The following is a 144,179-nucleotide window of genomic DNA, read 5'->3' on the forward strand; positions in this document are numbered from 1 at the left end:
GGGATGTTGGCATCTCTCTCTCTTTCACAGTATTTCAATGCAGCAGCATAAGCAAGCTATCAGGAAAGCAAACTTAAGCACAGGATGCCATATCAACTTAAATTCTCCCCCCCCCCACGATGTGCACATTTTATCGCTTACGCATCGCATTTGCGCTGGGCCAGCTGTACTTATTTAACTGATTATTGAAAGATTTCGATTTGCACGGGAGAATTTCAGTGGGATGAAGCAAAGCTAAGGAAGTTTTCTCAACCTTCGCTTTTCCAGTTCCTCGAGGCTCCCTGGGCCTACATCTATGACTTTAGGTGATCTCTCCTCAATGCAATTGCTGAACTACAACCCAGAAAGCCATTGTGCAGTTCTTCACAATGCGTCTAGCTTTCCCCCCTGCAACCAAATACAGTGGTACCTTGGTTGTAAAACCATTCAAAAACCAAGGTGCGGCTTCCGATTAGCTGCAGGAGCTTCCTGCACTCAGTAGGAAGCCGTGTCGGATGTTTGGCTTCTGAAAAATGTTTGCAAACCAGAACACTTACTTCCGGGTTTGCGGCGTTCGGGAGGCGATTTGTTCAGGAGCCAAGCCGTTCAACAACCAAGGTACCACTGTAGTGCCTCTGTCTCCTGTAGCTGAAGTTCTACAAAACGACAACAACACAAAATCCCCACTTTGGCATGAAGCTTTCAGTGTGGAACTTTGGCCGGTCACTCACTATCTGTAGCCAAATCACCTACCTTCCTGTTTTAAAGAAATAATGGGCGGAGGTGACGGAACGCCTTGGAAAAAAGGGCAGCATAAAGGTTCGTTTAATTCATTCAATGATACTCTCTCCTAAACATTTGCTCCTATTGAATATTGAGGCTGAGATGTCTTGCTATAAAAAGGGGGTGAAGCATGGAGATATAGGCTGAAGCATCCAGAGCAGGGGTCAGCAAACCTTACCAGCAGGGGGCCGGTCCACTGTCCCTCAGACCTTGTGAGGGGCCGGACTATATTTTGAAGAAAAAAAAAATGAATGAATTCCTATGCCCCACAAAGAACCCAGAGATGCATTTTAAATAAAAGCACACATTCTACTCATGTAAAAACACGCTGATTCCCGGACCTTCCGTGGGCCGGATCCGGCCCCCGGGCCTTAGTTTGCCTACCTATGATCCAGAGGGTTACCAAGAAATCCGCACAATGTCTTTGCCGCATAAAACCTATCAACTTTACCTGTGCATTGGAAGGAACCCAAGGGCTTGTTTAATCCATTAGTGACCACCTGACTGTAATACTGGGAAGATGGACACGCATCAAGCAAGCTGCTTAGGAGGTGCAGGGTCATTCCTCGTCTAGATGTAATTGCTCACAATACAGGGTAAAGCATACGGATGGAAAAAGTCCAAGCTTACTAAAGCTGGGTTGAAAGTCAGGGCATACTGTCCTCTCGTGGCCTTCTTCTGTACTACAGTCAGAAATCAGAGTACTTGAAACGGTCTCCACATTAACAGTGAAAATATTGTCATAGACCTCCATGGTGCTGTCTGGAGGGCAGAAATCAGACACCCCAAGACCCTCTGCACAGGTGCAAAATATATCATACCAGGATCCTGTTCTACTTCCTTTAAAACATTGTACTGTTTTCATAATCTCTCCCTCTGCAATGCCCGCAATATCATTTTCTTTATCTAACTTGCTTGCTGTACAGTGGAAACACGGTTTTCGAACTTCTGAAATGTTTAAAAATCGAGAATCGAAGGGCTGTCAGCAAGTTCAATGGGGAAAATTGAGAAAAGTGCATCAGAAGCCATTCGACTTACGAGGTGTGTTCAAAAACGGATGCATTCACTTCCAGGTTTTTGGTGTTCGGCTTCTGAGACACTAAAAAACCGAGGTTTGACTGTACTAGAAATATTGTTTCTTGTTCTCTGTACTCATAAGCGCTTTCCATCCTTTTCACACTTGTTTATCTCCCTGCTAAAGATGCAGACAGATGTACCCTATTCTGCTCGGGTCATAAGTTGCCACAGCATATATTTAAAGCACTCACATACCATTTTTAAAAGTCTTGGATTTCACCCCGGCATTTGCTGGTCGAAAGATACCGCTTCTGGTAACCTTGAAGTCATCTGCGAGGGTGCATCTTCTTAAAAACAAATTCAATTGCAGTCCACACAATTGCTTCAAATGCATTGGGTGTTGTGACTAGAAAATAGGGGTGTCTGTGTGCCTAGAATGATGGCCCAACTCCCCAAGTTTATTACCAGTCAGAGATAAATGAGCCGAGGCAGAAATCCAGTGAAAGCAAGGCTGGTTTTCATTCTCTGTTGCAACAGAGTCCTCGTACCCACTTGTCAGGAAGTGAAGGGCCCGGAAGAAAGGAGTAGAACTCCTCTTAAAGGTTTGCATTTTGGGCTGGTTTTTCCAGTCATGTTTTTCTTACTACCATTGTATGGAAGAAAAGGTAAAGGTACCCCTGACTGTTAGGTCCAGTCGCGGACGACTCTGGGGTTACGGCGCTCATCTTGCTCTATAGGCCGAGGGAGCTGGCGTTTCTCCGCAGACAGTTCTGCGAACTAGAGCAGCACACGGAAACGCTGTTTACCTTCCCGCCAGAACGGTACCTATTTATCTACTTGCACTTTGGCGTGCTTTCAAACTGCTAGGTTGGCAGAAACAGGGACCGAGCAATGGGAGCTCACCCCGTTGCGGGGACTCGAACCCCCGACCTTCTGATCGGCAAGTCCTAGGCTCTGTGATTTAGAGCTAAACATGTTTTTTCAAGGTCTCATAATTTTGTGAAATCTTGCCATTACTCAGCCTCTTCACATTTTATCATGTGAGACTTAAGTAGCGTTCAGTACTTGCCAAGCCAATCTTGTAGCAAGGGAGAACTTCCTTTAGAAAGGAGAGCATTACAAGGTTGCTGTCTGCCTCAGAGGCAGCAGCCTCAGAGTACTTCTCTCTGCCCCGCACCCCTTTAACAAAAAGGAGAGCAATAATACATTCCAACGTTCTGGCTTTTTATTCTCTAGGGCAAGCAACTATTCAGAGTATTTCCTGGACAGCTGATGCCTGTTCAAAGCCTGATTCAAGCGTTTTGCAACACTTCCCTACCATCAAGTCACTGCAAAAGGAAAAATGCAAGACTATAGTTTTAGTAAGTTGAGAGAAACCCAACTAATCTTTCGGCAGTGGTGGCAGGGATTACGCAGGATTGACCACACTCTAATAGTAAAGATCAGGCACTAGGCAGGAAATACAGTGGTACCTCGGGTTAAGTACTTAATTCGTTCTGGAGGTCTGTTCTTAACCTGAAACTGTTCTTAACCTGAAGCACCACTTTAGCTAATGGGGCCTCCCGCTGCCACCTGAGCACGATTTCTGTTCTCATCCTGAAGCAAAGTTCTTAACCCGAGGTAATATTTCTGGGTTAGCGGAGTCTGTAACCTGAAGTGTATGTAACCCGAGGTACCACTGTATAATGAACTTGATTGCCTAACGAAGAATTATAGACCCAGGCTAACACTGAGGTGATCCCCACCGCTCACAGCTATATCACAAACTCTGAAGCTCTGCTGGGTTTAACAAGAGGTTGACTGTTGCCTAAAGGACAGAGCCTCACAGGCTATAAACAGCCATTATATTAAAAACACAAGCACAACAGATTTATCCCCCAAAACCTCATTTCCACCCAGGAAATTCCTTCAATCGATGAAGCCCTTCAACTGATTCGTTGCGCTAGCAGAAGCCAGTGCCAGTCCCACTAGAACAACAGGACAGAGTGCTTTCCCCAGTTTCCATCCATGTTGATCTGTGAAGATTAGCCAGTACCCTTTTCACATTTAAAGGGTTTTCTCCAGAGAAGCCAGCAGATGGCCATTTCAGCTTCAAGAAAAGGCAAGGTGCCGAAGTTACTTGCCTGTAACCAGCGTTTGAAACTCCCATTGTTCTAGGCACATTTTGCAACAGGGAACTTCATTAAGGTGAGCAAATTCAGAGCTCTGGGCGTGCGCCTAAGATTTCTGATTATAAACTGCAGAGTGGAAGGAAAGGAGGACCTTTTTCTGCTTCCTCACTTCCAGCTACTCTCTGAAGACTAGAGAAGAAACCCTCTTAAGAATATTAGGAGGGTGGGGCAGGGGAGGGACTAGACCATGTGAAACATGAATATTTTAGCTGCAGTTCATTCATTTTCAGCTTTGTATTCTTGTTATAAAAAAGCACACTTAGACATTGCATTGTTGGGCCCACAACCTATGTTTAAGTTGCCATTTAGCTCCTAGCTTTCATAGCTCCATTTCTAGCACTGCCTGTAGCTGTAGCTCAAGTAGCTTTAAAAAGGTAAAGGGACCCCTGACCATTAGGTCCAGTTGTGGCTGACTCTGGAGTTGTGGCGCTCATCTCACTTTATTGGCTGAGGGAGCCGGTGTACACCTTCCAGGTCATGTGGCCAGCATGACTAAGCTGCTTCTGGTGAACCAGAGCAGCGCACGGAAACGCCGTTTACCTTCCCGCCGGAGCGGTACCTATTTATCTACTTGCACTTTTGACGTGCTTTCGAGCTGCTAGGTTGGCAGGAGCTGCGACTGAGCTCACCCCATCACAGGGATTCGAACCGCCGACCTTCTGATCGGTAAGTCCTAGGGCTCTGTGGTTTAACCCACAGCGCCACAAGTGCACTTAATATATATTTACTATCAGAACAATGCCAGATGCTGTTCTTACCAAGGAACAGTCTTTGGGGTCACTGTAGTTAAGAGGCAGATGAGAACAGGTGGAGCTAGTCAGGTAGGATCCAGCCAGCAGCAAGGCAGGGACAAAGGTGAGCATCCTTTTCCACCAGCTATCGCTATTCTAAGTGTGTTATCTAGAACAGCACGCAACCAAACTCCTTTAACAAGTTTAGTACTGGAGACAGATGGTGGCAAAAGCAAAAACGATCACTTTGCTTCTCCTAAAGAGCCTGCCCCTTGTGGGAAGAGGAGTAATCCAACCATCGCATTGCTCCCTAGCTCTTTACACACCCATTTTTTCATTTCAATTTTTAAAAAACCGTTTCATCATGCTTTCAAATTGTCTCTTTTGTTGCATGCTTTATTTTCCCAACTGAATTGTTACTGCGTCTGTTAATCATTATATTTTATAGCTCAACAGCTACAGGCACTATTTTGCATCTTCAAAGAAGAGATTAACAACTTTGCTTATATGCAGATACCAGTTTATTAAGTTTGAACAAGAACTCTTTAAAAAGTATTTGGAAGGCTTTGCCCTGAAAGCCAATGAAGCACAAACTCCATTGAGATGGCTATGTTGCCAGGATATGACCACATCCCTTGTGCTCTGTGTGCATGTGTGTTTGGCAGGCTAGGGAGGTTATCAGGAAGTCCAGAGCCCACATGCTGTTTTTAAAGTTTTCCAAATAACATATGGAGCAGCCTAAATTCCAGCAAGTCCTTTGCTGCTGAAGGTTAGTTCAAAGAAACAGAACTGAAGAATTTACAATTATACAAAAAAAACAGGTAGAGGAGAGGAAGACAGTTGGCCAGTTCACAAAGCATAAACACCCTGCCATGAACTGTTCAAGTACATTTCAGTTGTAACAAAGTGCTACTTCACATTTCACGTAAAAAAAAGAAAGGCAGTAAAAACAAGATGAAGGAGACAGACAAGACAGATTAGAGAGGTTGAATGCTGTGTCACACGGAACAGCTAGAAGTTGAACGCGTTGGAAGTGTCCTGAATCTGGAAATTGTATGCATCGGTGCTGGATTCCGGGACGACACTCTCATCTTCTCCTTCCTAAACAAGCAGAAGAAACTTTTAAGTATAATAATCAGTGTGCAGATACAGCAACCAATAAGATGGCTGGAGCCAGTTAGGAGCAAGGTCAGTGTGTCCATTAGCTTCAACCTGATTTAGCGCAAGCTGGCACATACAAACCTTTTTTAAAAAAAGGTACAAGATGGACTTTGTACATCTGGCACGACCATTCCTCCCTCTTTGCCACCCAATAGCTTTTTTTTTTGCTTTTTATTTACAGTGCAACAATTTAACAACCAGCTAAAACCCAACAGTAGTAAAAGTAAAAACAGTCTAGTCAAAGGCGACTATGGGGTTGCAGCGCTCATCTTGCTTTTCAGGCTGAGGGAGCCGGCGTTTGTCCACAGACAGCTTTCTAGGTCATGTGGTCAGCATGACTAAACCGCTTCTGGCACAACAGAACATCATGACGGAAAACAGAGCGCACGGAAATGCCGTTTACCTTCCTGCCACAGTGATACCTATTTATCTACTTGCACTGGCGTGCTTTCGAACTGTTAGGTGCAGGAGCAGGGACAGAGCAATGGGAGCTCACCCGGGATTCGAACCGCCGACCTTCCAATCAGCAAGCTTAAGAGGCTCAATGGTTTAGACCACAGCGCCATCCGCTTACTGACAGCTATCAGAACACGCTTTAACCCCTGATCAGTACGATGGGATCTCTTATATGGTACAACTGCCGCTGTTTCACAACACTGCAACTGCCACTTGGCCAGCTCAGAGCTTGCTCACCTCTGCCGAGAAATACTTTTCAATCAGGTTTGCCGCAGACTTGTACACCTGCTCGTTTTCATGGGACTGTAGAGCTTCAATCTTATCCAAGCCACCATACTCCTCAACCATGAGGCAAAGCTTCTCGGTCTCGCCTATCTTCTCAGCTGCCTGTCGAAAGAATACGTAACATTTGGTAGCACCGTTATCGATCCATCTGCAAACCCCATCCTCGATTCAAAGCATTATAGTACAGATAACGGCAGTTATGGAAAATACTGTGTATGACTATACGACCATAAGCAGAGGCGCTGGTGCAACTTTAACCATCATGGGCTTCCATGCTGTAACAGTTAGAAGCAATTGCCCAATACTGCGGGATACTGTTGAGGCAGTTCCTTTGAGTAGGCAAATTATTGAGATTTCACGCAGGTGAAATAACTTGAGACCTGCAGCTTCTGTTGGCCAATGTTCCTTCACACTCACAGAGTGCTTTTTATGGGGGGACGCAGGGGTACGCAGACCCCTAAACATTTTTGTCCATTTACTGTATTTATTTTTCACAATTTGAACTATAAAATGGTGGTTTTTATTGTGACAAAATGAGAGTATCCCTAAACATTTTAAAAGAAAAAAGCACTGTGTGTGTGCGCGTGTGTGTGTATATGTATGTGTGTGTGTGTGTGTGTATATAACAATTTAGAATATTCATTTAAACAACCTTAAAATATCAATGACTTACCTTCTTCTCTTTCCATGGTTCATTTTGCATAACATAAATCACTGCATATTTTACATTCAGTATTCCAGAATTACTTCCATTAAAACTTATTTACACTGTTGAATTTATCTTAATGCTGCCAACGTTTTCAAGCATACGCAATCCCCCCCCCATATATTCAACAAACATTTTCCAATCTTCTTTAAACGATGCTCCTTCACTTTTAACAGTACTGAGCATTTGGAACCGGCCTCCAGGCTTCTTTGGGTCAACTTACCGCAAAAATATTATTAATGGCATCCAGGATCACTAGGATGGTTTTGCTATCCTTAACCACCAGCAGGTTCAACAGTGGTTCCACCACACCAGCCTGAACAAGGTATATGATCTGGCCAATGGTTCCACCACTTGTGAAGTTGGTCACAGCCCACACCGCTTCTTTTTGAGATTTGAAGTCTCCCTGTTTTAATACACACAAGAGTATTATTACATAGAGCTAGCAATGATGGTCAGGAAGAAGTCAAAGGGAGGTTTGGTCACAAGATACTTCACGTTGAAAAACTCAGGGAAAAATACCTGGAGAGGTGCTTACGAAAGTCAACGAAACCGTTTATAGCTAATTGTTACAGCTTCTGTTCAGCCCTTCAAAGTGCTTTCTGATAATATTTTTTTTAAAAAACCACACTGATGGTTGTGAAGAGTTGCTTGGGCTTGTCCCAGTTCATGAATGTTACTATAGTTGAATGTGTTAAATGCGGCCAATGAATGCGCTTGATGAAAGTTTTCTTTAAAAAACGCAGTATTAAAGCAATGGTATTTTTTTATATACTTTACTGTGTCCCAAGAGGGCCTTCCTTTTTTTGTTTTACCCTAAGCCGGAGGTCAACCAACCTGGTGCCCATGAATAAAATGGTACTCTTGCAACCTTCACCTTGTGCCCATGAAGATAGAGCCCCCGCAGAACTTATCATTTTTCTTTCTTGAAAAATACATAGGGCTAAAAGGAGGAAGTTGAGAGAGTGATGCTCTTTCCTGTTACTTCTTTTAAGTTCCGTGTGCTTTCCAAACCTCAGCCCAAATCTCTGGGATCTAACTGATCCAAACACATTAGCAACAAAAATATTGGTCTTAAAAGTTTTAAAAAGCAGTGTTCGTCTGCGGCAGAAATGGCACATGGGGGGGGGGATTAGGTTTAGGTTCCTTTTTTTACCTTTGTCAAGATGCCAACGAGATATTGGACAAGCCCGTGGTCCACAACCTTCTGGATCTGGTCCTGCCGGCCGGCAGTGATGTTAGACATGGTCCAGGCTGCTTCTTTCTGGATGTTGTTTTTGTGGTGAGTAAGCAGGCTGGGGAAGACAGCGAGTGCTCCCGAATCTATTACAATCTGTGTCTGTTCATCAGTCCCCGTGACAATGTTCCCTATGGCTCTTAATGAAGGCGTCTGGGGGGGAGGGAATGGTTTAAAGCCATTTGAGAAGCATATTCATAAACCACACATATTAAGCTAGCTATATCATACTATTAAAGAGAGGAATCAAAGGGTGACGCTGCCTAATCCAGTGTTCACCGATAGCGGTCAGTCTCCAGCTGGCTAGGGACCCATTACATGACAAGCATCCAATTGGCACCAGCATCAGATCAACACACGATGGAGACAACCTAAATGGATCTTCTGAAAGAGTTTCTTACTGTGTGCAGTATATAGATCTAGCTTTTAGTAGACCCTTGGCTATTATATTAAGGGTCCTATTAATTAATATTAATAATAATAATAATAATAATAATAATAATAGGTATTACAGCTCTTTATTTCAGTGCCTAAAACACAAACAACAAGTCGTACATTTCTGACATGGTATCATGCAAAGCACTCAAGAAACGAGACAGCACTTTTTTTTTTTAAAGCGCCTTGCTCCTGCTACATTTATGCACTCCTCCTGATGAGGCACATTCTTTGGGTGCATTTCAAGGCAGCGTTCTGTGAAAATGTCACCATGCAAAGGGAGGACCAGGAACTCTTCGAACTGGGCCCCAAATTGTTAAAAATGGGCATCAACCCAGAGCACGTTCACCTGTACGGATGGCTGGGCAGCCTGGAATTTTAGTCATCCATTATTGGGGAAGGGGTGTGTGTCCTGAAATATTTCTAAAGTATATTATTTTATTATTTCATATATTATTTTAAAAGTATGAATTGCTTGCATGGAATGGGCATCGTGGCTGATCCCATGCCATACAAATTCTAAGGGCCCAATTATATACTGTAAAGTGGCCTAGGTGTGCCCAGAGGGGGGAAAAAATCAAAGGAGTCCTTTCGTCATGGCTATCAAAGTGTGAGGAAAGGGACCCAAACTTGTCGCAGAGCCTTCCTCGATGTGCTTGCACCATGAATGAATGAGGTATCCATTGATGCAAGCTGTGTGGCTTGGACAACTGCCCTGTATTACAGTTTTTTCCCTTTTATCCAGATTCTGGGTGCCGACTTATAGTCTACTTTCCCAGTATCCAGCACAAACGCTACTCAGGAGAACTAAAGAGTGTCAGCCACCACGTTCGGCAGAGACGAGTACATTTTGGCCTCTGCCACCAGTCGTGAGACTTAAGGCTGTCGGGAGGCTGCAATCCCTGCATCCCTGGAAGAGAGAAGACAACCTGGCTCCATTCATCAGTCACAGAAGGAACACATGTTCTTCAGCTCTTGCTCTCTCCCCATTCCTTGAGTTTTTCTGCTGTGTTTATTAAGATTGTGAGCCTGGGAGGGGGCAGGGATTGTTCAAGATTTTAACAGCACACAGAAAATGCTAGGCACTTTATAAGCGTTAAACAAAGCATGGTCTATCGCTGATGCTTATAAGCACAGAAAAAAAATTAGTCCTACCCGGTGCTAGTCAGAGGAAATTAAATTATGTGTTATTGCCACTCCCTGCCCTGGCAGTTAGTGTAGCTGTACTTAACAGTCCCTGTAGTTTGAGGTGCATTAGATGTGCAACCTAAGCAAGTCTAGTTGGACGTAAATCCTGCTGCATTCAATGGGGCTTACTCCCAGGGAAGTAACCTTTTTTTTACTTCTAGGTAAGTGGGCTTTAGGGACACGGGTGGCGCTGTGGGTTAAACCACAGAGCCTAGGGCTTGCCAATCACAAGGTTGGCGGTTCGAATCCCCATGACGGGGTGAGCTCCCGTTGCTCGGTCCCTGTTCCTGCCAACCTAGCAGTTCGAAAGCACGTCAAAGTGCAAGTAGATAAATAGGTACTGCTCTGGTGGGAAGGTAAACGGCGTTTCCATGCGCTGCTCTGGTTCGCCAGAAGCGGTTTAGTCATGCTGGCCACATGACCCAGAAGCTGTACACCGGCTCCCTCGGCCAATAAAGCGAGATGAGCGCCGCAAGCCCAGAGTCAGCCACGACTGGACCTAATGATCAGGGGTCCCTTTACCTTTTAAGTAGGCTTTGGACTGCAGCTGTACTAACTGAAAAGATTCCCGGTCATAGCGTATTGGAGCAAAGCTTAACATTAAAAAGCACGCATTCCTAAGGAACAATGTGCTGTTTGTGCTGAAGATAGCTGCTTGTGATTAAAAGCAACGATCTAGTCAGATCAGCCCAATAAAGCAGGGTTTCTTAACCCTGCCAAACCTTCATTCATATGTTCTTGTTGTATCCAGCTTACCATTATGGGAATTTCTCCACATCCCAGGAGCTTCACCAGCTGCGGCACGAGCCCTGTTTTCACCACCACTTCAATCCTGTCATTCGAGCCATCCGTCAAGTAAGAAATAGCCCAGCACGTATCTGCCAAGACTTCATGGTCATGGTGGTGCAGCAAGCGAACCAAAGTGGGAAGGATCTGTTCAATAGCTTCTATGGGCGGCGCAGGGTTCTTGTTACGGCAGAGGTTTGACAGAGTCCAGGTTACGTTGCGCAGGTAGCCAAGCTGAAAGCAATCACGAAGTTGATTTGTTAGAGCTGCTGTTGCTTTAACACAGAAGTGCCTGGCAGCCAAATTGCCGCCACAACGCTCAAACACTTACAGCGATAGAGGAGAGATCAGGTACAGCAAGCAGAGCCAAAAGCGGTTCGAGGGCACCATATTTAATGACCAGGTCTCTGTAGGCAGAACCATCACCTGAAGGTAGAGATTGAGATCGACTGTTAAGATACACACCACCATGGTATTTAAATTGTACACAGCCATGAATTTTTTCTTTTGAGTCTGTACTTTGTAAATAAAACGTTGACAGAAGAAACCCACAGGGAAGCGTTGGCATAGGACAACTTGGGCGCAGTTAAAGCATTAAACCCACAATGCAACAGATGCTGGTCATCAGATGCCACCATATAGGAGTTTCTCAACATCAAAAATGGCACAATTGGATAAGGCCCTATACATCAGCACAGAGATTATCTTCAGGTTGCTGCAATTCAGTCTGCAGAATCCTGCATTAAGCACCCCCACGCTGAAGAGTGCCCAGATCAAAGACGTACTAAACAACCGTAGCCTGAGTTTATGGAGCAGCATGGATGACCAAAAGGACAGTGTTTTCTCCACCTGTCCCTTCAAGTGCTTTCCACACTCATCCTTCCCCACTACATCTCAATTCCTGTCAATAAACACGGGATTTCTTGAGAAACTTTCACAGAATTATTCAACTACGCAAAAGTTTCCTTGGTTACTGACTGAACAGCTTTCAGATCTCAAAGTTAAGGCCGTTGGAGTAGAATTTCTTTATGGGCAAAATATCAGCTTCAACCATAAAGTGACACGCTTTAATCAATGTAAATAGGAAATTGCCACCTAATAACAATAATAATAAATTTTTAAATTCATATCCCACCCATCTTGCTGGGTTTCCCCAACCACTCTGGGCAGCTTACAACATACAGTACAGTGGTACCTTGGTTCCTGAATGGCTTACTTGTCGAACCAATCAGCTCCTGAACGCCGCAACCTTGGAAGTAAGTATTCCGATTTGCGAACGTTTTTTGGAAGCAGAATGTCCGATGCGGCTTCCGATTTGAGTGCAGGAAGCTCCTGCAGCAAATTGGAAGCCACGCCTTGGTTTTCAAACTGTTTCGGGAGTCGAACGGACTCCCGGAACTGATTAAGTTCGAGAACCAAGGTTCCACTGTATATAAAAACACAACAAAGCATCGAACGTTAAAAAGCAAAATATCCTATACTAGCAACAAATAGAAACCAATAAAACAATACTAAATATTGTTTAACATTTAAATATTGTTTAAGAGTGCATGCCCAAGAAAGCAATGTGGGGGATTTCTAGATCTGACTAACGAATGACCTAATTTCTAGCTTTGATGACGTTGTGTCCTGATGGTACCATATCCAGTTTCAAGTGCACGATTTCAAGTGTATAATCCATTTCCACATTTTGCATACACGTTTAAAGTACACATAGACAAAGTAATCCACAGAATAGCTCAGTAGTATTGGCCTACCTGCAATATTTCCTAAAGCCCACACAGCTTGCTCACTGATGTGCATATGGGGGGAAGCCAGCAAGGAAATAAAGGCAGGTATTGCTCCACCATCTACGACAGCTTTTGTCTGCTCTGATGTGCCGGAGGCAATGTTGGTCAAGGCCCAAGCAGATTCAAACTGAATAGGGCTGCAATCTACTCTTCCCAAGAAGGTCACAAGCTTTGAGATCAAGCCAGCTCTGATTATCTGGTCTATAGGGGGCTGCTTTTCTCGGGATAGGAGCTTCCTGCGAGGAAGAAGAAAGCAAGTTGGTTTCGCTCATCAACATTTTACAGACAGTCCTCAAATCCATTATAAGCCGATAGTCAGCCCCGGATGTGTGCTATGCACAACTAGCACCCCACCTAGAAATGGTGCCCATTAGTCTAGTGCTGTTTCATGAAATAACTTGCCATTTTCTGTGAACTCCTGCACATGGGCTTAAAACACCCCAACTTCAATTACAAAATCCGCAGATTGTTTTGACACCAGGTTTTTTTTTGGGGGGGGGGGGGCGGATTCTTACATGAGAACTGACATTTTCAAGCAATAGGCGATGTGACTGAATGCACAGTTCCAGAACTGATCTCCTAGCTCCAATGACTCAAAATTAATGCTTTCAGAGACACCCTCTCATAATCACATTGTACCATCAGCCTGGTTCATAGCTATGTGAACGCATTAGCCTGGACTGGAGAAGACTTAATAGGCATCACAGTGACAGATGCTTGCCCGAAGCACCCCAGATAGGGATCTGCACCATAACATTTTAGCAGTTAAATTATCTTTATCACTTTTATTGTTAGCCAGTTTTGGAACTACAAGACAAGGAGCTGAGGTTTAGACAGCCTCCAACGTGCGTTCACATTCAGACTTGTACTGTTTAGCTTTAGTTAGGGTCATCCTCCAACAAGGCAGCCAACTATTTAATGTTTAGAAGACATGGCAAATAATAATAATTTTTTAATTATTATTTATACCCCGCCCATCTGGCTGGGTTTTCCCAGCCACTCTGGGCAGCTAGATGGTAAGATGTTTAGGTAAGACAAGAACGTTATGTTAGAGAAAGCTTGCCCACTCTCTTCCGTGCTGAGAACTGTAAAATGCCAGAAATTCACTGTAAATATTAGTTTCAGAACCTCAAATTATAATCGAAGTCACAGCTCTTATTGCAAGTCATTGGCTTGCCATAGTCAAGGTGCAAAGAACATGGATGTCTCTGTATGTTTACCTGGCAGCCTGTGTTGCCTGCAGCTGGCATTCCACATTATTGCTGTTGATGCCTTTAACTATTTCTTCGACAGACCAGTGGACAGTGGCCTGCAAAAGAAAATTCAAGTTATACACACCTACACATTAAGTCTCTTTGCCAATTACCAATATCCCAGAGCAAAGTCATTGGCAACATACAAATTACACGTGAAAGCTGTTGTATGTATGCCTTCTGGATTTCTGATTTCTATTCTTTCCTAACAAAAAAAGAAAGAAAGTCAGAATTCCTTCCAACACTCCAGATGGTTTTCCAATATAGACAATGCTCAAATTAATTTTGTCCCTAAAAGAAAAGGAAGATTTAAGCCACACATGCTGGCTACTCTTTATTCAAATACTAGAACCAATGATTTTCTCTATGCTGCATAAATAGCAAAGGAATGTAGAGTTCGGAGTTTTAATCCTTGGAATCAGGGAAAGAATCCTGCCTGAAAATCTGAAGAGTTGCTGCTGGTCAAGTCAGAAAATACAGAGGTAGGTGGACTCAGTAGAAAGAAGCTCCTGACGGGTAATATCCAGTGATGGCAGGTTGTTGCTGAAATGAAATTGCTTAGGGCGGGAGGAAGATAATCAGCAATCCCCACTTGCCCTGCAACTACCCAAATATCTTCTGGATCTGGCCCAGAGGTTCTCCCCAACCCTCTAGAACAGATTTAAGGTGGACAATGAAATAAATAATCAGCTGAGAGATTACATTCTATTAGCAGGCAGTCTCCACTGGTACTACCTATGTTCTTAAGATATTTTTTTTTAAAAACAAGACACCCGTATAGCCAGAAAGGGAGCCAGAGGGGCCTCGACTCATTGCTTACTTGATTGTTCCGGTTGTTCTCCTGTAGAGGGGATGTGGCATCGTCAGGAAAAGTGCTAACATTTCTCCTTTTAAGCATCTGATCATCTTTTTTGGCTTTCCTCAGTTCCACGTTGACTTCCACCCGCCGCCTCCTCATTTCCTGGTGAAAAAGCAACCTTTTAAAAAACTGAACTGCATTTTTGGGCACACACACACACACACAAAAAAAAACTAACGACAGTCAGGTTTACTCACATTAGAATCCTTTCCCTTATTCTTGAACCTGTTGAGACGGGCAGCATTCTCATTGGCAGACATCTCGATATAGGCAAGATTTCAAATCTGCAAAAAGATTTTTGAGTTTATTTGTTTATGGCATTGATATATTGCTTTTCCGGCAAGGCACCCAAGGAAGTTTATGTTTTATGTCATTTATCTGTTATTTCAAAATTGTAAAGCCTGTGGAGTTGTTAAAGGTATTGCCACCTGTTCAAGAACATGAACTACTCTTCACCCAACTCAAATAAGGCAAGTCTACTTAAAGAGGATAGACTCAAATATGACCAGGAGCTAGTCCTACTGAGCTCAGTGGCTCTCAACTCCAAGACAGTGTCCTTCAGATTACAGCCTTGGGAGCCTGCAAAACACTTAACACCAGAAAGAGAATAAACTTGGGTTGCCATGTGTCCTCTTTTTCCAGGACACACCCTCTTTTTTCATGGATATTTAAAATGAGAACCGTCATAGCAATCCATAGTTAAAAATGTGTCCCTTTTTTTGCTCTTCAAAATATGGCAATCCTAGAATAAGTTATATCCTGTTTTGTTAGGCTTTAGTTAACTCCTCCATACAAGTTTGCTCCCCCTCTTTCATTCAGGCACCCTAAACATTTGAAATAACTACAAAATCTACAGCATTCCTGTGATGCTGTGTCAGTTATTACGGCTGGAATCTTAGGAACTATTTACTGGGAGCAAGTTCCACTAAACTCAGTGGTGCTTACTTCTGAGTAAACAAGAATGGGTACTCACTCAGTTTCAAATTCTCCTTCCTTGGAGGAAAAAGGAAGGAATGACAAAGTGACAGGTAAGAGTTATCCCTTGGGGCTTTAACAATAGAATGGAGAGCTTTGCTACAGTTGGGACCTCAACACTCCAATTCAGGATTTGAAAGCCAAGCTTCCTCAAGTCTTCAAATTTTCAGGATCACTTTCACATTTCCCTGAGCTGCAATCCTACTGGTTATTACTTATTAATAGGAAAGTCCCGGACCTTCTCTTCTTACGCACCCTGTTCAAAACTCCCATTGTTCTACGCACATTTTACGACAGGGAATTTCATTATGAGCTCTGGGCACAGTACTGCACCTAAGATTTCAAATTAAAACTGCCAAGTGGAAGGAAAGGAGGACCTTTTTTCTGCCTCCCCACTTCCAGCTACTCTCTGAAGACTGGAGGAGAAAACCTCAAGAATATTAGGGGAGTGGGCAGGGAAGGACTAGACCATATGGGAAACGAACATAATATTTTAGCTGCAGTTAATTCGTTTTCAGCTTTGTATTCTTGTTATTAAAAAAGTGTGCCTAGACATTACGTTGTTGCGCCCATAACCTCGGTTTAAGGCTCCTAGCTTTCATATTATTGCAACTGCAAGGGAACCGTTTTAAGCCTGATTCAAGTGCAACATACAACGTGACGCTAGATGGCGATGGCGAGCCTTATGGAAAATTCAATGCGTTTTTTAAAAAGCGCTTTAAAAAAAGCGTTTTCAGATTATTTTTCCACGTGTGTAGATCCTACCTCAGTTTCTAACACTCCTTACACCCTTTCTTCAACCTCTCCTGCCCCAGCTCCCCTTTAAGCGAACACGTGCGAGAGAGAAAGAGAAGGTATCCTGCCCGTTTCTCCACCAGGAAAGGACGGACTCAGCTGCCTAAACGGCTCAGGCTCGAGTCACTTTCACTCGCCCAGCGTCTCTAATAATAATAAAAAATTATTTATACCCCGCCCTCCCCAGCCAAGGTCTTACAAACAATAATAAAAACAAGTTGAATGAATACAACTTAAAAACAATATTAAAATACAACATTAAAACATTAAAAAGCAGCCTCATCAACAGGTGGAGAAAAGGAAAAAGAAAACCTTCTCTTGAGCCGAGCCAGAGCGGCTTATGGGGGACCACCCACAAGGCATCCCTCCCACCCACCCGCCACGTCGCCCTCGAGATTCCAGAGACGCGGCACAAAAGGAAAAAGGACAGCGGAGGGAGGAGGAAAGGGCAAAACCCAGTTCGGATAAGCGAGCAAGTGAGCGGGAAAAGAAGGTGGGGAGGAGAAAAAGCAAAGAATCCACTCCCGTCCCCTCCCCCTAAAAACCTTCCAGAGGCGTCTCCCTCTTCCCCAAATGCCCCTCTCTTGTCCTATAAAAGGTGGGCCCAGCGCGGTCCCGTACGCATTCCCCCCAATTTGGGTCCCTCCAGGGCACCGTCGGGGGTATCCCCTACCCGAAAAGGGAGCCCCGGCTTCGTCGCGTCGCAGCAGCAGCAACAAGCAGCACCAGACACGGCCTCCAGCTCCACGACTATTAATACTCCACCCACCGCGGTGCGCGATTTGAACTTCCCTGCGCCTTCGCTCTCTCATTGGTGCGTTCGAGTCAAGTCGGAGCGCTCATTGGTCCGTTTGAAAATAAGGACGCGCTCCGAGCTCGCGCTCGCTCCTGAAAGGAGGAGGAGGAGGGGAGGGAACGTCCCCGCCGGTGCCAAGACCTCGCGAGAGCTGTTAAGAAAACCGGCTCGCGGGACTACACGCCCCAGCATTCAGCGCGGCTGTTTAGTGCTTTATTTGAATGAATCCGAGCCGGATTCGGATCGGGAATGGAGGGCAGGATTACGGAATCGTTAGCTGCTCCCAGGGCAGCCGGTGAAGAAAAATACAAGAATAGAGGAAGGAGGCTGGCAGCTTTAAGATAAATTCAGCCGAGCAGACAATATTTGATGGATGTCAAAGTGGAAAGTTGATGTGAATGGTGACAGTAAAATACGTAGGAAAGTATGATGCGTCATATGAACCGTGGAAGGAGAAGAAGGGAAGTCCTCGGGTGCTTTAAAGTTTGTAAAACGTTTTGATTTGAAGTGGAGAAAAAGGAAAACTCATACTGTATGTACACACAAACACACACACACACACCCCCCACAACAGTTATCGCAGTGGCCAAGCAGGAAAAAGGCCTGCAAAAAAAGTGCAGCAGGAGCACTTTTTCCGCCTGTGATTCCCAGAAACCGGTATACAGAAGCATAGTGTCTCTGAAAGTGGAGGTAGACATAGCAGCTGCGGCTAGTAGTCATTGAAAGTCTTTGTTGTTGTTGTTAAGTCGTTTAGTCGTGTCCGACTCTTTGTGACTGAAATATACTCAGAGTCGCAAAGTGATTTCATGCTCTTTATTCAGCTCATAGTGGTGAGGAGGAATGAATAATTGTCCCCTCACAGTATCTGCTTTATATACATTATTTACACAATGGGCTGCACATGATTGGCTAATTCTGGAATTCTACTGTAAGCCAATCAGGTTGTGGATTCACTTCTATCTGGAGCAGGATTGGGTGGTTCCTGCCAACCAATCATACTGCTGCATTGTTCTAGGACCAATCAGACTGCTGCATTCTGAATCCTATTGTTCTAGGACCAATCAGACTGCTACAGTTTGGATCCTATTCAACTCAGTACATAACACCCCTCCCCTCTAAGTTCCAGTCCTGCCCGGGAGGTCGCATTCATAGTCCTCAAGGTATGCCGGCGGCCTACGTGTGCGTTGTGGCCTGGGGTGTTCCCTGGTCCGGGCTCCGGGTTCTGGCTCGTGTTCCAAGGATGCTGGCTGTGATGCGGCTGTTTGGTCTGGTGCAACCGGCTCGCTCAGTCGTGGTTCTGGTTCCGGTGTCCTTTCGGCCTCACGGGTCCTCTCTGTATTTACTGATTCTGCCTCTCCTGCTGGCCCCTCCTGCTCTATGGGCCTCACTGCCCCGCTGTTCCCTTGGGACTCCTCTGACCTGTCCTCCTCCTGGTTTTCTCCCGGGAATCGTCGCCGTATCTGGTCGCAGTGGCGGCGCCAGCATTGCCCCCCATCCGTTAGCACCTCGTACGACACGGGGCCAGTGACCCTGGTGATTGTGGCGGGTACCCATGCTGGGCCTGCCCCAAAATTCTTTGCGTACACTGGGTCCTGGGCCTCGAAGGTCCGGGGGTTCCTGCCTTCCCCCACCACTACCTCATCCTGAGCTCTATCGGGGTGAAGGCGGTCCAATCTGATTGCAAGGCGCCGACCCATTAGTAGTTCAGCGGGGCTCCGGCCAGTCGTTGAGCTGGGGGTGCTGTGCTGTGCTAGAAGGAATGTGGCAAGGCGGTACTCCCAGTCCCCTTGCGTCATGCGGCGAAGGGTGTCCTTGGTGGTCCGCACCATGCGTTCTGCTTGGCCATTGGTGGCAGGGTGGAACGGCGCCGAACGGATGTGGCGGATGGCGTTCTGCGCTGTGAAGGTTTGGAATTCTCCTGACGTAAATGCAGTCCCGTTGTCTGAGACGAGAGTGTCAGGGAGCCCGTGGGTTGCAAACAGCCTGCGTAGTACCCGGATGGCTGCGGACGTGGAAGTGGACGGTACCAGTGCGACTTCCAGCCATTTGGTGTAGGAGTCCACCACTATGAAGAATGTTTTCCCCTGAAAGGGGCCAGCGAAATCCACATGCAGGCGTGACCATGGTGCTCGGGCGGACTCCCAGGACTGGACTGGGGCCCTTGGGGGATCTGGGCGGGATTCTTGGCAGGCCTGGCAGTGTTTGACCCAGGCCTCTATCTCTCCATCGATCCCCGGCCACCACACATAACTCCTGGCAAGGGCCTTCATTCTTACTACCCCTGGATGTGTCTCGTGTAGGGCTGTGAGGACCCTTTTGCAGAGGGGCTGGGGAACAACGACTCTGCTTCCCCATAACAGGCACCCCTTGTGGGCCGACAGTTCATGTTTGCGGGTTGTGTAGCCGGCGAATTCTGGCCCGGGGCTGCTGCTGGGCCATCCCCTCCACACCCAGTCCAGGACCCGGGAGATGACCCTATCTTTCTTGGAATGGTGTGCAACTTCTTGTGCCTGAATGGGGCGGTCGGGAAGCAGCTCCAGGCTCATAACCTCTTGTGCAGGTGCTGGGTCAGGGCCTGTTTCCGGTAGTGGTAGCCTGCTGAGGGCGTCCGCATGGCCCATCGTCTTCCCAGGTCGGTGAATCAGTGCATACTGGTAGCTGGCAAGGAAAATTGACCACCTGAGGACGCGAGGAGACAGCACTTGGGGGGTCTGCTTTTCGGGGGCAAACAAGCCAAGCAACGGCTTGTGGTCAGTCACCACGGTGAAGGGCCGCCCGTACAAGAAATCATGGAATTTTTTTACTCCCTTTACGATTGCCAGACCCTCCTTGTCGATTTGCGAGTAGTTCCGCTCGGTTGTGTTGAGTGTCTGGGAAAAGTACGCCACCGGTACCTCTCTTCCATCCGGGAGTTGGTGCCCCAGGACAGCTCCAATGCCATAGGGTGAGGCGTCGCATGCTAGCACCACCGGCAGCCTCTCGTCGAAGTGTGCCAAGACCGAGTTTGAGACAAGCAAGTCCTTGACTGCCTGGAATGCGGCCTCCTGGCGCTGGCCCCACACCCAAGGGGCCCGCTTGTCCAGGAGTCTGTGTAGGGGCTCCGCTACCGCCGCCTTGTGGGGAAGGAAGGAATGGTAAAAGTTCAATAGTCCCAAGAAGGCCTGAAGTTCAGTCTTGCTCTTGGGCGCTGGGGCATCACAAATGGCCCGTACCTTGTCCCCAGTCGGGTGGACCCCTTCTGCGTCCACCATAAATCCCAGAAAGTCCACCTGAGGCACTCCTAGTAGACATTTTTCCCGCTTCACCTTGAGACCCGCCGTCTGGAAACGGTGCAGAACGGTGCGGAGGCGGTCCTCAAACTCCTCTGGTGTGGGGCCGGCCTGAGTTTGGGACCCCCAGTGGGACACAGTTTCCTTAAGGTCCTTGCCGAGATTATGGATAGAGTTGAACCCGTGTCAAGCTCCATGCGGCATGGGGCCCCCTCTATCTGTACCTCTACATAAATTTTCTCTACGTTGGGGTGGGGCAACTGGTATACCTGGAAGTCCGTGAGCTCCGTCGAGTTGCCTTGGTGCGTTGGGCCCCGGGACCTGGGGCTCTTGGATTGGTCATCTGATGCCTGGTGTCGGGTGGGCCGAGCCCGACACACCCGGGCGATGTGTCCCGATTTTCTGCACTGCCTGCACTCTGCGTTGCGGAAACGGCAGGTCCTCCTCTCGTGACTCTCCCCGCAGCTTGCGCAGTTCCCTCCTTCTCGTCGAGGCAGCTGTGGTCTGTGCGCTGCTTGAGTGCGCTGCTGTACTCGGTGCACCTCCTCCCTGTCGGATCCTGAGTCGTTGGTGAGGTCTTCATGGTGGACCCTCGGTTGGGATGGCAGGCTCGGCCGTGCCTCTTGGGTCGACCTCTCGGCAGCTTCTGTTGCCAGGGCCTCCTCCAGAGCGACCTGGAACGTTAGGTCCTTCTTAGCGTAGAGGCGTCGTTGCAGCTTCTCATCCTTCAGGCCACCGACGAGGCGGTCACGAAGCATGTTCTCCAGCTCTGAGAAGTTGCAGAACCGGGCGGCTTGGCGGAGAGAGGTCACAAACCCAGTTATGGTTTCCCCAGGGGCTTGCCGCTTTGCGTAGAAGGCATTTCGACGAGCCACCACTGAGGGCTGCGGCGAAAAGTGCCCCTTCAGCTGTTCCATTATTGTTTTGTATGGAACAGTAGCGACGTCTTCAGGCGCAAGGAGAGCCCGGGCGATTTCAAACGTCTCCTCTCCGCAGACGCTGAAGAATATCGCCCTCTTCTTGGCGTCTTCTTCGTCGGTGACCCCTTTGGCTTCTAGGAGGAAGGTGAAACGGGAGGCGTACGCTTCCCAGTCTCCAGATGCTGGGTTGAATGGCGAGAAGCTGCTGTTGGCTGCCATTCTGAGTTCCTTGTGCCCCGGAGCTGAAGCCTGGATACACGGTGCGAGGCAGCGGTGCGGCAGTTGGCGGTGCTGCGGTGCTGTGTGTGGCAGTCAGCTCAGCGGGATCCCATCCTCGTCGTCAGTGAAATATACTCAGAGTCGCAAAGTGATTTCATGCTCTTTATTCAGCTCATAGTGGTGAGGAGGAATGAATAATTGTCCCCTCACAGTATCTGCTTTATATACATTATTTACACAATGGGCTGCACATGATTGGCTAATTCTGGAATTCTACTGTAAGCCAATCAGGTTGTGGATTCACTTCTATCTGGAGCAGGATTGGGTGGTTCCTGCCAACCAATCATACTGCTGCATTGTTCTAGGACCAATCAGACTGCTGCATTCTGAATCCTATTGTTCTAGGACCAATCAGACTGCTACAGTTTGGATCCTATTCAACTCAGTACATAACAGTGACCCCATGGACCAGAGCACGCCAGGCACTCCTGTCTTCCACTGCCTCCCACAGTTTTGTCAGACTCATGCTGGTAGCTTCGAGAACACTGTCCAACCATCTTGTCCTCTGTTGTCCCCTTCTCCTTGTGCCCTCCATCTTTCCCAACATGAGGGTCTTTTCCAGGGAGTCTTCTCTTCTCATGAGGTGGCCAAAGTAGTGGAGCCTCAGCTTCAGGATCTGTCCTTCCAGTGAGCACTCAGGGCTGATTTTCTTCAGAATGGAGAGGTTTGATCTTCTTTCAGTCCATGGAACTCTCAAGAGTCTCCTCCAGCACCATAATTCAAAAGCATCAATTCTTCAGGGATCAGCCTTCTTTATGGTCCAGCTCTCACTTCCATACATCACTAACGTAGGAAAGTATGATGCGTCATATGAACTGTGGAAGAAGAAGAAGGGAAGTCCTTGGGTGCTTTAAAGTTTGTAAAACGTTTTGATTTGAAATGGAGAAAAAGAAAAAATCATACTGTACACACACACCGCAACAGTTCTTGCAGTGGCCAAGCAGGTAAAAGGCCTGCAAAAAAGTGCAGCAGGAGCACTCTGTCTGCCTGTGATTCCCAGAAACTGGTATACAGATGCATAGTGTCTCTGAAAGTGGAGGTAGACATAGCAGCTGTGGCTAATAGTCATTGAAAGTCTTATCCTACATTAATTTGTCTAATCCTCCTTGAAAAGCCATACAAGTTGGTAGCCCCCACTTCGCTTTGTGGGAGCAAGTTTAACATAAATTAGCTGCATGAAGAAGCATTTTCCTTTGATATTTCTAGATTTGTCTGGCAGGGCAAGAAGCCTAGAATAAAATTTAAAATATTAACGGATGCAAAGGAAAGAGGTGGATTTGCCCTGCCAGACCTTAAACTTTATTATGAATCAGCAGCTTTTTGCTGGCTGAAAGAATGGCTGCTTCTTGAAAACACAGATATTTTGGATTTAGAAGGCTTCAATAATGTATTTGGATGGCATGCATATTTGTGGTATGATAAGGTCAAAGCACATAAAGCATTTAAGAATCATATTGTCAGGAAAGCATTGTTTAATGTCTGGATAAGGTATAAGGATTTATTGGAAAACAAAACTCCAAGGTGGCTGTCACCGATGGAAGCAAAAGCACTGAAAAAGCTCAATATGGCGGCCAAATGGCCGAAATATTGGGAAATCTTGGAACAAGAGGGAGATAGACTGAAATTGCAGAGTTTTGAGAAACTAAAAAACAAAGTGCGAGATTGGCTTCATTATTATCAGATAATGGAGGCATATAATTTGGACAAGAAAATTGGCTTCCAGGTGGAAAAATCAAAATTAGAAACAGAACTGTTAGAACCCAAAACTAAGATTTTGTCAAAGATGTATAACTTGCTGTTGAAATGGAATACTCAGGATGAAATGGTGAAATCTGCTATGATTAAATGGGCACAAGATGTTGGACATAATATAATGATGGCTGACTGGGAACAGTTATGGACCACAGGTATGAAGTTTACGGCATGTAATGCCTTAAGAGAGAATATTATGAAAATGGTATACAGGTGGTACATGACTCCAGTCAAGCTTGCAAAAATCTATCATTTGCCCGATAATAAATGTTGGAAATGTAAAGAAACTGAAGGTACATTCTTTCACCTTTGGTGGACGTGCCCAAGGATTAAGGCTTTCTGGGAGATGATCTATAATGAATTGAAAAAAGTATTTAAATATACCTTCTTGAAGAAACCAGAGGCTTTTCTCCTGGGCATAGTCGGCCAATTGGTGCCAAAGAAGGATAGAACTTTTTTTATGTATGCCACAACAGCAGCAAGAATACTCATTGCAAAGTATTGGAAGACACAAGATCTACCCACTCTGGAAGAATGGCAGATGAAGGTGATTGACTATATGGAACTGGCGGAAATGACTGGCAGAATCCGGGACCAGGGAGAAGAGTCGGTGGAAGAAGATTGGAAGAAATTTAAAGACTATTTACAGAAATATTGTAAAATTAATGAATGTTAGAATGATGTTGGATAGAAATTAAGTGGTTTTTAGCTGCAATACTATAAGGGAATATGAAAAATGGATTACTAACAGGTAAAAATTTAATGTTACAATATTTTAAGATTAATGATTAGGATAGACAAAGGGGGAAGGATTTGCTGAACCAACAAACCGAACTGGAATACAAAAAAGGGAGGCGTGAGGAGGTCCGGGAAACAAGCTAATGAAAAATAAGTAATGGAAAGATTGAGTTATTTTTAACTATTTTTATTTTTTGTGTTTTTCTTTTTTCTATTTTTATTTTGTAATATTTTGAAAATCTTAATAAATATCTTATAAAAAAAAAAGAAAGTCTTATCTTACATTAATTTGTCTAATCCTCCTTGAAAAGCCATCCAAGTTGGTAGCCCCCACTTCGCTTTGTGGGAGCAAGTTTAACATAAATTAGCTGCATGAAGAAGCATTTTCCTTTGACCCGAATCTTCCAACATTCAGCTTTACTGGATGTGAGAAGGGAGAGAAAACGTTTCTCGATCCACTTGCTCCATGCATGGCACGCCTAATTTTATAAACGTCTATTACATCGCACCTTGCTTGCTTTATTTCTATACTTAAAAGTCCTAAATGCTGTGACCTTTCCGTGGGCGTAGACAGGTTTTATGTTATGGGGGGGGGGGCAGAACACCCTCCTGTCAACATCATCTGTCGACCAGATTCGGAATGAAATGTATCCACAACAGTTGTTTTAAATTACTTTATTTTGACCCCAAGCATTCAGGAAAATCCGTCAAAATCTTTCTACAATCTCTACTTTGAGTTAAGTATTTATATATATTCAGTGGTACCTCGGGTTACATACCCTTCAGGTTACAGACTCCACTAACCCTGAAATAGTGCTTCAGGTTAAGAACTTTGCTTCAGGATAAGAACAGAAATTGTGCTCCGGCGGCGCAGCAGCAGCCGGAGTCCCCATTAGCTAAAGTGGTGCTTCAGGTTAAGAACAGTTTCAGGTTAAGAACGGACCTCCGGAAAGAATTAAGTACTTAACCCGAGGTACCACTGTATTTATAAACACATTTTTAAACAAATACAAACACAATAACCATTAAACAGCAGTACAACGAATGTTTTTTATCCAGTCTCTAGCCATATACACTTACACATTCAGCATTCAAACATATCACTTAGTGCTCCGCTGAGGATAAAGAAAGTTGTTTTTATATATACTTGATTTACGGAGGTGGGGGCAGCTGCCCACTTCCATCCCCCTTCTGGCTACCCCATGAACCTTTCCTCAGGGGAAGCTTACAATCCCCTTTCACCAAAGTGTCATCACTTTAGGACTGTTGCAGGGTTGCCATATTTCAGAAAGTGGAAGAGAAAATCCACAGTTGTTGAGCTTTTTTCTCCCTGTTGCTTTTTTTTAAGTTTTGGCCAAAGTTGTTGGGGGTTTTTGCAAAATCGCAAAACAAATTGGGCCATTTTGGCAAAACGTTACAGGGAACCAGGCAGAGGGCCTTCTTGGCAGTGGCGCCCTCCCCATGGAATGCCCTTCCATCAGACAACAGGCAGATAAAGAATTACACAACTTTCAGGAAACATGAAAACAGCTCTGTCCAGGGAAGTTTCTAATGTCTGACATGTTATTATTTTTTGTATTTTGCTGGAAGGCACCCAGAGTAGCTGGGGAAACTCAGCCAGATGGGCAACAAAAATAAAACAATAATCAACGACCCTGCCGGCATGAGCTGCCATACAACTGGATTTCACCGGACATTAGGACATCTATCGGAAGCACAAGCGCTTGCTGAGTCTGTATGTCCGGGGAATCCCGGACGTATGGCGATCCGACTGCAGACTTGGATAGTGCATATCCAGGTTACACACGTCGCTTGTGAAAATCATCCCAAATTATCTAGTCCCGAGGACCGCGGGGTCAAGCGGGAGACCTTCCACGTGTTGACAGGTCCCTCACGTGAGTCGACGCCGTCCCACGGCCAAGCTACGGTAGCCTGACATGCGCAGCAGAGCCTGCGGCTCCGGGGGTGGAGTTAAAGCCAGTCCGAAGCGCGAAGCGAGCAGTACGCAGGGAGGGCGTGGCTTATTGTCTCAGGGGCGGAAGACGAAGTCAGGAGAGGGAGGATGGACGCGGAGTGGGCGGAGCCACGCGTGTCCGGGCGGGGCCCTTAGAATGCGGCGCTCAGCCATTCTTGCCAGGTGACCCAGTGGCCTAATGGATAAGGCATCAGCCTCCGGAGCTGGGGATTGTGGGTTCGAGTCCCATCTGGGTCGTTCCTCGTTTTTGCGGCAAGGCTTTCAAAATTCACCAAGCGCTTCCAAGCAGCTCGGCGATGGCTTTCTGAGCCGCTGTTGCTGCACGCTTTTGCAAGCAGTCGCGCCGTTCCCTGCTGGACGCGGGCGCAGGCTGCGGAAGGTACGACAGCAAGGGCTTGCAAGCTCTCATTTGCACGAAAACGAGGGAGAAGTTTGATCAGGCCGGGTGGTGATCGCGCGCATCCTAAACACAACGCGATCTTGCGCCCGGAGAATGTGGGGCTTGAGGCTGCAGCTGCAGACGCCCCATTAAATAAAGTGCACAGTATCGTGAATGGGAATCTAGAAAGCTATTGTGCAGTCAAATATCAGTGTTTGTTTGTTTCTTCGCAACCTGTTTGCCTTGCCGACTTCTCTTGGGACCATGTATATGCAGAGCTGCTTCCTTTAACAAGAGCTAGAACCAGAGCTGCCAACTTGAATAAAATATTTTTTGGGGGGGGGGGTAAGCCCCGCCCCACATAAGTGATCACATGACACGCACACTATTTGAATGGAAGTGTCCGTCAACTTTTTGGGGGGGGCAGCCCCCTCTAATATTTTATTGGGGGAGGGGCAAAGGGACCCCAGCCCCTAGGAGCTCATAGCTTCCAACATTTCTCCGATGAAAATAAGGACGTCCCATTATATAATACTATTTATATTATGGACTCTCTTTCCTTGGAGGTCTTTAAACTGAGGTTGGATGGTTATCTGTCATGGATGCTCTAGCTGAGATTCCTGCGTTGCAGGGGGTTAGACTAGATGACCCTTGGGTCCCTTCCAACTCTTAAGATTCTATGATATCAGCAGCCTTCAAGCTGCCATCCCATTCAGTAAGCAAACTAGCTTTATTGTCACATCTTTACATACTACTGCTGGATGATCACCTTCCATTTGCCAGTTCACCTACTCCAAAGGGAAGAAAAGGGGCGGGGGACCAGACACTGCTGAATATCACAGCTGTTGCCAGCTGTGTTTTGCTGGGCAGCAGAAAAGGGTTTTCTCCTTGGCCTGCCCTTGTATCCACTCAGCTACCAAGTGCTATTGCGACATCACAAGCAGTCTGCAGCCAATGGCGACAGCTGGGGAGGCATCATCCTAAACCAGTGTTTCCCAAACTTGGGTCTCCCGCTGTTTTTGGACTACAACTCCCATCATCCCTAATCTAGCAAGACCAGTGGTCAGAGATGATGGGAATTGTAGTCCAAAAACAGGTGGACCCACATTTTGGAAACACTGCTTTAAAGGAACTGGTCTAATCCACTCAAACCTACCACAATTGTGGGTATACCTCTAGTGATTTCAAGTGTTATATGCACACACAGAGAGAGAGAGAGAGCCACACACACAATTTATATATATAGAGAGAGAAAGAGCGTGCGGAAACATCATAAAACTGCATTTTTTTGGAGGGATCCTTCCAGGGGCCGTAGGCCAGTGTTGGGCAGGGTCAGAGGCCCAGGGAAATGGAGCAACAACTCTTTATCTTTGTACTGTGGGCTCCATTCTGGCTGTACAAAAGGCCAGAGGTTTCCATGGCCCCGATGCCTCTCAAATCAATTTCATCATGCCCCATAAGTAAATGGTCCTCTGCCTATCTTAGGACCGCCTGACACAATCAGTCACAAGATGCAGCACACACACAAACCCCAATTGAATGGCAATGCCTATTGATGTGGGGAAGGATTTTATTGGGGGGTCTTGAAGGGATCTCAGCCCTTAGGAATTGTCTCCTATGGGTGGGGGGAATCTTTGATGGGTGGGAGTTGTAGTTCAGCAACGTCTACACACCTGGTCTGTTTGGGGAGAGTTCCTATGGCGTTCCCTTGCTCCTTTCTGCATGGTACCACTATTTCAGTCTCCTCCTTCTTTCGACTAAACCTCAGTTCAATTAGTTTGCTTTTCGTTTTCCCTCTATTTGCCAAGATAGCTCATATATCTCCATTTTCTCTCATCTTCCTCTTTATACTGTTATTGGCAGCTGGAGGTACATCCCACAGCCCCAATGTTCCTCTTGCTATTCTTCCCATCCTCCAAAATCGTGTTTCTACTACTCTTATCTGGCTCCATCCGTCTCTCGCGGGCTGTTAAACTGTCACTGGTCTGTTAATAAATCCTTTCATCTCCATAAATGATCTCCCATAGCACTCAGAGGAAGTAGGATAACACTTTCCTTTTTTTTTTTGTATACGCCCCGTGATTCTAGTCCAAAGTGGTAATGGTTCTTTTTCAATATCTTATTTTTCTTCCTCTCCCGGTGAATCACATTTGATCTCTTATCTCCTTTCAATATTTCTTCAGCAGCAGCCATTAATCACCCCCTGTCCGTATTTCCAATTTTCTTTCCAAGTTTGAATATTGGCTCTGATTGTCTTCCTTCTTCTCTGCCAATCATTAATTATTATGGTTAATTGTAATATTCATTCCAGTTTGGCTTCTGTTTAATATTTTTTAGCGCTTTGGCAGTTTTCTTGATTCTTTTAGTCTCTTCTTTTCCTGTCCACCCCTCCCTGGATTATTTCAGGCCCTTGCTGCCATCATCGGACCAGGGTTAGTTGGAGGAAGATGCCCCTTGACAGGATTGCAGAGCCAGGCTGCTCCCAGGAACTGTGCCCTAAAGATGGCCAAGAGACTGATATTGATTAACTGGAAAAATAAAAGATACGATACCCGTTAATTGACTGGCATCACTCGCAACCTCTGAACTGACTGCTACTGGGCACACACTTAGATAAATATAATACCCAGAAGGATTTTATACAAATGCACTAGGCCATTAACCTTTACATAAGTATTAGGATAACAAAACTGTACCAGTTTCTAGAAGAACGTGTGGGAATGTTGCATAGTGCATTTTTGCACATTCTATTTTTTATATGTGTGTCTATGTTGTTCTTTCCCCCTCCCCCCCTTTACTTTTCCTCTGTAATTCTTTTAATGGAAATCGCTTCAATAAAATATAAGTAAATAAAACAAACGATGATGATAATAATAAAAAAAGCTGGGTCTTGCTCCAGGGAGTGACTGATTCCCGTTTCCCCTAAGGATGCCTCTCATTAGCATGAACAGGGGGAAGGGCCAAAAGAGAGAGAAAGGAAGAGAGAGAGAGAGAGAGAGACACTCTGGCTCCCTTGGAGTTTGGAAAAAGATTTCCTTCACAATGACATCCCCAGGTCTTTGGCTGCTGGGCTTCGCGTTGGGCTTCCCCTTCAGCTCTGGGGCAGGTAAGGTGTTGCCAACAGCCGAGGAGGCCCCGCGGGGACAGACACGCACTCACGCGCTTCCCTTCCTCCTGCCCAACTTTCGCCTGCACCAGCTGCAGCCCTTCCCACAGACGCGGAGGGAATTCGCCTCACAGAAAAGTCGTGCAGCTTTGCTGAGCAAAGTTGTGGCGCTTTATTATTATTAGCCAAAGCTGATGAGCTGCAATTATTATTATTATTATTATTATTATTATCATCATCATCATCATCATTATCCACAGTTATTGAGCTTTATTATTATTATTATTAGCCAAAGCTGATGAGCTGCTATTATTATTATTATTATTATTATTATTATTATCCACAGTTATTGAGCTTTATTATTATTATTATTATTATTGGCCAAAGCTGATGAGCTATTATTATTATTATCATCCACAGTTATTGAGCTTTATTATATTTATTATTATTATTATGATTATTGGCCAAAGTTGATGAGCCATTATTATTCTTATTCTTATCCACAGTTATTGAACTTTATTATTATTAATATTATTATTGGTCAGAGTTGTTGAGCTTTTATTATTCTTATTATTACTCACAATTATTGAGCTTTACTATTACAGTATTATTATCATCAGTGCTTTTTTCTAAAAAAAATGTTTAGGGGGGTACTCTCATTTTGACTCAAGAAAATCACCATTATGTAGTTCAGATCGGGAAAAATAAATACAGTAAATGGACAAAAGTACAAAGATTCGCAAATTGTTTAAGGGGTATGTGTACCCCTGCATCCCCTCAGAAAAACAGGACTGATTATTATTGCCCAAAGTTGTTGCGCTATTTAAATTATTATTATTATTATTATTGCTGCTCAAAGTTGTTGAGCTAATAATAATAATAATAATAATAATAATAATAGTCTTGCCCAAGGTTGTTGAGCTTTATTATTGGCCAAAGTTGTTGAGCTATTATTATTATTAATATCATTGCCCAAAGTTGTTGAGCTGTTATTATTATGCCAAAGTTGTTGAGCTGTTATTATTATGCCAAAGTTGTTGAGCTGTTATTATTATGCCAAAGTTGTTGAGCTTTTTTATTATTCTTATTATAACTATTGGCCAAAGTTGTTGAGAATGACGTTTTTGAGATATGTTCATGGAAAATCAGCAAAAACACCAACACAGGTTGCTGTACGTCCGGATTTTCACAGACATACCCCCGATTTCCAGCCAGACACCACTGCCGACTGCAGTATTCCGGCTGCGTCCGGAAGATTCCGGACTTGTGGCAACCCTCAAACCCCCCCCCCCCGAGCCTTGGGAAGGAACCTTTGCACCTGTGTGCGCGCCTGAGGGAGAAAAACTGTGCACCAGCCTCTGGCCTGTTTGGGATGTTAATTCTGTATATATATATATATATATATATATGTGTGTGTGTGTGTGTGTGTGTGTGTGTGTGTTTCTGGACTAGCAGAATAGAGACATCTATAAAAGTTGTCCCTTCCATGGCATCTAAATTAAGACAATTGGTGAGGTGGTGAGGCTGTAGGGTTGCCATATTTCAAGAAGTAGAAATCCAGACACAAAGAGTTGTTGAGCTTTTTTTGGACACACACACTTCTCGGTTCTGTTTGCGAAAACCTAGACAATTTGCCATTTTAAAATGAAAATCCCCCACCTGAATGGTAAATTTCATCTTTGGGACCCTGGACATGTTCAGGGGAAAACAGACATATGACAACCCTAGCGCAACAGGGACTATGACCATTTGTTCCTCACGCTGGCGAGATAGTGCAGCGAATCCTAAGCCTCCAGAGATAGGAGAGGAAGGGGGGGGGGGAAAGAAGAGAGAGATAAGAGAGAAAGAGAGAGAATTTGCAGAGGAGCTGCTTGACGCCTTCCCTAGCAACATAGCCTTCGACCGAGTGAGTCCATCTAGCCCATTGTTATCTGTACTGACTGAATAGCTCAGTTGGTTAATAATAAATCATCATAATCATAATCATTATCATCCTATTATTTGTACCCCACCCATCTGACTGGGTTGTCCCAGTCGCTCCGGGCAGCTTCCAACACACACATAGCTGTCAAGTGTCCCTTATTTGAAGGGACAGTCCCTTATTCCAGCGCCATGTCCCGCTGCTGTCCCTTATTGATAGATGTCCCTTAAATGTCCCTTAAATTATGTCCCTTAAATTTCAAAGGAAGCAGCTCCTCTCCCTCCCTCCCTGCCGGCCAGGGAGGAGGGAGGCTCCAACTGTGTTGCTTGCCTGTGTTGCTCACCCAATAAGAAGTCTAAGAACGACTGGGGGGTGGAGCTTGCATGCCTTGTGTGTGGCTAGTTAATGCAAGCTGAGGGGTTTTTTGAATGCTGGACGCCATTTTGTTGCACGTGCTGCTGCAAACTTTGCAGTGCAAAGCCAGGCCGGGGAGCCATCTTAAGTTGAGGCTGCATAGGCCTTGTGGTGCATGTGATTCAGATTCTATTCAGTTGAACCTCTGGTTACAAAGTTGGTTGGACAGTGTTCTCGAAGCTACCAGCATGAGTTTGACCAGACTGCAGGAGGACAGGAAGACTGGAGTGCCTGGAACAGGTGAGGCTGCAGGTCCCTTATTTTGACTGCTGGTCCCTTATTTTCAAGGCTGCTGGTCCCTTATTTTCAAATCTGTAAGTTGACAGCTATGAACACACATAAAAACATAATATGGAACTGATGATGTCAAGGTTGCAGGTTCGATCCTTGTATGGGGCAGCTGCATATTTCTGCTTTGCAAGGGGGTTAGACTAGATGACCGTCAGGGTCCCTTCCAACTCTATGATTCCAGCGTTTCGGGTGAAGGACATTCCCAGCTTGAGACCTGCTTCATCCCAGTTTAATTTTTTCCTCCCTTGTGCTTGGGCTAAACTTGCAGTCTTATGCATTCTTACTGGGGAATGAGCCTCACTGAACTCTATGTAAGCAATGCAGGGAGTAAACAATGCAAAGCAGACGGCTGTACTCCAAGTCACCTATGTGTATTTTATTTAAAATTAATGTATTAAAATTATTCACACAGAGACCCCTCTTCCTCCTCCTCCTAATATACATAGCTTAGTGACTATTTTAATATTCCACAGTTTAAAAATGCTTTTATATAAAATAAAATGTGTGGTTCTAGAATGAGGATGACGACGATACATTGTACACTTTGGGCATTCTTGCACTATGTTCATCAGTTTTGTGTGGGGAGGGGGACTCCAACAGGAAATTTTACCAAGCCTGGCAGCAGCACTCATAGATCTAGGGCTCCTTCTGATAGTGATAAGGATCCTGGAGATCCAGAAAAGTATAAAGCAGAATGCCTGTATTACATTCTTCTAGGTCAGAATTAGCTAGAGCGGATCAGGCCGAGTCAATCATTGCACAAGAGGGGAAGAGCTGTAATTGGAAATATAAAAAGATCAACATTTGCCTTTTTATCCTGCCTTTCCTCAAAGGACCTCCAAGCAGCATGCATTATTGGCTACCTCCCAAAACAACAACACACATATAAAAAACGTTCTGAAAATGCTTTTTCAAAAAAGCGTTTTTAAAAACACATTGAATTTTCCATAAGGCTCGCCATCGCCATCTAGTGTCACATTGTGTATTGCACTTCAAACGTACTTCAAACGTTTTATTTGCAGCTTTATAGCTGAGTCCCTTGTGAGGTTAGGTTAAGTTGAGAGAGAAAGTGACCAGCCCAAGTTCACTCACCGGTCTTTGGAGCTGAGCAGGGATTTGAATTCAGGGCTCCAGTTGCCAACACATTTAAAGCAGTATCATGGCCCTTTAAGCAGCCATGGCTTCTCCCAAAGTATCTTGGCAACGGTGGTTTGCTAAAAGTGCTGAGAATTGTTCAGAGGCCCCTATTCTCACAGAGCTACTGTTCTCATAGTTCTCAGGGAACAGGGATTGATTGTTAAACTACCCTGAGAATGGTAGCTATGTGAGGGGGAACAGGGGTCTCCTAGCAATTCTCAGCACCCACAACAAATTACAGTTCCCAGGATTCTTTGGGAGAAACCACAACTGTTTAGTGATAAAACGGAAGAGTCCTAGGCCCCATCTGCACTAAGGAAAGGTATATGATTCATTAGAACACCCTGGGATGAGACTGCGGTGAAATCTAAACACATTATTATTTTTTTAAAAAGCCATGAAAATGCTTTAAAAAAAAGTTTTGAAAAATACATTGAATTTTGCATTGCTCACCTTCGCCATCTAGTGTCACATTTGCATATTGTGCTTTGCAGCCCATTTAAAATGCTTATTTGCAGCTGTGTAGCTGAGTCCTGTGCAACCCTGAACTTTCCTTTTCGCACGGCATGCAGTTGGCCCTTGTGCATATGAACACTTAGCTCTACGGTAAATGGGGCACCCAAGAATATACGGACAGGAAAATTTTAATGTAAGCGCCATCTGATAAAAGCGCAACCCATTACATGACAACCTACCCCTTGGAATCACATGCGATGGACTAAAAAACAGAAGTGGTGGGTCTGTTCAATCAAAGGAGTGCAGGGTGGGGAGAAATGGGCATGGTTAGATGGAAAAGCCACCATTTGGCCTGCAAGGGATTTTCCTCTCCCTTCATGGCAATGTTCTGCCTTCGCAGGCAGTATCAGGGCAATCTTTACTCTCACCAGCTGTGGTCATGGGAAAGAGCATGTCAATGACGATGTCAACTGGCAAGAGACTTCAGAACTGGAGTTAAATCAGCAGACAGAATCAACAGTGGGAGTTGCGAATATTTGTTTGAGTATCTTATATATATAAATTCTCTATATTGACAATCTAAATGTGGGAAAGAAGGGTTGGAATAATGCAATCACCCACCCACAAACCTACAAACCATCCTGCCGGCAGGGTGGGGGGTGGGAAAGCTCATTCTCCATGGAACCGGCATAAAACCAGGTCTGGGAAGTTGCCCGTTTTGTATCGCCAGCTTGTGGCAGTAACAAAATACAACTGAGAGCTCACCATTGTTGGTTTTTTTAGCTTCCATTAGTAAAAAGGTCAAACCTCCCTAATAAACTTTCCTCTTATTCAGCTGCTAAGAAATAGGCTGCCTGCTATTATAATTGTGCATATTTTTTAACAAAATCACAGTTGCTTATCTACGTTGAGTTAAATTACTTGTATGAAGTATTTTGAATTCAAAGTTGTTAATATGTCCAAGCAGAGAGTTAACTTGACTGTGGATAAACCAGTTTCAAAGCTTAAACTGTGCTGTTATTTGCAAGCTGAAAGGGGAATACATAAAAGTTGGTTTCGGAGGCTGAGAATCCCAGAACTCCAAGTTCCTGAAGGTGAGGTGTTAAGCGTTCCTTCTCGGAAATCGATCCAAGCAATGAATGGGGCTTCTGAATAAACACAGTTAGGATCAGACTGTAATTTGTAACAAACAGCAGATGGGACATTGAAGTTCGGTTTTTAGGGTTCTCAGACAACTGCCTTTGCATCTTGGGGATCTAAATCTTAGGTAGAAGAATTATTCATCAATATGCAGAGCTGGTGACAGGGCTCAAGCAGAGCAGACGACATTGTCAACAGAGCTTCCTGTGGATGGGAAAATCAAATAGCCATGTTTGTCAGGGACTTTTAAACAATCGGACCAGGATGCAATGTGAACCCTGCTCCCCGGATGCTCCCTGGACATTCAGCATTCTTTTTTTAGAGAGGAGTTTGTTTATAAATCGTGCTTTTAATTTGTAATGAAAACAGGGGGGGAAATAATTCTAGGTTTCCATGCTTCCGCTTGTCCACAGCTGGGTTTTCTTTTTTTAAAGCACACAACGCAATACATTGTTCTGCAGCGCTGAGGCCTGAACTGGAAAGATGCTCAGCTAGCCTAACAGTTTCACCACAGTGGCAATTTAAAGTTATATGGAGGCTCTAAACAGGCTCCCCCCAGTCTTGTTTCCTCCAGTTGCCCAACTCCAGGGCCCTTGAGCATTGGTACTGCTGATTGCGGATGATGGGAGATGTTGATCTGGAGACCCCCAGGTTAGAGAAGATTTCTCTAGGGCGGTAGAAAATAGACGAATGCCGTTGAGTTTCTTCACTGGCATTCATGGATAGGGTAGTGTTTTAGGAACTAGAAGCTGGCACAAAATCAAATGTGGCTGCTGAGACCCGAGGACAGCTGCCCTGATGTAGCAGCTACCACTCAGTCCTGTTCTTCCAATGAAGTCCCTGAGCAAAATACGCCACACAAGGAAAAAGAGGAGAGGGAAAAGGCAGGCTAAGAAGTGGCTGGTCTGCTTATGATTTGCTTGTATAATTTGCATTTATTATTATTATTATTATTATTATTAATAATAATAATAATAGAATTTATATACCTCCCTATACCTGGAGGTTTACCAGATCCTTCAGAGGTAGCAGGACCATTTCAGCGGTGTACAGACGTACTGCCTGTAAAATGCTTAAAGGCAAATGCAGGGTAATCCCACGAACATCCATGAATCCCCCTTAACATCCCATTAGTCACCAACTTTGACTTCCACTAGGAAACTTAAATAAACACAGTCGTGCTCTTCTCCCATAGTACGTTAAGGCCTTGCCATAGAAGGGAAGAGTGATTGCTGCACCCATGGAACTTGGATCACTGCTCGAGTTGCATTTTAACCCCTCCCTCCCTCTCTCTCTCAAATGCAGGGCCCCTGCCATATGCTGGAAAGTCTATCCAGTCGTTCAGCAAAGACATGTATGGGTCCGTCGGCTCCACACCAAGCCAGAGTAAGTCTCCACTAAGAGGCGGCAGCACTGAGGACCAGACGCTGTCTCCAGAAGACCTGGGGAAAGGGAAAGTGGAACAGACGCACCTGCTGTCCCGGGACAAGAAGAAAAAGGTCAAATATTCAGTAGAGAACCACACAGGTTTAAGGAAGGAGCCCATTCAGGATGCCAAGGGCTTCCCTTCCCAGAGCCGCCAGGAGAGCCTTCTCCCCGCCATTAACTTCAGTCAAACAAACCGAATGCACACGGATAGGCTGCAACTGAAAGCAGCCAACAGCATCTCTGCCTACTTCCGGCCCCCTGCCTATTCCCAACGCCAGGGTAGATTGCTGGCAGAAGCTCACCCTTTCAAGAACGCAGGGTCAAGCCCCGGGCAACGTTCTGGAAGTTTGGATCGCCTCCATCGGCCTGGCAAGATCAGTCCCTATGACAAGCCCAGCCGTTTGCTCGGAAATGCCACCGATCCCTCCTGGCTCACCAACCGACAGGCGTCAAGCTTGGCATATCACCACAGTGTCTCAAAGAACGGTAAGGAAGCAGGGCTTTGCTGCTCACCTTAAGTCCATTTACAGCTTTAGGCGGCAATCCTAAACCCGCTCGCACTAGCTTGGGAGTGCCCCTGATTTTACTGGCGCCTACTTCCAAATAAGAGACGCGGGTGGCACTGTGGGTTAAACCACAGAGCCTAGGTCTTGCTGGTTAGAAGGTCAACAGTTCAAATCCCTGTGACAGGGTGAGCTCCCGTTGCTCGGTTCCTGCTCCTGTCAACCTAGCAGTTTGAAAGCACGTCAAAGTGCAAGTAGATCAATAGGTACCGCTCTGGTGGGAAAGTAAACGGCGTTTCCGTGCACTGCTCTGGTTCGCCAGAAGCGGCTTAGTCATGCTGGCCACATGACCTGGAAGCTGTACGCCGGCTCCCTCAGCCAATAAAGCGAGATGAGCGCCGCAACCCCAGAGTCGGGCACGACTGGACCCTAATGGTCAGGGGTCCCTTTACCTTTTTTACTTCCAAATAAGCATATGTACGATTAGGTTTTTAAGCTCAGAAGGTTGTGAGCCTTAATCAGACCTCCCATGTAAACAACAGCTCATTCATTTTCAGTTTATTCTATTGGATAATAGCGGCTTCGTTTCCCCTAGCATTTAAATACCACGCGCAATATATCCCACCGCAAGTAGTACGTACCATGGTAGCATCTGCCACTCCCAGTAGTAAATGCTGTAGTAAAAGGTGGTCAAATTAATGCTTTAAAACAGCCAGAGTAGTAAGTATATAAGCCGCTCGCTTCCTGCTTTTCATTTCAAAATAGCTGCGTGAACCCAGTACAGATCTGATCATTCCCCACATACTTATGCATTTGTCAGCTTAAGGCCCATTTATTTTTGCAGGCCTTTGGAGCATAGCAGGAGCTGTCTATTTGTCTAGGACTCAGCTATCCAACTGCAAATAAAACATTTTAAGTGTGCCTTAAGTGCAATATACAATGTGACACTAGATGGCAATTTCTGTGCACTCTGGTTTCTGTCATGGTGTCCCATTGCGCTAGAAGCAGTTTAGTCATGCTGGCCACATGACCTGGAAAGCTGTCTGGACAAATGCCTGCTCCCTTGGCCTGAAGAGCGAGATGAGCGCCACAACCCCAGAGTCGCCTTTGAGTGGACTTAACCATCCAGGGGTCCTTTACCTTTTACCTTTATACGATTGCACAGGAAAACAAAACACAGAATCTATATATGCAGCTGTGCTTGTTTGCTGTTAGCTTTCTGCCAGACAATGCAAGGCTTGAACACAGCCAACTAAGCTAATGGCTTTGAAAGGTCTGAGAAATAATGAAATTGGCAAGGCTGACAATGGAGCAAATGAATGAAAAAACAACAACTAGTTGTTAAATACATGACGACACGGGATTTGCTTCTTGATGAAAGTGTCTTGGCAGGCAACAAGCTTTACAGTTATTCCAACAGACAATTGAAAATTCATCTTGTTTTCTAAAACATATATTACCAGGAGAAACGAACTCTGGCTTGAATCCTGATGTTTTTTCTGTTAATGGAACAGAGCTCATGGTACATAATACGTTTCTACTCTCCACAGCCCCCTGCACTGTTTGTATATCTGGTCCCAGGGACCGGGCAACTATTGAGATTGGAGCAAGATGTTCCACAAAGTTCTGTAGGCGATGGAAATCGCTTCCCTCCTGTGCAAATGGAGGAACAACTTACATTTATGTGAAATTCAATGGATAATTAAGAAGTCAAAAACAAACTTCATTGGGGAAGGGAGGGAAACCAACCAGAATCATGCGGCAATTGTTTAGTTCATATGCAAATTAAACGTATGGATTTGGCAATTAATATGGGCTCAAGGTTTAGGAACAAAGTCTATGCCTGGTTTCAGCCTTTTGATAGTGTTTTGTTAGGCATTTGAAAGTATTATAAGGGTACAGTATTATAAGCACTGAATAGCCCCTGCCCCTGCTCTGGAAAAGCTGAAGCTGAACAAATTACTGCAGTGATTTCTTAATATGTTTTTTAAGCCGGAGAAGCAGCTGAAAATCTTAGTACAGGTACTACTTCCGGGTTAGCGGAGTCTGTAACCTGAAGCGTTTGTAACCCAAAGCATTTGTAACCCAAGGTACCACTGTATCACTTTAAAAATGCTCACATACCCCTTAATTTTCTGTGTGTAGTTCGTGTGTAGTCTGTGAAATGACTCAACTGTAGCTATTTAAACACATTCAAAATTCTGAAGGGATTGTGGAATCATAGAATTGTAGAGCTGTAAGGGACCCCAGATATCATCTAGTCCAACGGATTCTCTTCCTCAGCTTCCCACCTCTCCCTCCGTCTCTACGGAATTTCTTACACCCACAGGGGATCCTATCTTTTGCTCCACTGGGGAGAGACACTGCAGCCTCTGCAGATTCTCCAACTCTCCCTCTCCCTGTAAATGAGCCTTCTTTGGCTTCATGGGGAAAGAGGAAGGATGAAGCTCGCGGCTGCCATTCACTTTTTCATCTTTCTCTCTGGCTAAAGACCAGACATGCTGGGAGCCTCAATGATGCTCCTCTCCAGGCTTCAGCCTGGGCAGAAACCCTCGCTAGAAACCTTTAAAGTTCGCTTTTCAACTCAAGTTTCTCTGCTGTGTGAGATCTGTTGCGTTTGGGGCTTCTGAATGCCTCTGCACACGAGTTTTTTTTTTGTTCCAATATTTTTTTGAGAGAGGAAAAAAAATCCAATTAGTGCATCAGGTCAGCATTCTGATATCACAACAGGAGGTACTGGAAGCTTGGTGGTTGCTAGAACACCCTAGGAAAATGAGTGTTTTCAGAGCCATTAACAAACTGGTCTGTTCCACTGCTTAGTTGCTCGGGTAATACGGGCTTCCATTCCTTCCTGCTACGGAGCTGCTCAGCGTTAACTTTCTGTACATCCATGGGACTCTTGTTCTTGCTCTAGATGCTGACAATACAGAAGTGTGCCTGACAGACTGCAGGAGGGAACATGAAGAGGTGGAGGCGTTTTGCAGCAGCGAATTTGGTAAGATCACCCAGCTCCAACTAAATCAGTCATACTTTGGTTACATACAAGTATTACGTCTGTTACAACTGTTTTCTAGCACTCCCAAAAGAGTTTTCTTTCCACCCAAGAGAGGAGTTGTCCCTCTTTCCAGAGTCAGGGCTAGCACAAGCCTCCAACTTACTTGGCCACAGCGAATGTTAACGTTCTAGTTTTATCATTGCCATTGATAACATTATTGTCAACCCAAAAAGGGCAGAGTAGAAATATAGATACACATGGAAATACATTTCAGAGTACTCAGTAGTAGTTTTTATCTCTGCTCATGCTCTTACAAAGTGCTCCTTGACATGCTTTTACTTTTAAACACCTAAGACACCTGGGGCCCCATCTCTTTGCCTCCCCCCCAAGTAATTTTTTGGTCTGGTTTTTAGCATACCTAAAATCCCTTTGCTTGTTAGGGGCTACCCCACTATTTTGCATCGTTAGTGCTGCTTGGATCTTTATCCAGCATGGGTACTGTAAAATGGCTTTATTTCTTCAGCAGATGGGAAGGGCACATTGAGACAGAAATCTGTTTTAGTTGTGGTTTGCAGAGGCTGCAATTTATCAGGCTGTATTTTTGAATACCCACATATTCAAAATACTTTCCCCCCCAGGTCGGCCTCATATTTTACTATGAATAATGTATTCAGTCGTTGAATTAAACTCACCAATTGTAAATTTTTACTAGTTTTATTAGTTCTAACTTTGACATTTTAATTAGTTTTTGTGCTGTTTTTTATTGTGGTGGGCACTGTGCAGCTAACTTATATTGAAAAATAGTTTATAGAGTGTTACAAGCAGCTTCAAACAATTGAAAAATCAGTACCGGCTAGCTATCAATTACGTGCTCCTCTCTTTTTTTAAAAGTGGTGAATGGGATTGTTCATGATGTCATCATGGTTCATAAAGGAACGAGTTTGGTGACACTCTTGGTGAGCAGCAATGGACTGTACAAGATAAATCGCCTGTACTTCACCCCTGATGGCTTCTTCTTACGAGTTCATATGATGGTTGTGAATACCTTGAACTGCAGTAAACCCTGTCCGGACTTTAAACTTGGTAATGTACCACAGCCTTTTCTCTTCTAACTCAGCCCATGTTAGCAGGGCCAGGCAAGGAGACACGAAAAAATAAAATACAGACACAATGTGTTAATTTTTGCTAAAGAAACTTCCCTAGTTCTTTTACAACAGTGTTTTCCGAACTTGGATCTCCAGCTGTTTTCAGACTACAATTCCCATCATCCCTGACCACTGGTCCTGTTAGCTAGGGATGATGGGAGTTGTAGTCCCAAAACAGCTGGAGACCCAAGTTTGGGAAACCTTGCCAGAAAGACAGGAAGCTGCCTTATACTAACTCTCCAGGGTTTCAGACATATTTCTCTCCTTGATCTACCTGGAAATAGATACCTGCAACCTTCTGCATACAATGCAGATGTTCTTGCACCGAGCTACTTAACATTCCCGCCACATCATTCAAAAGCCACTCAAGTTGTGTATACAGTATTTTAGATTTTAATTACACCAATTGGTTGTTGTTGTTTTTTTAAAAGTGTGAGGTTTCTATTTCCTCAAAGCTTCTTGAGTTAATCAAACCGAGCTTATTGCATACGGTATTAGGTAATGAACAACAAATGGCCCTTGCGGTTATGGTCCCCTGGCCTCAGCTAATGCCATTTTGGCAAGTTAAACACGAGTGCTGTTAATATGGGGTCCCTCAGCTCGGGTTTTAAACAGGAAGATGGAATACTAATACTGCTGAAGACTTGGTTGGCGATGCCAACCTCTCAGGTATTAATTAGCCGCATAATCAAGTTAACTGTAAAATGCAGAACCTCAAAATGTGCTCTGCACCACGCTCGCTGCCGAACATCAAGAAGGCACCCATGATGCTTGTTATTTTGCAGGAAGCAGATACATAACGATGGGTCAGATCTACCACAGGAGAAGACAGCTGCCGGCAGTTCTTCAAGAGCATGTCAGAGGGCACCTGAGGCCAGGAGATGGGCTGCTTTGGAGGGGCAACAGCTACATGAAAAGGTTCAACAGAAGGCGGCATCAGAAAGTTCAACAGGCAGCTCACACCAAATGTGGGTGAGGATGTACAGCTCCTCTGGGACTGAAGCAGGTTTGCAGCTGTTAATTAGAAGCAGCCATGGCTTTTCCAGCTTCTCTGGAAAAAGGCTCCAGGTCCTGCCTAAATGGTGGGAGGTTTTTTGTTCCTTTTGCTGTGACACCCTAATGACTAACCAGGTTATCGAGACATGAGCTTTCATTGGCTTCAGTAATCTACCAACCAACACAAAATCCACAACAAACCTGTTTGCATCTCAAGATTGAGCTGCGATTCTGGAATTTACTACTGTTCATGGTCAACGCATGCTTTGAGTTTCTTACTCCCTTTCCTGTTTATAATGTACTTTCACAGCTGTATTTCTACCTGTCTCTAACCATAGTCCTTCAGTGGATTACATATTTCATCAAAACTGATTATTTTCATCTCCTGGGCAAGTTGCTACAGGTGCAAATCAACATGACAAGAACAGTTCTAAGCTGAAGATTTATGCGAAAACGATGAAACGTGATAATATAGGCACACTTGCTTCTTACCAGGCATCTTCCAGGTTGTGGCCTGAATAATTTCATTCTCAATTCTTAAAATTAAATCAAGTTTAGGCATCTAGCTATTCCAATTAGCTTGCCTGCTATGTACTTTGCTTGATCAAAACTACGGTTTGTTATTATCCAAACTCTGCAATGAACAGCATAGGAAATGCAAGCAGTCTACAAAAACCTCTCAGATGGAAAATCAAATGATGGCTGAAGTTGCCAGCAATATGCATGCTTCCATGAGAAACCAACAGTTTTGGGCATTAATATTGGGGAGTTCACGTTTTAAAATATGATACATTCTTTGGCACGATCAGAAATGCATGTGATTAAAAATAAACAACGTGTAGAATTTTAGCTACAAGTAAACCTGCTTATGGAATTGGGCTTTCCCAATTCCACATCCCCACTATAGTACTTTGGAGAGTGGGTTTTTAGCACAAGTCATGCTATTATTTACTTTCCTTTTTGCTTGTTAACAGAAGTAATTTATGGTGGGAGTTTCTGCTGACCTGAGAGTACACAAAGCTTATGCAGACATATTCATCCTCAAGTTCAAATTTAATAGCCACGAACTAAGCAGAACATTGGGTGAATGTTGTAGCTTTCAGGCCAGAAGGTAAGTGTCTTCTGTTAATAGATATTTTTCCCCAGGCAATTGTACAAAGAAATTAGGCACATATAAATCATAAGCAAAAATGCAAAGAGTTATCTGCTTTTGGGGCAGTTTCATGACTGATCTCACAAAGGCAACTGCCTTATGTAGAAAACAATGCATTCAAACATTTCGAGGAAACATAGAGAGTTGATAACTGAATGTTTCGCGAAAACTAGGCCTATGTTCTCAACAACAGCAATGTCTCCAAGATGTAGTTACTATTAAGAGAAAGCAATATTGTTATCAGAATGCTCCAATTTAGTAACGGCATATGTATGCAATGGAAAAAAATGCAGCTCTTCGGCTCAAGTTTCAGAAGAAAAAAAAGACCGCTTGATGAGAGATGGAAAGGGAATGGAAGGCTTCATAAGCACTCTCTGCCATTGTAGGGTTTCGGTGTTTTTTAAAAAAGCTCTGACTGGAATTACCTAGGAGAGCTGCAACCTTATACCAGCAAAACAATTCAAAAATGTCTCCTCGTTAGATCTGTCATGATTTCATAACAGGTTAATGCATTTTATTAATGGAAGGAAAGGAGTTGGTTCAGATTGTGTGGGGAAATGGCACACTTACAATCAAGATGTCAGAATTGAATTTTTTCCAAGATATCTTGAATGAAGGCATTTTATTTTGTCAAAAGGAGACTTCCTGGCAGCAGCCCAGACCAGTGGGAGGACAGGGGGCAGCCTGCATACAACTATTCCCTACATTTATTCCATTAGACTATTTTCTATAATTAACTCAAATCTAAATGCCTACGATGCCAGATTCTTCCATTACCAGCGGAAAGGATGAGCTGTTATAGGACCAGTGTAGTTTTAAAACTTGCTTCCTAGAAAAGACGAATACCTATTTTGATTATATCAGTATGAAGTAGCTATTAATGTACCTGTATTAAACTAATTATAAAAATGATGTTCAGAGATCCTCTTAATTACTTTGCAGAGCTTGCTGCTTTGGAGAGCTTAGTTCTACTTCCATGGCATTTTATTCTTGTGTGTGTGAGAGAGGTCTTTCCTAAAGCCTCATGACTTCATGACCAAGCTGAGATTTGAACTGGGGATTTCCTGTAATGCAAGCGCTTGGTACAATCCTATACACTAAAACACTTAGTAAATCCTCTAGGACAGACTTCTGAGTAAACGTGTTTAAGATGTGTCTATCTTTTCCTAACATTCAAACACTCCGATAAGGATTAGTGCTACATATACTGAAGTTTGATGAAAGCAGACTTGGAGGTGAAGAGAGTAACATTAAAATGCACCAATAGCTGGTGAACTCAACCCTTTGCTTTATCTGAAATGTTTGGCTTTTGTGTGTGTTTATTTTCTTTGGAAATGCAACTCAACAGATTCCTTGTTTACAATGTAAACTTGTAAAAGCATCTGAAACTCCAAACATACTTCTTCCCAGCAGTTTTGAAAATGCTGTTTTGCATGATGTGGTAAGAACAGGTAAACTCCCCTCATTTCTGCCTCTCGATTCGTTATGAGTTGGAAAACGAAAGGAGTGACATCTCTGTCCATATCTGCCTATGTAAATTTCTTTGGAGAGTACTATTCCCCCTTTAACATGGGGATGTTAGCTAATTTCCTACGTATTTTCCTACGTATATTCCTACGTAATTTCCAGTATTAGCTAATTTCCTACGTAGTCAGACTAATATGTCTAACGGTACATGACATGAAAAACTATGGTGAAATATAGTTGCTTCTCTTCCTTGCTTTTAGCGTATTGTCATGAGATAAATACTTGAAAACACTGGCTGCATTTCAGCTTAGGTTTGTTCTCTTTCTGTGAAAAAGACAACTCTGGTTGTACTTGCACTTACCTTTTTCCTCCCAGCGGTATCTAGATTGGATTCTTGTACCCACAGTAACTAGTTCACTTTGGGTGTGTTTACACAGTATGTTCTTCCAAGATGTAACCACTTCTACCTGCTGCGGGACTGTGCACTGAGAAAAGGAGCTAGCATACTATCCAACGTTCACGACACAGTAGTTATATTTATTATGAGTAAAACCCCACCAAATGTCATTAATAAAACTCTGGAAAATGTTCCTGCGGATTTACATGCCAATTACTAAGAAGAGAATTACTTCAAAGTAAAATAAAATTTAGAAGTGCTGTTGATGTGAAATCAAAAGTAAGTCGTGCTCCACTAAATGTAACAGAACAATGGCTGCCTTTGGATGTAATGCTAAACCGTGATTTAGCACTAAAAGGAAAAGCCTAGCCTCCCTCCTGGGCTCTCCTGCCATGCAGCTAAGGTTTTAAATTAACCAAGGCTTCATGTGTTGTCCAAACCAAGGATCATGGTTTAACACTAATTATGCTTACCTTCAAAACTAAGAACTGCAAACCGTGGGTTACGAAGTGGGCCTGTTTAACCATAAAGGTAAAGGGACCCTTGACCATTAGGTCCAGCCATGGCCGACTCTGGGGTTGTGACGCTCATCTCGCTTTACTGGCCGAGGGAGCCGATGTACAGCTTCTGGGTCACGTGGCCAGCATGACTAAGCCACTTCTGGCCGTTTACCTTCCTGCCGGAGCGGTACCTATTTATCTACTTGCACTTTGACATGCTTTTGAACTGCTAGGTTGGCAGGAGCAGGGCCTGCCATAGTTTGTGTTAAATCATGACCCTCAGGTTAACTGTGATCCAGAGTTAACTATAAGCAGAAGCAAAAGCTTCCAAACCTCTGCTCTCAGCCATGTGGAAGGGTATGTGGTAGCCCAGGAGGCTAGGCTTATTCTCAAAGCTCTAAAACATGATTTAGTGTTATGTCTGAATGCAGTCAACCTTTAAGATTGGTAAAATAAAATGGTTGACTATGCAACTTAAAACATGTATTTTTGTTTAAAAAAATGTTTAAGAGACCAGTTGTATATGGTCATTGCTTACAGTGATCATTCATTAAAATCCACTAAATGTTGTGTTTTGCCACAGTGGTAGAAATGTTCTGCAGCTGTTCAAAGCCAAACCATTCCAACTTGAGACTCCATAAATAGGCCGTAACCCGTCACAAAACAAAGCACCTAATGAGAAGCTTTTGAACTCCATTTAGACATGGAACACCAAATCCTTCAATTTGACTGAGGAGCTGCGATTAAAAAGGGACGTCAGCTGGCTCATTTTACATAATACCCATGTTAAAGAGATATGTCTCAGTAAGTGAACATACATTCTGGAGTTTTAATAATGCACTGAGATGTTCGGAAACAAATCAAATATTCTGCACATTGTTTCATTAAAAAAAACTGAGTAAAGTATAATTTTCTTTATTCCTTTTACAGAAGTGGTATTTAAAATGTACACACATTACACTGGCTCATAAATAAAACTTTTTCAAAAAAAACCCAAAAAACTAAGAATTACCATAGTAGTTACAGCTAAGAATTGTCTTCATATATTACAAAGCAGTAGGAAAAATGATGAGGCTTGGTAAAAAGTGTATGAAAGTAGCATTTTCCTCATTTCATAATTATTTATATGAAAAATTCCCCCAAGAATTACTGCACAGTATGGCAATGCCAAGTGCTACATATGTTATTTTAAACAACTGATGTTTCATTAGGAATTCCACCAAATCTGATGTCCAACAACATTCCTTTATTTGTCTAAGATGAAATGCCCTATTATGTACAAAAAAGTTATTCTTCAGTTTGTCACAATTTGTTAAAAACAGTGCTCTATTGCCTACGGGTAAGAAAGTTCATTTCTCAACATGTTTTTTTTTCTTCAGTGTCAGCCATATGTACGAATAATACAGAAATATTGTGAAGAGACAATATCTGTAGGATTAAGGATGAAAATTCTCCTGTTTTTATAAACATAATGCATACAATATGTAGCATATTTTTTTGTAAAAAGTCCTAAGACAACATAGCCTAAAACACAAATACTCTTTTTTTCCTATCTTCTAAGAAGCATAAATGGATGCTCTTTTCACAATGAACAATTAACTTCCTTTTGATTTCACATTGGTTAAAATGACAGCATCTATATACAAAAGCGAAGGCTTTCGTAGAGAAAATTAACCCCAAAGTATTTGTACACCTGAGCCTGTACTTAGTAAGAAAATTGTGGTTGATCGCAATGTCTAAGAAAGTAACAGAAAAAGGTTCTTGCATAGCAGGGTGAAGTTAAACCCAAGGAAAGCTTATCCATAATCAGATAAATTCCAGATCACAGAAGGGCAAAATTGTGAATTAGTGCAAAATCTAGTTAACACAGGTGTAGAGCTACCAAAACCAACTGCTGCTGGTTTATAATATACATATTTAAACTGTCATCAACAGCAGGTGTGATTGGTTGGGAAAGTAATTTTTAAAAAATCTGCAAAGCCTCTCTTTCTGTTGGCTTTCATCTTTTTACACACCTTTCCTAGTAAAGAAGCCACAAAAATGAAACACAGTTTTGAGACCGTTATTTATCCTGACATGATCATTTGCTCCATGTTATCTCACTTAGCAATGGACAATGACAACTCTTACACAACTCCTTCATCATCAAGGCAAAAGTTGTGGCACCACAGTAGAATTTTATTACATTTGATTCAACATAAGGAAAACCACGCTGAGAGGTTAGTCCACGTTCCTACTTTTCCCTTCCATACTATCTCAGGATTGTTAACAGTTCAGAACAAACCTCCGAAACCTCACGAACAGGTTAGCGAACATTCAAAAGACACCTACATCTGTGGAGAGAACAATGATCTCCATTTATTTTGTTTCATATACATCCATATTTTGAATTTTTAATACAAAAAGGAGAAGGGGGAAAAAAAATTAAAATCTGACAAATGTTTACAAACAAGATACCTTCAAATAGATTTTACTCGTATCAGTCCGGTGCAGAGTAAATGACAAATTGTACTGTTATATTCAAGGCAACAAAGTCTGTAGTACATGACCACTTAGCCCAACTTTTATGCAAGCTTAATTGTTTTCTTCTACCATGAACGATAAACTCATTGTTGATTCCCAGTTTGTTTGTGCACATGTGTACATAGCAGCTCCTTTCATAGAAAGAAAAGACATTTAGAGGTCATCTTGTACTTTTAGCTACAGGAACCATGGTAAGATACAGAATGGGTTACATTTAACCAGAGCTGGGGCTTATAAGAAAGAAAGAAAAAGCTGACAAATGAGGGCAGCAATAAAAAAGCGTCCTTTTGCAACAATAAATAAATACAGTCAAAACTTCTCTGTGTGGACTTTAAACCAGCTTCTTCACTGAAGAACAGATGTGGCATTTCTATGGGGTTAAGGACTTGACCCCATTTTACTGTATCTTGTTTTCTCTCGCTTGTTTTCCTCTCTCGTCCTTTAATAAAACGTTTTCCTGTTTCTGTCACAATTTGATCTTGACAAGAAAACGATGCTGCTGAATTTCATTCTTTTGTCCTTTGGACAAAATCAAGCCAAGAATATAATCTGATGCGACTGATAAAAATGCAGTTTACATCAAGACTTGTCAGGACGCCCTGACTTAAAAACCTCTGGCTTTGCCAATTAAAAAATAAAAATAAAAAATTCAGACAACCAGATTCTTGCTCTTTGTGTTAGGGTAACACGTGGAACTTTAAGAAGTTGTAGACTGCAGTTTGTTGTTATGAGACCTGCAGAATGCAGAAAAGGGGAACAATTAAGCACCCTTCATTTAAAGAGATCTCAGTTGTTTCAAGTGGATGCCAAGGGCCTGTCACTCAGCTGGAAATGCAGCCATGCTGCTGTTCCCGTTCATCTTTCAAAGGCAAACAGCATATACAGAAAGAACCTTTCTCTACATAACCACTTTCAGTTGTGTATAAAAGCACATGATGTTCAATGGAAATATAAAAATAATAATCCAGAAATGTCACATGATACTCAGAGTGAGGTACATATTAATTATATGTAGCCAATTTATATTGCTTTTGGAGATGTTTAGAGAAAAGTATATTTATTGGCAGAACATGAATTTAAAATATCACATTTTGGTTAGAATTCATCAAAACCTCTTTTGGGAGTTTTTTTTTTTTATTAAAACTGATTATTACATAGCTTCCACTGCTATTACTGGACTTCATTTTGACACAGTATTCAAAGAACGGATCATTTTATTTTCTGACATAGCTGCTAGCCAATGGCAGCTTCCACATTAAAGCGCAGTTTAAAAGCGAACAGCAAGTATGGATCTGTTTTTGTTTTAAAAAAGTGATTTAATGACATGGGGTACAATGAAAAATAAGCCAAACATCCAGTTCTGATTCCAGTTAGAAAGGTCAGACTAAAGTTATCACAATCTGCAAAAAAAGAACATGGGTGGTGTAAATGAAGCAGCAATGAGAATCACAGTAAGTGCTGGTAATAAAATAAAGGATGAGACAAAACTAATGACAATCTGAATGAATGTCAACTCAACTGCTGCTTTCCGCTCATGTTACTATTGCCTTATTTTGGCCTTGCTGGAAAACTACCGCAAATGAAATGCAAGAGCACCTACAGATACAGTAAGCATCAGGGAGCAACGGTGCTGCGGCAGAAGTCAACCTTCTCAACCTTTGCACTACTGATCTTTAAAGCAACAGGGGAAGGGCTGGAGCAGACACAGACAACATCACTGAGAATCACCCTCATTCCCCACTAAAAGTGACTCTCATTCTCCTGGAACCAGGCACTCTCCACGAATTTCTTCACTAGAGGGAAACCAAGCGTACGATTAAGTCAACGTTGGGCCCTTAGATCTCCTTGGTTTATAACCGAAGAGTTCATCAGCAGGTACTTTGTTCTGCTGTATTTGTAATATAAAATGAAAAATCTTTAGCACTTTCGACAGGAAGCAAGTCCCACCGATTCCTGAGCACACACCCCGAGACTGATAGACCTTTGGGGGCACAATCTGCCTAGGTAGCCAAAAAGGGTTTTTGCCTGCCACTCCCAATATTCAAAGGCGCTATGCAAATTTTACACCCTCCTCATTATACCGTACACCATTTATGATTTAAACAAAACTGCTCTGCCATTTCACGAGGATTGCACAATCGGTTTGACAAAACCTTAAGCTAGTCGTGCACTCGTTCTACGTTCACTGCTGAAGGTTCACTTTCACAGCAAAATGTGCGGGGAGAACCAGACATTTAAAAAGTTGAGCATATAAATTGTTAGCAATAAACATGATAATAGAACATTTAATAGCATATAAATTGCATATAAATAGCATATAATAGCATATAAATTGTTAGCAATAAACATGATAATAGAACATTTAATAGAAAAGCGTGCTAAGGGGGAAATGGCTACTTACCTGCTTGCTTTGAATCCTTTTAGTTTCTGTACAAAGAATGATTCGAGAACCTCTGCACACTGATAAAAAGGGGAATCACTTGGATTGTAGTAACGACAGTTATCAAAAATTTTGGTCATGTCAGCCACAAACTCGGTCACCTTCTTGTAGTAACGTTTCAGTATTCTTTCTTCCATGGTGGAAAGGTCTTCAAAGTAAACAAAGGTGTTTTTTTAATTAAATAAAAAAAAAACACAAGATGTCAGTAACCTATAGAATTCATCTCATACACTGAAAACAAGTAAGAAAAGCAACAGTTTATAACAGTTAGTAATAGGAAGGTGGAGTAGAGAACAGGATGGAGAAGGGGAGGGGAATGTATTATCGTTAGCTACAAATATGCAGATTTTTAAGAAATCCATGAAGTCACTGTGGAGAATTTAATAAGCTCGCTGACATTCCTAATGGAGATCACTTGGTTTTTATACCCTTAATTTTCAGCTTTGGCTTTCCTCATTTTTTTATCACTCAAAGCAATTAGTGCACATAAACATGCTTAATTTGCAGCTCATCTACTCCTGCTGACTGCTCCCTATTTCAATTAATAACCTTGGTTGACTGCTTCAATTAGTTGTCACTGAAATGCACATGCAATCACACAAAGAGCAGACTGTGATGAAGGACCCAGTTCTGTAACTGCCATAGTAACAACCAAGCACAAAATGAAAGCGGCGAAAAGGAGAAAGAGGGTACGCGTACACCTTCTTGTCACAAGAAAATAGTGATAAATAATAGTCAGGAAATAGAAACATTTCTCAAATTCTACGTGAACAGTATTTCCTCAACATACACTTGCTATCACAAACTATGCAAAACTTTTTTATTATTATTAAAAACTTGCTCTAGTGGAAGTCCTTGCACAGGCTTCTGCTAGTGGGACTTGTTAGTTGAATCCTGCAGTTTGAGTAGGAAATCAGATTAAAATATGCTTAGGTAGGACCAAATTTATTCCTAATTCAGAATATAGAATTAGCATATGAACTTTAACTTATTTAGGGCACAACCTGCCAGACATTAGAGCTAGGCCAAGCACAGATGTAGATTTATCTATGTAACTAAGACTGCTTTACTCTAAGTTAACAGTGCTGTCGCACAGATGTCCTGCTAGTGGTCTTTCAATAAGCTTCTGGTTGGCCACCGTGAGACCATGTTGCTGGCCTTTGGCCAGACCCAGCACGACTCTTCTTTTGTTCTTAACGTCAGGATCTCTGTTAGAAGACTTTAAGGCACTGGGGACAGGTTATTTGAAAGACCATGTTCTCTCACATTGTCTGTCACCTTTGCTCTTCTGCCTTCACAGACACCACTGACTGGGCCACAGAAGAGGGCCTGATTTGGTGGTGGCATCAAGGACGAGGACATCCCTTCCACTCAAAGTTTGGTTGGCTCCGTGTTTTATAGCAAACATCCAGACATCCTCATTTTGTCAGGATTTGGGGTTATTCTAACTTTGTACCCTACACTTACAAATGGCTTTCATGTTGCACTGTTTTCTAATTCTTAGTTATGCTTTATTACAATGTCACTGAAATTTTATTTTGTGTGTGTGTGTGTGTATTTGTTTTCAAACCATATGGTGAGTCACCATGGTGACCCTTGTAGTAGAAAAGTGGGATACAACTCTCTTTTTTAAACAATTTTAATTGGTTTTTAAACAAATACAAATACAATAACCATTAAACACTTATCCAGCAGTACATCGAAGGGTGCATGTTTTATCCATTGTCTCTAGACATGCACTTACACATTCAACACTCAAACATAATCACTTAATATAACCGCTCCACTGAGAATATTGAATGGCTGGTATAAGAAAGTCTTGATTTTGTTCATTAACATACCATATTTTTTGCTCTATAGGATGCACCGGACCATAGGAGGGGGAGAACAGGGAAAAAAAAATCTCCCCCTCTCGGCTCAGCGCCCCCTCAGCGAAGCGGCAGGAGAAACAGAGCCCCTTCCATTTCTCCTCCCGCTTCGCTGAAGGGGCGCTGAGCAGAGAGGGAAAACTGTGCAGCGCCTCTCCAGCGAAGCGAAGCCTGGAGAGCAAGAGGGATTGGTGTGCACCGACCCCTCTCGCTCTCCAGGCTTCAGGTGGCTATCCGCAAGCCTTTGGAGCGCGGTGGGAACTCCTGCTGTGCTCTGAAGGCTTGCGGATAGCTGCCCGAAGCCCCCGGAGCGCAGTGGGAGTTCACGCTGCGCTCAGGGGCCTTCAGCGAAAGCAACGCGAAACCTCCGGAGTGCGGGGGAGCTCTCCCTCTGCGCTTCGGAGGCTTCGCGTTGCTATCGCTGAAGCCAAAGAGCCTGCATTCGCTCCATAGGACGCACACACATTTCCCCTTAATTTTTGGAGGGGGGAAAGTGCGTCCTATAGGGCGAAAAATACAGTAGTTAAGGAAAGGGGTCCACATTTCCTGGAAGGTGTCTCTCTTTGTTGTGCCTTTAACTGCTCTCCTGTGTCTGATGAGACACTCAGAAATGGCTATATCCCAGATGTTATTTTTACAAATCTCTTTAAGGAATCTAAATCTTTTTCAGCAGGGGGCCGGTCAGACCTTGTGGGGGGGGGGGGCAGACTATATTTTTTTTGGGGGGGGGAATGAACGAATTCCTATGCCCCACAAATAACCCAGAGATGCATTTTAAATAAAAGCACACATTCTACTCATGCAAAAATACGCTGATTCCCGGACCGTCTGCAGGCCAGATTTAGAAGGCAATTGGGCTGGATCTGGCCCCCGAGCCTTAGTTTGCCTACCCATGATCTAAATAAATACATCATTTTGCTCTGTCGTAAACTACAGAGCCGTATGAAAATTTCTTTGGCTGCCATTTTTTGCAGTGACTAGGCAGTAAGTCCCACTGAATGCAATGGCACATACTTCCAAGTATACATGAACAAGATTGTGTCTTTGGATCTACCCTTATGTGTGATGAGCATATCCTGGATAACGGATCTGTCAATGAAAGGTAGCATATGTGCACTGCACATGGGAATACACTTACCCATCGGTTCTTTGATAACACCGTAATAATCTGGAGCATCATTGGGATCTACTGGTTCTAGGAATGGCCATGCCATCTTGTGAGCCTGTTAGGAAAAGGAGATATTCAGTTCAGAATCCACTTCATTCATTAATATGAACCCCATTTCAGCCCAAGTCTAGTGGGCTGGATCGACTGTTGGCCGTTCCACAGACAAATGGGCTCCTTCCATTCACTGATGCTACTCAGAACTAGCAGAGGCTCCAGCTAAAGAAGAAGGGGGAGGAGAGATTATCTTTGCTGATTCCCTTTATCCCTCACCATCTCGCATGCTGTTTCTGAGCAGCTTCTTGGGAGCAAAGGGAGATGCAAGAATCTGCAATAATTGTCTTCCCCTTCCTACAGTGGAGCATCACTAAGCAGAAACCAGGATCCAACTCTTTGAGTCTGGGAAGGGATGTACAGTGGTGCCTCGCAAGACTAAATTAATCTGTTCCGCGAGTCTCTTCGTCTTGCGTTTTTTTCGTCTTGCGAAGCACGGCTATTAGCGGCTTAGTGGCTATTAGCAGCTTAGCGGCTATTAACGGCTTAGCGGCTTTAAGAAAAAGCAAACAAACTCGCAAGAACTCGCAAGACGTTTCGTCTTGCGAAGCAAGCCCATAGGGAAATTCGTCTTGCGGAACGACTCAAAAAACGCAAAACCCTTTCGTCTAGCGAGTTTTTCGTCTTGCGAGGCATTCGTCTTGCGGGGCACCACTGTATGAGGAGATATTTATAATTTTGGGCAATTGCTACCTACTAAGTGGCCTGCTCTGACTTCAGAGGGAGTTTTATGTCCTCAAGAGTGCTTTTCAATTCCATGCATTTAATGAAATTCCATTGCCAAAAGATGTATTAGAACCGAAATTAAATATGCTGGGGGACTAAATTAAAATGAACCAAGTCTGGTCCTTACCTGCAATGACCGTAGCACTCTCTTCAGCCCCTCATAATCTTTATCAGTCAAGGGACTGAGTACTGTCATGGCATCTTCAGTTGACTGACACTGCGGACAGACATACTCATCAATGAGGTCTGCCTCACTTTGCAAAATACCAACGCAACGCCCATGATACCAGTTCTGACACCGGTCACAGCCAATGTAAAATCTGCAAGATCCCAAAAAAACCAGTTAACCTTTTCATGAAAATATTCCACTGGTCAGTAATCTAAACCGAGTAAGAACTTTTGCCTCTCAAATTTGAAATGAAACACGCTATAAATGCTAATCAAGCTACATGTTTACTGAAATAATTGTAACAGCATTCAATTGTGAAGAAAAATTACCAAAAACCACCAGAATGCCTATATTACGCAAATCCAATTGAAAAAACATGTAAATGTAATAGGCCGTATAGTAACAATTGCAAAGCTATTTACTCAAAACTACTTTTCAAAAATTAGATACAGCTTCTTATAATACCATTAAAAGAAGCAGTATCTAATTTCTGAAAAGTAGTTTCGAAGAAAAATTACCAGCATCAACAACATTTAATCTCAAGCAATTGAATTATCTACAGACCATAACAACTTGCAAAGCTGAAAGAAACAAAAGTGAAGCCAGAAATCATACATTTTGCATTTGCAAACAGAGGTGTTACCAAAAGTAATAGTTTGCCCAACTACTTTTTAATATATCTATATTCATTTAAAAACGGTAATTCAGAGTCCTGCAACACATTAAAGGGGTACTCATAACAGACTTAATACCACTCAGATACCTGTACCATATTCAGTTTAAACAAAGCATAACTTTAATTGCAGTAAGTTAGGAACTCCTACTAGCTATTGTATTTTGTAGGAAATGTGTTGTAACAAATCAGTAAAATTTGCCTGCTTTAGAATATTAACTTGTTTTATTAGAAATACTGCAAACCCCACTTTTCCTGAAAGTCAAACATTCATCATTTTGAGCAACATTTCATATTTTTTTTAAAAAAAGTCACATCACTAGATACAACATATGTGGAACAATATTTCTTTTTTGTTCAAGAAACACATTACCAAACTCAGAGCAGTTTGCTACCTATATATTAAATAAGAGGTTCTTGTCAGAACTCACTGTGACTCATCATAAGGTGTTCTGCAGATACAGTATAATTCCTCACTGCTGCCCTCTTGTGCCCGTTTACACTCATTACAGATGTACACATCCATTTTCTTAGCCTCCTTTTCTGTGATGCCAACACATTCTCCATGATACCAGTTAGTACAAAGATCACAGCCAATATAGAACCTAAAAGTATTTACAATGAAAATGACAATGTAATTGTCATTTCAAATGGCATGGCACTTGCTAACCTGATTCCCTGAAACGTTCTGATTTCATTTTCCTAACTACATCAACCTACCCTTCCAAAGCTAACCTCTGAAGCTAATGCGGTGGACATAATTCTTTAGGGCCTGGTTCAATAAACAGTTGTATTTCTTAGAAAAACAGGTTGGTTGATATGCACTGAATTCTGAAATATGCGAATGTCTCAACTGTGAATGCACAAACACAAGGCCAAAGAAAAAGATATTCATTTTCAAAACTGTGAAGCCAAGAAGTCACTTAAACAGAGGCAAATTTTGTAAGATTTGAAAATGTCTATCTTCATTTTAAAAAACAAAGCACAGACACAACTGGAAGTTAACAGGTACACTAAAAAGAGCATGCATACCAGTCATGTGTAAAATACATATTGGTATAACATGACGTGAAGGAAAATGGGACAAGTGGATGTAAGTTTTAAAATTTCTAAGAAACAGCCTGAAATCGGTGGAACTCGACTCTTTAAAACTGAAAGGCTATTCCTTCAATAACGTAAATTCTCAAGACAACACTGTGTGACAGATCAAGTATGGTATGGTTAAGGCATGAAGTAAAAAAAACACCACACAATTCTGCAAGTATCTCTCTCACACTGGCAATTTTGCAAGTCGATATCATTTGACTGCATCTAAACTCAAATGCGACTACCAAAGTTATGGAGGAAAAAGAGCCACGTCTGTGGCATATTGTGTCAAACCACAGTCTGACGCTCCAATTCTTTCCCATTCGTCCTGGTTGGGGGCAAACCATATATCCAAAACTAGGTTGGAGGGGTGGAGAGGTACTGTGTGCCCCGAAACAAGAAGGGAGGGAAAGAAGGAAAATGCAGCCAGTATGGGAAGAAGGAGCATGTTGATTCTTAAGGGCGATTCTAAGCTCGTTCATGTGCCACCAAAGCTGGTTTGGTGTTACATCTTGAATGAGTTTCTATCTTGAAGCTAATTTGAGTACGTCTTCAGGGTGCCCTCTCCTGGTACACCATGTAAACATTTTTAGTAACATTATGGGCTGAATTCCTGCAGACTGATCGGCTCCAACACAAAACATTGCTGCACAGCAATGCTTAGTATATATTCTGTTCCCTATCCCCAGCTCATAAAAAGGTTACCCCCCCCCCAAAAAAGTAGCTTGGAATTTATTTACTACGGCTTCAATGCTCTCTTTGTAGCATTGTTGAGGAACTTCTCCACTACAATAATAGTAAAAATAAATTTTTATTTATACCCCACCCTCCCCAGTCGAAGCCGGGCTCAGAGCGGCTAACAACAGTAAAATAATACAGCATTCTAAAATCAATTCATTATAAAATCAATTCAAATCAAATTGATGGCAACCACTGGGCTAGAGTTCTGTGAAGAATTACCAAAGGAGGGGGTCAGGCTGTGCCTTGGCCAAAGGCCTGGTGGAACAGCTCTGCCTTGCAGGCCCTGCGGAAAGATGTCAAGTCCCACAGGGCCCTAGTCTCTTGTGACAGAGCGTTCCACCAGATCAGTGCCACAGCCGAAAAAACCCTGGCTCTGGTTGAGGCCAGGCTAACCTCCCTGTGGCCCGGGACCTCTAAGATGTTTTTGTTTGAAGACCGTAAGGTCCTCCGTGGGACATACCAGGAGAGGCAGTCCTGTAGGTACGAGGGTCCTAGGCTATATAGGGCTTTAAAGGTTAAAACCAGCACCTTAAACCTGATCCTGTACTCCACCGGGAGCCAGTGCAGCTGGTATAGCACTGGATGAATGTGATCCCACGGCGAAGACCTCATAAGGAGTCTCGCTGTGGCATTCTGCACCTGCTGGAGTTTCTGGGTCATTCTCAAGGGCAGCCCCATGTAGAGCGAGTTACAATAATCCAGTAATTTTTAAAGCGATGTCTCAGTTCACCACCTTTACTCCTGGCTAGCCTTCAACTGCTGCCACAACAGAACATCTACTAAGCCTCAAGAAACAGTTTTGCTACAGGATGGCCAGGCATACACATCACAAGGGCTGCTAATACCAATACACTATGGCTTGGATCCAGGCAGCGTGAGTGGAACTCTGTTCACACAGTGGGACTTCTCTACCTTCTACTCCTCTGAGCACCCCCCCCCACTCAATTCTGGATAAGTCCCCTGCCCATCAGGAGCAGCAGAGAGGCAGCAGTAGAAGGAATGCCCCATCACGAGAGCAGAATTCTGCTCACCCTGCTCTGTATGCAAGCCTTTGGCTCCTGATAGATTTGCTTCTCTTACTTTCTGTCAACCTCTGAGAAGAGTGAGAACATTAAGGCTATGGGCTTGAACTGCAAGAAGCCTCATCCCTACGCTTAGCATAAAAACATATACATAATGTGGTATGAATCATCAGCTCTCTTCCACGTCATCACTGAAACTTAATTTTTTAAAAAATTAATCCAAAGTAACAAAACGGCTTGACTAAAAATTTAATAACCTGCAATTCGTAAATACCAATGCTGCTGTTCCATTTGTGCAGAAGGATTCTGCTTGAGCGACAAGGCGCACCACTTCTCTCCCCTGGTGTCCCCTGCACACTCCCAAAACCTGTTCCATAAGGTTGGGAGGTGGCCTCTGGAGCAGGTTTTTGGGGCACGAGGGAAGAGAAGAGAAAGGGAAGTCACGTTGCACAAGGAACTCTGTTCACGCAGTGCTGGATCCAACCCTAGCTGACCTACTCACAAACGGAATAAGTTCAGAGTTGGAGTAGAGAATGAAACACCCTTCTAATTGTTTTGAACTGCAAGGGAGAAACTACCTTATTTGTAGAAATGCATTAAAAATGCTGAAAAATCCGAGATCTACTCCTAAGACTAGGCCCATTAAAATTAATAACACAATAGAAAGGATCCGGGTTTGGTGGCTCATGCTCAGGCTTAACAAAACAAATGCTTTTTCACACACATGGTGGAATTAATTTCAAATACGCCACCTCAGCCATATGGTTTCACTATACTGCATTTTACAATACCGTACTTTTCCGTCTATAAGACTCCCCCATGTATAAGAACCCTCCTATTTTTGGGGACTCAATTTTAAGAAAATGAGGGGAGATGGCCCAAAGTTGTTGAGCTTCTCCCCCCAAACAGCTGCACCCCCTAGATTGTTACCCGCGCGCAGCGGCATTGGGGGAAGTTGCGCGCACACCGCTTCTCTCCCCCATGCCACTATCCGTGTATTGGACAACTCCAGTTTTTTGACACAATTTTTGAGTCAAAAAACCTCATCTAATACATGGAAAAATACAGTAATAAGTTCTAATAAAGAAACATTAGGCTGCATCATGTTGTTGTGCCACTGCCAGCAGTTCTAACTAAACTGATTTGTGAAGCTGTTAACTCTTAAATCGCAGTAAAAGGCTCATTTGCTCATTCTGCTATAAGGCACCTGCAATCATTTAATTCCTTTTGCTCACTGTAGTCCAGAGGAAGAAAAGAAAAAAAACCATATGGCTGAAATTCCAGCCTATGTTAAAATGCAGTACTGCACAAGGGCTTGTTTTTAATTGTGTCCCTCTGCTCAGAGAAGGCTCTTTGCTCCAGCAGATCTTTCGATGAACTTAAGCAGGAGAAGTGGTTTTTAAATTAATTTTTGCAAATCCCCCCTTTCTTTTGCAGCCCCTGGTACTACTTCCCATATTTTTCTGGAGGGTTCCTCTGCAGTATGTTGGGGGACAGGGCAGGGAGGCAGCATTCAGGCAGCAGAGGAAAGGAGAAATCAGCAAGACACTCTGTAGCCCAAGTTCAAGGAACCGCCTGCTGGACTGAAGAGCCTTTCTTGTGAGCGGAGGGACACAACTGGATAAAACGGAACAAGGCTCTACCTTAATCTGATGATCATTCATAAAGCTTTGCTCTAAAGATGGAACAAGAAATGGCAGACTGGGGACTCGTGACTCCCACAAATTTAGCACAGCTACAGCAGCTTAGTAAAAAGTCTAAAGTTGGCTTGGCAATGAATACCAGAGATTGGAGCAGGACAAGACGCAGAAATGAATGCTCCACTTTGGTACCATAACCAGAGATGAATTGCCGATTTTGATCTATTTAGTAAAACTGAATTCTGTGAACAGAGCACAGTTTCACTAAAAGGACCTTTTAGGTGGTACTGACTTTTACTGGTTCTCAAACTCTAATGAGCTACAAGTCAAAGCAATTTCTGTCCATGTCACCCGAATGTTTTCTCTATTACAGTCGTATCTTGGTTCTCAAAGGTAGTCCGTTCCGGAAGTCTGCTTGACTTCTGAAGCGTTCGAAAACCAAGGTGTGGCTTCCGATTGGTTGCAGGAGCTTCCTGCACTCAAACAGAAGCCACGTCGGACGTTCAGCTTCCAAAAAACTTTGGAAAACCGGAACGTTTACTTCCGTGTTTTCGGCATTTGGGAGCCAAAATGTACGAGTACCAAGGGTTTGAGAACCAAGGTACGACTGTACTTGTAGAACTCTCCCTTTCCTTGTTTAGTATTATTATTAAGTTGAACATATTTTATATAGAACTGCAGTTTCCATTTTGTTAAGTGCCTTCAGCTTCTAAAATACCAAATCTTAAAAGTCTGAAAAAAGGTATTAAATAATCTAAGAAGAAATAAACACTTAAAAAAATGTACTGCAGCACAGTAACTTGGACTCTATTGTAAACTACAGAAGAAATGCTTCTCCCCTGTGCAGAAATACAATCCAGAAATCTCTTTGGGGGATGTCCAGAGCCTGTTGAAGAGAAGAAGACTGGCCTATAATCCCTTGCTTCCAAAGCAGAGGCATAAAGACAAAGGAAAGAATAAAAGCAAAATAAAGGATGTGCAATGTGAGACATCATATAATGGAAACATGCAAATAGATAAAATATGAATCACAAAAACTAATAGACTGGTATTTAGAAATACAATCCTGAGTGCTTACATCTTCAGTACCTTCCCAGTGACGGTATAGAAAACTGATATATACATATATACAACCCCATTTCTGGTAATCTCCCACAACTACTAACTAAATGCTAAAACTAAACTAAGTATAACACAAACACCTTTAAGATCCACTACTCACTTAGATTCATCATAAGGCGTCTTGCAGATGCAGTAAAGCTTGGTGTCCTTCTTGGATTCCTTTGAGGTAGTAGATATCATTTTCTTTTTCTTCGATTTAGAAGACGAGGACTCTTTCTCTTCCTCTCGTTTTCTCTTATGGGATGAAACGGGTGTCGTGACCGTGGTTGTCGATGCAGCATTGGTACTGTGAGGTGGTGGTGGTGGAGGAGGTGGTGGTGGAGGTGGAGGAGGAGGAGGAGGTGGTGGTGGTGGTGGTGGAGGTGGTGGTACTGCTGCTGCTGCTGCTGCAGCGGCGGCAGCAGCGGCAGCTGCCTGCGCCTTTTCTTTCTCTCTCTTAATTTTTGCCAGGTCTTTCTTTAGCTCTTCCTAAGTGAAATTAAAAGCAAAGAAACAGCAAACATGGACAGTTAATTACAAGGCCAATCTAGATATACGCCATTAAACACATGGAGCTCGTTGCTCCTGCTGTGTATGCAAGTTTTTGAATGGGTGGTGAAGATTTCGCGCGGGGGTTCCGATCCTGGCCCCTGTGAGCGTCGGTGGAGCACATACACTGGTACCTTGGGTTAAGAACGTAATTCGTTCTGGAGGTATGTTCTTAACCTGAAACTGTTCTCAACTTGAAGCACAGCATGATTTCTGTTCCCATCCTGAAGCAAAGTTTTTAACCCGAGGTAATATTTCTGGGTTAGTGGAGTCTGTAACCTGAAGAGTATGTAACCCGAGGTACCACTGTACAGTGGTACCTCCGGTTACATACGCTTCAGGTTACATACGCTTCAGGTTACAGAATCCGCTAATGTCGTTGTGTTTTGTGGTATGATGGCATGGAATTCCCACAGTGCTAAATCTGTCTGGAACGGACCAATTAAGATTTCAGCTAACAGGGGTTCTGGCTCATCAGTCAAGAGTGAAGGCCAAGGGAATATAATGGGAGAGAAAGTGCTAAAATGTGGCAAAACGCACTGAGACAGAATGCACTTAAGTTAAAATGCATATATTGAGTGGGAATATCCATGAGTACAAAAAGTCTAGCTCTGAACTTTCTCTTACATAGTCAAATAAATAAGCCCAACAATTCATTAAGGAGAAAAATTCATTTTACCTGCACTTCAATTTGTAAGTCTTTGTCCAGAAGTGCCCTTTTCTTTAGTATTTCAGCTTTAAGTTGTTCCTTATGTTTGAAGAGCAGAGCCGAGAGTTTAGTTGCATTCTGTTTACTGCGCTTTTGTTCCACACTCTCTTCTCGCTTTCGTTTCTTAGCAGCCTGTTTTTCTTCTTTATCTATCTTATCCAGAATATACTTCATTACTTGGTTGCACACTATCATTCTGGAGAAGAAATAGAAAAAATACTATTATGAAGAGACTAATAAGGGGGCGATGGAGAACCACAAAGATTGCATTTAGTAATCAAATAAAAATAAGAATAGTTTTAAGATAATGACTAAAGCTGAAGAGCATTTGTAGGGAGAAGAAAAAAATAGCATTCAAAAACCGAATCTTTTTATGGTACCACAGCCTCTAGATTAGATGTTAGTACACATTATGTGAAGCTACAAGGTGTATAAACAGGCACCCTAACCCTCTAAATAATATTCTGTATTCACAGCTTCTCTTCCTTTTCCACCATTCAAATTTTGTAGAATAGTAAAAATACCAGCAGACATGGGACAATGTCAGGTCATATTGTAAACATGCAGAAAAAACATGGAGCGGTTTAAGTAAAGGGATGCTTACAAAAACATACTGTTATCCAATTTTGTAGCATTGTGCATTTTGTGGTTTCTGTGTAGGATCAGAGGTTGGAAGAAGTTACTTAAAAGAGATCACAATATTGAGTAGTATGGTCGCAGCAGGAGAAAAGAGACCCCCGGGCTTCTTCTCTGCCTCTTATCCCCCCCCCTCTCCAGTCTCCAATTCTGCTCTCCACCAGACTCTTCCTGCTCACTAAACCCTGTTACCTCTTCACCTTCCAACACCTTTTCCCTCCAGTCTGCTCCCTTTTCTCCCTCTGACCACTCACTGTCATCCCACCACCAATCCCCGGGGTCCAGATCTTCTCCCTTGGGGGTTCCCCGGCTGTTGACTCCCACCACTTCTCTGCACCCAGCCAGTTCATGACGCAATGGCTCAAACAAACATGAGCAATCATTTCTATGAGTACGTTGGTAGTAAACGTTTGCATCAGCACATATTCTTCTACACCGGAAAATACTGAAAGGCACCATACGCCTTGCTTAATGTCTGTACATCTGCCTTACCGCTGATTCTCTTCCCGTTCAGCAGGGGTCAACGTCTTTTTCTGTTTTAGGTGCTCGATCACAGCGTTGTGCTTCATTACCACCTTCAAGAAAAGGGGGGTGGGGTGGGGAATCAAAACCTCTGATGGCAAGAAGCGACAAAAGGAAGCACACTTTTAAAGCCGCAGGTAATTTTAAACCTGAGTGTCACAAAGATTAAACCCATGGCCAGTAAAGTAAAAGCGACCTTCATTTGCTCAGCAGTTGCCTGTACAATTCTGGTGAGGGGAAATAGGAGCCCTTGACTCCTTCTAAAGATGAGAAAGAAACAGATCAGGAGGGGTGCGGTGGGATATTAGCTGCAGAGGAAGATTTGATGGAGCAGTACATGAGCTAAGAGTGAAGCATTCTCCGAGTTTCAATTAAAGAGGACTACAAAATGCTTTTGAAGCTCTCCTTCAATTTTGTACAGAATTCTTTAAAGTATTTTAGATGTATGGCACTATAGCGGGGACAGCCAACATGTTGCCCTCCAAATGTCGTTGGACGCCAGCTTCCATCAGCACCAGGCAGAATGACCAATGGTGAAGGATGATGGGAGTTTAAGTTTAACAAGTGGGAGGACGGGGACGTTACCTACTCTAACACTATAGTATGGCAACAGAACTGGCTGTGTATGAATTTTCTTCCCAAGATCCATCACTAGTAGTTTATAACACTAGGCTGCTATCATGCCAAGTCTTCTCTTCTACAGAAAAAATGTAGTGCGGAAATAGTGTGGAAGACTGAGCAATCAGATCCAAGTCTCTTCTCCCCTGAACTGAAGACGCCCTGGCAGCAAACTTTGAAGTAGTAAATCATGACCCAGATGGCACCAAGTACTTTAAAAAAAAAAAAAAAAATAGATACAGAACATCTGTTACATTTACAAAAAAGGGATATGCAATGTAGTTTAATAAGGAAAGACCCCTAAGATTTAAACCAAATGCACAGGCCAAAGGATTCACATGCATACAGATTGATGGCCAAGAACAGGAGTGATAATGTCTTTGGATAAGTGTACCTGTTTCTGGATAATGTCACTCTGATTAGAAGCCTGGAGGGAGTGCTCACGTTTAATTTCAATATGCTGCTGTTTTTTCTTCTGCTGCTGCTCTCTGAGCTGCTGAACCCTTTGCAGTTGCTCTTGAACGCTGGCCGCTTGAACAGTTACCACATTCTGGATCTGATGAGCTTGCACCGGGCCGGCTTGCTGAATCTGAATAGGCAACTGAAGTTTAATTTGCTGAGGCAGACCACCTTGCTGGGCCTGTATCTGAGCCACAACATGGGGCTGGAGCTGAGAGAACACCTGGACTTGCTGCTGAAGCTGCGGGACTGTGATCACCTTAGTCTGCGGTGGCTGGATTTGCAGCTGAGGACGTGGAGATTGCACGGTAACTTGATTTACGTTTGGCGTGGGTGGCAGAGTTTGAACCGAAGTTGGAACCTGGGGCTGCGAAGTCTGGATTTGGATCGAAGGATGCGGCTGCATGGGGACGTGCTGTGGCGCTGGAGTCTGGACCTGAGCTGGCTGAATCATTTGAACTTTGGGCGGGGTCTGTGGGTGTACCCCTGACTGGGCCTGGCTTTGAACTGGAGCTAAAGGCTGCCCTTGCGGAAGGCTCTGGGGTGGAGTCTGAGCAGCGGCTGGAGTTACGGTTGGTTGCGATACTGGAGGCTGTGCTTCGGAGATGACTGGGCATGGAAGTGAAGCTGGAGGCTGAGCTTCGGCGGCTGCCTGGGCTTCAGCCCGAGGAGGAGATTGAGTAGGCTGCGTCTGAGCTGGAGGCGGAGGCTGAATACTCGGGGGTTGCCCCTGAGACTGGCCTTGGAGCTGACTCTGAGGCGGCTGGGGTTCAGGAGGAGGAGGAGGAGGAGGAAGCTCTGGCGCTGGCTGTGTTTGGGTCTGTGCTTGAGAAGTTTGCTTCTGTTCTCCTGCAGCTGGGAAGATAAAAAGCAGGACTTACCTTCAGAGGCATACTAACAACAATCTGAGGAGCAGCTTTCCTTCTCTAAGAAGCCACCACAAGGCTTCAGCATTTCTAAGCCCGAAAGCATCCCCTAAGAAAAACTACTTTTATTTCATAGCTGAAATGCATTTGTTTCCATTTAATTTTTTTTTTTTAAAAACAACAACCCTACCTGGTGTTGAGGTGGAAACTGTAGTTGTAGTAGTACTAGCTGCAGTAGCTGCTGCTGCTGCTGGTGGAAGTGGGGTGAAAAGAAACCGCTGGATTGTACCATTTGGCATAGCTGCTTGCATTAGCTGTTGTCCTGGTCCTGGTATTACCGTGACACCCTGCGGGATCAACTGCAACTGCCCAGTGGTTTGACCTTGCCCCTGAATCACCACAGTCAAACCTTGACTGCCACCCTAAAAGTGGGGGAAATGTAAAAGTCAATACCCACAAAAGATCCCAATGGAGTATATCAAGGGCTTGCACTGTGTAATGAACTTTCCAGCCGGAATGGTTGGTGACACCCAATGTTGGTGCGTCCCCTTCTCCTCCCTGCAATCACCCACCCACAATTTGCTCCCGGAGGCCCCCCAACCTTTCAGAGAAAATCTTGATCGAATACACAGGAGCTGCAGGGAGGAGAGAGAATCCCTTCCACCGCTAGTGGATAAGATTTCACCCACAAGCTCTGGCATTTGGTTATTTAAAAGAGCAGTCTTTTCTGAAAAATCATTTACCACACCTATAAGTTGTAGCAAATAAAGAAGGGGGAAATTGAAAAGTTTTTCAACAACAAAGCTTACTGGGAAATGATATATATTGAATTGAAAAAGATGTTTAAAATAACATTTGTTTTAAAAAAACAAACCCCACACAGCAGCCTTTCTTCTGGGAATTATAGGGGCAGAACTACCAAAACGGTATAGAAATTTATTCATATATGCGACTACAGTGGCAATGATGTTATTTGCTCCAAAATGGAAAGAAGAAGGCCCAACGAAGGAAGAATGGATACAAAAACTTATGGATTATGCAGAGATGGTGAAATTTACTAGAAAAATAAGAAATCAAGATAACAAACTTTTTATAAATGGATGGAAATGGTTTATTGAATATGTACAAATAATTTGTAAACAGATAAAGACACTGGCAGCATTATTGTAATAACCTGCAGTTTCAGAAGAGTAAATAATTAAAGTAGATGAATAAAAGAATAAGTTAAGTTAATTTAGAATATGCAGGAAATGATAAAAATAAATTTAAGGAACCGCAGAAAGAGGTGGAAGGAAGCCAAGTTTTGAAATGCTTTTTATGCGTGTGTGTGTGTGTGTGTGTGTGTGTGAGAGAGAGAGAGAGAGAGAGAGAGAGAGAGAGAGAGATTTTCATATACATTTCAATAGTTTTACAGTCATTTTAACATTTCAAAATTAGACTTCCTCCTCTTTCTGAGTTTTGAAGTGTTAAAATGACTGTAAAACTGGAAATCATTAAAAAAACAAAAAGAAAGAAAGAAAAGTTTTTCAACAATAATGCAACAGAAACTAAACATATCATTTGAGAGCAACCCATTTACCTCACGTGGTAGAGGAACCTTAGCTTATGATGAATCTTTTCCAAACTTCTTACAAAAATGTAGTAGATGCAGTTATTAACTCAGAAGATGCCTGCTTTAAATTGACATTGCATGTGCAAGGAAAGGCAAATCATCGCCACACAACAAACATCACAGAAGCTTACCTGTCCTTGTGTGAGCTGCGTGAGCTGCGCCATTGTAAGTTTCACCTGACCCTGTTGAGGACGAGGTGGGTGTGGTGATGCAGACTGCGGCTGCATGTGCTGCAAAGGGGCTCCTGGAGTTGTCACTACCTTTGGATTTGCAGAAACGGTGGTAGCACTAGACACTGCTGTGGAAACAGGCTGACCTCTGATTATCTGGGTCACTACTTGCTGGGTCTGGCCTGCATGGACATATCATTTGTATTATTAAGAAGCTGTTCCCAACACAAGAAGCCTCTGCAAAAAAGAATTCCAAGGCTGCTTCTCCCTCCCATCTACCAAGTTCCATTGACCAGTAAAATCACTGGGTCCATTGACCAGTCGTGTGCCTCTATGTCTCTTCAAAGCCATGGGGGAAAAATGCAGCCTAGTATTACCTTTTCCTCATTCTGCAGCTTAGTTATAACATATGCCAATGTGGCTGAGCTTTGGTCCTCTGGATGTTGCTGGGCTTCAATTTCCAACAGCATAGCCAATGGCCAGGGATAATAGGAGTTGTAGCCAAACTGTATCTGAAGGGCCGAAGCTTAGCCACTCTCGATAGAAGCCAGGATGTACAGGAACACGTAACTAGTTATGGAAGTCCAAGATGGGTTTGGACTCGTGTTTCTGAAAAAGAAGCCTTCAGTGCAGTCTGCAGTGGATCTCAGCTTTTCTAACCACAAAAAAGAATGCAAAGATTCCTATCGTCTAGCAGAAGCACCTTGTCTGAACCTAAGAACAATCTGAATACCAGCCAGAGTATTTATGATTCAGAAACAAAAATAAGTAGCAAAAGGCATAGTGCTTTCTTTTTAGTATTATTCAGCTGACTGGCCCGAAATGTTTAAGTTTTATCGGTAATTTAAAGCAAAAACCCTAACACAGACATGCCTGAATTAGTGTTGATGATACTTCTTTTTCTTTTTTAAATGAAGAAAAGAAAATCATGGATTTCACATACTGGAGGTTTAAAAATCAAAATTAACCTACTAGTTGGAAGAATACCTTGCTGTACCACGACAGGTGTTCGAATGATGGTCTTTCCTAATGCTGATTGCTGAAGTGGTGTCCTTATGACTGTCATCCCAGGCCGGAGAGGTGTCCCAGCCATTACCTACACAAGTTACAAGGAAAACAGTCAACTTTTTCTTGAACTAAACTTATTTCTATACATATTGTGACTTGCATATGGGGGGGGGGGAACACTTTTAAGAAACCATTTTTTAAAAACGGTTTTTCAACTTTTTTTAAAAAAGTTGAAAAAAGCAAAACATCCCCCAAAGTTAAATATAAAATGTAACAATATATAACAATATACTGTTAAATTTTTACTTTGGGTTCCGCCCCCCAAGCTTTTTATTTATCCAAAACACTTTTCAAACGCCTTTTTAAGGTGCAAACTACATTACTTTTTCTCTGGTTAATCCACTGCTCTTCAAACATCTCCATTCATATTTCTTTTCATGAAGTTTTATTTATGTCATGCAACCCGAACATTTGCAACAATAATAAAACTCCAGCGCTATGAAAAATTAAATCACGTATGCATTAAGAAAAAACTGGAAGAAGTGACAGACCGACCGAGAGAAACACACAAGAGGACCCATGAAAGAAAAAATCCCTTGGGGCATTCTTCAAACATGGGTAGCAAGGAGACCTGAACCGGCCCAGAAGCCAGCTGATTTAAAGCAAGTCCCCATGGTAAAGATCTACTGAGAGATAAGTGACAAAAGTAGACAATGTTCTAGTTCGTGCATAATGCTCAGGCAAGTCATGCCTTAGCAGAAACATGCAGGTTCCTACAGCAACCATGGCTTAGCCCCAGGTAGTGCCAGAGGAGTAGAAAAGTGCAGCGGATGCAAGCTTTGGTCCAGGATGCTGGCTTAGTGTTATGCACAAACTGGGCCAATGAGCATCTCTTAAGAAAATCAACAATTGTATGAAACCCTAGGTTTAGATTTCAGATTTTTAGGCCCAAGTTCTGGCACAGTAAATAGTTTCTAGATTAAACGCCATCTCAAATGGAGTCCAAGAGCAACCTTATTACAAAACTACAAGATCATTAATCTTAAACAACAACAACAACAATCTTACTTGTGAAGCACTCGTTGTACACACAGTCCCTGTGTTATTTGGCCTAATAGTTACAGTTGCTGTCCTCGGCTGGAATGAAGTAAATGTTTGTTGGTTTGATCCAGTAGTTGATGGAATGATACCCAACACTTTCTGCTGCACTTGAACTACACCTATTTGGGAAAAGTATTCATCAATTTAAAAACATTACTAAGTAAAAGATTAACACCCTCTTGTTTTAGGTGATGTGACTCACTCTGCAGAATATTTATACAGGTCTATAAAGAATGAACCCACATTCAGGAGGGTTTGTACTGGTGTGCAGTAGGGAGAATTGACACATGTTCACTTAAATAAGAACCACACTATGCCTCAAACTTGTACACCGCTAAAGAAAATAAGCAATCTTAGTCGCTGAGAATAGTTCTAAAATTTGAAAGTTTACAAGGGAGTTAAAGCAGAAGAGCAGGTCTTAGTTTGGGTTTAAAAATGATTTAACAGACACATCTTGTAGAAAACCTGCGAGCATAATGACAGCTCCTTCTTCAACTGAGAAATCGGGAACGGCACAAAGGACCACACATATCAATTCTAATCTGGCACAGACATCTTTCGATCTTCCCTACAGAGAAATGGTATTTTGGCAACCAGTATTTTGGCTAACCAGATTCCTTGCTAAATGTATTCCTTTATCATGGTTAAGACAGAAGAAATTCACTCGGTGGAGGGGAAAGGCAGTGCATGATCCCATGGTTCTCTCTTAATCGCTTAACTACCATAAAGAAAGTCTACACGTTACATCTGTATCTCTCCAGATAGCAAAGACAAAACTCAAACGCATAGCTAAGTCTTTAATTGGTGTCTGAAACTGTAGAAGAGGGGGGGAAACTGAGCTCCCTTGGGGAGAGAATGCTACAAAGGGAGCCTCAATGCAAAGAAAATCCTTTATCTCCTATATCATGCGACCGACCCACATATTCCAGCTGATGGGACCACAAGCAGGGCCTCCCCTGCAGATATGAAAGCACAAGGCATTACTTGTGCAAAAGGCATTCCTGTAAGTAATTGGGCCTAAAGCCTTTTAGAGCTTTGTACACCAGTAGAACCACTTGAATTGAGCCCACTAGCACAGAGGTATAGTGCAGTATCTGGTTGGACTGGCCACTGAAGCTACCTGTGCTCTGAGTGTTATCTTAGAAATGAGAAGAAGCCGTCCCTTCAGGGTGCTATATCACCCAGAACTGTCTTGTCTTCCAAATTCCTGAACTTGGGAACCAACTTCCCATAACACCTCCATCTTTTCAGGATTCAGTTGGTCAGCCCGCATTCAGCCAATCATGTCTCCAGGTACTGGTCCAGCATTTTCACAGCTTCTCCCAATTCAGATGGATTTTTGGGGGGGCGGGGGGGGGAGCAAGCAAGTGAGCCTGTTGGCTACCTGGGTGTCAACTGCATATTTGGCTCACTGTGCTCCAAATCCCCAGCTAACACCTCTGTTCAGTTTCGTATTGATATTAACTAGCATGCCGTCAAAGATAGTCCTGAAAGTAGGAGTGGAACTGCTGTAACACAGTGTACTCAACCAGCAAAGCCTTTCCATGGTCAACGGTAATAAAAGTAAAAGCCTGGGAACTCTCTAATATAACTATTTCCCAACATACTGAAAGGCATATGCAGCCCTTCTATTAAGCCTGAGAGTAGTTTTTTTCACTAAAGTCTTCAAAAGCTGATAATGTGGAACATTATGTAGGTCAGCAAAGGGATATCAAAGATAGGTAATTTCAAACAGGAACAAATTCCCACTGGAGAAACTTTAAAAAGCTAGAAATGTGACCACTCAATTTTCCTAGGAAAATATGCCTTTGGAACCTTCTTGCATTACATACCAGACAGGCACTGTCTCTATTGTCTTTTTGGCCCCTGCTGAAGACCTCCTTTTTCTAAAAAGTCTTTTAAGCGGGTATTTATTTATTTTTAATTCCAGTTTGCATTTGCATGCATGTTTTGATGTTTTCATTGTTGAAATCGCTTTGTGATGCTTTATGAAAAAGCGATTCATAAATGGAATGAGCAAGAAAGAAATAGAGTTCAAACTGCAACGGCGTTCTCCTACCTCCTTGAGTGGCTGGGACGTTAACAGCAACTATCTTGCTGTTTGCTGGTAGAGGCAGCTTTGTTATCACTTTGCCTGCCATAGTCACTGGGCTGCTTGCAATCTGGAAAGTCTGACCACTGCTGGAAATAGTTGTTGCCGATGTAGCAGTTGTGCTTGTGGCTAACAAAACAGGAATGGCGGTCAGTTTCTGTTTTCTCGAGACAGGCCACTAACAGCAAGTATCATCGCAGCACTGTAGAAACCTATGGCATGCTTGCCTTTAAAATGCTGTGTGCTCTAAATAATGTCTCTTTGACAAGGAAAGGTCTTAAGAGCTGGCACTTTCTTATGAAGATTATAAAATCTTGAATGGTCGCAACAGTGGATAAAGAAATGCTTCTTTAAAAAAACAAGCCCCATCTTTACAGTACTTCAGTTCATCCACTGAAGATTTTCAGGACAGATGAAACAGAAGGGCTGCTTCATGCAACTCAATTCATTACCACAAGGAATGGTGACATCCTTACATGAATTAAATCTATTAACTGCTGCTAGCCATGACAGCTATTTCAAACCTTCATGACAGAGGCAACATACCTTTTTGAGTATCGGAATACAGGGGTAAGCTTTCCCCATCACCACCATGCATTGCTTTGAGCTTCCCAGGGAAATGTGACTGTTCTCTTGAGGAGACACGAGTACTAGGCTCAATGAATGAGCCTTGGCCTAAACCAGTTTATGCCCTTATAAAGCAGTTGAGGCACACCCCATACCCCATGTTGACAAATGTGTTAACCCACAACTACGGCTTTTAACAGAAAAAAATGTCTTTCTTTCCAGTTCAAGGATGTAGCTGAAGAGAGCATCAATTAGGTTTTAAATACTTTGTGTGAGTGCTTCCCAGCTGCAAGCTTATCGGCAGTCCCCTATCCCATTGGAGATCATGGCTAAGAGATGCCTGGGCATATGAACCACCTCTAATAGTACAAGTAAAAATTTGGTTATATGTGTTTTGTTTTTAAAGGGTGAAGATTCTCTGTCATTTTTTTTTAAAAAACTAACTCACTCATTTACCTGATGAAGACTGGCCTTGTTTAACCCAGGTAGCAAAAGTCTGGTGAAAGTTCTTGTTCTGCTGGAATGTTACTGTAGCTGGAGATCCAACTTTAGTAGCAAGCACCACTTTGGTTCCACTGGGAATAGAGCGTGGCAATGGGCCAACCATAACTTTCTGAGGAGTGGAGACGGTGGTTGCCGTACCGCTGGTAGTCGTGGCTGTAGCGGCGCCACACACGGCAGGCAACTGCTTCTGTTGCTCCAGTCGCTTCTAAAGGAGTTAAGCAGAGGGGTAAAATGAAGAAAACCTACCACTAGTCCGCTCTACAATATCAGCCCTCTCACCCTATGTTAAAAAAGCACACTAAGGCTGCTGTAATCTTATGAATGCTCATTGGAAAGGAAGTCACGCTAAACACATCCGGACTTGCAAGCAGGCATATGTCCGTACCACGTGCTTCGCGTGAAAGTCATTTCAAATGCAAGAATTTTCAAAAGTGAGACGCCACCGTATTTGCAGACAGAACTAGCAATAGGAAGGCTTCCAAAGAACAAGTGTTCACAAGTGCCAAGCTATTATCTGCTGAAAGTCTGACTAGATCGTATCTGGTGTACCGTAGCAGCTATGAGACGGAGCTACAAAGCAGGATGCCTTTGCTTTGAATCTCTCCTCTTGCTACGACCGCTAGGGGGTGTTCCGCTCTTGTCATTTGTAACCTGTAGGTGGTAATAATACTGATCTGCTTTAGGATTTCATGTAAGAAATCCTGCACCCTCAAAATTGGGGTTGCGTTGGGAGAGCACCCCAGAACAGCATGCAGGGGAAGACTGTTTCGTATGTGAAGCTGATATGCTTGCACAGACGCTGTTTGCCTTAGAATGATGCTGAATTCTACCTTATTTTAAAATGTGTTGGACAGGGTTTGTGTTTAATATTTTTTGGGGGTGGGGGAAGGCCAGGTTATATTAACAGAAAACCAACCCAAATAAAGCAATACTTTCAAAACTTAACTTCAAGTAAATAGCCTTTTCTGATTACATTATTTAATGTTTAATAATGTATAGAAAGGTGGTTCATAACTAAACATTAACCAAATCAATTTAAGGAAGACTAAATAGCTGAAAGAAATATTATCTTCATTCTCATTATTAAGTGGTTTTTAACAGTCTGAATAGCTGTAATCATTACAATGCTTGGTTGTATTTCTATTTTGTTACATGCCCCTCATATACACTGATTTGCTATAAAAATAGCACATTTTTAGAGAAAAGGAGAATTGGTTGGGTTGTTTTTTTTCCTTTTTAACTGGAGCAGCATTGTATCAGCTATCTAAAACAGAAAGAATGGCTTTGTCATTAAGAAATTTTAAGCAGTGACTGAAGAAAGTTTTATTTTGGTAGACATTTTTCAGTTGCCTTCCCTCCGTGGGTGCTACCCTTTTCATTTGTCTTGTTTTTGTATTAATGTGGGTTTAGTTTTTATTATAACATCTTTTGTTTTGAAAGTCAAATGTACTAAAATATATCAAGCAAGCAAGCAAAATAAATAAACAGGGTTGCATCTTAATTCATCATTAGCTACCCTGAGTGGACATTTTGTTGAGATAGACATAAGTTTTCCAAAAAATAAATAATGAATGACATGTTTAAAAAGAAGAATAAGTATTGAAAGAACTTTGCAGTGGTGACACCATTCTTTACTGGGCAAACAGGAAAAGTTACAGATTTTTATGACTGCATGCATGTGTCAGAATTAGGAGACTGAAGGTGTATCCACTTTTTAAAATACTGATTTATACAAATTAATAATTTAGTTTTCATTCCAACATGGAAGCATCTCCGATTCTATACTTGGCAGGATGTCAAACCTTACTTCCACGAGATCTAGGTTATTTAGGTATCTTAGCAACATCTACCCTGATACTTTTGTAAGACTGAAACACAACCCTGGAGGAGAGAGTCAAATTCCCACTGTATGTGTAATATTAACAGCACATCAAATGATTAATTTTAGTATCGCAATGTAGTTCTTCCGATAGGGATATGGAAATATTTACTCAAATGAAAACATTTGAACAATTCTATGTAAGAAAGAGACACTTCCATGTTTATTTTAGGATGCACAAATGCAAGCAATGCAAACTTCAACAGGCGGGACTACCAAGAGCTACCCCACCTGCTGGGCAGCCAATCGCTGTTGTTTTAGTTGAGCCTCCATTTGGGCCTTGAATTCCTCAGCCTTCTTCTGTTCACTAACCTTAGCCTGTTGCTCAACTGCTTGTGCCTTTTCCTTCTCCACTCTGTCAAAGAGATGAACAGAAAATCACTACTGGGCATTGCAAATTACTACAAAACATGCATTTTATACCAACATCCCTTTTTATGTGATAGGAACCAATTCTCAGTGTTACTGAAATGCTACATCTAATGTCCAGAAATTTTCTAGTGCCGCCCTGTTGCATATAGGCCTGCTTATGTGTAAACTTTCTTAAATCTGGCTGTCACCTTCTGTCAGTTTTATGACAAGCAGCTCCCATGAACATTCTCACAGTTTATGCACTTTTACAAGAGAAACTCTATGGGTTGGATCCAGAGTTGTACTTCTGTTTGACTGAGTTGACTGAGAATCAGCAAAGGCTTGCAATGAAGGGGAGAAGAGGGTGATTTTCATTTTATTTCCCCTTTTCCCTGCAGCCACCAGACCACCTTCCACAATGTTTTCTAGAGGGTCTCCTGAATTGGCAAAAATCACCTCCCTCCTCTTTCTCCTGTGGAGCATCCCAGGGAGCTTCAGTGAGAACAGACTGAGCTTAAATCTGAAAGGAGACAGAACTGTGTGGATAAGCAAAAAAGGCAAAGGAGTGGGGGCATGGTCCAAAAAGAGTGTGTGTGTGTGCTGGGGGAGGGGGAAGCCCAGATGGAATATACTGAGCATGCACCGGGTGGCTGGCAGGGATAAATGTTAATAAAGAGGCCTGATGTGAAGAAAAGCAGAACCCAAGTTGCAACAGAAACCAGGAAAAACATACAATGTAAGGACACACAGCACTGTTGCCATGATGAGACAAGAAAGGTTGAAGTTTAAGAAGTTGAGTGTTAAGAAGATTTCAGAAAGTAGGTGTATTGACTATGTAGAAAGCTAAAAATATTGAAACTGTACAGAGATGACATGAAGCTGACAAAAGCAGGGGTAAAAGCGAAAGGAATACAGAGACCAGGGAGGGAAGGAGTAGGAAACAGTATGCAAAACAGCTAGAGAAACTAAGGGCTGGGGAATGAAAAGAGGACAGCACAGTTTAAAGTGTTGGGAGTCGTATCCGATGTTGCACAAGCAGAAGGCAAGTTTGCACAGCACATTTCTCCCTTTTCCTCTGCCTGCACTGCATCACCCAAAATGTCAGGTTCTCCCAATCTTCTGGAGAGGCTTTTTGGGTAGAAGGTCATGGAGGGGGAGCGGTCTTCCACTTGCTCAGCAATGGATACAACCCTTAAGTGTTTCAAATTCACATGCTGATTGCAATTAGCCAACCAAATATTTGGCTTCATATCTCTGGTTTCCCAGTTTTCCATTAACTGACAGCAGGGCATGCCAACGGAAGGTACAGTGGTGCCCCGCAAGACGAATGCCTCGCAAGACGGAAAACTTGCTAGACGAAAGAGTTTTCCGTTTTGGAGGTGCTTCGCAAAACGAAGCTCCTATGGGCTTGCTTCGCAAGACGAAAATGTCTTGCGAGTTCCTGCGGTTTTTTTCCCTCCCCCCCCCTTTTTCTAAGCCGTTAAGCCGCTTATCTGCTTATCCGATAAGCTGATAAGCCGCTAAAAGCCGCTAATAGCGCTAATCCGTCAATAGGCTTGCTTCGCAAGACGAAAAACCGCTAGACGAAGAGACTCACAGAACGGATTCTTTTCGTCTTGCGAGGCACCACTGTATATCTATTTGATGGTGTAAAGTGTACTTTTGTTTCTACTTACTAGAGTGCACACATAGTTCAAAATAATTTTGCAGCTTTAAACTTGCTATTTTAGATATTAAATCCACACCCAACAGGATATTTACACATCTAAATACGTTCAAAAAGCAAGTCAAAGAGCTTGATTTTAAGCTATTAGATTACCTTTCAGAAAATGCTTTTATTTCCCATAGTTCTAATTCCTCTTCCGCTACCCAGGTTTCAATTATAACAGGGCCGGTTTGTTTTGGAGTTTCTGGCCTTTTGGGTCGCAATGCACTTGATCGAAGCCCTTTCCTCTGAGGCGTAGGAGTTTCTGCAGGAACAGAAGGCAAATTAATATTCAGTTTAAGTATCTGATAGCGTCCCCCTAAAGTCACATACTCCTCTATAAGTAACTTGGGAATTTTATATTCGTGCTTACCTTTGGGGGCCTCTGGAACACCAATCGGACAAATAATTTTTCGTACACAGTACTCAGATCGAATTCCATATGGTCCAACATCTCTTCGCTTGATTATTTCAGTTGTGGTTATTTCCGTTTCCGATGTGTCTACAAACATTCATTTCAAAAGTTTCAATTGCAAGTCTAGTAAGAAATGTTTCTCCACAAATTCGGAACAACTTATTCTCAAATAACATGATGGAAATATTGGCATTTTGTTAAAAAACAGTCCAGATTTATTTTCAGTTAAAACTTATTATTCTCTAATTAGAAAGAGAAAACTTTCCAGTTTGCTAAACTACAGTGTCCCCATGATGTCTGACACAGGTAACTGGTTCAAGGCTCTTTGTAAATCAGGATTGCAAACCACATTTTGATATCTTGTAGAGAATACTTAAACACAGTTTCCTGGTTTAGACCTCAAAGTAACTGTGGTTTAATAAAGCAGGAAGTCTCCCCTGTAGTCAGATACAGACAGAAGGAGCATTTGAGCTTGTGTCCAATGTATCCAATGATGTTGTCCTGACAGTGCAAGGACTTCCACCTGAAAAATGCAACGTTTTCTACCTCTCGTTGCACACCAGCTGTGCCCCCCAAAATCAGTTTTGGGTTTCCTCCAACCCTTCAGAGCAAACTGGGGGGGGGGGGGACAAAGAGAGAGGAAGTATTGTTGCACAGGTGGAAGTCCTTGCACTAACAGAATGACTTCACTGGATACAACCTATAGTTTGGTCGACTGGGAATGTTACACCTGAATCTGGGGTCAATGTGCCTTACATTTCCTGTTGCACTTAAAGACACCCACACCACGTGGAATCACAGAATCGTGGAATTGTAGAGTTGGAAGGGAATATTGCCAGGAAGGAATGGAACCAGTGAAATACAATGACTTCAGTTCTCATCTCAAATGATTCCAAGGGGACAATCAGCATAGCCAGACCTCACCCTCCCCAAATCTCCTGATGAAGATTGCTTAGGAGGAAGGAAGTTTCAGTGCCAAACTGGAAACCAGACTGAGAAGGGTCTAGTGAATATGGCAGAGGTTATCATGGATCCATCCATGATAAACTTTCTCAGGAAAAAACAAAACAAAAACAAACCCTTTTGCTTCAAATGACTCTAGTTTATAATGTGTATTACAAGTTCTGAAATAATATTTAACCAGCAATGTTTTTATAAATTAGCAAAATTAAGTATTTCTAAAATATCTACCTGTACGTGTAGTTCCTCCTCCAGGTGGGGGTTTAGCAGCCATGTCATCCCATTTCAGACATGCCCAGAGTAACCTCAACATAAGGCTAACCCCTGCCAAAGATTTTACGGTTTGCAGTCGGTATCTAGAAAAATAATAATAAAGGAAGTCATGTAAATCACTTCTAATTTCACAAAGCAGCTGGTCTAAATACCATAGTTCTCAGAGATAGGGCAAAGCTTCTTATTTTACAGCTAAAAGTGGAGTGTATTTTCATATAAATTACAAAAATCTGTGGTACTCATTATACAGGCCCGTGATATCATATATTGGATCTTGCTCCATGCAAGTTTTTAGAATGAACCAAATAGGTCCAAAATATTTCTGGAACAGAGGTCCACATAATAGCTGATGTTTTCCTACAAAGATGTAGGTATTGGGTGACATCCAACATCATGCAATCAGACTTTGCTGTAGTCCCTCCCAACACCCCAGCTTGGGGGTCCCATGCGAGGGAAGGAAGGGAAAGTCCCATTGCACCAAACAGAAATGAATTTAACTGCTTTGAGGTTTTCTTATAGTCAAGCAGTATAGAAATGCTGCAAAATACATAACTAAATAATAATAATATTTGTTGGCAGATGGATACCACTGGATCTTACCCAAATGTTTTCCTACACCCACATCGATATTATAAAGGAAGGTAACGTACAAAATGTGTAGAGGACACTAGCTGACAATTTCAAACCAAGTATGATAAACTACTAGATACTTGTTTCAAGTGCTCTTAACCAACTGAAAAAAACTGTACATGAAAGCAAGGGTTTGCAATTAAAAAATCCTTACTCAAGTAAAGCAGGCTGAATAATCTTGGATGCCTTGATATTTTATTTTATTTTGTTAGTTAGTGTTTTCTATTTTAAAACTGCCATTCTGAAAATCACCAAGGTATCGTCAAGCTCCAGACTAGGCCAGTGGCATATTGCTATGGTATGAACCATGGTTGTTCTTTTTGAAAATCCCATCACTAAATACTGACAAAATGAGGGTTAAACAAAAGCCTATTTAATAAAGGTAAAGGACCCCTGGATGGTGAAGTCCAGTCAAAGGTGACTATGGGGTGCGGTGCTCATCTCACTTTTCAGGCCGAGGGAGCTGGTGTCTGTCCGCAGACAGCTTTGCGGGTCATGAGGCCAGCATGACTAAACCACTTCGGGCGCAATGGGACACCATGATGGAAACCAGAGCACACAGAAATGCTGTTCACCTTCCCGTTGCAGTGGTACCTATTTACCTGCTTGCACTGGTGTGCTTTCAAACTGCTAGGTTGGCAGAAGCTGGGGCAAAGCAATGGGAGCTCACTCCATCGTGCTGATTTGAATCACCAAGCTTCCGATCAGCAAGCCCAAGAGGCTCAGTGGTTTAGACCACAGCGCCACCTGTGTCCCTCCCCTATTTAATAATCTAGATCAAGGCAACTTTGTAACATAAAATCTTTTGTCTAGCAGATAACTAAACAATCTGTTTTTACAGAATATCAAATCATTTTTGCTAGACCCATTTTAACTACAGTGGTGCCCCGCAAGACGAATGCCTCGCAAGACAAAAAACTTGCTAGACGAAAGGGTTTTGCGGTTTTTGAGCTGCTTCGCAAGACGAATTTCCCTATGGGCTTGCTTCGCAAGACGAAAACGTCTTGCGTTTTTTGCAAGTTTGTTTCCTTTTTCTTAACACCCTTAATACAGTTGCGACTTGACTTCGAGGAGCAACTCATAGAACGCGGTGTGGTAGCCTTTTTTGAGGTTTTTGGCGATTTTTGAAGCTTTTCCAAAACTTTTCTGACACCGTGCTTCGCAAGACGAAAAATTCGCTAGACGAAAAAACTCGCGGAACAAATTAATTTTGTCTTGCGAGGCACCACTGTAGTTCAAATCGCAATGATCAGGTCAGGCTTTCAAGACACCTCCATATAGGTTCTTGTGTCTTAAGGAGAGTTTATTCAACGTGCATAAGACTAGGAATGTATATGCCAACTGTGTATCATCTGCCCTAACCCTTCACCCCTCTGGATGGTAGATGCCAAGCTGCCATATGTACACTGGCTGCAGAAGTATGTGTTTCCCTCCTTCAATACTGATCCTATTCTTTGACAGTACACAGAACTTTAAGCCTGGAAGCAGCGTAACCTTTCAAATTGAGCACACCTGGGAAACGAACATCCCTGTTAGGTAAATTCAGCTCAAATATCCTCAAATATGGAGGACCAAAAAAATGTTGGGTTAATATTTAAAAGGGATAACACCTGAAGTGCCAAATTTTCATGCTGGATTATAACATGCCTACCATTTGTACGAAGACATGTTCTCCCACCCAAATGATTTTAAAGAGCTGTTAGCACTGTACCTCCAAGTGATACCAAACGTTGGTCTTGGGGATGGATATGGCCAAATATCCAAAGCAGGCTTCGCAGTATAGTTGAAACAGGGAACCTCTCTGATCCCTCCTCTTCTTGCTAGCTTCTTCAAGTCGTCATTGGGCAAAACAAATATGCTCTTTTTACTGCTTTTGGTAACAAACTTCCGGTAAGATGGCAAGGCTGTTCCAGAACGAGTTTTTTTCGGCCTTGAAAATTTCATGAGCTTCACTTTGTCCCTTGTGGAATATTCCTTGCTGACTGTCATAGAAGTCACCAAGGTTCCCGCTGCAGTAGTCAAGGAATCAGTCACTGTTGCTGTTACCACAGTTTTGCTATGCTCCTTTACAGAAATGACATCAGTATTGCTATCTGTAGTGGGAGCGGTAAGTTTTCTTACAGTGGTCGTGGTGGTCGTGGTGGTGGTTACAGTGGATACAGAACAGTTTTCCATGGATGATACCCCACTTTCTCTATCTTCCTTGATGGCTGACAATCCCGATACTTTATAAGTAGTTTTGGATTCTGTAGAAACAGTTGACGTGGTGGTCACTTCCGTAACAACGGCTTTTACTACACTTTCTCCGTTGACGCTTTCGATTTTGTTGCTTATCGGTAATCCATTCTGATCAGCAAAGTCATTACTCAAGCTAGATTCTTCACAGGAAATTACAGGTGATGGAGCAGTTTTCGTAACACAAGGTGGTTCAATCTCCATGCATTCGGTTTCATTATATATATTGTTTTCACTGGAGGAATGGAGAGATGTGATGGATGTGTCATCAACAAGACTAGACCTTTCAGGAGAACACTGCTTTCTTCCAGTACTTTGATTAGACTGAGACATATTATCTTGAGGCAAATCATTCTCTCTAGAATCACCACCCACAGAACTCTGTACACCCAACTTACTGACCAAATTATCATTTGCATCTTCCACTGCAATATCACCATTCATAAATGGTTTTAGAGATTCATTAGAAGAAAATGATTTGACCAGAGGGTTGCTTTTGCTAATATTATTGATTTTTGAGTCAACGCTGCTCTCGGTTTGTGCAAGTGTCTCTCTCTTTAAGCACTCTTCATTAGGTAATACTTTAAAATCAGTGTCTTTTCCATTAATCTGAAATGCTGCTGACTTCCCCTTTTCCATTTGTGTATTCAATTCCCCATTTTTATTATTATTTTTGTCAGCAATACTCTTAATCTGATCAAAACACTTGTTTATGGAACTCGGTGGGACACACTTCTCCTGGTCTTGCTTTTCACCATTTGTTTCAGTGATTTTAGTCTTCACCACCTCATCAATAATATTTTCTCCAATCACGTCAGGAATTTGGGCTTCAAATGCCTTTTCTGAAATTAGCTCAGTATGCAGCGATTTTAGGCCCCCGAGAGTCTGCTTTGGATTTAATGCAATTTTGGGTTCGGATGCATCTGCAATGTTTTTCACAAGACTCTCTTTTGCTTGCAGAGATACCATGCTGGGATGATTTTCTATCCTACGAGCTTCTGCAGAATCACACTCATGTTTTTCAGATGTTAACGCTTCATTTCCTATCTCAGTTGAAGATGAAGTGTCTCCTTCACAGCTGCTTTCAGTTACCATTGGCCGAATAACATTTCCGCACTGAGACTCAGTATTTGCTTGCTCCAAACATTTTGCATTGTCCTCTAAGATACCACATGTTGTTGTTTCTTTGTTTTCTATTGGTTTAGAGTCTTCTGTTTTCAAACAGTCAGTGCTTTTCTCCTTACTCTGCACTTGAGGGTTATCCGTATCCATGGATTCAGAAACACTTTCATTACTATCCTTTGCTTTCAAACTTTGAGTATCTGGACACTGAACTGAAGTTGCATCTGCTTCTCCCTCTAAAAGCCTATTCAAGCAAGGCAAAGATTGGACTGATTCACTGGTTTTGGTAAAGTGGCGATTGCTAGGTGACAAGCGGTCTTTAACAGGATCTTCCGTTTGATTTGTATCTGAAGTATCAATTCTGCTTTGGGATGTCAAATCTACTTGCTTCTCATCTCCTGCTTTACGTAACTGTAGGTCATCCTCACTCTCCTGTTGCCTCAACAATTTACAACCTGAAGAGTTAGAACCAGATTTGAGCTTTATTCTTTCTAGTCGCTGCTTTTCCTCAAGTGTAAATTGTTTTACTCTCCTTTCAAGCAGTCCATCTAGTTTTGATGATTTTACTTTCCTTTTGTAAAATGTCCTTAAGTGGAAACTCTCGCTGACATTGATTAAATCCACATTGATTGAGGCTTCCTCATATTTTGTGGAGGTATCCACTTTCACTTCATCAACCTCCATAGATTCTTCCTTGATGTCTTTATCACCTTCATCAATTTCTTTCTTCTCTGTGAAGAACAATTTAAATTCAGTAAGACATTTTAGTAATTACTGGGTCTTTCTGACCTGTTTCGCCTAACCCACATGGTTCCATTCATACACATCACAACTGTGTGTGACCACAGCAACAGGAAGCGGCTTCCATATGTGTGCAGGTGAATGTGTCAACGGGACTTTAGTATCCGACATCCACAGTTTCAGATTTTTTTTAATGCCCCCCCCCCGATTGTTCTCAGATTTACATAAGCACGCATACATTCTGCTAAACAGAATTAATCCGTGTAAACCTAAATACTCACCCACCCACCCATATGCCTTAAATGCTTAATACCTTCTTTTGCATGATCTGATTTTTCAAAATGTTTGATTTCAGATTTTTCTTCATGCGGTTCATTTTCTTCCTTGGTTTGAGCTCTCTTTGTGGTCTCGGAGTTTTCAGTTTCTTTTTGGTCCTTCTTGTGTGGCTCACGGAAGTATTTTATCTTTTCTTTCGAAGAACCATGCTCGACCTTCACTTTTGCTGGAGTTTTCCTTTTATCCAGTTCACGCTGTTTTTCTGGGATGGTAGTAGTTTCACTTTTTGCTGGTTAAAAAAGGACACGTATATTTATTTATAAGATTTCTATGCCACCTTTTCAAACTCTCAGGGTGCATGGATTAAAGAGAGCATTAAGTTACGGTGTGTAACAAAAGTATTCAAATGTATTGATTCTTGCACCTAAACACAGCATTTTGAACTCAGAACTATAACTGTAATTAAAAAGGCAAAATTCTTACAATAAAATACTCAAAACTTAGAATGAAGCAATACATGAATGCATTTGAGTATCCCAAAATGTTAAAAAATGGAGCTGTTCGAGAACTGAGGTTTGACTATAGTGCTGAGAAGGCCTGTTTATGATGCAGTAACTAACAGTAAAAATTATTTCAAAGCAAAGATATTTAACACCCACCTGGTAGTAATTTCCTGTAATTGACATTAGTATTTCCTGGTAATCTTGGTACAAATCTATGAACATGAGTTTTACTAATCCAGATCCATCCACCATACCCTGTTACTCTATATTCTTCTCCTTTTTGTTTCCAAACCTGTAAAGCATTACAGATACATTTTAAAATAATAAATTTACTTTAAAAGCTTATATACAATTACAAAAATAAAAGATGGCTTTTCAACAAATGCTGCAGGAAACTGCTTAAACTTCGGCTACAACACAGATCTGCAACATACATGCATGAAAAAGGACTGAGCACACTACTAGAACAATTGCCTCTGCTCCGAACAGTAATGCACACAGAAAAGCAACAACATTTAAGGGATGCAGATTTGCCATGACAAGTTGGGTTCCTAGAACCCCGATTTCCACAGAAAGAATACTAGGGGTGCATCTATGCAGCTACTCAGGACTTTTTTTTTAGAAGGGCTTACCAAAGGGTTCCACATAGACTTCTTAATGATTGTTATGGATAACTCTTAATAGATAAATGCTACTATATTTTGTTTTTAGGCTTTTTTGTCATGGGGCTAGAAGGAAAAGGAAATCATCTTCATTGAATAGATGGAGTACATGGGATCTTGACCTGTCTCAAATTTCTCTTACACTTGGAACTGGGATATATAAATCCCATCCTATGCATATACAGTATCAAAGATGTTTGGTGAAATCTCTCTTCTATCACCTGAGTAAGATTACAATCCATCATGGATTATTATCCAATTAAACAATGGCCAAGACATGAATCAGTCTCAAGTTCTCTCTTTTCATCGATCCTATTACTCACCATGTTAAAAAAACACCCCCCCATCCCATACAGCCTTTTAAATTTAATAAAGGAAGAGCGGAAATCTGCAAAAAACATTTACTTAAGATTACTATGCAGAATCTGTACCTGATGTTTGATAGGAAATGTGTATTTCACCCATGTTGCTTGCTGCATGGTTTCTTCTTCCTCTTGTTTTCTTTCCTTCTTTTTCACTTTTTCCTTTTCTTCTCTTTCAATAGCTGTCATTCTGCGCAACCTAATCGCAAGATACACATTCTTTTGGGCCAGTTATACTACAGATACACAAACAGCTGCACGCTGCTGTACAAACAGCGAATGCAGTTGAGTCAAGAGCATTTAAAGTACACTGTTGTTGAACTTTCAAAGTAGTTTTTCCATTCCTGAGATTAACTGACACGAGTCAACTTCCAGGTGGCGAACATATTGCAAAAACTGTGCCTGTGAATTTTCAGTGTGCCTGACCAGAGTTTTTTATAATGGTGTTAAATTCTCCAGTACAGTACTTGCACATATTGTAATGTAGACTTATGTTTTTCACTCATTCAGACATCTTACCTGGTGTGTCCCAAGGACTCCCTCCAGATTGGCAGCATGACAACTGGCTTGATTGCACATTCCAATATAGCTAAAGCCAATGCAAATTCTCTAGGTTTACTACACATCTGCACAGCCTTGATCCAATTAGACCTACAGGTGACAAAAATATTATCAGCCCTGCATTCGCTGCATACAGTAGGACAAATGATATGTCAATAGCATACTTTAAAACTAAACTGCCCAGAGTGGCTGGGGAAACCCAGCCAGATGGGCGAGGTATAAATAAATTATATATTGATTTTTTTTTATTTTTTTTTGCAAATTCCAGCCTTCCCATGTAGCAGCCCGTGCCCCTGAAAAGCCTGCAGAACAGCATGGAAAGTGTTCCCGAGGGAAATGAGGAATAGGTAAAAACTATTGTGGCCCCCCCCCTGCTTCTGCCAGCAGGGAAGCTCTTCTGGATCCCAGGTTCCTGCACAAATGGTTCATACAGGAGCAAGTCTGGATCCAACCTATATAATTTTAAAAACCACTGCATAAAAAATGATGAAAATCACAAATATATTCACCTGTGTGAAGCCCAGTTGGGGTGAAGGAATGAGGATGGGATGTTGTTCTCTAGCTGAATTATTGTTAATCTCAGGGTGGATATCGTGAGAACCTTTGACCCGTGGACAGAGCCATTCCATTTGAACTCTCCAGCAGGACTCAGACAAAATTTGTGAGAGAGGTGTCGCCTCTTGTCATGATCTTCCCGGTGTTGATGCTTGTTCAAAGCGAAAGAATTGGTGGCATATTGATTGTGGTACACACGGTACTTCCCTTCTTGGCCTAGTTTGAAATAATTGCTGATGTTTCCTTTCATCACTATTTCTTTCTTTGTGTTCAGTCGGGAGATTTCTCCTTGGGAATTAACCACAAGGACCTTATTGAAATAAAAAACAAAATGCACACAAATTTTTAAAAATTACAATCTTTGGTCTTAGATTTTAGTGTTAGCCCAATCCCTGTTATCTTTAGGGAATGTAATGTCGAGGATTAGAAAATGCAGCTCTTAATCTAAAAATACGTGCACAGGATGAAATAGGCTCTGACTGTAAGAACTTAGGCTAAGGATAAACTTGTCTTCAAAGCTGATTTTCCTAAAGAAACAAACTCTACCTATACCCAGGAGTAGGTTCCGTTAAAATCAATAGAGCTGCCTTTTGAATAGCCATGAATAAGATTGTGCTGTTAGTTTTCACCACCCAGTAGAAGCCACCAGGTGACCACCTTCATTTTGCTTTCCGTGAACAGGAGTATTTCTGCAGTAAAAAGTCTGAAAATTAACACAAACCTCTTTGCCTTCTTTAAATAGCTTATTTGCTTCATGTGCAGCAGCAGCAACTTGCTGACTTTTCAGCTGGCTGAGTTTGCTATCCGGATTTCGTAACCTGGTGACCATTCGTGTTGAACCCGGTGTGCCTCTTCCAGTGTTTGGAGATTCACTTCGTTCACTGTTAGATCTATCCCCTGTCAAAAACCAAAACAAACCACCCACTTAAACAGGAGACAGAAAGGCCAATTAGTACAGATATTGCTGAAACGTGTCATTTTAGGAGCAGCAATCAGCTACTCCAGGCATAGGCAAACTCAGCCCTCCAGATGTTTTGGGACTACAACCCCATCATCCTTAGCTAACAGGACCAGTGGTCAGGGATGATGGGAATTGTAGTCTCAAAACATCTGGAGGGTTGAGTTTGTCTATGCCTGAGCTACTCTAAAGACAGACTGCTTTATTTTTTACCTAGCTCCTCTGAGCTCTGAGATCCTCCTTCAATATTTTCCACTTCATCAGAAGCCTTCATTGATTCATCCTGCATGGAATTTAGTACATTGCTACAGCTGTTTTCTGGATCAGACAAAAGTGCTTCAGTGGAAGAACCAACGTTCAGGCTGGGAACCATCTTAGCTGTTTCATCTGTGAAAGATAGGAACTATTTATGTACGTAGTATTACATGAAGGGCACTTTAAAATGCAAGATGAACATCTTGAAATCAAAAGGTGCTGAAACATCGATAGTAGGAGAATATAAATGATAATTTATTTCTGAATTTAAGTCAACAGGTGTTGTATATATTTTAATTACGTGCACCTTCTTCTATAAAGCCATTATATTTCTTATTTTAGCTCAAAAGCTAAGCACATTGTTATTCCTGCATTTAGCAAACATGATTAATAACCAATTACACATTCTGAAAAATCCCATTGGGGAGTGGGAGAAGAAGAAAGGTTGAATTGGTATGCACACCCACTTTGAACACTGAAACGATTACATGGGAAGAGGGTTGGACTACAACTTTTCCCAGATACATGTTTACATAAAGGGAGCTGTATATTTTGGTTAGGTGGGAGAGCTTACAGAGAGGATTACTGAAGACAGTCTCCAATGCACAAAAGGAATACGTGGCAGACATGAGTAAGAGGATAGGAAGGAATAAACAAAAGTATTCTAATTATGAACAGAACTAAAAGAGGGGCAATTATTTTTGAATCATTGCTATCAATCTTATCATGAGTCACCTGAAATCAAGGATGAAATATCAAGATGGCCAGAACTGAAGATGATACCACATTATTCAAGGAAGTAAATTCTCAGATCACTGGGCAACAAAACAACTCCTAACAGGTTCACAACAAGCTGCTGAGGCTGCTAGTTGGGCAAGAAACATCCATGCAAATAAGCCTGTACATATTGCTGTGGTATTCACAACTTCTGCAGTCGTGGAATAGCACCCTAGAGACATAGTTTCCCAACTGGTCTTTATATCTATCATATAAAAATAATATATTGCCGTCATTTCTATACAATGATACTTCCCCCCTATTTACACATTCTCCAAATCTTTCCGAAAGAGGTTCACATGCATGAGATCGATGACACTGATTCTGATCTATTCACGTTCATTTCTGTGTGCATACTCTACAATCTCGGCCATTACACCAGGTATTTCAACTGTTGGATGTCCCCAACATGGCATCCATGGGATCATGCTCTGCCGCCCAGGAGGCTCTCACTCCTCTGCATACCATACTAAAATATGAGCCAATGCATTCTGGGAGTTCTAAAAATAAACACAGTGCAAATCCATGCGAAACGTAATTTCAAATTCCCCTATGAAGAAAGAGTTTGCCCATGTGGAGGTAATGTGCCTGAAGACTTACTCTACTACTTACTGGTATGCCCAATCTACGAGGACCCAAGAGCAAAGATTTAAATCTCCCAGTTGGGAGATTGAGATGAGTATGTGATAAACTTTTTATTAGGGAACAAGTCCCCTTACACCTCACAAAAAGTGGCCTGTTTTGCCTTTAGAGTGTCAATTTTAAGGAGAAAAGTTTGTGGGGATAAGTTAAATTCTTTGGGGTAATCAAACTCTTATCGGGCAGGATGCCTGATTTTAATAATTATTTTAACCATGTCATGCATTTTATTCTGCTTTCATTCTGTTTTATGTATTTTATCATTCGTAACGGCTTCGGCTGAAATAAATAGTAGTACAGTGGTACCTCGGGTTAAGTACTTAATTCGTTCCAGAGGTCCGTTCTTAACCTGAAACTGTTCTTAACCTGAAGCACCACTTTAGCTAATGGGGCCTCCCCCTGCCGCCACCACACAATTTCTGTTCTCATCCCGAAGCAAAGTTCTTAATCCGAGGTACTATTTCTGGGTTAGCGGAGTCTGTAACCTGAAGCGTATGTAACCTGAGGTACCACTGTAAATCCCAAATATTTGAAGGATGCAGCAACACAAGTCTATCCACATTAAATCTGGGGTACTATTAATTCAATCGAAGACAAACCTATCAGAGTGTCAGGGATAGCAGTGCAAACAAGCAGCACAAATAGCATACACTGTAAGTGGTTTTAGGTGATTTCCATTTACATAACTGTTAAAGGTAAAGGTACCCCTGCCCGTACGGGCCAGTCATGACCGACTCTAGGGTTGTGCGCTCATCTCACTTAAGAGGCCGGGAGCCGGCGTCGTCCGAAGACACTTCCAGGTCACGTGGCCAGCGTGACGAAGCTGCACTGATGAGCCAGCACCAGTGCCGCACACAGAACGCCGTTTACCTTCCCGCTATAAAGCGGTACCTATTTATCTACTTGCACTTAGGGGTGCTTTCAAACTGCTAGGTGGGCAGGAGCTGGGACCGAACGACGGGAGCTCACCCCGCCGCGGGGATTCGAACCGCCGATGCTCCTCTAAATTACAGAGGTATTTTCTGTACCTGAGACGTTCTTGAGGGCCTCTGATGTCACCAGCTTCTTGTTCGCCTCATTATCATCCAGGATTTCTGACTCATTTCCGACTGCACTCTTTCCTTCAGAAGCACTAGATTCCCCAGCAGGAGGATCTACGCTGTTGCCTCCAACAGCTGATGTCACGGAGTTGCTTTTATCTATAGCATCTGTTTGCTCTACAGTAACAAATGAGTAACAAAGTGTAACAGGTGTTTTAAAAACTGGCTTATACAAAGATGCCAAGTTTTACCGACACTGAAATGAAAGTTTGTGAAAACTGCTTGGACTATGTCACTGGGGAATGAGAACTGATTCTGTGATGATGAGAAGAATGTCTGTCTAAATCTGAAATTGTTGACAGACCAAAAGATACAATAATAAATGCTATTAAAAAGAAATACACGGGAGTAAACACTACTGCAGAAAATATGTTAATTTTGCAAGTATCGTCTTTACCTTCCTTTCTTCCTTTTTCAGAACTTTCATCTGGTGGCGTTTCTTTGTTTACATCCAGCAGTTGATTCGAAAGTTCCTCTTTGCCATTATCAGTATCTGTACTGTCTTTATTCTCAACACTAGCCTTTTCCTTTTCCGTTTCATCAGCTATTGAGCTTTTATCTTCTGGTATTTCCCCCTTTCTGGCTCTGATTGCTTCCAGAATCTCTTCTAAAGCAAAAAACGGACAATAGACACCTAGTTCAAAGACTAGGGGCTCCAGAAGTATCCATTTTAACCCCTGCCAGACCCATCTAACAATTGGATACATGGTCCACAGCGCACTTGACATTTGTGAAGTACTGTTTGCACATGTAATTTTTAAAAAGTCATTTAACAGGTGGATTACAAGTCGATACAGGCGACTCTCAATTTACATCGGGGTTATGTTCCAGGGATAATATGGAACTCCAAAATCTTGTATAGTGCACTGGGTGCAATGGCGGACGGGATTGCCGAAGTTCTTCTTCCCTGGACACCCAGATCCCTTTTAATTTTTTTGCCAAGTGTGTAAAGTCGAATATGCACAAGTTAAATACACGTAAACTGCAAGTTACCTGTATACATAGTCTCAAAAATGGCAGGGATTGCAAACTGACAACATAAACATGGAATTTTGTGTACATCACTCAGTCAATATGGATAATCTACAACTCTACAAGCGATGTCAGAGAACGTGCATTAATTGCTATTGATTCTGAAGATTAATTGAAGTTTTGATAACATGCATATATAGTAAGCTAACAGATCTACAAATCTGTGGCTCCTGAACACTAATCTGGCTCCAAACATGCAAAGACTGAAAAATAAGGCTGAGCTGTGGGATTATGGAAACCTCAAGTTAGCAACTCTTCCAACAAGGATGATAATCAATCTGACCTGCTCCTGCCCTCAATTTATTTATCCGCTGCAATATTTTCAGTGCTCTAGAACTAGACTAAGATCCTAGTGCCACCAAGAAATCCATTTGGTTTGAAACAAGTGCAGACTTGAGAAAAAAGCTGCGCTCTTCCAAAAGGCAGGTTTCTCCAAAAGCAAAAGGATGCTCAGTTTATGTCTCCAGTTGTTGCCCTGTTTTAAGGCACCCAGCCTAGATGTAGCCAGTAATCCAACCGTTTGCAAAGAAACAAAAATTTGCTACGGCTGTTACAAAACAGAACACTGCCAAGAAGGGATGGTTGTGAATAAAAAGTATGGAGCAGGTGGTCTTGCCCATACTGACCCACTTAAGACTGAAGTATTATTTCTTCTATAAAGCAGTGGAGGTTTTGTAAATGCCACTAGGTATTATGATCAACTAAGGAAACTGATAACTGACAAACACTATACTGGTGACTATTTTTCAAAGGCACACTACAGCTAGCTATATTTGGGAGTGAAAAAGACAAGCTTAAAGTCATCAGGAAGAGCTCTGTAGACTACAGGTGTTAGAGGAAGAATCACATTTTATCTTTTGCTTAAGAGCAAAAATATACCATTTTATCTTTAAATACACCCCCCCCCACAGAGTTCCACAGCCAACACCATTCAATTTGTTTCCTCCTGAAAAGAGCAGAGAAGTCACCTTCTGTTCACATCCTTCTGTATATAGATCCCCTGCAGTTTCTCGGGTTTTTTGCACTATTAAACAAAGTCTGCATAAGTTAGCGCTTTTTCTGGGGCAGCAACAAGGGTAGCCCTGGACCAATGCTCGCCCATTTCCCTGAAAAAATCTATAAGGCCTAACAGGTTTAATCGAACCTTCTCAAATGTACCTAAAGGCTAAATGTATTCCAGTGGCACTATAAATGCAGCCCGTCGAACTTGGCCTTCCCAATTTTAACAGACATGCCCTTTTCCTCATAAACCTTTCTTCACTAGAATACACGTCAATGAGGTAGAAATTCAAAATGCGCCGATAATCCATTATGTGCTGTTAGCAACTGAGGATTAGTTTTGTAGATTCTTACCATTTGCTGCAGCAAGAAAAGATTTGTTGCTACCCCGTGCTTTATTGGTAAGGTCCTCTGTTATATCCATATGCCGATGTATTTCTTCACGCATTTCTTCCAGAGTTTTGCAGATATCAGCTTCCCAGTAATCTTTGTCAAGGCATTCAATTAATTCTGCCAGCTGGACTTTTGTGCTATAGTACCAGATTTTCTTATCTTTCTCACACTCTGAATCTTCCTCTCTGTGACAGTATTAGAATAATTGTTTATGAGACAAATGGCAATGAAACATATGTATATACTGGGAAAGAAACAGGAATGAAAAGAATAACTGAGTTCATATCATAAGTTCACTGTTGAGCATGTATTTTTAGTTTACCACGAACAGCTATTACCAAACTCTAAAAAATGTTATAACATAATTCAATTCTTCCATAATTCAACTGCATATGAGTTGCCACATTTAAAAATTGTATTATCACAAAACACAAACCTTTTCTTCCCTTTCCAATACACAAATAATATGTTTCTTTACCACACCGTACTATAAAGTATTATGACATTCCCATACAAAAGGAATTTTCAATGATAATTTCAAAAATTAGACACTGAATCATTCGAAGAAATGATTATTTCTTCCAGGATGTTCTGTGGCTTCTCACCCAAGAAAAATCTCAACATAGGTTTTATTCACCATGAAGTCCTTGTACAACCAGTTACTCTGGTCCAATTATTGATGACTTGGAATTGTATAGCAAAAATATGGTGACTGTCTATTTCACACAAATCAGAATCATTAAGTGGAGGGCAAGCACTTTGGGTACAGGCATTATTACTTTACATCACATTTAGCCAATCTTGGTAGTCAGAAGAAATCTGCTGTCATGACTGACCCTGCCCATTCTCTTATTTTCGATATCATGCTGAGCTTTGGGGATGCTCCAAAGCAAGAATTACAGATATGGTCTGAAAAAATAATGCTCTGCCACTTTAACAAATCCACACTATGCATTGAGGAAATAATTCACTTTTAAAATTTAATAGTATTATATGACCTTTGCTTCTTTTTATAAATCCAAGAAGCAAGTAACAAATGTACGTACGAGATGAGAGTAAAGATGAAAGAATATTTTTAAAAGCCCTTAAGGTGGGAAAGAGGATGGAGGGAGTGGAGGAGACCTGGGAGAAGATCCAATGTGGCTGCACACAGGCTCTGTTCACACATCATGATAAGCAACAAACCCCACTTTACTACGAATGACCAATATGTTACTGCACATGGCTCAATGACTCCTGCTTTGCTCCACCCTGTCTGAAACTTGGAAGAACAAGCTATGAAATACTATATGCAATGGCTTTAATCCTAATGTTGCATACAAAATTGTATTTAGGTTCTTGAGCACCTCAGCCTACAACATGTCCTACTGCAAACAATGAAGTCTTATGAATTAAAGTGTCTACTTCTTTGTCATGTATCTAGATGTCTGCATGACTGCCTGGTGCAATTGGTATGGAGCCCAGGGGTTCAGTGGCAGAGTGCATGCTTCACATGCAGAGGGTCTCAGGCTCAACTGAAAGTTAAAGATGATCAGGCATGCATTTTCCATTCAGACTTTGATATGGGAGCCCCCCAATTCATTTCCCTAGCGTGCACTGCAAATTTATTATGTGTAATTATCTCTTTAAAGATTTATACTGCAGTCTTAATCAAAATATCAAAGAATTCTAACAAGAGAAGTATCAGGAGCACCCAAAGAGTCTGGCCTAAATTTGAAGATGAGGCACTTGAGTTTTACCACTGGGTCACTGAACTGTTACTATGTTTCAGTAAAAAAACCCAACAAGATTTTTCAACAAGCCCCTCTTACATGGCTTAAGGCAGTATCTTTAGATATTGAGGCTTTACATAGAAAGGGGACTCAGCTACATTACTAAAGATGCAGCGAACTGAATGCGCTACAAACATGCAACACCAGATGGCGCCAGATAGCAGGAAATTTTAAAACATAGTTTTCCATAGTGATTTTTTTCTTTTGCTAAAATGATCTAATTTCTGACTTATTTATAGCATTTCCCCCCGTGTTTAGATCCGCCCTGGGTCTACTTCAGATTCGTATGATTCTCCACTGGCACAGATGCAAGGAGGCAATCAGAAGCTTTCTTTTCCATTCTTGATTAGCCAGTGTTCAGTATTACACCTGAACTCTAAACTGCACTTCATCATTAACTATACTAATTGAAAATAAGCCAGCTTTGTAAATCAGGGATTGAAATTTACTTGCTATCATATTCTTAAGACTAAATGCAGTTTGTGTTTGGACATCAATGATAACCATATGCTTGTAGGAAACAAAGTAAAGAGTCGTTCTCGAAAATTTTATTATCTATATTCAACACTATACTGCTACAGCAGACTTAAAAAATAAATAAATAATGAGCCATGTCAAAGACTGGCCCGTTCTCCTATGCTGCTTACAATTTTTTAAATGGCATGCCTTTTCTCAAGTACCAGTGTAAGATGTTTGAATAAAAAAGAAAAGTTTTTCAGTTTCATAAAAAATTCTCTGCCCTGTTGCCTAGAGGCAATTTTTGCTCATCCTAGGTCAGGGGTCTGCAACCTGTAAGACAAAAAGAGCCACTTGGACCCGTTTCCAAAGAAAAAAAAACTGGGAGCCGCAAAACTCGTCATTATAAAATTAACTTTTTTGTCACTTTTTTCTTATTTCTTTGTTTGACCCCTCAGAATTACTCCTCCTCATAGAAATAAACGTTAAATTAACAAGTTACCTATTTGTGTGCGTGTGTGTGTGTGTGTGTGTGTGTGTTCTTCACTCCCCTTCAAAACAATGACCAGCGTACATGCCCCCTTTCAATGCAGTGACCAGCGTACATGCCCCTTACAATGTAGTGGGCGGGCGGGAAGGTGACGTAGGGACGGTGCGTGACTAACGCACGCACCGCCCCCATGCGACATCACAGCCAGTACAGCACCCGCCACAGTGGGGAGTGTCGGGGCGCACAATGCGCCTCCTCCCCTCGCTAGTATCCGCCCCGGAGCCGCGGCAAAGGTGTAAAAGAGCCACATGCAGCTCCGGAGCCGCGGGTTGCAGACCCCTGTCCTAGGTGAATAGATCACTGGCTGTTTGCAAGCCAACAATGAATCTGGTAGGAATCAATGCGAGTTTTTTATATTCACGGTAAAGGAAACTCCTTGAGAAGCAGATATGTCCTCTCAAATGATCAAAATACAAGGGCTTTATCCAGAGTGCCATCTTTTCTTTCTACAGATATTTACTGTACTCATTAGTGGTAAGATCACATGCCTACAAATGGATGTGGGTTTACAGAGAAAGACGGCAACTTTGCACTGAAAAAAGGTCCAACGGTTGATTCTTCAAAATATGAAGTACAGTGGTACCTTGGTTGTTGAATGGCTTGGCTCCTGAACAAATCGGCTCCCGAACACTGCAAACCCAGAAGTAAGTGTTCCAATTTGCAAACGTTTTTCAGAAGCCGAATGTCCGACATGGCTTCCGATTGAGTGCAGGAAGCTCCTGTAGCGAATCGAAAGCTGCACCTTGGTTTTTGAACTGTTTTGGGAGTCGAATGGACTCCCAGAACGGATTAAGTTCGAGAACCAAGGTACCACTGTAGTATGAAATCCTCATACAAGCTGAGATTTCATGCCTGATGATCTCATATATGAGTTTTTACTACAGGAAGATGCATTGAGAAAGCTGCCATCTAGTACAGAGTGTCATTTAGCTCTTTCAAAATGAAGAGAATTTACTACTGCATTAAATACAATTTATATAATAAACTGAAATAACTTTTTGTGTTTTGGCAAATTATAAATACCAGTCAGTTAAATTCAGGACTCTATGCCACTGAAAAAACACTGAATTTGGTAGTGGGCACAAAATTCACCTTCCTGAGAAGGAAGCTTCTGCTTTCTTTCTTTTTTAAAGTGATGTTTCCACATGTAAAAGACTTTCTTGAAAGTATAAAAGCAATGGTGCTGAAATCGCAGAAGCCAGAAAAGGCAGAGTAAGACTTTTCAAAGTTTGAGGGGAGGATGGGGACTTCAGAGTCCTTACCCATCCCCAACTGGCAAAATCAGCATAGATTTTATAAAATAAGAAGCCAATGCAGTAGAAATTAATTTAACCTAAAAGGAAATCATACAAACTTAGTCCATTTGCATAATATATACATTTTACAGAATCTAGCTTTTCTTGGAGAATAATTTGGATGGCCTGCACAGAATTTAGTTTCGTGCAGCCATGGAGTACATAAAACTTACTGCTATATTAGGAAGCAAAAACATTTCCTCATAGCCACACCAGAGGCAGGGAAAGAGGAAGGGGAGCAAGAGAGCCCCAGAGCCTGGGTTCATTCACATTACACTAAACTGTGATTTAGAACAGGGATGGGGACCTCCAGTTCATGTGGTAATGAGGGAAAAAACCCGCACTTGACAAAGCATTTTTACAATGCCTTGAAGTGCCTACCATCACCTCAGAAAAATATATTAATGACTCTACAGACAGGATGGAATCACCACCCATGGTAGCCTGACACCATTTGCAGAAAGAAACACAGGTGGCAGGTGGGGTTTCTTACTCATTTTAGTTGACTTCTATGTACTTCAAATTGCTGTTTTATGAGATCAGGTTTGAGGTGTGAGAATTGCATTGCTCCAAAAGCTGCTTAGTTGCCTGATAATGGTGTCAGCAGAGTTGCAATTTCTTTTTCCAACTGAGACTCTTAAAATAAACGGTATTTAAAATTTTATTCTTAGAAGAATCAGTGATCTGGCCCTTGGGCTTTTGTTGATATTCAGCAATTTGTAATCTTTTCTGATGCATTCTAAATCTCAGGGTTCTGCAATCATGCCTCTACAAAAAATGACTTTGCACACTAAGCTCTACTACCTGGGTCATAACATAGCAGCTATGTTGCATTTGGATTTAAATGAAGTCACTGCCTAGGCTTGAATTTGTAAGTTATGAGAAAGATAAGAAGGAAAGAATGGATTCACAAAATACTAAAATTTCAGCAGTACTCTCAGGGTTAGAAAATTGTCACTTTGGAGAAAAAGAAAGCAATACTGCTGTTAAGCTTGTTCATTCAAAAAACATTAAATACAAACACTAACAGGATAACACAAGTTTTCTGTTGCCAGACCAGAACTTATGTTTCTAAACCACAACTTTTGTTTTGAAACACTGTAAGCAGGAGCCTGGTATTTTTCAGTGACGGACACTTCATTTCGCCATTGGCCCCTCACCCCCCGCAGTGCAATTTCTACTGAATGAAGATATAAAACACATTTTTGGCCCAATATAAAAGAAAATCCCATCTTCTTGAAAATCCACCATGCACCAATATTGTTACTGTGCTTAGAACATTTACTTACATAACAAGCCTCCTGTTCAGGAACCAGTATTTCCGCCTGTTTCTGTCGTATCCAATAGGTTCATGTCGAATGTATGGTTTATTTTTTTGGATTTCAGCAATACAGTCAGTTACACCAGGCACCTTATGTGCTACACAAACTTCACACTGCCATTCATCCTCAGGTACCTCTTCAAGAGGTGGTTTCACACACTCCAAGTGGTACACAGCTGAGCAAGTTTCACAGCAAAGCAAATCCCCCAGTTTGTGACAAACTCTACAATGGTCATCGTATTGTATCACACCTTCCGACATTAATTCCTCGCGTGCAATGTTTGTTGTAAGAAACTGATCCACTAAAAACTGCAGGACTTCAATTTTATTCTCAACGGGTCCATAGGGGTAGTCATCTGCCTCTTGGAAAGGAAGAACATGATGATATTCCTTGTCACTCTCACAATAAACCCGCAGAACCTCGGGCCACGTCATCCCGTCTATGAAATACAATGTGGAATTAACGCTATCTTTGAGGTCAGCAGGTCCAAAGGTAGTATTTGAAGTGTCTTCTTCACGTAAAACAGCTTTTAAAAGCACTATATGCATCTCTGCCATAAGTGTACACTGCTCCTGGCTTACCAGAGCAGCACAGAAGTCCTCAAAACGAAAAGGGGACAGTCGCAAGACAGTGCCAAAGTTTCGCAGTACCTCATAGATGGCAATAACATTCATTATATGCTCATTAGGCACCATTAAGTCCTCTGAGGATTTAGGCAAGTCAAGAGAAGGGACATCTTTTTCTTCCAGTATTGGAGAACGTGGACGATGTACTCTTTGTCTCCTCCTACCTGTAAGTAGAAAGGAACAATAAAAGATTAACAGGAAACAGAAGTAGATATAAGTTCACTTATTATACAATGAAAGTGATGTGAAATAAGAACCATGTTAGAAGTTTCTCGCACACTTCAATGGTCTTACACAGTTGTATTTTAAAAGTCTTGAACTTGCACTTCAACATAGGCAGTTATTCTTCTACCTTAAATTGAAACTAACATACCATGCGTGTTGCACTTTTACCAATGACTTTCCCATTTACAAGGGTTAGAACAAAACTTTTCCCTCTGCAAAGGGAAGGGCTCTTTCCATTTCTCAAAGGAACCATTTTATATTGTAAACTGCCCTGTGATCCTCAGATGAAGGGCAATACAGAAATTTAATTAAGAACCATCACCACCACAAGGTAACCATTTTATCTGATTCTCTCTTCCCCATGTAGTCTCCAACACCACTAATCCTCAACGTTTCAGGGGAAAAGAGGAATCAGCCAAAAGTGGCTTTCCACCTCCTTTTCTCTACCTCAAGCAGAACTTAGCTGAGCACAATCCAAGCCATAATCTTGTTTCCTCTCCTAAATTTCAATTACGTGAGAGACATGTTCATTTTTCTTGTTTAAGATATTGGTAGGAGTGAAAGAGATCTACAGAGCCATTGTGCCGCCTGTTTGCTGAATCTGTGGGCTTTCAACAGTTCAACGAAAACATTACAGAAATATATTGCTTTCCCAGATGTTGTAGGGCTTCAGTCCAGGCGGCATGACATGCATATATGCCATGACTGCATGGCAGCTTGAGCTGTACTTTCTGGTTTTCACTGCACATTCCTCACTGCCTACAAATCAACTTGCTCTTCAAGGTGAAGTGGCAATGTGAACAGCTGCAGTAAAATCTGAAATGAATTTCCCTCTATTTGTCTACAAATTCAAAACACTTCTTTCTTCCTAACTCTGTAATTCAGTTGCAAAAGCTGGAAATGTTCCGTTTTCTCTTCAGTGATGAACAAAAACATATTACTAACTGCAAATGGGAGAAATCACAGCACTCTAGGAACACTTTACTAAATAATAATTGCAGCGGTTTGCATTCTGATACACTCAAATCTAGAAAACAGTTTACCCTGGATTATGGTTTCCATTTAAATTATATCTCTCTTTAGCTGAAGCTACTCATCCATATTTTATACAATGTTTCTCTGATCACAAAAAAGCAATAAGCTGTCTAATTCAGAGTAGTTTTGAATTCTTCTTTAGACTTCACAGCAGTAGCGTTACAACTACATATGTGAAGCACTTAAACATATTCAAGGTACTGTAGTGGTAAATAGGTAAAGATAAAAAGGTAATGTAAACACCGTTTCCGTGTGCTCTGGCACTTGGCATGGTGTTCTGTTGTGCCAGAAGCCATTTAATCATGCTGGCCACATGACCCAGAAAAGCTGTCTGTGGACAGCTCCCTCGGTCTGAAAGCAAGATGAGTGCCACACCTCATAGTCGCCTTTGACTGGACTTAACCATCCGGGGGTCCTTTACTTTTACCTAGTTGCAAATGCTGTGGGATCCAAAGCCTTTCTAAAGAAAATTAAAAGTGAGTAGAAACCCTAATTTTTTTTGGTTTCTTTGTTTTTAAACTCAAAAGTTTTGGACAATTTGACACAAACCAAATTTTCTACGTATGTTACTGGTACAGAAGTTATTTTTTTCCCCTTTTAAATTATCTTACAACAAATTCCCACAGACTCTTTCTCTCCTCTAGTTGCAACCTGTTATCACTAGATAGAAGCACTTAAGCATCAGATTTACTCTACAAAATGTCTTTATATAAAGCAAGCACACTGTGACACAATAAACCTGAGAGGCTCCCTTTTTATTTTTGCTATTGGATGCTGGTCGTTATGTAATTTTGTTATATTTATAGTACTAAAACGTTATTTTCTGTATGTAATTATATTTGCTACTGTGTTGTTTTGCTGGGCTATTATGAAATTATTTTTGCACTGTTTGGTTTTGAAATGTTTTCCTCTTTCCTTTGTTGTAAACCACTTTGAGAATGAATTTTATGTGGGAAAGCAGCATACAAATAAAATGAACGAATGACTCCTGAGTGAATCACTTGGCCCAAATTTATTTCCAATCTTTCACTGGACTCCTGTCAATAGCAAATGGTTGTCATATCAAGGTCCCTATGAGGACAAAATTTAACTGGTAAAAAAGGCTACTGATTTCTTAAAGAACTCTTGAAATCCATATAATGTATGTGTCGATTAAAAGTGCACAGAAAGGGGGAAATGCCATTGGCGGTGCTGTTATGAAACTACCAATATTATTTATTTAGATGGTTCAAGGTTCACTCAACAATTACTTCAGATTATTCAAAGCTTATTCTGGAGCATCAGGCATAGTCCATGCTTCCAATGAGGGGGCAACACAAAAATGGGCTGTTTCAGTGGTGGCTTCCTGGCTGTGGAATGCTCTCCCCAAGGAGGCGCCCCTGGTGCCATTTTTATTGATGCTTAGGAGCCAAGCAGTGTTAGAAATTCGGATATATAAGTTAGGTGCCAAATGGCACCTGGGCTCTAGGTTACGGTTGCCACAGCGGAGTATCTATTCGCCAGAAGGTTTGACTAGATGGCCCTCAGCATCCCTTCCAACACTACAATTATATGATTCTATGATCTCAACTACATTGCTTGATTGTAGCTTGCTCTTACAACAACCCACCGGTCCCCAGTATGCAAGAAGAAGTAACACACAGGGGAAACGGAAATAGTATTACCTATGAACTAAGGCAGAGGTTTTTTAAACAGTGGTTGCCAACCTGGCACCCAAAAATCTCCAGGGTCTCAACTGGCCCGCACCAGTAGCAAAACATGCCAGGCACCAGGGGAATTTCGAACACTGGAGCCAAGCAAATAATAATTTTTATTTTTTTTAACCAGGGCTTTTGGTCTTTAATTTGAAGGGCTTCAAGTAATTGTGGCCTATTTTAGTGCAGCAGGATCTGTAACACCAGTCCTTTATTTGTAGAGATGCGTTGTTTAGGTTTTAATTGGTTGTGCTTTTTAAATTTGGTTTTAGTGTTTATGATGTGTTTGTAAGTTGCTTTAGTTCACTTCTGTGAGAAAAGCAAATAATAATAATAATAATAATAATAATAATCCAGTTCAACTGCCCCAAATGACATTTAGTAGTTTTCCATTTTAAATAAAGTCTGGTTAAGATATCAAATGCTGGCCTAGGAGACATAATAAGCCTGGTGGCTTTCACCATTTTCCTAAACCTTAGTATCCATCACAGCCCTTGTTTAGGAGGACACCCCACGTCTATGGCACCATATACTTTTCCAAAGTTAATATTCTGACCTTCTTAGTTTTTGGTCAATGGGGGAAGACTATTCCAAATAACTTCAACACAATAATTCTTTAAAAAACCATCACTTTCTTGAAGTGATAATGAACTTTTTCATGAGGAGGCAACTACATCCATCTTGCACTTGTAATGTGCCTGTGAGTTATTCAAGGTATTGATTTGTCAATAAATTACTGCAAAATTTGGGACAGAATGCAGTGGGGAATCTTGTGTTTCAATTCTATCAATCCCCCACGAAAATAAAGCTCCCTGGGCATGGAAGACAATCACGTGAGAAAGCAATAATAGCTCGTAATTGGTCAGTGATGTCCTATTCACATGTGCACGTTTCTGTAGTACTGGAACGTTTGAACAGTTAGAAATCAAGAGGTCAAACTTAAAGCTGGTGCATGTTCAGAACTTAGCAACTGCCAAGTTTACAAGTGTGAGTGGCCCAGCAAAAACAACCCTACAGAGTTTATATTTTGTGTCTCATTGCCTCAGACACAATGATTTTTAATAGACTCAACTCAGTTCATACATTCAGCCGTCAGCCATGAAATATTCAATAATTTAAAAATCATCAACAGCTAAGTGTGTAAACCAGGTCTTTTGAGAGTTCACATACCATGTGCTTTATACTACACATACATGGTAACAGAACAGAAGAGATTTCACAATTTATAAGCAAAAAAACCAAAAAAACACCCCCCCAAAAAAACAAGTATTTTTACCACTGTTATTATTGTTGCTAGTACTCTCACATGCCCATTGCTAGCAGGTCCCTGGGCAGGTTACAACTATTTAAAATTCTTAACTAACAACCATTAAAACAAATGTCAGTCACAAGAATAGGGTGGATCCTGAAAACACACATCTTAGACCAGGGTACAGAGGTGCATCTTCAGCATTTGCCAAAAGCTATACAGTGAAGTTGCCAGATGCAATTCTGTGCAGAGGGAATTCTACAGTTAACCAGGTAACAGGATGCATCCTGATTTAAACCTGATAACTGCATATATCTTGTTGGGGTGGGGGGGAGAGCACAGATACTTAGCATAACATATACTCAACATAGCTATGACTCTGCACTTTAAATTCTGCTACAGCTGACTATAGAAATTAGGGTAGAGCCAACACCTGCCCTACTGGTTCACGAAACCAAGCTCTGAAAAGAAGCACTCCAAGTTACTATTTAATTCATGTTATGAGGCTAGTTTGGTTGTGGGTCTTTAGGACTTCAGCACATGACAGGGTTATCAGGATTCCAAATTTGAGAACTGTTAGCAACAGTGTTGTCTGCCATATAAAGATTAATAAAAACAATATGTAGTTGTACCTCTGGATACGAACGGGATCCGTTCCGGAGCCCTGTTCGCAACCTGAAGTGAACTGTGCGGGTCGCATTTCGCCACTCCGCACATGACGTCATTTTGAGCGTCTGCACATGTGCAAGCGGCGAAACCCGCAAGTAACACGCTCCGTTACTTCTGGGTTGCTGCAGAGCACAACCCGAAAATATTTAAGTTGAAGCGTATTCATCCCGAGGTATGACTGTAATCATGGCCAATTTCATAAGTTTGATGGGAGGCTAAAGACTGTAAAAATCTTTCAATTAACCAGAATACTGGATTGGATGAAGCTTTGGTTACATGAAAGTCCTGAATGAGAATGCACATTCCCTGATATACATAGAGATATACCCAGCCAGTTAAACAAGATGCAGATGTTCAAAGGGAAATGTGTACCCAGGCACACACCTGCATGAGTACTGTATGCAAAATTTCCTTTTAGGATTTGGGCAATTAAACTTCAGATCTAATGCCAAGTTTAGGCGATATAAATGTGAACTTATATAAATATGTATTTGCTTCTTGCACTTTTAAGTTCTACCTCCTCTTGTATTACCTTCTGTAATCTTTATCATCACAAACAGCACATCAAGTGCAACATATATACAAAGGGGAATGCCTACTGGTTTTCCCATAACTCTGCACTCCTCTTTCCTGGCGAATCATCAAATCTGCCTTTTAGACATCTTTCAGAAATTCTGCAAGAAGTTTAAAACTTCTGCATTTTGACAGCTTGGGCTAAGTCTGCAATGAATGAATGAGATTTCATTCTGTGCACTTCAGCTTGTTTTACATGCTTTTATTTACTTTTGGTACATTACCAGTTATCCACTTTCAGTCTTTGGACAGGATTAGCAGCAGGTTTTAACAAAATGTTATCTTAATATACACTGAAGACATGCTATTTCAAAGCCTCATGTGCACATCAGAATACCAAGCCCCTCATAGTTTGAGGATCAGTCCTAGAATGATTAGCAGACTAAGATTTCTGGTCATCAACAAAGAATGGTAATCTTAAAATCTCTTTAACGGAACACACACAAGGAATGAAAGCTCACAAATGCTAAAAATTTACAGTACATGCATTCTTTGCAAAGAAACCATGCTAAATGACAAGAACAAGCCACAGTGAACCTAAGGTTTACAAACGCACATCTTCCTCCTGGGTTGTCATTAAGAAATTGTGACGCTTTCAGTGTGGAAAAATGTGGTTTGTCAAGATATCTAGAACAACGAACTGTGAGTAACATTAACTACTGTTAGTTTAAGACACTGATTATGCACCCCTCCCCCCACATGTTCAGAAAAGGTGCTGATTTTCTGATCTGTACCCTCTTTTCGGTCGCCTTTCACAAATTACCTAGAGTACAAGTATTCTTAGATTGCCAACCTACATTTAAAAATAAACTTTCTAGTGCTCTTGTTGTGAAGCAACTCTTAAGGTATTTACAAACCACAAGTCATGCAAGATTTGCATGGATCAAGGGTACCTTATGGGCTGCCTTCTCCTGCATTAATGTAACCACCGAATGAGGCCTTGCTTCATCTCCTGCCACCATCTGAGGTGCGGTTACTTTAATTCATTCATACCAAAATCCCAAAATTTATACTCTGTTTTTCCTTTCCAAAAGAAGTTGCTCAAAGCGGCTGACAAAAGTATTTAAAAAGCACAAAAATAAAATAACAATCCACCTTTTTAAAAAAACTAACCATTGCACAAACCATTACTAAAAGCAACATCGAAGAACAAAAAGGAGGAAGAGCTGGAGCTTGCAACAAACAAATTACATAAAGCAACAGCAGACACAAAGGCTTGTTTAAAAAGAAACGTCCTCAATTCCTGGCAAAATACAGAGAGGGAGGAAAAAAAGCTAACCTCTTAGAGCAGGGAGTTCCACATCTATGGTACTGTCACAGAGAATGGCCCAATAAGCATATAACTAATGCACAAAGGGATGTGGCCAGGTGGGACAGCGACTGTAAGAGGAATGGAAAAGCTGATGCACCAGCCAACGCTGGGTGAAAGCACTTCTGGTGGCATCTTAAAACAAGGCCAAGGCCAGGAGTACTTCGAAACTATGAATTTGATTTTGTAAGGGGAGTGGAATCAAGGCCAAAATGGGCTGGCATCCTATTCAAATAAACTGTTATTTAATCCAAGCCTTTTTTGAATGAAAGCTTTAATTACATGCCTACCGATTTATGTCATGTGAAAGTTAAGTTGGGTGTTCTCGTAAACCTAACCAACTCATGGATTGTGAAGAGCATTTTCACTTCTGCAATGAAAATTCTCGGGGAGGTTCAATGGACCTCAGAAGAGTGCATACAACGTAAACAGAGCAGCACCCCTAACCTTAGCTCAGTGCAGAGTGATATATACATTGCAATTGACACTTGTGCAAAAGGTAATCAAATACTGGAAGGCATCCCTGCCCACTTTTGGCAGAAGCCCTACTAATTCTTTGTGATGTGGCCGTAGGACGTGCAACCGTTGGTGGAGTTTTTCAGTCAAAGTGAGTGAAGTTTAATCAACAATCGGCATAACCATGCCCACTGTGATCCTGAATGACAACTGCAACATATCAGTGTGAATAGAGCACCAGTTGATAAAGTGTAACTTTTAAACTTTCCACCCCCAGCCTTTACACCATTTTCCAATGAGTGCATTGTTGAGGCCACGGCATGGATTACTAAAGCTTTGTAATGTTGCAAAAAATATTAATCCTTACCCTAACTGTGGGTAAGAGATTGGAATCACCGACAAGCTTGCACATTAATCCCCTGCTCTGCTTACCAAGATGTGCTATTTCTCCATTGACATTTACACTTACCATGGTTAGCTTGAATAGCACTTTGAAAAGCTGCCTTCTAACAAACTCTAGTTTGAAGGAGTCTTAACACTGCCTGTGAAAAGCAAACGGAGGGAGAACTTGTATGCAAACTGGGGAAGGAAAGAGCTTGCAAGTCTATAAGGCACATATTACCACAACACTGGGCCACTGTTGTACAGTGCTCACTGGCATAATGTAAATCAGGCATAGGCAAACTCCGGCCTTCCAGATGTTTGGGACTACAACTCCCATCATCCCTAGCTAACAAGACAGGTCAGGGATGGTGGGAATTGTAGTCGTCCCAAACATCTGGAGGGCTGGAGTTTGCCTATGCCTGATGTAAATTTTACATTTACTCAGAATTATTTTCCAGAAACATCAAATTCTCAGTATAGGTAAAGGGACCCCTGACTGTTAGGTCCAGTCGTGAACGACTCTGGGGTTGCGGTGCTCATCTCGCTTTACTGGCCGAGGGAGCCGGCGTACAGCTTCCAGGTCATGTGGCCAGCATGACTAAGCTGCTTCTGGCAAACCAGAGCAGCACAAGGAAACGCCATTTACCTTCCCGCCAGAGCGGTACCTATTTATCTACTTGCACTTTGACGTGCTTTCGAATTGCTAGGTTGGCAGGAGCAGGGACTGAGCAACGTGAGCTCACCCCGTCACGGGGATTCAAACGGCCAACCTTCTGATCGGCAAGCCCTAGGCTCTGTGGTTTAGACCACAGCGCCACCCGCGTCCCTTCACATTCTCAGTAGTGTTCGAAATTAGCTTTCGACCACTTGTGACCAAGTGAAGATGCCTAGGATGGCGCCTGACATCTCCACCATCTGAGGATTACTGGATCTGGACTGTTTTCACACACTAATACCCCATCCTGTAGAACTCTATCCGTTATATTTTATCTGAACAATTGGAATGCATTTCTGGAACCAAATTCCCTTTTCTGTGCAGCCTGAGCAGGAGTGGTCATCATTAAGACATCAGAATAGGCCAACATATATATGGACTGTCCCTGACAGTCTTTTCTTCTTTAAGGTCTCAAATCTCTTAACATAAGCTCAAGGTTGTCATCTTGAACTAGCCATGTGTTTAACTAGAATCAATCAGTCAGTCCATCATTTGAAAAACAAGATTTTAGAGTTGTCTTGCCCCAAAATGGCAACTAGAAATTCCATTTTGGCGACTGCAACCTCGGTTTAAGGAGCCATTTGGTGCCTAGCTTATACACCTAAGTTTCTAACACTGATTCTATAGCACTTTAACAACACATATTCTAGGGTGTGTTTGTGTATGTGGGTGTGCATGCACCAAGTAGGTCAATATGTGGATGCAGTATTTGCCATCCAGTACACCATCACAACCAAAAGATTATGGTAGGGCCAAACAAACCATGTCATACCAGAAGCCAGCAGAATGCAGGTTCACATTGTTCAAGTTCACCTGCCCTACTCTTCAGTTGTTCCCCATGAGGAGGAAACAAACTACAGCACTGGATTAGCATTATGTTCCTTCTTGTTAACTCCAGGCCAGCGCTCTGGTTTGGTTCCTCCTTGTTCAGCAAAGAGGGGAGCAGCAGGGCAGGCATGTTTTGACAAGTGTATACCACCTCGCTGCTGATGAACCAGGACAACAAAAACACAAGTATCTACTGAACCTGATTGATGGACCATCATTGGCCATTGTAAAAACAAGGAAAGCCTGACACCAACTGTCAGAAAGAAGCAGCAGCCACAAGAAATACTTCTAAAGTAAATCCGGCTGTTTTGTTTAAAGGGTTATTCCATGTCAAGTGAGCACATTTTTAATATATATTTTTTACCTTATGTCATCCAATTTCCTTAATATTTTGTACTTGTTGAATGATCAAAACTAAGTTTAAATCTAAAATTTTAATTTTTTTATCTTATCCCATTTTTGAGCTATGAGGGTTGGAAATTAAAAATAATAATACACTGAAAATTTTGGCCTTGCCGGGCAAAAAACTAAGAACTCAGCTCAGAACTGAGATAGTTCATGAAATGAAGTACAAACAAGAATTCTTTCAAAGCATTAATTCTATCAAGCAATAGCAAGCTATCACTCTGCTTTTAAAACACATTTTAAAACGAAAAGCCTGACTAGCTTTTCAGATGCCTGAAAAATAACTGATATCATATTTTGAAGCCTAGTTTATTCTGTTATATCTTACTCCAAGAAGACCCATTTATCCTAAATAGAACCCAGTAAGGCAGACACGTATGTACTCTCTCTCTCTCTATATATATATATATATATTTGAGATCCCAAGATGAAATTTTGCAGGTAGAGCTTAGAAATATTAAATAATCAATACATTTTTTAGAAATTTTTGAACATTTTATTTTTAATCACTTTTTAAAATTTTGCAACTTAACTTTAAAATGTAAAGAAAGGTGTTCATGTGACATATCATATTAAAGCCAATGACGTTCTGAAGAGTTTGGTATTTTTAGTTTTGACATACCTCAGTTCTAGGTTAAGATTGTAAGGTTTTTGTGTAGACCAAAATTGCCAATTTTTTGAAATTTCAAACCCTCATAACTCAAAAACAGGATGGGATAAAAAATTTAAAACTGCAATCTGGGACCCTCTCTTATATTACTTTTAGGAAACTGAAAGTGGAAGAAATATAAAATGGTAAGGTAAATGTGATTGGATCACTTGATATGGAATGACCCTTAACACCAACTCTTAACTCTTTTAAAAACAGTTAGAATAATCACTGTGTGTGTGAAAAAGTCATCTCTACTGCAAGATATCAAATATCTATCAATGGCACAATGTTAGCATACAACACAAATTAGATACACAACAATACATATTTTAATTTGGGTATGATTCAGTTTCTGAACTGATCTGATTAACATTAACGCTTAACATTTTAGAACTGTGTTAGGAATTTATTCAAATCCATTCAGAAACTGAATCATATCCAAATTAAAATATACACTTTAGAAGCAAACTAAACAGCACTAACATTTGCTTTTCTACAGGTGAACAATTATGAAGGTCTCCTTGGATCAAAATTCAGTTCCTATGTTGTCGATATAGAAAAATATTATTAGTACTATGAAATAATCCCTTGCCATTGAAAAGCAACAGTGAAGGGAAAAACCACAGCTAGGAACCATTACAACTAAACAAAACTTTAAACTTGTTCATGCAGTGTTCACTCTCATATTGTGAATTAGGAAAGCTTGCCTTTATAAAAGCACCTTAACAATAAACAAAATTAACCACCTCTTGGAAAACTCAAAACCCATTTTAATATAGAGAACTGCGTCTTTTGATTATGTGATATAGATGAAAAATGGGTCCGATTTTCCCCCATAACTTTCACACAGCCACTGTACTATACAGGCATATTTAGTAAAATGTAAGCTATTTCAATATTCCACACTGGGGTTGTCCTTGTCAAACTGTAAAAGCACAGAACTGTCATATCAATCACATCTACCAATATATAAGTCCCAATCCTGATTGTTTACATACTTGATAAAACACATGCAAGTATATAAAAATAGTTGCCACCAAGTAAGGAAAGTTAAGCGTGTAAGATTTTATGCAATAATATTTTGCTGGATTAAATCTACCTTTTTTAATAAAAACCCCAAAACATTCTTAAAATGCCAGAAGTTCAGCATGATCCATACTACAATCAAACTCTTAAAACTTGTTATAAAAAGTTGAATATAATTTCTTACAATGGTTGAACTGGCAAGGTCACCGTAAAATTAAACACCACAAGCTCTCTTTAAAAAAAAGCTGGAAGAAAACACTGCTGCATAACAAAAATTGGTAAATGAAAAAAGAAAGAAAGAAAAAGATATCCATTTGAATGTTTTCAATTACTACAAATACATGTGATGGGCTTGCACGCCTTGATTTAAACCATACTGCGCTTCCGCCAATAATTTGATCTCTATTCCCAACGCACTGCTTTCCTTTGTAAACAAAAACACCACCCCCTAGTTTTGCACAAAGTCAAGAGTCTGCAAGATACTCCCCCACCTTCCCCAAGCATCACATGCATGCTCCCTTTCCCCTGCTATTTCACTCAGTCCCAATTGATTCTTCCAAGACAGTGGTTCCCAATTAGCTGATTACTGAGGACCCCCTATTTTTCAAGAGCCACGGACACCCCACCCCACCCTCACTTTGCAACATGTTGATAACTGCATGGTAGCCGCCTCTGCAAAGCAATTCTGTGCACAAAATGTGGGGCAGCCCCTAATAAGCAAAAGAGTTTAGGCATACTAAGAAAAAAACAACAACAGGCCATAAAACATGTGATACTACCATGCAAAAAAGACAAAAAAATAGTTGGGGGGTAGGGCAAGGGATGGGGCCGTGGATCAAGTGGACCCCCATTCTAATGACCCCCTATTTTTCAAGAGCCACGGACACCCCCCCCCCCGCTTTGGAACATGTTGATAACTCCATGGTGGCTGCCTCTGCAAAGCGATTCCCTGCACAAAATGTAGGGTAGTCCCTAAGAAGCAAAGGAGTTTTGGTATGCACTAACAACAGCAACAAACAACAACAACAGGCCATAAAATGTGTGATATTACCATGCACAAAAATGACCAAAAAAATTAGAGAGAAGGGAGGCAACGGATGGGGCCCCTAACTGGGAACCCCTGTTCTCAGACCATGTTTGCCATCTCCTCTTCCTGCGAACAAGTAGCCTAAGATCGCTATTTATTTTCTCTCTCTCTCAAGTTCTGCCACTGTGGCTTCCCGCACCTTGCCCTCTTCCTGCAGGAGCCCCTCGCTTCCCTTCTCCCCACATCTTGCCCCCATTGCAGCGCGCATCCCCATGGCGGAGGGGGGGGGGTTCAGCACCACCCCATTAACCCCCCCCAAAGCAAAAACCCGTCCACCACCCCTTCCCTAACGCGATGGGCTCCGGGGTGGAACAAGTGGGGGGCGACCCCCCTCACCCCACCTACCCCTCGCCGTACCCGGGGTGCTGCTGTAGGTGCTGTGGCTCTTGAAGCTGCTCTCCGTGCAGTAGCTGGCGTCGTCGTCCTCGTCCTCCTCCATCTCTTCGGGGTAATCCGAGTCGTCGTCGTCGTTCTCCTCCTCTTCTTCTTCCGCCACGGCCTCGTCTTCCCCGGAGTCGGGCTTCTCCCCGGACTCGCCTTCCTCGTCGTCGGACACGGCGCTCTCGTCCTCGTCGCTCTCATGGTCGTCGTAAACCACTTGGCTGCTGCGGCCGCTCCTCTTGGGAGCGGAGGAAGAAGCACCACCACCTGAGGCGGCGGCGGCGGGCGCCCTGCTTTGGCTTCCTCCTCCTCCTCCCGCCGCCGCTCCAGCAGCAGCAGCAGCAGACCTGCCCCTTCCCCGGCCGCTATTGCCTCCCCCGCCAGGGGTGCTGCTGCTGCCGCTGCCGCCCTTCCTCCTGCCGCCTCCCCTGACTGAGGGGGAGGCCTGGGCAGCGGCCCCCCTCGGCTTGGGCCCTGCAGCCCCGGCCGCCTGGGCCGAGGCCGCCCACCTGCCCCGGCTGCTGCCCCTCAGGCGGGAGCGGAGTCCCCCGATAGGGCCCGGCGGCGGGGCTGCTGGAGCCGGGGTGCTCGCCCGAGCCGGGGCCGCCGCAGGCTGCTGGTGCTTGGGCGGCCTGCCTCGCCGGCCCCGCATCGCTGGGCGCTGGCCGAGAGCGCTGAGGGGGGAGGTGTTGTGTGTGCGCGCGAGGGCCTTCGGGTGGCTTTTCCGAGCGGGCGGTTGCGCTCTTTCTCCCTCTTCCTCCCCGCCCCCCCTCCCTCGCCGGGGAAGGAGGGCCTCCGGCGAGCCGCTCGGGCCGAGGGGCTTCAATGCGAAGGGCCGGCGTCCCGCTCGGGATCGCCGCCGGCCGCCATCTTGTTTCTTCGCCTGCTTGCCTCGGATCGCTCCGCTCCGACAGGGGGGAGGGAGGGAAGCGGCGGCAGGGCCGGAGCGGGTCACGTGGCCGGGCCTTGCCTGCGCTTCGCCGGGAGAGGCGGAAGGGGGCGCGCGAGAGGGGAGCTAGTTCGGGGATGATGCTGATGTTGCGGATGCTGCCGCCTGAGCCAGATCTTCTTTGCACCCGCGAAAAGCCGCGGCCAGAAAACACGCGGGGCGCGATCGTTTTCGCAGATAAGAGTTAAGCCGCGGCTCATTTGTACACGGGACTTAAATGCCGCACGCATTGCAAACGGTCCCCTTCGCTTGCGTGCCTAAAAGGCCTGTGTCTGAAACAGATGGTTACTGGGGTTGCCAGATTGTTTTACCAGGGCACCCCGAAAGTTATTGTTAAAGGAAATTGCTGAGCGTTTTTTAAAAAAAACAAGTTCAATACCTTGCTACGCAAGCTTTTTTTTAAAGCCAAGTTGTTGCGCTAAAAGAATCCCATTATTTTTTTATTGACTTGACTTTTTTTCTTGAGCTATTTTTATAAAAAGGAAATTCATGAGCTATTTTTTTTAGACAACGCCCCCCCCCAAGTTGTTCAGCTTTTAAAAAAAATTTTGAGCCCCCCCAAAATCCTGCAAGTTTTCAATTGACTTGACTCAGAGCCAGGACAAAGCACCACCATTTCGGAAATCCCCACCCCCCGACATCAATTCTGCCTTTGAAATCCCGTTGATATCCAGGAAAATGTCCGGACGTATGGCAGCGCTATAATATTCATCTTGTACATGGCAGAGCTTTCCTACATCCTTGGACTCAGCCATAGGGCTGCAAATAAAACATTCGAAGTGTGTTTTAAGTGTAATATGCAATGCGACACTTGATGGCGAACCTTATGGGAAATTTAATGTACTGTACATGTATTTTTAAAAACAAAACAAAAAAGCATTTTCAGAATGGTTTGTACATGTGTGTAGATTCCACCCTTGTTGAGCCTGATTTGCTCCTCAGTGGGCATCTCTTTCTTAGTTCATCTAAGAAACTATATTGAGCTTTAGAAGTGACTCTCTTAAGTCCAGGTATGGTATGGTGTGTCCCATTTTCTTTCCAACTATTGCACTTATTACGGATGGGGAACCTGTAGCCTTCCAGAAGTTCTTCTATTCCACAACGCCTGTCATCCCTGGCCATACTGATTGGGGCAGATGGGAGCTGGAGGGCACCACTTTGGCCCACCAATATCTAGAGAGCCACAGGCTCCTCATTCCTGTCCTTTAGCCTCACAGTCCAGGAACGAGGAACCCGTGGCTCTCTAGATGTTGGTGGGCCAAAGTGGTGCCCTCCAGATATTGTGGAATTCAGCGTCTATTGTCCCTGACTGTGTTGGCACAGGATGTTGAAAACAATGGGAGGGAAAGGGAAAGGATAGGTTTAGATACGCTCAGAAATGTGTCTAAATTCCACCCCTTGTCTGGGAGAAGGAGTTTGGATTTGATATCCCACTTTATCACTACCGAAAGGAGTCTCAAAGCGGCTAACATTCTCCTTTCCCTTCCTCCCCCACAACAAACACTCTGTGATGTGAGTTAGGCTGAGAGACTTCAAAGAAGTGTGACTAGCCCAAGGTCACCCAGCAGCTGCATGTGGAGGAGCGGAGACATGAACCCAGTTCCCCCAGATTACGAATCTACCCCTCTTAACCACTACATCACACTGGGAGGATGCCAGAGATCAAAGTCTCTGCCTGGCACACTGACACCAGAGCTACGTTTGCTGAACAAGGATGCTAAGGGAGGTGATACCTTTAGAGAGGGAAGCTAAACATTGGATCTCCCACTCGGACCTCAGAGTAACATTGGGAGAGTAGATTGAATCTATCTTATGGCTCACGGGACTCCCTCCAATAGGCCCTAGAATTACACTCTGAAGGTACCCTCATAATATTTAGTTTGTAATATTTGGCACCAATAGAGAATGTCTTTCCAATGCAAATAGGAAATTCAGAGGGGCTGTTTCCCCGTCCCCTCCAGCCAACACACATCTAGTTGGGACCTTAGAAGAAGAAAACAGCTAATTTGAGTCAAATGGCTAATGTGCATAGCAACAAGCCACTGGACACAATCACCACATCTCATGGAGAGCATAGGAGCCAACTCCTAGGGGCCAAGGCCCCTTGCCCCCTCCCGTTAAAATATTTGAGGTGGCTGCCCACCACCAAAGTTACTGGGCGTTGCCATTCAAATGGTGTCTGTGCTTACCTTACCCCCCCCTCCATATTTCATTCAAGTTGTTAGTCCTGATGGATAATGTGCGCATCATTAGTCCAGGGAACTGAACACCTTTCCTAGTCACGATACAGTGGTCACACTGGGTACCATGCTGCAAGCAGGGGGTTCCAAAACAATGCTGTAGAACGGAGCACGAGAGGTCAGGGGCACTGAATTTTAGCATTGCACAGGGTGCTGCTGAAATTTGAGGCCACTGTGCTATACATCCTCTCCAGCAAGCCTTTGAGAATGTGTGTGTCTCTGCGAGATTTTGCACCGTCACTGGCATTTTGCATCATCTCCAATAAATGCACAAAGGCCTGCCTACATATGCACATTCCCCAAGGCACGTTGGAAAACTCGCACTACCCCTAACATAAACAAAATAGTGATATGATAAATCAGCAAAATGATCAACAGCTTATTCCGCTTAACATATTGCTTATACAAACTGGCAAACAGATGTGTGATGACGAGCGAGCCTTTTAAATCTATAATTGACTCCAGCTGAGTTAAAGGGCTGATAAACCACCGTGTCTTCGGTATTTCACAGGCGTTTTGCCTTTTCATATATGCAATTTAATGAACGTTGATTATAAAATCTACTGGGCAGAGCTGTCCTATGGAGGAGGCAGTGAGGAAGACTCTATGGGGATGACCTGCACTGTTAGGCTTGTTCTGACCAGAGCAGACACTGTGCATTTGTCTGGGAGGAGCAGCTTATTCTCCACCCCATTCCCCTTTTGTGAGCTTCCTTCCCATTGAGTGTGCCCTCTCCAGGATTGGCAGTTTCATAGCCGGCTTGGGGGCATGTGCAGGGAACTGGATGGCTTTGGATCCTGCAGACCCAAAGCTTCCCTAAATCTGCAGGGATGTGCTCTTTTTCATCCAGTTGATCATTGAAGTTGATCATTTCATCCAGTTCATCATTGAAGGCAGAGAGATGGTACCCTACAGACTCCTTGGGCTCAGCCAGCGACATTTCTAAAGCTCTCTCAGAGGTCTGCTACCTTGATGTATTTAGGTCATTAATGCTTTATATTTCCACCCGTTTCAGTTTTAAAATAATTCTGCTTGTTACTTTTAAAAATGTGCCTTTTATCCCCCTGGTACCCTCTGCTTTTCGCTGTCCACTTTACTACCAACATCTTTTATGTAAGGGAGGTTGGTAGCAATTTGTCCCCTAGCTTTCTCTCTCGGTGCAGTACTCCTACATTAGGTGGATGTGGGAGAATTTAGGTGGTTTCAACCAATGCTATTAAAAAGTAAATATAGAGACTGGCTTGAATCCATCCCTTCCACAGATTATGTTCATTTTTATAGTAACCCATACAGGCTTCTCAGTCAGAATTGCGATCTGAAAACCAAAAGCGGACTGGAAGCTCATTAGCCGTGCAAAGTCTTTGCGGATAGCCCTTATCCATAAATCAGCAGGTTAGAATAAAAACAAACACAAAATAAAATGTTAGACCCGCCTTTTCAGTCAATTGCATCTAGATGTGTAGCTTGCACTATACAGTGGTATCTCGGATTACAGACGCTTCAGGTTACAGACTCCGCTAACCCAGAAATAGTGCTTCAGGTTAAGAACTTTGCTTCAGGATAAGAACAGACATCACACAGTGTCAGGTCCCATTAGCTAAAGTGGTGCTTCAGGTTAAGAACAGTTTCAGGTTAATAACGGACCTCCGGAACGAATTAAGTTCTTAACCTGAGGTACCACTGTACAGCACAAATAATTTGCCTCTCTCATTCAAGTGTTGGAACAGTAAATACATTTAGTGGTAGTATTCCACTAAGTTTTACTCAGGGTAGACCCACTGACATTAATGGGTGGCATTCAATGTAGTGCTAAGTGAGGTTAACTGTTAACCCAACAAGACTAGCTCCTAACCCTCCAGAGCAGTTTTATGTGGCACAGCAAGGCAGGGAAAAGCTGGGAAAATCCTTTCACATGAGCAGACCTCAAGCACACAAGAACGTAGCTGAATTCCACCCAATGACCCTAGCCTGGTCATATTCATGAATTTAAATGGGTCTACTCAGAGCAAAACACAGCACATTTTCAAATTCAGCAGTCTTTGAAAACAGGTCAGATTTTGAATGGTTACCCCCTCTGCCTGCCACACCCCATATGGCCTTGGATCTCATCTGCACCCTTCAATTCCAGAACTTCCATAATCAATGAGAGGACATTAGATCTGGAAAAGAGACATGTTAAATCTTCTTCAGGGTTAACTGTGTGATCCTTTGATAGATTGATTAGATTGTTAATCATTTTTGGTGGCAGGAATATATTGCCCCCTGAATAGCTTGAACTATGTGAAATTAGGTTTCCATTTCATAGAACGTTATCATTAGACTCACCTGTGCAAGTCATCATAGTTTATTCTGCAAGTATCTTCTTGAGGTCTGCTGTCTGCTTGCTCTACACTTGCAGTCTTGTGAAGATCAGGAATTCCTATATTCTGTCGTAGACCACTATTCTGGTTAACTTGCAGTTCTACCACAACATGGCCACCACATGGGAAGGGTATTATTAAAGGTGATTCAGTTAACGCATTTTCAAGGGAGACAAGTTGCACAAACCTTGCATGCTACCTGCTCCTGAGTTGCACTTTCCCCTATTCTTCCTGCAAAGGTGTACAAAAGTTGAATTCCAATTATTAATATAGCAACTGATTACCTGCAGATGCTGTCCTTTATAGCTTTGTTGGCAAAGGCTACCGCAGAGCTTTCCAAACTTTTCGTGTTGGTGACGCACTCTTTAGACATGTGTGATTTCGCGACATGGTAATTCAGTTTTACTAGCAAACCAAAGGTTAAACAAACCCCTTTCCAGCCCCGGGAGGAACTTGGGGAGCATTTGTATGACACACCTACACACTGCAGCCAAGCTCTGGGCTACTGGGTAAACTTCACAGTGATACAACCCACTCCAAGGGAGTTTGACATTTAACAATAGCATCAGGGTTCAGCTACAATGGGTTAGAAAGATCCACAGGTACCCTTATGGTTTTAGAAGGGTGTTTTGATCTGACAAGAGACCCCCCACAAACTTAAGGCAGGCGAGTCATTTTCAATATACTCAAATGTCAGAAAATAGTATTTCCCTTTCCCCCTCCCTTTCCTGAAAAATCTGCTTGGGAGGGATGAGGGGCTCCTCAGAATAGTTCAATAGTACAAGTGGCCTGGTGGAAAAATTACTGGCAAAAGTCATCTCGTATCCTTCCACTTGTAGAAGCATTCAACAGAGTGGAAGCCTGTGCATTTTTAAATGGACTCCCTAAGTGAATGATAGAACATTTTTGGATCCAACCCAATGTGATTACAACAAATTGTTGATGGTTGAGTAAAGCTATACAGCTTTAATGTTTATAGCCACTTTCTTTTGTGTGGACAGTCAAGAATGACAATTTGTCATTCTGTCTGGAATGCCAGAATATTGGTTTGCGTGAAGTATATGAACCAAAACTTTGTTATCCACTCCTTTCAGGAAAAGGCATAGCATTTTAGTATAATATTGAGGCCAATCTTTTTGTTCTACCTATCACCAAATTCATTCTGGTGTTGTTATCTTTTCTAAGTGCTTCAACTTAATGCAATGCCTGGGGAAATGGCTAAGCTATAGGACTTTATGTTCCAGTTTGCTGTTAAGCTCAGATCCTCATTATTAGAAGATAGCCACCATTCAAAGGAAAGTTTAAGCAGCAATTCAGAGATCTGAGGTGGTGTCTGTATGGAACATAGGTGTTCTAAATGATATATGAATCACCAAGATCTTCACACTCAACCTCCTTTGGTAATTTATGCAGCAATCAAAGCTTATCAGGTGGAAAATCAGGGACACTTGAAATGCAGAATACGGCCTCCAGGAGAATACAATCAGCAAATTTTGCAGCATTAAAAGCTGGCTGTAAGTTTTATGATGATTATCTGACAGCTGTACAAGGCTTTTGCAGCCTATCAGACTTGCTTTTGTAAGACTGACATTTCCCGATAGCTCTGTTAAGGTACAAACAGTGCTTTTTCTAACTACAGCCATATCTTCTATTGCAAGCTGCAAATGACAAAGCTCATCTGATTTCCATTTTAATTATGAAGCGACTAATTCATGAGTAAACAAGAGGCCACAAATCTGTTTTTCTTTGTAGCACCACATTTTAACTCTGATTTGTCAATAAATGCATTTTTAAAGTTGCTTAGGTTTGCTGCGACGAACCATTGCCACTAGCTTTAACACATCATAAACAGAACATTACAGCTCTCCTAACCCTAGAGAATGGTTACGATGCCTAAAGATGACAAAAAGGCACAGAGCACCACAGAACCTTCATCAGCAGTGAGTGGCAGGGAGTTGCAGGCAGGGTACACCTGGCTTCCCAATGTCAATGCCACTGAGAGGGGGAAGGGCAAGGGATGGGTGTGTGAAAGATGGCAGAGCCAATCCAATGCTTCTGCAGCAGGCTTTTAAGCAAAAGGACCAGCGGTTGTCTACTGGCATATGGTATTCCCGTTGGGTTGACCCAGTTGATGGAATGCCAAAGACTTAAGTCAAAGCTGTCTTAACACAGCAAACTATTGGAACTTGATAATTTACTAAAATTACAGCGTGTTTTGACCTAGTGCTGCATGTGGCTTCTGTATCATCTTCTATTCCCTCGTGCGGACAGAAAAATAACACCATATCAAGACGCCTAGCTTGTGCGCTTTTTGTTCCCAAGTAATTCACAATACCAGTTCTGGTGTACAGAGCTGAAAATTATGTTTTCAGCAGCATCTTTCTCCTGAGAAGCCAAATAGCTCTTTCCTGGTTAGGCATGGCCTACTGAACACTGTATCAGCATGGAAGCTTGACCAATTAAGGCATGGACTGAAACTTTTTTTGTAATACTTTCTTTCAATTGAGTTTTCCTTGTGGGAGACTCTACCTAAAGTATGAAGTTTCATGGTGTACCATACTTTCTTTAGCAGGTTTTAAGAGCTAGAGTTATCTCTAAACTGTATTGTGTGTATTATATATTATGCATGCAGTACAGTGGTACCTCGGGTTACATATGCTTCAGGTTACATACGCTTCAGGTTACAGACTCCGCTAACCCAGAAATATTACCTCAGGTTAAGAACTTTGCTTCAGGATGAGAACAGAAATGGCGCAACGGCAGCAGGAGGCCCCATTAGCTAAAGTGGTGCTTCAGGTTAAGAACAGACCTCCGGAACGAATTAAGTTCTTAACCCGAGGTACCACTTTACTTTCAAGGTACTGACACCATTTACCTACAACTTTTATACTAGGTCTGAACTTTGCTGTTGTAATTTACTTTTCCTGTGTTAGATAGCTTGCAAACAAGTCTACAAGACTGTAAGTGTAAACAAGCTAAGACCTCTTTTAAGAAATGCATGTTGCTTTCCTAATGACACCCTCTTGTCTTTAGTGTATCTTAAAGTGGATCTGGGCTACGGTTTATACATATACACATGATATCCAGGTTGGATGTTGTAGTCGTAATGTAACTTACAGCAGCCTCTGCCATCCTGGTGCCCTCCAGATATCAAAGGCTTCAAATCCCATCTGCCCCAGCCCAAAACATCTGGAAGGCACCAAGTTAGAAAAGACGGCCTTGAAGGGGTATCAGTACAGTTCACCAATGAGAATTCTGGTATTAATAAGCTTTTACAAGGTAGAACAGATGAGCCGGAATGCAAAGAGGGAGAAAAATGTCCACAGTAGATTCGTAACAATAATTTTATGAGAAACATGTGCCTTATTCATACAAGTTTCAGAACTTCAATGGAATATAAGCCCACATCATCTGGGTGCTGTATCCTTTGCAAATGCCTCAGGCTTCCTTCAATCTTGTTGAGTTCTGAGTAAAAACGTACCTAAAAGAGGAGGGAAACAAATAAGACTTGTTCGTATTTCCTGCCAGCCCTTTATAAACATTGCTTTTATTCCCACAAGTGACACTACTGTTGCCTTCATGCAAAAGGGCGGCGCATGATATCAAACAAAGGATAACATTTGTGGTTTTCAAAAGGAAGCTTGGTTTGGTATCACCACCTACAACGTTCAACCTGTGCTTCTGGTGCTGCAATTTCAAAAGGAAGGGGAACTTACTTGGGCTCTAACAAACTTGTGCAGCTTAGAAAGTAATTCTCTTGCTTCTGGCAACATCACAATAACTGTAAAGTGAGCATCTAGGAGAAGGCATATCCAGTCCGTGATCTGAAAATTAAACCAGTGATAGATAAGCATAAGCTAGTGATACCTCAACCTTCAGCACATGCACGAGAAAGTCAGCACCATTAGACAGAATTCCACTACCTTATAATTTTATTGAGTGACATGTGCCCATCCGTGAGCAGAACCAATTTCCTTTTGTGCAATGGGGCTTCTGATTTTAATCTAGCCCTCCATTCTTTGCCCCCCCCCCACTCAAGTTTTCTAAGCAGATTTGGGGGACCCTCTAAAGCTCCTGCACATTTAGGGAGTACGGAAGTTGGTGGGAGGAGAAGCAGGGAAATTCTGTTCATGCAGCCTTCAGATGCAACTCTCTGCACTGAAATGGAAAATAACGATATTCCACAGAAGACAGTCATTTCTGTACAATCATGCATATGATGAAGTGGGTTGTAGTCTACGAAAGCTTATGCCATTATAGATTTCTTGAAATTGGATTCAATGATGGTCCTACCCAAAATTAATTTCAATAGAGCTAATGGGTAGGACTTAGCTGAGCACAACCCAATGTTTTAACGGTACCACAAGACTTGCTTAGCTTTTATGCAAGAGACTAACACTCAGGAAATAATTTCTTTATAATATAAAAGCTTCCTTGCCACACGTCTGGCAAGAAATGTACATGTAGCAAATTTAAATTTAAAACAACCTTGGCTGCCGAGTGGGAGGGAGTTGAAACTGTCATCTTTCAACAATGATTCTGCAAATATAACAGTGTGTAATGCAGGCATAGCTAAGCAACTGCTTATAGGAGCAGAATATCCAAGGCAATCATGAAAGTCACAGACTTCCCTGTCTCAATGTATGATTCTATCCCATTGTAAGGGATCCTATCAATGCTATCTTGTAAACTTTCAGATCTGTTTCCCAAACCAAGTTAGCCAGGGCAATAACATCATTCAAAATTGGGAAACAGATCAATACCGCATCATGTGTGTTAACAATCCTTCTGTCACTGCACCATGAGCAACTGGAGGAGGGAAGCATATTTTTCTTTAACCATGAAAAAAGGAACCAAGGATCCTATAAAACAATTTCTGCCATAAGAGCCCAAGTCTCACTTTTAGAATAAACATTAATTGAAGACAGTTATGTTTACCATTGGGCTGAAACGGACTCTGAATACACAGAGGAGCGCACATGCAGATCTAGTCCTTTCAATGAAGCAGACATCTAGAGTTGAAACATAGATGCTGATAACTCACAAGAACAATGATGAATTTAATTCCCACCTGCCCCTTACCTGGTTTATCGACAGACAAAATATTACAGGAAGGTCTACAGCAGCCTCTTCATTGCACTTCATGTACAGATACTGCAGATACCGGAGAAATAACTAGGAAGAAAAAAATATTTAAAAGTAGTAGTTCAATTTTAAGTATATACAGTACAGAATTTTTAATATACTTGCAAACGAGTATTCAGTCATTAAAAAAAATAATACTTGTCTCAATTTTCTTTCTACAACTCAATTCAGGGATCTCACTATATCACCAATCTATGCTGACTTTTTCCATGCAGAAACAAATATAAAGTGCAAAGCAAGCCTGCCTTCCTATATTGATTTCAAATTTAGACATAACAAATATACATCAGGCCTGTAACAGCTTGCATAGAAGTGAAACTTCTGAAGGTCCTCAGTCTAATCTGACCAATGTCATGCAGTAATTCCACCCTCCCTTTCTAATTTATATAATATATAATAATGTGCATAAGTGCAGCAAATTTAATCATGAACACATCCTGAAGCTTACACTAACGTTATACCTGAAGTTTAAAACTATCACTACCAGAGGCCGAGGAGGTTCTACAGAACCAGTGTGGGATGAAATATCATTCAGTGGATACTTATCTATTTATCACAGTAATAATCAACATGGATTTAGATATGTGATATTTAGATATGGATTTCATAACTGAAAAAGTTCATTGATAATTTCTCTAAAAGCCAAAAGATGCTCAAAGAACAAATATGTAATCAACAATAATATCTAGAAACAGTCAAGAGAGGAGTCGCTACTTACAATGACTTGCTCAGCTGAGAGATCTTTCAGATGAGGCAAAAGAAATGTCTCACTGTATGCTGAACGAAGAATGGTGTTTCTGCGTAAGATTCAGGTAATAGGGTCAAGGACCAATGTGCATTAAGATTTTTATTGTATCCCAGCCTACCCACCCAAATTTTTTAAGAGTAACATCTTTGAAAAAGAAAGCATTTTTTAAAAGGCTAACAAAATAGGTTCGAACTGCAGTCTTCTTTCTGCAAGTAGAAGGGATCCTTCTGCCAAGGAAGGGACAAAAGGTTCAACAGAAGCTCTCAGTGAAGGAAGAAGTGGGGGAGGCAGGAAACTCCACCTCACCTTACTCTCTAGAGCAGTTCTTCAGGGTGCACTGGGGGTGGTGCAGCAAAATACTACCTTCCCATTCCTTCATGATTGTTAAATCTCCCAAGAAATGAGGTTCCAACATGGTGGAACAATATGCCACAGGTGCCACATAACCGTTCCACATCTGTAAGAACAACTTTATTTACCGTATTTTTCGCTCTATAGGACACACTTTTTTCCCTTCAAAAACGAAGGGAAAATGTGTGTGCGTCCTATGGAGCGAAGACGCCATAGCCCCGCGACCCTCTCCCGGCTGGAGGCGACGTGCGGCTATGGCAGGAGCCTCTACAGCCCCGCGTCACCTCTCCAGCCGGGAGAGCGCGCGGGGGGGCTAAAGCAGCCCCCCGTGACCCTCTCCCAGCTGGAGAGGTGACGGGCGGCTATGGCAGGAGCTTCTATAGCCGCGCGTCACCTCTCCAGCCGGGAGAGCGCGCGCGGGGCTAAAGCAGCCCCCCGTGACCCTCTCCCGGCTGGAGAGGTGACGGGCGGCTATGGCAGGAGCTTCTATAGCCGCGCATCACCTCTCCAGCCGGGAGAGGGCACGCGGGGCTAAAGAAGCACCCCGCGACCCTCTCCCTGCTGGAGAGGTGACGCGCAGCTATTGAGGCTCTTGCCATAGCCGCCCGTCACCTCTCCAGCCGGAAGAGCGCGCGGGGGGCTAAAGAAGCCATAGCCCAGCGACCCTCTCCCGGCTGGAGAGGTGACGCACGGCTATGGCAGGAGCCTCTCCGCTGCGCCTTTCCGCTGCTCCCTGAACTGCTCTTTGGGGCTGGTGGTGGGCTTCCCCCCGCCAGCCCCAAAGAGCAGGTCGAAAGGAACCTGAAGCCTGGAGAGCGAGAGGGGTCAGTGCACACCGACCCCTCTCGCTCTCCAGGCTTCCAAGGTAGCCGCCTGAACGCACCTTAAACGGCACCTTTTTTTAGAGCGGGAAAACAAGAGGGGGAAAGTTCTCCCCCTCTCTGCACAGCGCCTCCTGCCACTTCGCTGAAGGGGCGCTGGGCAGAGAGGGGGAGAATTTTTTTTTCTTGTTCTCCCCCCTCTAAAACAAAGTGCGTCCTATTGTCCGGTGCGTCCTATGGTGCAAAAAATACGGTAATGTGCAAAGGATACAGCAACGTTGCCTTCTGTGGTCCAACAGGGCATATTTCTCTTGTGTATGTCATGTGAGATTTCTGAGTTAACGGTGTGTCGCAGATGTCTTCTTCTGGGAGCTCAGAATTGAAGCCGTTCTGTATAACTTTAGACTGCGTTCCCATTCTGTTGTTGTGCGCAGTATCAACATAACCTGCTACAGAATCTAAATACACATTCATTTCTTCAAGGCGGTCATCACCAATGCTAGGAAGAAAAAGAAAAGTCCCCAGATGCTGATATTAGTTTAAAAAGGCATTTTATAAGAAATTTCTGAAATTGACATTTCATAACAACAACATCAATAACTACTATCTGGGATTAAGATGGACAGAAGAACATGCCTTTCCATGCATGTCTAGAGAAGTCTCTACATAAATAGCAACACCCTAATGGTCCCGGGCCCTAAGGAAGTTAGATTAGCTTCAACCAGAGCCAGGGCCTTTTCAACTCTGGCTCCGGCCTGGTGGAACGCTCTGCCTCATGAGACCAGGGCCCTGCAGGATCTGATTTCTTTCCGCAGGGCCTGTAAGACAGAGTTGTTCCACCTGGCCTTTGGCTTGGAGCCAATTTGATTCCCTCCCCCTCTTTCTTTTTTCATTTTCCTTTCTCCTCCTGTGATGAGGCTGCATTTTAATATTTTAATATTTCAATATTGTATTTTAATCTTGTTTTTAAGTTGTATTCATTCAACTTGTTTTTATTATTGCTTGTTAGATGCCCTGAGCCAGGCCTTGGCTGGGGAGGGCAGGGTATAAATAAAAATTATTATTATTACATTCAATTTGCATTGATAAATTAATAATAATAATAAAATAATACTAATACTAATACTAATACTAATACTAATACTAATACTACTAATAATAATTTATTTATACCCCACCCATCTGGCTGGGCTTCCCCAGCCGCTCTGGGTGGCTTCCAACAAAGTATTAAAATACAGTGGTCTGTTAAACATTAAAAGCTTCCCTAAACAGGGCTGCCTTCAGCCTCCCATAACACAACATCCCATAACACACAAAATTGCATTTTAGAGATGACTGTGCATTTGGAGAATGCCTAAAGTCATCAGGTAGTTAATTTACTCTCCCTGATTTCACATACTAACCTTTTCTGACTGCAGTCAATTAAAAGGAAGAAGATTCAGCATTTCTAAATGAAAATTTCTCTAAAACAATGGAAATCTCATCTGATAAATGCAATGGAGTCCATTATGAACAGCTCTCATACACAAGGGAATTAAATAGGGTAAAATACATGTCATTTCTACTTCTTACCAAAGTGGTAGGCTAGTGTTCATACACCATGTTGTCTCTGAAGTTGCTTTATTACCCACAAAGTAATTTGAAGAGAAAAAATAGTACTTCAAAGCAAACTATTGCAAGCATGATCAATAAAAATGTAGGATAAATTGCTTGATACTGACCTCAGGAATGTCCTCAGGCAAGCACAGGTAATTGCTTCAGGGATGTCAGGAAACTGCTGGAGACATAGTTGTAACAAGTGTACATCTGTTTTCTCCAAGGCAACTGCCATTAAATCTGGGCACATACTTGAACAAAAGGGTAAACAGTTACATCTCCGGATATAATTGCAATTAGTTAAATATTAACTTTTATCCACAAAAATATTTCAGGTTTCTGGGAGCACCACAGGTTCACAAGAAATCAGTTTCTGATAAGCCACTATTCTCAAAGTTCCTGAAGGATTCCAGTTCCTTAAATTTCATTATAAAATAAGAGAGATGCGGGTGGAACTGTGGTCCAAACCACCGAGCCTCTTGGGCTTGCCGATCAGAAGGTCGGTGGTTCAAATCCCCACGACGGGGTGAGCCTCCAATGCTCTGTCCCAGCTTCTGCCAACCTAGCAGTTTGAAAGCACGCCAGTGCAAGTAGATAAATAGGTACCACTGTGGTGGAAAGGTAAATGGCGTTTTTGTGCGCTCTGGCTTCCGTCATGGTGTTTCCGTTGCACCAGAAGCAGTTTAGTCATGTTGGCCACATGACCCAGAAAGCTGTCTGTGGACAAACGCCGGCTCCCTTGGCCTGAAGCAAGATGAGTGCCGCACCCCATAGTCGCCTTTGACTGGACTTAACCGTTCAGGGTCCCTTTACCTTTTTACCTTATTATAAAATAAATACTAGCTCACCTGTAAGAGAGGCCTTGTGTCTGGATAATTTGCACCAGGCAATTCTGAGGGTAAAATGAGGACTCTCTTTTACACCTGTTCACAAGAGCAGATAGTACGCATCCAACTGATGCTTGAAAGTCTGGTATCTGAGTACTGGAGAAAAATGTCTTCAGTTTTTCTTCAATTACATTCTGAGAAGAATCCTGAAAGAGAGTATTTTGTTCAACAGTCCCAGAAAATCAGCTTTAATTAGCCAAAGTAATTAAAAGTAATCTTGGTTGCCCTATGAGTTTTAATCCGTTAACTGTGCAATCCTACGCATAACTACTCAGAAGTCAATCCTGTTAAGTTCAGTGAGTCTTACTCTCATGTGAATGCGTAAGATTCCAGCCGAAACCTACATGAGAATGTTTTGTAAGAAACAAAAGCACTGCCTTTAGATGTCTGGATGTGTCACAGGAGTTCTTTCTGGTGATGATGACAAGGAATGCCATGGTAGATGGGTGGAGGAGGGGATGGGAAAACCTCCCTACATGAGCCTTCCCCTCCCCTTACAGTACTCAGGCTCTAAATCATAAGATTTTTCAGCAATACTGTCTTAACATGAATGAAAACACTACTAGAACATTGGATTCAATAGCAAACATTTGCATCTGCTTTAATTTTTAAATGGAAACTTCTCGATAAGCATTGTCCTCCGAGGTAGAAAGGTGATTTAGAACAGTTGCTTATTACTTGCAAAAAATCTGTCACCCAGCACAACTGTGCTGGTTGGGAGCACTACCAGGAACATAGGAGCCAACTCCTAGGGGCCGTGGGGGCTTTGGGCCCCACAATATCAGTGGGGGCTGGGCCTCAACAAAGTTGATGGACATTTCCTTTGTAATGGTATGTGTGCACTGCATCATGTGATCAATTATGCAGGACGGGGCTTACCTGGGCCCCCACAATATTTATTCAAGTTGGCACCCCTGACCAGGAACTTCTGGAGGGTACCATGTTGGGTCAAGGTTTCAGTTGTTATTTCAGTTTAGCAGAGAGGAATGAAAAATTGCTGATCTAGTTCAGTCACATATTTACATTGCTAAAAAGCACAGCAAACCAGGTTTAGTTTTGCTAAAGTTGAAAGATGGGAATATAAACCATGGTTCATTAAATCACTGCCTGGTTATTGAAACCCTGCCCAACAGCTTAACTATAGTTTGTTTACTGCCAATAAACCATGCTCTGAAGGTATGGTTTGCTGCTGGTTTATGAACTGTGGTTTGTTTCAACTGCGGCATGGAGTTATATGATTTGTTTGATACCCCAGCCCTGATGCTCATCAAGCTACAAAAGGCATGAGGGAAGAGGAGGTGGAAAACAAACTATTGTTTGTTTGATCAGCGGTGAGACGATTCATTGGTTTGGTCTGAACATGTTACACCGACATATGGCTTAATGTGAATGAGCAGCCATGTGGGTACTTGGAGCGAACAATAGTAGCTGCCTCCCTCTTCTCCCATTCCTGCTGCTGCATTCCTGTCCTACGTAAATGAAGTTATAAGCAAGCTAATGGAAGCAGCGGCAGAGCAAGCCAATCGGGCGCCTGGGATGACGTGCATGTCCTGTGACTGCGGAGCAGGACCAACTGCCCACGGGGCGGGACGAGCTGGGGCAGCACGCTCTGCGGGGCCTCCGAGGAGTCTGCCTGCCTCCTGCCACTCAGCCACCCTACAGCTAAGGGGGAGGTGGCGGGTGGACTGTTTGGAGCAGTGCGGAGCCTGTGGGTGCCCAAGCCACCACGTCACTCCCAGGAGAGACGTGTGGCTCGGGCGCGCTGCAGACCCCAAGGTGAGTGTCACCCAGCATTTTGTCACCCCCCTCAGTGTTGACACCTGGGGCACCCCCCCCGCCCCTAAATGCAAGCTCTGTTAGAATAAATTTTATGTAAAATCTCCCATTTTACATATACTCACATCTACTTTGTAAATACAGCTCTATATTTCAGTGGGATTCTAGCTTTGCAAAGTAATTTCTTGACTGATAAAACCCCACAAAAGTGTCCAATTGCTCTCACAATATGAATCAACAGTTACCGTAAAACTTGAAGGACCAATATTTTAAATTTGGCTTAATCACAGTGCTTAATCACAGTGATCTGAGCTGTGTACAAGAGACCCAATTTGGAAAGACTTAAAACAAGTTCAAACTAAAAGTCAGAGTTCAATTTAAAAGTCTGATGGGGAAAAAAATTGCCAATTCTTTTTTAAGAAGTTAGTATACATATTTTTTAATATTGTGCATCTGTATACCATATTTCCTGGTACCATTTTTTCTGGTTAAAGCATCAATGTGTAGCGAAAGAAATATTGCCACTAAAAGATATCTTGTTCTCTACCCAACCACTCCAACTTTCCTAAGTGTTTTTCATATGGGAGGGGTATAAATAATAAATTATTATATTTACCTTGATAATTAAAAGCAGCTGTTCCATTGTCAGAGTCTCCAGTTGAGTTTTTGCATCCATGCTCTTTCTTGACCTCAACTGCAAGTATTTAAACATGCATAGTAAGATTCTTTGAGAATTAAAGTTCCATGACAGTTAAAGTAAAAGAACAGCCAATGGTAACACGTATCCTGGACCAATTACAACTAGTTTTAAAAATTCTGCCAGCAGATTCAATTCACTGGTAGTTATATTCTCTTTTGATCATCAAAACAAAAATGTTTTAAGAACAAAATAGGTTAATAATTTAATAAAGGAAAGAGATATGCAAGCATCAGTTTTGATCTTTTTAGAAGATGTAGAGAGAAATCCAAGATTATGAAAAATATTTCATTATGCAGATGTTAGCACATGATCTTTGTTCCTGCCAAGAGCCGCAATTTCTAAAGGACAATTTGTCTAAGGTCACCTTCTAGCAGTGGGTGGAGGGAGAGATAAAAAAATGTTCTGGATTAACTAATCCAGAATAAAGAGCACCCTGTTTCAGTAGTGAATTAATTTCCCAATCCTATGCAAGTCTGCCTTGAAGTTCACCCAAACTTGAGTAAGAAATATATATATCTATTTTTAGTACAATGGTCCAATACAACTAATTTTCTGGAAAGCATGTACAAGTAATTCCTTTTTTACTTTAGTATGATATACATGCCTACCAATTTGTTTGCTGGCAGCTAGGAATATTTTTTCTCAAGTCATAAATCCACAGATTTTTTTAAATAAAATATTTTCTATCAAAATAAATAGGGATGGGTATGCAACTTGATGACCCACTGTCAAACCACCATGTTTGTAAAGTTGGGGGGTAGGAAGAAAATGGAAGAGGAATTTTTTGCTGATTCTTCCTGTGGAGCTGCCTGAAAAGCTGTTCCACAGGGCTGGAGGATGCTCTGGAATAGTGTAGTGAGTTTAGAGGAACGTTGGGCAAAATATTCCTGCATTGAAGGGGGTTGGACTAGATGACCCTCATGGTGTCTTGCAACTCTACATTCTAGGATTCTATGTCACTGAGGGAAGGGGGAAATAGGTGATTAGTGCACCCTGTTAGAGCTTGATCCCCCCTAGAACAATTTAGCAAATGCTTTCAGGACTAATATTTTGTGCTCCCCCCCCCCCAAAAAAAACAAGATAACCATTTAAGAATATCAATTTGTAATCAAGTGATGTGAAAAGTTATTCATGACTATGAGATCAAACTGCAAAAGCTTAATCTGGATTAAACCCCAAGCATTCAAGTGAAAATCTTCCAAAAACCAAACAAAAGAGTGGACTGATATTTCCCAATTTCAACTGTAACCATTATGCAGATCAGAGAGGTTAAACTTCATCATTTAAAGCGGGACAATTCCCTTAAATTCAACAGCTGAGTTTCTTTTTGTAATGATTGGAACTCCCTGCTTTGCATTGCCTATTAACGTTCTGGCTGTATTGCACAGAAACCAAGGATACTTAAGGAATTTTGGTATCTTGTACGGATTCCTTAAAATGGTATGCCCTTTTTGTTGAAAATGCTATTTTATCCATCTATCTAAAGAGTTTAATAAATAGTGAAATGGATATAGCAAAAGGAAGATTGAATAGTGACTATGAAACCAACATACCAGCCTATTAGATTCACACTTAGCAGGCTGATCTGGCTTTGCACCTATCAGATCATCTTCTTGAAGCATGTTCCAATCTGCAGGTATAATCTTCATTTCTGGAAAAAGTAATATAGACTAGCACATTAAACAGTGAAACCTATTATTGTTATGCACAAATAACCAAAAGAAGATTTCTATAAAAATTATACCAGACAAGAACTTGGCTTTTGTAATGCGTGGGTTAGGATGTCAAAATAAGCTATTGTTATGAGTTTACCATATTGAATGTCTAATTGAATTTAATCATAATAAATTAAGGTAAAGCAAAAACACTTTTCAGCATACCATCTAAAATCCACAGAGAATTGGACAATACAAATGAGAGTATTTGTGAATATTAAAATCCAATTTGTAAACTGAAAAATCTTAGTACAATGCCTTCTAATAGGATAAGCAGCTTAAGATGGGCATTTTTTACATGTAGTTTTCTAAAGGCTTTTCCAAAAGAGGATTATGTGAATGTAAATATAAGCTTTATAATTAAGCCCTACCTGATGTTTGTGTATCCTTAACTTTCCCAACAGCAGCAGCCAAGGAAGATGTTTCACACTTATACAATATTACTGTTAATTCGTTACCATGTGTTATGAAGAGTTTGTCTCCGTAACACCAACACTAGAAAACATTAAATACAAATAATTAGCAAGTAGAAAGTGAATTAATGCAATATACTCACAACACAAACACTCCCTTAAATGCTACAGATCTTTTGAGCTTTCTAATTTCTTTTGAAAGGTAGCATCTATATATACCTGCAGCTCTGCAATAACTGAGCAATGGGGCACACTTACAAAGATTTTCAATTATTGCTAGATCTGTAGATGATTACCGTATTTTTTGCCCTATAGGGTGCACCAGCCCATATAGGGCGCACTTATTTTTTTGGGGGGGGGGAATAAAGAAAAAATATATATCCCCCCCCCCCGAGCCATAGAACGGGTCCGGGAGCGACGGCGAGGTTGCGTTCAACCTCGCCATCACTCCCGGAGCTTGCGGGGCTGGGGGTGGGGGAAGTCCGAGCTTCCCCCAACCCCAGCCCCCAGAACAGGTCCAGGAGCGAAGGCGAGGTTGCGCAACCTCGCCATCGCTCCCGGAGCTTGCTGTCCGCCGGGCTCCCAAGGCTTGCGGATAGCTTCCTGAAGCCTGGAGAGCGAGAGGGGTCGGTGCGCATTCGCCCCATAGGATGCACACACATTTCCCCTTCATTTTTGGAGGGGGAAAAGTGCATCCTATAGGGCGAAAAATACGGTAATTGCAGACTACTGATCAATTTAGGGACGCGGGTGGCACTGTGGTCTAAACCACTGAGCCTCTTGGGCTTGCCGATCAGAAGGTCGGCAGTTCGATTCCCCGCAACCGTTGCTCGGTCCCAGCTCCTGCCAACCTAGCAGTTCAAAAACACGCCAAAAAATGCAAGTAGATAAATAGGTACCGCTCTGGCGGGAAGGTAAACGGTATTTCCATGCACTGCTCTGGTTTCGGTGTTCTGTTGCGCCAGAAGCAGCTTAGTCACGCTGGCCACATGACCCAGAAAAACTGTCTGCGGACAAACGCCAGCTCCCTTGGCCAGTAAAGTGAGATGAGCACCGCAACCCCAGAGCTGTCTGCGACTGGACTTAACTGTCAGTGGTGCTTTACCTTTACTGATCAATTTACACAACCAACACCCTTCAAATATCTGTGATGAGCTTAGAAATATCCAGTGATCTGGATCAGTCAATCTTTAATTCATAAAGTGGCAATGGCTCTTGAAGGAGTTTTGCACATGCACTGAAGCAGCTGGGCTTGCACTGCATTCACATATATGCTCTTCAAAGATAGTTGCACCCCTTATGCACCCAATCGATCAGTGCACTCTGCAGAACATCTAATACGTGCACTGAAAAACAGGGAATGTTTTAAAATCTGACTAATACCCTTTTTCAGCATTCTTTTTTTCATATTTCATACGTTCTGTTCAAGGTTTTCCATTGTAAACTAGCTACAAGTGTATTAAAATGAAAATGGATTGATCACAACTTACTTGTCCAGTGGTTCCCCGTGGTAATTCCTTTAAAGCCTGCAATGTTTGAAATTTTATATTCCATATGGAAAAGCAATCTACAAATAGAAAAAACAAGAGTACCATTTGCAAAGCTTTCAGTTATGAATGCTGCCTGCAAATTGAGTAAGATAACTTTGGCAATGTGCCCTACAAAGTAATTAACATACCCAAAACCTTCCTGTCAAACATTGCCGAAGTAAGTCTCAATTCATAATCAGAGTCCTTACTAACCTCTTACGTTCAACGAATCTATTTTTGAGAAAGTGAAGCTTCAGTTGTATAATTAATCACTCTACCATGTATGGTTTAACAGATCAATAACAATCAACTGTACAGGCAAATCCCATTTTGCTCGTGTTCCATGAACATTTGTACCATTTTCAGACCCAGAAGAGGGCCTAACTGGGTGGGCTTATGCGCGTGATGACCCGGAACGCAACCCCTATGCAAATTGGGAGTTGCCTGTTTATCTTTCTCTGCTGTCTTTCCTTGCTCTTCTTTCTTACGCATCTGCATATTTAGATTAGCTGCCTGCAGACCAGACACTTGTTGCTTTTTATTCTACATTTTATATTGCATGATAGCCCTTCAGATGTTGTTGGATTCCAACTCCTATTAATCCCAGGCAGCACAAACAATGGGAGTTGCAATCAGTAAGTATCTGGCAGGCACCAGGCTGTTGTACAGAATCTTGACTTTAGGTCTCAATATTTGTTTAATGTTTATTTAAGAGTGCTTCTTGGATGTTTCCTTCCTGTTTACAGTCAACAAATTAAGCAGAATAGATTTAGTCCAGCTGCTGCATTTTGAAGCGATTTATGTTACCTTTAACGCGGCCATCTGGGGAATCCAAACATCCTGTTGTGGCAATATGATCTTTATCGAGAATAGCAATTGAAGTGCTTTTTAAAATACTGCCAGATACCAGAAGTCTGATCAGAAGAGACTTTTGTAAAAATTGCACTTCTTCAGAGCCACTCTGTTGCAGGGGCACCAGAACCTTATACACACATCCGTTGGAATCTGTAAGAATAGAATTCAGTTACGTAATAGTTAAGAATTAATAAATATTAGTTGACATAGACAAATCATCACCGTAAAAGACAGGGCATCACTTAAGAGGAGGCATGGTTTGGAATGGTTCCATTTGTCAGCTGCTTCCATGGAGGTCCTGTGTAGCCCATGCATACTAGCCACAATTGCCAAAAATCATCCAAGGAGTTAATGCGTGCACATTGCCTGTCAGATAATTTTAATGGTTTGGGGACGCCTCCTTCCCTGCAACTTCTGTTCTCAGCTACATACTCTGTTATCAATGGACTACAGTCTGTCCAGTTTCTACATACCATCCTCAACTAAAGGCTTTATGATTGCATAGGTACCCCAAACTAAGAAACGGTCTTAGGTTTTTGACCTTTAACACAGCAATCCCATTCGGATACAACAGCACAATATGGTTTGACAATTACAAGTGTGCAAAGGCTTAGCAATTCTGGCAAGCGGTTAAAACAGCAAAAATGTTATCATAAATACTGTAACCTTATAACCCCCTCCCATTTAGTAGGAAGAGGCAGCATTTGGCCCCGAGTTCATGTTTGTACATTACATCTGAATGCAGTCTCAGTATACTGAATTTGTAAATATGCATAGATGTCTATGCTCCTCACAGAAGTATAGAATTATACTGTTAAGAACTATTAACTACTATGCCTGTTTATGCAACATTTAATTGCAAAAGACTGATTGGAAATAACATGATGCTTGCTCTTCTGCGCTTTATAAAGGCAAGGTTCCCCTCCTGTACAATTAGAATATACCTTAATACTTACACAAGCAAAGCAACGTCACAACTTTGTTTTTCAAGTATGCTGCAAAACCCAGCGGTGTGGCTGACTCGTCACCTTGTTCCAGTTTAAACTTCTGAAGGATGCATGGATTACACTGCTGAACATATATGAAGCAATTCCCATCCTGAAGAAAAAAAGTGGCCTTCTTTCATTTCCCAGACAACCAGATTCATTAAAAAGACATTGCAGCTAGACAGAAGAAATTAACTATATCATACACCTAAGAGATATTTGGGCCCCCCAAAAACACTTGCAATGGCAATTCCCCACAAATCATTGTGTAGCTATGATTCAAGCGAAAAAGCAAAGATTGTGTAATACCAGCAAGTTACAGTGAACAAATGCCTGTCCAATAGTATGCTTGCACCATTAAGTTGGAGGATTCCTCTTATAAGAAAGTATTCCCCATTCCCTACAAAGCAGGACTTTCTAAAGCACAATGAAATAGGAGTTTCTTGTTGTTCATTCTGGACAACCTATTGTACTACAATACTGAAATTAAAATAAGGTTTTTTCCGAGTTTGAGAATGATTCATTGCTCATCCTGTCCAAACCATCCCAAGAACTGCAAATAAAAACAGCACCACTGCACTACAGAAGCGTTGCATTTGCATTAATCTTCTACTGCATAGTAACATTTCCATACTGGCTCATATGAAGAGACTTAATTCTTAGTAGGCCTGAGCAATCCTTCCATCAGTTACTGTATGTTTTTATTATTATTATTTCTGTGGAGTACATATGCACAATGCACAAATTTAAGGATTTGTGACCATTGCTACTACAAGCTCGTTCAACGTAAATAACTTTAAAATGCTTATCATGGAAAATAAATCTAAATATTTACATTTCAGTTTCCAAGGTTGGAAATATCTGTTAGAACACCTTTGTTGAGGAGACAGAGGTACCCAAATTAAAGCATGTAAGTAGCCCCCTGCAGTAGAGGATTCTTATTCAAGTGTTAAGACTGATTCTGCATCAACAAAGAAGATAGTAACCAAAAGCCACACCTGTGACTTAAACACGGAAATGTACTTTTACGTTGTTGCATCTCTACTTTAAAACCTTACAGTATTTATCACTTACCTGCTCAGTAATAAATATAAGAACAGGATGTCCAATGTCCAAGAAAGCATCACTCCATCTAAAAATAAGTTATATTATTATTGCAGGGCAATCAAAACTAAAAACATGGCCACAAAGAATACTTAATACAATGGCCTATTTTGCACACTACGGTAAGCCAAACTATTACTTACTAGGACCATGCAAATATGCTTCTGCTTCTCTGTGGCTTATTTAGGTCTCATGTGGCATCTAAGTGAAACCAAGGATTGTGGTTGAGCTCTCTTCTCCTTAAATCACCATCTGTAGCCAAGATCAAAAATTGGCTACAGGTTGTTATCGAAGAGAGAGCTTAACCACAATCCTGGGTTCAGACAGCACACTAACCCAAGCATAGCTTCTGCACCAGAGAGAGCTTATAAGAACCAGGGAGGAGCAAAACAGGTGTGAACATCTCCCTCGCAATCCGTACATTCATGCTAAGCCATGGTTTGGTCTAGCATTGCATTCTAACATGGTTATTATTTGAAATAAGGTTCGCAGTCAATACAACACAACTATGAGTGTAAAGTATGATGCAAATTTGAATGTATGAAGTTATCCATCATGCTTTGCACTATCCCATTTTTGAGGAATAAATAGAGAGCCTTTATTCACCGTATTCCTTAGTTCCCAAACCTACTTAAGAAACTTTAATTGTTCACCTGCAGGAAGAATGAACTGAATAAGACATTACAAAGAAACAAGGTGATGGGTAGCTCTGGTACCAGAGTGAGGTTAAGGGATTTAGAGAGACCCAGCACCAAATCTATAGCTTAATTTTTGAATTGGAAAGCTTAACTGTGGCACTCACCTAATAACTTCGTCTGAAACAACGCTTTCAATTTCTTGCTGAGGGGCTGTGAGTAAAGCATCTAAACTCTTGACAGCACCACCTTTGAACAGGACCAGGGGTTCGGTATTAGGCAGAGAATGTATCCGATACACATCTGCTGACAACTGCAAAATAAACTCTTAACTTTAGTCTTGAATTTAAATGTGCAATATAAACGGTAACAAAAGTGCAGGTATCTTTGTAATACCATACTTCCCCGTCTATAAGATGCCTCCTATTTTTGGGGACTGAAATTACAGAAAATGGGAAGGAGGATTGCACAGGGTTGTTTTAGGGGAAATGCCGAAAAATTCTCACCCACACACATAGAATATTCTGCCTCCCATCTGTCCCCTCACCAGCTGAAGCTCCCAATTGCCCACCCAATTGCAGCAGCAGCCAATCAACACCACCCATTGACACAGCAACCAATAACACGCACAATAGTTGCTGACAGCTGCAGCAGCAACCAATCAAACGTCCACCTTATGCACTACCCATATCTAAGATGACACCCACTTTTTAGCATGATTTTTAAGGGGGGGAAGCTAGTCTTATGCACGGTAAAGTATGGTAAATGTTAATAAATATTGCAATGTTCAGCAAAAAATTATATTCACTCTGGCTGGCCTCAAAAAATTGATTGCTCCAGGTACTGGTATGAGCAATGGAATGAGTTGCAACTGAATTACAGATCTAAATATTAGTAGGTATGCTTGTCTGGGGTTTTCCTGACAATTCACAGCAGATATGGGAGAAGAATTGGAGTAGGGTAGGTCCACTGTGCTAGCAGAAACTCTTGTGCTAGCTTTCACAAGGGTGCTGAGTTAGTTGAATCTGGACTCTTGTCATTTGCTATTTACACCTTTGAAGAAGGGCACAGTACAGTAAAAACAATTGTAACAGCTAGAAAATTCTGCAGCAACTCAGTGACAGCATCTGCATTACTATTCTGACTGACACTGAAATATAACTCTTTCAGCAAAGCAAAATTGGTTATGCCCAAAGAGAAAAGAATACCCCAAAAGGTCATTACTCAGTTGAGTATTTTGATGATTCACAAAAATCCAAGTCTAGATACTGAAAGCACAGATACTAACTAAAGTTACTGCATAGCTTCTACTGTGCAACAGTAGTTATTAGCCCTAGGTGGAAGGACTGTTTCAACAATTTGCAAAAGGTCCTCTATCGTACTAAGGCGGGAAGGAGAAAGGACAGGTGAAATATAGTGTTCTAGAAAGACACAATTATTTTATTTTTCAGTGCAATCCAGACTTCAGATGGGCAGAGTTCTGCTCACAGGGCATTTTCCTACAATAAGAGGCGACAATATTCACCTGCAGCCCCAACATCATCTGCCATGCCGTTCCAGGTTCTCTCCTGAACCTGCGGAACAGCTTGTCCAGAGGTGCTTATCAGTGAAAATCTCCTTCCTTGCTCCACTTGGTACCCCTGCTAGATCACAGATAGGGAAGGAACACTTTGGTTTGCAGAAGAACCTTTCTGGAGCCAACCCATAATTTGCAAGGCTGATGTTAACATATAGAGAACTCATGCCATCAACTGATTGCACAAGGTAATTACCATGCTCTAAAACAACTTTATTACAAGTTATCAGCACTTACCGTTGCTTTAAAGGCTTTATCCAAGTTACTGTCATCTTCCTTCCATATCTGTAAAACCTTTTGAAAAAACCATCATTTTAAAAAGGCGTAATATCTATTTGCAAAGTATTACCTCAAAGCTCGACTAGACACAAGCAATTCAGGTTAGGATATTTAAGATACACTAGTTTTTACGGTCTGTAATATACACACAACCAGGATTTCCAAAATAGATGAGTGTGCACTCAGGTATGTGTGTGAATGCTGCAGAGAGGACAACTATGACAGACCCAACAGTCTCTTGATATGTGCAGAATTTGCAAATGTAAACCTACAAAATCCCATTGGCTTCTGCTATGTACATTTAATGCATTTTTGTTTCTATGGAAATAAATCCTACTGATTTTGACCGAAGTATTTTTAGGATAGCAGTCTTTGTGAGGCTCAGTTCCCTATCAGAAATCAGTTATTGTACACTCAAAATACGAACAAGTTTTCATCCACACTAGCATGCAGTTTCAAAACAGACTGATTAAACATGAATTGTTTTGCCTACTACAAGTTCTATAAAGGAAGTTTTTTAAAAGACCACCATGGCTTCAATAAAACTATACCAAATGCAACAGTTTCCCAAGTAACCGTAGTCAAATGCTTGCCTTAATAAGAAATCATACCTTATCATCATGGACAATAATGAACTCTCCTGTTTCAGCATTGCACACAGCAGGACATGTAATTGTTTGACCTTGTTTGACTGACCAGCAACCCAGTGGTTTTTGATCTGAAACCTAAAAAAAGTCCAATTTATCAACTGTTAAGACACTAAATCCTTAGCATAAGTAATTAAGATGCACACAATAAAATCTCAATTTGCTATTGCTCTGTGTATTTAAAAGAGCTGAAACCCCACAAGCACATGCCCTATAGTTTTATAAACCATTATAGAAAAAGATAAATCCTTCTACAGAGCTATACAGCACGGTGCTTTTTGCAATTATGATTTATGGGAGTTCTCCCAAGCTGGTGTGCACACTCCTCCATATGCTTGTATGCACTTTCTCAAACTGAGAGAAAGTGCATACAAACATAAGGAGGAGTGCACACACCAGCTTGGGAGAACCCCTATAAATCATAGTTGCAAGAACCCTGCTGTACAATGATACGCTTCAGGTTACAGACTCCGTTAACCCAGAAATAGTGCTTCAGGTTAAGAACTTTGCTTCAGGATGAGAACAGAAATCGTGCTCCGGCGGCATGGCGGCAGCAGGAGGCCCCATTAGCTAAAGTTGTGCTTCAGGTTAAGAACAGTTTCAGGTTAAGAACGGACCTCCGGAACAAATTAAGTACTTAACCCGAGGTACGACTGTATAAGGATGGATCTTTTCCTATACTGTAATTGTTTATAAAACTGTAGGTCAGGCGTAGGCAAACTTGGCCCTCCAGATGTTTTGGGACTACAACTCCCATCACCCCTAGCTAACAGGACCAGTGGTCAGGGATGATGGGAGTTGTAGTCCCAAAACATCTGGAGGGCCGAGTTTGCCTATGCCTGCTGTAGGCCATGTGCTTGTGGGAGTTCAGCTCTTTTAAATACACGGAGCCATAGCAAAATGTGATTTTCTTGAGAGAGAATTCTACGGATTGCAGAAAGAGACCCAAGTCTTTTCCTCTGTCATCTTGTTAATATCCGTCTGTCCTGGGGAACAAGGGAAGAGGGCGCCTTTGGGGGTGAAGGCGAAACTGCAGGAAGGTTGTCCTCGCTTTTGCCATCGTTCCTGCCATCCAATACTGCGGGGGATGCCGGGGACTCGAACCCGGGGGACCTTCTGCGCGCAAAAGAAATGACCGGGTGCGCAGCGGGTCCTCGCCACTAGGCCCCCCTCTTTTGCGACTATTCCTAGGGATCGTGCCTGAGGGACTTGAAACAAAACATGGGGAAAGCGGCAATGGGCTCGCTTCCCCCCCCACCGCCCCCAGTTTCTCCTCTCCTCAAGGAGTCGTTACCTTATACAGCGTCACCGTCCGGCCTCGGTCCGTGAGCAGCACCCGGTCCGCATCCTGCTCCAGGCCCAGCGGCCCCTGAGAGGGGACCCCGGCTCCCGCCAAAGGGCACAGCGCGAACTCCTCACAGAAGGCTGCCATCTTGAGGGCCACGCGAGGCGAGAAGGACGGGAGTGCGCCTGCGCCCACAGGACGGCGGCGGCGGCCTCCAGCTCCTCGTTTAAAAGGAAGGGGCGGGAATGAAATCGACGGGGGCCAACCAACCGGGCTCGGCGCAGAACCAGAGGCGCGCAGGCGCAGTGAGCTTACGCAGCGGGAACAGTGCAAAGCGCCATCTGTTGGGGAAAGAGAAGACGGCGAGGAATTGGGGCGAGCGCCGGCCACATGGGGGTTGCCATACGCCCGGGATTCCCCGGAACTGCGTGGTGCTGCGAAAACCCGAACGCACGACAGCTTTCCCATGAAAAACGCAACAACTTTGCAAAAAAACAACAACACTCAATAACTTCTCTGTCTAGGATTCTCACTGTTTGAATTATGGTCATTTTAACAGCACCCTAACCAGGCCCTGCCATGAAGCGCTTACCTTCTAAGCCCTTTTAAAAATGTGGCTTCTTGGGGGGGGGGTGTTATTGGGTTGTTGTTTTTATTTTGATTATATATTTTGTGGTTTTTGTATTTTTGATTTTGTTCCGTGAACAGCCCTGAGACCTCTGGGTATAGAGCGATATATAAAGAAGAAGAAGAAGAAGAGGAGGAGGAGGAGGAGGAGAGAAAAGGGCAAGTTGGCGCCCGCACCAAACTCTCGTTATTTGTAAAAAATCCAAATGGACTGGCGGCCGTGTTCATGGCGCTGAGACCCCAGAGGAGATACATGGCAGGGAGTGGCAGGAGCTCAGGAAAAGTACAACGTTGGCTCACTGATGAGTTACCTGACTTTTTTTTTTGTATCCTTGCAGCAACACTATAATCTGTTAGGCCAGGGTATGAGTGATTGTGGCCCACTGTGATTCAGGGTTAGGGAGATTTTTTTTGTGGGTCATTCTGCAGAAATTCTGGTCATTCTGCAAAAAATAACTTTCACCAAAATGACATGCTCTGATGGTATACAGTGGTACCTTGGGTTAAGAACTTAATTCGTTCCGGAGATCCGTTCTTAACCTGAAACTGTTCTTAACCTGAGGTATCACTTTAGCTAATGGGGCCTCCCGCTGCCGCCACGCGATTTCTGTTCTCAGCCTGAAGCAAAGTTCTTAACCTGAGGTACTATTTCTGGGTTAGTGGAGTCTGTAACCTGAAACATCTGTTACCTGAAACATCTATAACCTGAAGCGTCTGTAACCCGAGGTACCACTATATAAGTGGAAGTTTATCCCATGATAAATTTTAAAAGACATTTTAAAAAAATGTTGCCATATTTTGAAGAGCAAAGACTCACTCCTGGTTTCTTTTGATCTCCTTCCTCTTGTCGGCACTCTGAGGCTTCCTAGGAGGCAGGGCGCATTGAGTTAACATCATTTTACTTCACAAACTTAAGGACTTCTGCAAACCTAGGGCATCCCCTGGGTATGTGGAAGCAGCTACCTTTTGGGTTGGCGCCATTTCTCTTGGAACCTGATAGGTACTCAACCACCTGTGATTCCTGTTCATTGTATCCTTCCTAAGGGTTGCAGCAATCCCTTCCTTGCTCTGATTAGGGGAATTTTATAATGATAATTATACCACTCTTTCAATTTTCTTTTCCCGATGTCTTTTTTATTCTCTGTGGGAAGGGGAGGAGTTTTACCCTCCTTTAAGTTTTTCTCCTACAAACCTGAGGCCTCCCTCAAACATCCCAATACCTGCTGCTGCTCAGTTCTGTTTCTGCAGTATTCCTGTCGGAAGATGTTTGAAGGAGCGGTGACACTTGGGATTTGTATAGCAGAGTTGTGAGCGTTCACAAGTTTCACGTACATCATCTTGTAATCCTTTCGGCAGCTTTGCAAATTAGGTCAGGATCGCCACCATATTGCAGATGGGGACTGAGAGACCTGGTGCTATCTAGAAAGTGGGGTAAAGGTAGGATTCAAACTGTGAACCTCTTGATTTGTAGGCAGCCATTCTGTGACAGCGGCTCACCAGGACTTGCATGTCAATAGTGTTAAGTTGTGGGTGAACATATCAGACGACACAGCGATTCTTCAAACAGCTCTTGTTTATTCAGAGGCCAGAACAGAACTGACTGAAGGGCTCAGTCAGCCTGCTTATGTAGAGCTCCAGTACAACGTTACTGTAGCAACTTTCTAAAACTATCCAGTCACTGAACGTCACTTTCAATCCTTCATTTGCATAACTATCTACAGTAACCCCCTGCTGGCCCAGGGTACATAGCAAATAGAAATCCCCATTTCTCTTTGGAGGGTTTGGACACATTACACACAGTGCAAAGTATATTGCTTTGCAACCCAGTCCCTAAAGAGCATTATTGAGATTTAGTTGAATAGATGGGAGTGGTTGTAACGGAACAGTTTTGAGAACTGCAGCTTTACAAGCTCTACTTGTGCAAATTTGCTTAGGAATTTCACTGTAAAGGATCGCATTCAAGTAGGCATACATAGAATGTCAGCCTTAATGGAACTGCTTTCAGTGTGCCATGTGTTAAACGACAAATTTCTGGACTTCCAGCTTTCCAGGAAGTCACGCCCTATCTCATGTGTGCTCTTCTTAAGCCAAGCTACTGCACTATGGTTATGGTTCCTTAGCAGCAAGATGACACAACACTGGTACATGCCCAAAGGCATGTTTTCTTTTACTGCATCGTATCTTGCACACTGAGCTCTGGCTTTAGCAACAGGTGTAGGGATAAGCCGTGGCTCAGATTAAGCTCTGAATAGGTTTGCGGCTAACCTTTCTAAATTACAAGTTATAACTCTTTTTAAAAAACCTGCTATTGCTATTTTTAATAATGTTGTTTTAGAATTATTATTTACAGCAATGAGCACAGATTTTGTTGATGGGGCAAAGATTTGCATTCTATCCACATATAGATTTTGAACTGAAAATACTATTTTCATATACAAAATAATACAAAAAGGGAAAGTAACACCTTTTCACCCTTCAGTTGAGATCAAAACCTGCTATCCAGGGTGGCTGCTTCATTTCCCCACATGGTGGGGCTAGTTCTGCATGCTTCCCAAGGTAGGTATGTTGAGACTTCAAATGTTCTTTCGTGATGGTATCCATTATGTATACCCCTATGTGTATTAATGAGGCCTTCCCCACAGCCCTTCAAGCAGTCATATGGATGGTTGATCATGCCAGCAAGGTTTCATTTAAATGTAGATGAGTTCTACCGCATCTAATAAAAGAAAATGATTCAGAAATGAACAGCCCACACAAAAGCATGCATTTTGGTTATTTCATAAATGTTTTACACATTGCTTCTTTGCCAGATAAAACTGGCTGTAGGGGGAGTTGCGTTAAAAATGTATTGTCACTTGTTATTTGCAAGAACACAACAGCTTTAGTTTCGAACGAACCACCAAAGATTCAGGCAGACAAGTCCTAAAGTGGTGGTACAGATTCTGGGGTGGAGATACCGCAGCCATGCCGGCCAGGGCAGAAGGTGGGGTGAGGCAGATTTTCAGGACCCCATTTGGCATTTAAAAAAGGTTACCTCTCATTGAAACCAATGGAAGGTAAAGTAAGTCCAGGTCCGGCATATGTTTTCAACCTATCTAGGGGCATGTTAGGGATACAAAGAGGCATTTTGATGCAACTGATCCAAGGTTTTCCCTGAACCAACAGCTTCAGGTCACAAGACAGGAGATTCTGACTAAACATCAGGAAGAATTTTCTGACGGTAAGAGCTGTTCAACAGTGGAACGGTCTCCGTCGGGAGGTTGTGGACTCTCCTTCCTTGGAGGTTCTTAAGCAGAGGTTGGATGGCCATCTCTCGTGTATGATCTAGTCGAGATTCTTCCATCGCAAGGGTCCCTTCCAACTTTGCAATTCTATAACAGCCCATATCCACCACCCACAAAACACCACTGATGGTATAGCCATGGTGGCACAGCTTTCTGCCAGGGCTGTCTTTACCAGGGGGTGCAAAAAAGCTCAACAACTTTGAGTCCCCCTCCCCAAAAAAGGGGGTGCTGGGCAGATCTTTGCAACTCGCCGGCACATATGCTAAAGACGGGCCTTCTTTCCGCAACCACATCAGAGACATCTGCTTGCATACCTCGCAGTATGGCGCTTAGAATAGCTGCCTGAATAATTCTGTAAAATGTAAAGGTTCTTAGGACTGTACTTTTAAATATGGAATAGGCATTTCCCTTTCAAACTAATGTAGCAGGCAGTTTGGCTGGCTATTGTTTCGTAACCCTGTGGCAATCGTTTTAATAGTACCTGTAGTACACAAGTGAGAACTGGAATAGGTACTTAGTGTACTGAATACAGCCGAGTGATTTTGTTGTTGTTGTAAGATTAGACTCCAGTTGGAAAATTAGTGGTGTCCTTGCAGTTATCACTGTTTTATATGGGGGGGGGGGGTTGATGCTGAAGTTCGTTCCCTGTTTCTTATACAACAAATAACTGTGTGAATGGCTCAAATAGTTTATTTGACCCTACACCACAAAATACGAATCAATACTTCGTATCATGCATCTCTATCGCCAGGAAGCTCTGCTTTTCTGCTGCAACTTCTCCTGGAGAAGGTAGATCAAGCCACTGTCACACGTTTATTCACATTGAAGTTAGACCGTTGCAACATGTTCTACACGGGTTTGTCTTTGCGGAGTGTTTGGAATCTACAACTTGTAGGGAATGTTTTTCAGGGACTGGATAGACGCTTAAGGAGTGGGCATCGGGAGAAGTGGGGTTGGAGACTGATTTAGAGGAAGGAATCAGTGACCTGGGGGAACCTGTAACAGCCAGGAGAAGAGAGGCAGAGACAGAAGCTGCAGGATTGGAAAGTGAAGAACAGGAGGGACAGGTCAGGCTAGTGGAGAGAGTAAAGGGCTTTCACACCTCCTCCTCCTGCCCCTACCTCTCCTGCTCCACTGTCTCCCAGGACCAGAAGAGGACTGAAATGGGAGGAGCAGAAACAGTTGCACGCAGGT

The 144,179-nt window shown here is 42.4% G+C and overlaps 4 protein-coding genes across 15 annotated transcripts; 1 reads left to right on the top strand and 3 right to left on the bottom strand.

Annotated features, from left to right (window-relative positions):
• Positions 1-5,179: 5,179 nt before the first annotated feature.
• Positions 5,180-17,432, bottom strand: KPNA2 (karyopherin subunit alpha 2). Its single transcript, XM_080994690.1, has 11 exons — positions 17,281-17,432; positions 15,035-15,121; positions 14,799-14,939; positions 13,946-14,034; positions 12,693-12,961; positions 11,267-11,361; positions 10,906-11,169; positions 8,446-8,679; positions 7,513-7,695; positions 6,536-6,685; positions 5,180-5,782 (listed from the first exon to the last, which is right to left on the bottom strand). Exons 2-11 carry the CDS (start codon positions 15,095-15,097, stop codon positions 5,693-5,695), a joined length of 1,578 nt encoding a protein of 525 aa, XP_080850816.1. The 5' UTR covers positions 15,098-15,121; positions 17,281-17,432; the 3' UTR covers positions 5,180-5,692.
• A 12,230-nt stretch (positions 17,433-29,662) lies between these two features.
• On the top strand, positions 29,663-61,084 carry LOC308470976 (UPF0450 protein C17orf58 homolog). Of its 2 annotated transcripts, none has more exons than XM_080994739.1 (6): positions 29,663-29,821; positions 36,486-37,094; positions 40,026-40,106; positions 40,998-41,189; positions 42,037-42,223; positions 59,669-61,084. In XM_080994739.1, the coding sequence occupies exons 1-6, from the start codon at positions 29,758-29,760 to the stop codon at positions 59,832-59,834; spliced, it is 1,299 nt and encodes a 432-aa protein (XP_080850865.1). In that variant the 5' UTR covers positions 29,663-29,757; the 3' UTR covers positions 59,835-61,084. The 2 variants fall into 2 exon arrangements, with proteins under 2 accessions (XP_080850865.1, XP_080850866.1); XM_080994740.1 differs by lacking the exon at positions 59,669-61,084 and adding an exon at positions 43,222-44,327 and having other exon boundaries at positions 29,665-29,821.
• Positions 48,103-111,360, bottom strand: BPTF (bromodomain PHD finger transcription factor). 11 transcript variants are annotated; one of them, XM_080994312.1, is made up of 32 exons: positions 110,454-111,359; positions 97,131-97,953; positions 91,730-91,953; positions 89,742-89,951; positions 89,273-89,461; positions 86,787-86,960; positions 86,337-86,512; positions 85,570-85,925; positions 85,019-85,150; positions 84,569-84,698; positions 83,632-83,767; positions 83,010-83,261; positions 80,310-82,686; positions 77,927-78,051; positions 76,694-76,822; positions 76,435-76,585; positions 74,577-74,619; positions 72,338-72,590; positions 71,282-71,443; positions 69,190-69,341; positions 68,086-68,209; positions 67,075-67,295; positions 65,522-65,753; positions 64,401-65,320; positions 63,359-63,441; positions 62,201-62,426; positions 61,094-61,461; positions 55,814-55,987; positions 54,668-54,860; positions 53,734-53,818; positions 50,689-50,875; positions 48,103-49,021 (listed from the first exon to the last, which is right to left on the bottom strand). In XM_080994312.1, the coding sequence occupies exons 1-32, from the start codon at positions 111,127-111,129 to the stop codon at positions 48,985-48,987; spliced, it is 9,720 nt and encodes a 3,239-aa protein (XP_080850438.1). In that variant the 5' UTR covers positions 111,130-111,359; the 3' UTR covers positions 48,103-48,984. The 11 variants fall into 11 exon arrangements, with proteins under 11 accessions (XP_080850438.1, XP_080850435.1, XP_080850437.1 ...); XM_080994309.1 differs by having other exon boundaries at positions 74,496-74,619; XM_080994311.1 differs by having other exon boundaries at positions 86,337-86,539.
• Positions 111,361-119,356: 7,996 nt separating this feature from the next.
• NOL11 (nucleolar protein 11) lies at positions 119,357-139,290 on the bottom strand. Its single transcript, XM_080993460.1, has 18 exons — positions 139,084-139,290; positions 137,754-137,867; positions 137,101-137,157; positions 135,455-135,600; positions 134,623-134,680; positions 133,519-133,660; positions 132,515-132,712; positions 131,669-131,745; positions 130,137-130,260; positions 129,604-129,701; positions 127,967-128,044; positions 125,536-125,720; positions 124,813-124,938; positions 123,363-123,590; positions 121,890-121,968; positions 121,109-121,201; positions 119,743-119,850; positions 119,357-119,507 (listed from the first exon to the last, which is right to left on the bottom strand). Exons 1-18 carry the CDS (start codon positions 139,219-139,221, stop codon positions 119,394-119,396), a joined length of 2,163 nt encoding a protein of 720 aa, XP_080849586.1. The 5' UTR covers positions 139,222-139,290; the 3' UTR covers positions 119,357-119,393.
• Between the last annotated feature and the right edge of the window lie 4,889 nt (positions 139,291-144,179).

This window comes from Podarcis pityusensis, assembly GCF_964106645.2.
Source record: "Podarcis pityusensis genome assembly, chromosome: 2".
Lineage (NCBI taxonomy): Eukaryota > Metazoa > Chordata > Lepidosauria > Squamata > Lacertidae > Podarcis > Podarcis pityusensis.

Coding starts and splice junctions, on each gene's coding strand:
- KPNA2 (XM_080994690.1), bottom strand. CDS start 15,097: ATGTCTGCCAATGAGAATGCTGCCCGTCTCAACAGGTTCAAGAATAAG. Junction 14,940..15,034: donor ATAAGGGAAAGGATTCTAAT/GTGAGTAAACCT, acceptor CTTTTTCACCAG/GAAATGAGGAGGCGGCGGGT. Junction 7,696..8,445: donor TCGTTGGCATCTTGACAAAG/GTAAAAAAAGGA, acceptor GTATTAAAACAG/GGAGACTTCAAATCTCAAAA.
- LOC308470976 (XM_080994739.1), top strand. CDS start 29,758: ATGACATCCCCAGGTCTTTGGCTGCTGGGCTTCGCGTTGGGCTTCCCC. Junction 40,107..40,997: donor GTTTTGCAGCAGCGAATTTG/GTAAGATCACCC, acceptor TTTTTTTAAAAG/TGGTGAATGGGATTGTTCAT. Junction 41,190..42,036: donor CTGTCCGGACTTTAAACTTG/GTAATGTACCAC, acceptor GTTATTTTGCAG/GAAGCAGATACATAACGATG.
- BPTF (XM_080994305.1), bottom strand. CDS start 111,129: ATGCGGGGCCGGCGAGGCAGGCCGCCCAAGCACCAGCAGCCTGCGGCG. Junction 83,768..84,568: donor CATTTCCTATCAAACATCAG/GTACAGATTCTG, acceptor AATGCTTTACAG/GTTTGGAAACAAAAAGGAGA. Junction 49,022..50,688: donor AAAGGATTCAAAGCAAGCAG/GTAAGTAGCCAT, acceptor TGCATTCTGCAG/GTCTCATAACAACAAACTGC.
- NOL11 (XM_080993460.1), bottom strand. CDS start 139,221: ATGGCAGCCTTCTGTGAGGAGTTCGCGCTGTGCCCTTTGGCGGGAGCC. Junction 133,661..134,622: donor TTATATTTATTACTGAGCAG/GTAAGTGATAAA, acceptor TTTTTTCTTCAG/GATGGGAATTGCTTCATATA. Junction 125,721..127,966: donor AGCTGCTTTTAATTATCAAG/GTAAATATAATA, acceptor ACTCTCTTTCAG/GATTCTTCTCAGAATGTAAT.